At 36.8% G+C, this 124568-nt stretch overlaps 6 protein-coding genes across 8 annotated transcripts; 2 read left to right on the forward strand and 4 right to left on the reverse strand.

Annotated features, from left to right (window-relative positions):
• Positions 1 to 21205: 21205 nt before the first annotated feature.
• LOC145080300 (branched-chain-amino-acid aminotransferase-like protein 2) lies at positions 21206 to 27022 on the forward strand. The gene is made up of 18 exons (XM_079023163.1): positions 21206 to 21625; positions 23381 to 23479; positions 23573 to 23644; positions 23742 to 23834; positions 23919 to 24056; positions 24125 to 24183; positions 24366 to 24468; positions 24589 to 24768; positions 24863 to 25018; positions 25101 to 25239; positions 25333 to 25418; positions 25500 to 25553; positions 25636 to 25719; positions 25813 to 25884; positions 26046 to 26126; positions 26268 to 26303; positions 26491 to 26622; positions 26813 to 27022. The coding sequence occupies exons 1-17, from the start codon at positions 21539 to 21541 to the stop codon at positions 26617 to 26619; spliced, it is 1668 nt and encodes a 555-aa protein (XP_078879289.1). The 5' UTR covers positions 21206 to 21538; the 3' UTR covers positions 26620 to 26622; positions 26813 to 27022.
• A 1928-nt stretch (positions 27023 to 28950) lies between these two features.
• On the reverse strand, positions 28951 to 34048 carry LOC145080316 (uncharacterized). The gene is made up of 7 exons (XM_079023164.1): positions 33715 to 34048; positions 32896 to 33251; positions 32628 to 32813; positions 32448 to 32549; positions 32296 to 32367; positions 32086 to 32202; positions 28951 to 30342 (listed from the first exon to the last, which is right to left on the reverse strand). The coding sequence occupies exons 1-7, from the start codon at positions 33965 to 33967 to the stop codon at positions 29116 to 29118; spliced, it is 2313 nt and encodes a 770-aa protein (XP_078879290.1). The 5' UTR covers positions 33968 to 34048; the 3' UTR covers positions 28951 to 29115.
• A 30271-nt stretch (positions 34049 to 64319) lies between these two features.
• On the forward strand, positions 64320 to 67258 carry LOC145080487 (chromatin-remodeling complex subunit). 2 transcript variants are annotated; one of them, XM_079023177.1, is made up of 4 exons: positions 64320 to 64672; positions 65778 to 65892; positions 66339 to 66406; positions 66720 to 67258. In XM_079023177.1, the coding sequence occupies exons 2-4, from the start codon at positions 65784 to 65786 to the stop codon at positions 66849 to 66851; spliced, it is 309 nt and encodes a 102-aa protein (XP_078879303.1). In that variant the 5' UTR covers positions 64320 to 64672; positions 65778 to 65783; the 3' UTR covers positions 66852 to 67258. The 2 variants fall into 2 exon arrangements, with proteins under 2 accessions (XP_078879303.1, XP_078879302.1); XM_079023176.1 differs by having other exon boundaries at positions 64323 to 64672; positions 65718 to 65892.
• A 3932-nt stretch (positions 67259 to 71190) lies between these two features.
• Positions 71191 to 74588, reverse strand: LOC145080332 (Tetratricopeptide repeat (TPR)-like superfamily protein). Of its 2 annotated transcripts, XM_079023166.1 has the most exons (3): positions 74361 to 74463; positions 72212 to 74236; positions 71191 to 71427 (listed from the first exon to the last, which is right to left on the reverse strand). In XM_079023166.1, exon 2 carries the CDS (start codon positions 74140 to 74142, stop codon positions 72520 to 72522), a length of 1623 nt encoding a protein of 540 aa, XP_078879292.1. In that variant the 5' UTR covers positions 74143 to 74236; positions 74361 to 74463; the 3' UTR covers positions 71191 to 71427; positions 72212 to 72519. The 2 variants fall into 2 exon arrangements, with proteins under 2 accessions (XP_078879292.1, XP_078879291.1); XM_079023165.1 differs by having other exon boundaries at positions 72212 to 74588.
• Positions 74589 to 78504: 3916 nt separating this feature from the next.
• Positions 78505 to 81958, reverse strand: LOC145080375 (ferrochelatase-2, chloroplastic-like). The gene is made up of 9 exons (XM_079023168.1): positions 81731 to 81958; positions 80935 to 81232; positions 80680 to 80823; positions 80465 to 80566; positions 80219 to 80322; positions 80002 to 80128; positions 79660 to 79812; positions 79454 to 79554; positions 78505 to 79091 (listed from the first exon to the last, which is right to left on the reverse strand). Exons 1-9 carry the CDS (start codon positions 81814 to 81816, stop codon positions 78758 to 78760), a joined length of 1449 nt encoding a protein of 482 aa, XP_078879294.1. The 5' UTR covers positions 81817 to 81958; the 3' UTR covers positions 78505 to 78757.
• A 26623-nt stretch (positions 81959 to 108581) lies between these two features.
• Positions 108582 to 110036, reverse strand: LOC145080455 (22.7 kDa class IV heat shock protein-like). Its single transcript, XM_079023174.1, has 2 exons — positions 109823 to 110036; positions 108582 to 109242 (listed from the first exon to the last, which is right to left on the reverse strand). The coding sequence occupies exons 1-2, from the start codon at positions 109959 to 109961 to the stop codon at positions 108728 to 108730; spliced, it is 654 nt and encodes a 217-aa protein (XP_078879300.1). The 5' UTR covers positions 109962 to 110036; the 3' UTR covers positions 108582 to 108727.
• Between the last annotated feature and the right edge of the window lie 14532 nt (positions 110037 to 124568).

The raw sequence follows: 124568 nt of genomic DNA on the forward strand, positions 1-124568 counted from the left end.
AATTACCCTTTCATACTCATAACCCCTCTAAGGGTCAACTCTGGTCAAAGTCCAAGTCAAAGTCAACGTTCTGGGTTGACTCAACTCACCGAGTTCAATAAATCATAAACCCTGAAATCGCAACTCAACTCATCGAGTTCTTTCATGAACTCGTCGAGTTCCTTCCTATAATAGAATCGAGACATTTCGCTATAGCTCATCGAGTCCTTCCTTGAACTCGTTGAGTTCTTTAATCTTCAAAACTCGGAAAACCTTAACCAACTCGTTGTGTCGTCTCCTAGATTTACCGAGTTTGCTCAGGAATCAGAAAAGGTTGGGGATCACGATCCAACTTGCCGAGTTGCATGAACAACTCATCGAGTTCCTTTAGTCCACACCCATTCAGTCATTCCAATGAGTTTAATGCTTCCAAACCATAGATCGGGTCCCCTAGGACTAAGTTACCACGTAAAGTTGCTAACTTTACGTCCATGCAGGGTGTCATGAAGCTAGAAACACCAAAACTAGTGTTGTAAAAATCGGCCTAGGCGGCCGATTAATCGGCGCCTAGGCGCTAGGCGGACTGCAACCGACTACGTTTATGTGTAATCGCTCAAGGTAATCGGGGCTGGTCAACGCCGGTCAAACTCGGAGCTAATCGGGTCTAATCGGTGCTAATCGGTCTAGGCGGTTTAATTGGTGAACTTTGGTCAACGGATTTTCAAAAAAAATTAGGGGCAAAATTGTCAAAATTGAAAAGTTTTGCTAGGGTTCGTTCTCACTTCTCATTCTATCGTCCCCTGTGAAAACGTTTTCTGTGATTTCTCACTTTTTCTCTCGACTCAAAACCGAAATCAGAGAGCTTGAAGCTCACCCTCGTCCTCGCCATAACCTCTTGAAGCTGGAATCCGTGAAATCCGAGCGCACCCTTCTGTTTCTCCTTCGCCTTCGTCGCTGTTAAAGCCTCATTTTTCTTCCGATAGCAACATCGGTCTTTATCATCTACACGGTTAGTTCTTCAAACTTCGACTTTACTGATTAACCTCTATTAATATCGTGAAGAACCGAAGGACTTGTCCTCAACTGATTTGTGAAGAACCGAAGGTGTAACAGCCCGGAATTCCAGGTATCTTTATTGATTTGATTATTTTGAGTTTTGAGAGGGGACTCGGCGAGTTGGAGCTCAGACTCGCCGAGTAGGGTCGCGATTCTGGACACGGGATTCGTTTGGACTCGGCGAGTCCAGGATATGGACTCGGCGAGTCTGCGCTGTTTAATGAAACCCTAATTTTCCGGTCCTAAGCCCTATTTAAAGGACCTTATGGCCCTCATTTGCGGCCACCTTGAACCCTAAGAGCCCCATACGACTGTGAGCCCTTGTGAGTGTATTTGGAGGCCATTTGTTCACCATTTTGTGTGATATTGCAAGAAAGGAGGGAGAGGATCAAACTTGAGGAGTTGGGGAGCTTGGATCTGTTGCTAATTCATCAAGGGAGTCTTCTTGAGGTAACTTTCAGAGCCAAACTTCGTGTTTTGTGTTGATGTGTCAAATCTAGGGTTTCTTCTTGCATTTCTTGGCTTAAATTGGAAGTATGAAAGGTTCCATGGAGATATGGAACCTAGATCTGGGCCTTAGCAGGTCCAGGAGACCCCATATGACTAGCTTTATGTCCATCCTTTTTAGTTAGAAGCTAAGGTGGTCATATTAGAGGTTGTTTCCCCAAAATAAGCCTTGTACGCATTGCATGGCAACCAAGACTGAGACTTTACGTGACAAATAAGCTTGGGAAGGCCAGATCTATGAATGGATGGAACGGATCTGACCGCAAAAGCCAGTTTTAGCTGGTGCATGGCATGGACTCGCCGAGTCTGATGAACAGACTCGACGAGTCGCTTGAAGATTGTCCTTGAGGACACCCAGTGTGTAGTCCTGACCGGGTTATGGTTGACTCAGTGAGTCAGGACGAGTTAGAGAGGGTCGACAGGTGGACTGAGTCGAACTGGGACTCGCCGAGTTGTTCTTGAGACTCGGCGAGTTGAGTCGGGGTGGCCTCGCGACTCTCCCAGGTGGAACTCGTCGAGTCAGGGGAAGTACCCGACGAGTAAGAAGGGAATCCTATGGAGTTGGCGGATGCGTCTAGACTCGCCAAGTTGCCCTTGTGCACTCGCCGAGTCCGGTCAAGTTGACCGTTGACCGTTGACCAGAGTTGACCTATGTTTGACTTCTTAGGGATAGTCAAACTTAGAAGATAAAAAGTGTTAATAAGAGATGCATGATGTTATAGGGAGATTGTAGCTCGGCGGATCGAGCACGAGTGACTTCGGGATTTGCTAGCTTTCGATATTTACGAGGTGAGTCTTCCCACTATACCGTACCCGGAAGGGTTTGACTGTGTGACCGGAAGGTTGGATATGATATGAGATATATGTGCTATATGTGATAAGTTAATTGTTATGCGTGCTATGTATGTTATGTGGGCCGGAAGGCGATTATGTTATGGGCCGGAAGGCGATTATGTTATGGGCCGGAAGGCGTTGTGAGTCTTGGACCGTAAGGTTGGCGTGGGTAGGACCGGAAGGTTTACCCAGCAGGGACGGAAGTCCCCTGATACACATGGACCGGAAGGTCAGGGCCTGGAAAGGCGTATGTGCGTAAGTTGTATTTTGGGGAACTCACTAAGCAATTATGCTTACAGTTATTGTGTATGTGTTTCAGGTACTAGCGAGGACCGTGGGAAGGCGCCGGCGTGATCTGTACACACTGATGGATGTTTTGTGATCTTGGGATTCGTATGATTTGTATTTTGTTATAACACATGAAATGTTTATGCCTTGTTTTGAATGAAAATACTTTAATCTGAAATGAAAAAAAAATTTGTTGAAAAATTACGTTGTTACAAATTGGTATCAGAGCCTTGGTTTGAGGGATTCGGGTGCACCTTCGGGCGTAACTGAACTCAAACCGAGGATTTGAGGAAAACTTTTAAAATAAAGGCATAAACTTTTATAAATAATTTTGTGGTAAACAAGGAAGAAGCAGTGTGTACGATCAGTCAGCGCCCGAACGGTAAAGATCCCCAAAATACCTTACAACGTTATGTTAAAGATAAGATATGATATGAATTGCTATGCATGCTAGAAGACTAGGTATTCATGATAGGACTAGAGTGACCTGATTTGTGATGCCTTAGTCTAGGAAAGTTTGCCGATATGAGATGCTTTGATAGCGTGCGGGTAGATAGTGCATAACAAGAGTAGAGTACTCACTATTCGGGGTTTGAGGAGGAAGACTTGGGATGAATGCTGATGCGGAGTGGTCGGTAGTATTGGGCCCGTACTACCGAAGACACCGGGTCAGGGGGAAATCCAAGTAAGAATCCCTAGATATCGGAGACTGAGTAGGGTTGCGTTATCGAGTGCGGTTATACTCGATGAAGTCTCTGATAGTTTTATGTAGTATTTCAGAGACATCATGGTTGGACCACGCCACAGACCGAGTACGAGCGGTGTGAGTGACGAGGAGATTCGTCAGATGATTCATGAGGAGGTGGCTGCAGCGATCCGGGCTGAGATTCCAGAGATGTTTGGGTCTATTAAGACCACCTTGATGGAGACTTTTGATGAGCGGTACGCCGCATTGACTGAGGCTGCAGCCGCTGCAGCTACCACAGCTGTGGCCGCTGCCAGGCCGCAGGGGGGTGACTCGTTGCTGTTTCGGGAGTTCAGCAACACGAAGCCACCTGAGTTTGATGGGACGCATGATCCGATTGCTGCGATGAGGTGGATCGCTGATATTGAGGGTTGCTTCTACACTTGTTCATGTCCGGAGCATCTGAGGGTACGGTTCGCTTTGAACCAGCTCCGTCTGGGAGCGAAGGATTGGTGGAAGTTCGTGAAGGCGAACTTCACTTTGGCAGAGATTTCAGCAGTGACATGGGAGAGGTTTACCTCTATGTTCAGAGACGAGTACGTTCCCCCGGTGGAGAGGGAACGATTGGTTCAGGAGTTCTTGACCCTCAAGCAGGGTACTGATTCGGTTACGGTGATCACGCGGAAGTTTCATGAGAGGGCGATGTTCTGCCCCGAGCTGGTGTCCACAGAGCAGGCTCGGATGAGCCGGTACTTGGGTGTTTTGAGGAGGGATATCCGGGAGTTTGTGTCAAACTCCACCTATCATACCTTTGCTGAGCTTCAGGCGAATGCCAGGAAGCGCGAGATCGAGTTGGAGACCCAGGCCAGGGAGGAGGCCGAGTCTCAGCGGGTGGACCGGCGGCCGGCTCAGTCTCAGCCGGCAGCCAAGTGGATTAAGTCCGCCGATTCGAGGACGGGAGGTCCGAAGGGCCGCACTTGCGGAAAGTGCAGCAAGAGTCACGAGGGGACATGTCGATCTGGTGCTTGCTACAAGTGTGGCAAGGAGGGGCACATCGCTAGGGATTGCCCCAAGGGGTTTACGGTTTGCTTTCATTGCAACCAGACCGGCCATCGGAAGGCCGAGTGCCCTCAGCTTCTTCAGGGATCTGCACCTGCTGCCAGGGTTTCTGAGACTCGACCGGTGAAGGTCGAGGCCCCGAGGGCTCGTGGGAGAGCCTTTCAGCTGACTGCGGAGGAGGTCCGCGCTGCGCCCGATGTTGTGGCAGGTATGCTTTATTTCATGTATTTATTTTGATGTGGAGATGTTATGCTTATGTTATGTTATGCGTAGGTACTTTCCTTGTGAACTTTGTGCCTGCTTTAGTGCTATTTGACTCGGGTGCGAGTCGGTCCTTTGTATCTTTGGCCTTTAGTCAGCATATCAGCGTTAGTCGTGAGCCGTTGAGTCGGCCTCTGAGAGTTTCTATAGCTGACGAGAGGGTGATTTGTGCCACGGAGGTTCTCCGGGGATGTGTGTTAGAGATTTTCGGGGTCGAGTTTCCAGTTGATCTGATTCCTATTACGATGGGTGATGTCTGTGTCATTGTGGGCATGGACTGGTTGAGCCGATTCGGCGCCGTCATCGACTGTGAGCGTCAGCGGGTGACTATACGAGACCCTAGTGGGGGAGTTCTTTCGGTGTACGGCGAGGGTACCCGTTCAGGATCAGCTTTTTGTTCGGCCGCTAGGGCGAGGCAGTGTTTACAGCAGGGCTGTAAGGGTTTTGTGGCGTATGTGATGGATACGCGGGAGGCTTCCGAGAGACCGAGATCAGTTGAGGAGGTTCCAGTGGTGCGTGAGTTTCCAGATGTTTTTCCCGAGGAGCTGCTGGGAGTACCTCCTGTGAGGCAAGTGGAGTTTGGTATTGATCTGGTTCCGGGGGCCGCGCCTATCGCTAAGGTGTCTTATCGTCTTGCACCTCCAGAGATGCAAGAGTTGTCCTCGCAGCTTCAAGAGTTGCTGGGAAAGGGATTCATTCGGCCAAGCAGCTCGCCGTGGGGAGCACCTATTCTGTTCGTCAAAAAGAAGGATGGTTCACACCGGATGTGCATTGATTACCGGGAGTTGAACAAGTTGACGGTCAAGAACCGATACCCGTTACCGAGGATCGACGATTTATTCAATCAGTTGCAGGGGGCATCTTGGTTTTCCAAGATCGATCTGAGGTCGGGGTATCATCAGGTGAGGGTACGGGATGAGGACGTCCAGAAGACAGCGTTTAGGACGCGATATGGGCATTATGAGTTTGTGGTGATGCCTTTTGGGCTCACCAATGCCCCGGCTGTGTTCATGGATCTCATGAACAGGGTATGCAGGCCGATGCTGGATCGGTCGGTGATTGTATTCATCGATGATATTCTGGTGTATTCGAGATCTAGAGAGCAGCATGAGGAGCATTTGAGGGAGGTCCTTGGGGTGTTGAGATCGGAGAAGCTTTATGCAAAGTTCTCCAAGTGTGATTTCTGGTTGCGGGAGGTCCAGTTCCTAGGACACCTCGTTAACCAGGAAGGGATTCTGGTCGATCCGGCCAAGGTTGAGGCGGTGATGAGTTGGGAAGTGCCAAAGTCACCATCTGAGATCAGGAGTTTCCTCGGGTTGGCAGGGTATTATCGGAGATTTATCAAGGATTTCTCCAAGATCGCAGTGCCGCTCACCAGATTGACCCGGAAGGGTGTTGCATTCTCATGGGGTCCCGAGCAGCAGACCTCCTTTGAGACACTTCGCCAAAGGTTGTGCGAAGCCCCGATATTAGCTCTCCCGGAAGGGATGGAGGATTTTGTAGTATATTATGATGCATCGATTTTGGGGCTGGGTGCAGTATTGATGCAGAGGGGTCATGTGATAGCTTATGCGTCGAGGCAGCTGAAGCCTCATGAGACGAGATATCCCACGCATGATTTAGAGTTGGGGGCAGTAGTGTTCGCTCTCAAGATTTGGCGTCACTACTTGTATGGGGTTCGATGTACGATATACACGGACCATAAGAGCTTGAAGTATTTGATGGATCAGCCCAACCTAAATATGCGTCAGAGGAGGTGGTTGGATGTGGTCAAGGATTATGATTGTGAGATCCTGTACCACCCAGGCAAGGCTAATGTGGTAGCCGATGCGTTGAGCCGCAGGGCGGAGAGCACTCCACTGCGAGAAGTATGTTTGAGATTGACCGTGATAGCTCCAGTATTGGATGCTATTCGTGGGGCGCAGGCCGAGGCTGTGCGACCGGAGATGCAGAAGAGAGAGCGGGTCGTTGGTTTGGTTTCAGAGTTCGTTACGGATGGACGAGGGCTTATGACGTTTCAGGGTCGGATTTGGGTACCGTTCGTGGGTGGTACGCGTATTACTTTGATGGAAGAGGCTCATCGGTTGAAGTTTTCGATCCATCCGGGGGCTACGAAGATGTATTTGGATTTGAGGAAAGAGTATTGGTGGCCCTGTATAAAGAGGGACGTCGCATGGTTCGTTGAGAGGTGCTTGACCTGCCGCAGGGTTAAGGCCGAGCACCAGAGACCGCATGGCAAGTTGCAGCCATTGGAGGTTCCCGAATGGAAGTGGGAACAGATCACTATGGATTTCATCACCAAATTGCCGAGGACTGCCAGAGGAGTTGATGCAATTTGGGTGATTGTGGATAGGTTGACGAAGAGCGCTCACTTCCTTGCCATCAGTGAGAGTTCTTCAGCGGAGAAGTTGGCGGAGATATATGTGAGAGAAGTGGTATCTCGGCATGGGGTGCCGATCTCGATTGTTTCAGACCGTGATGTGCGCTTCACTTCCAGATTCTGGAAGAAATTCCATGAGGAGCTGGGTACTAAATTGCATTTTAGTACCGCATATCATCCCCAGACAGACGGCCAGAGCGAGCAGACGATTCAGACGCTGGAAGACATGCTTCGAGCGTGTGTGTTAGATTTCGGGGGTAGCTGGGATGCGTATTTACCCTTGGCAGAGTTTCCTACAACAACAGCCATCATTCGAGCATTGGTATGCCACCCTTTGAGCTGTTGTATGGTAGGAGGTGTCGGACCCCCATTTGCTGGGGAGAGGTTGGGCAGAGGGTGATGGGCAGTACAGAGATCGTGCTTCAGACGACAGAGCAGATTCAACAGGTCAGACAGAGGTTATTGGCCGCCCAGAGCCGACAAAAGATTTATGCAGACAGACACCGGTCCGAACTTGAGTTACAGGTCGGCGACTTTGTTCTCCTGAAAGTTTCTCCTTGGAAAGGAGTGATTCGATTCAGGAAGAGGGGCAAGTTGGGGCCCCGGTATATTGGGCCATTTCGTGTGGTTGCAAGGGTAGGCCGGGTAGCCTATCGTTTGGAGTTGTCAGCCGAGTTGGGGCAGATCCACGACACTTTTCACGTGTCGCAGTTGAGGAAGTTAACAGCCCGGAATTCCAGGTATCTTTATTGATTTGATTATTTTGAGTTTTGAGAGGGGACTCGGCGAGTTGGAGCTCAGACTCGCCGAGTAGGGTCGCGATTCTGGACACGGGATTCGTTTGGACTCGGCGAGTCTAGGATATGGACTCGACGAGTCTGCGCTGTTTAATGAAACCCTAATTTCCCGGTCCTGAGCCCTATTTAAAGGACCTTATGGCCCTCATTTGCGGCCACCTTGAACCCTAAGAGCCCCATACGACTGTGAGCCCTTGTGAGTGTATTTGGAGGCCATTTGTTCACCATTTTGTGTGATATTGCAAGAAAGGAGGGAGAGGATCAAACTTGAGGAGTTGGGGAGCTTGGATCTGTTGCTAATTCATCAAGGGAGTCTTCTTGAGGTAACTTTCAGAGCCAAACTTCGTGTTTTGTGTTGATGTGTCAAATCTAGGGTTTCTTCTTGCATTTCTTGGCTTAAATTGGAAGTATGAAAGGTTCCATGGAGATATGGAACCTAGATCTGGGCCTTAGCAGGTCCAGGAGACCCCATATGACTAGCTTTATGTCCATCCTTTTTAGTTAGAAGCTAAGGTGGTCATATTAGAGGTTGTTTCCCCAAAATAAGCCTTGTACGCATTTCATGGCAACCAAGACTGAGACTTTACGTGACAAATAAGCTTGGGAAGGCCAGATCTATGAATGGATGGAACGGATCTGACCGCAAAAGCCAGTTTTAGCTGGTGCATGGCATGGACTCGCCGAGTCTGATGAACAGACTCGACGAGTCGCTTGAAGATTGTCCTTGAGGACACCCAGTGTGTAGTCCTGACCGGGTTATGGTTGACTCAGTGAGTCAGGACGAGTTAGAGAGGGTCGACAGGTGGGCTGAGTCGAGCTGGGACTCGCCGAGTTGTTCTTGAGACTCGGCGAGTTGAGTCGGGGTGGCCCCGCGACTCTCCCAGGTGGAACTCGTCAAGTCAGGGGAAGTACCCGACGAGTAAGAAGGGAATCCTATGGAGTTGGCGGATGCGTCTAGACTCGCCGAGTTGCCCTTGTGCACTCGCCGAGTCCGGTCAAGTTGACCGTTGACCGTTGACCAGAGTTGACCTATGTTTGACTTCTTAGGGATAGTCAAACTTAGAAGATAAAAGTGTTAATAAGAGATGCATGATGTTATAGGGAGATTGTAGCTCGGCGGATCGAGCACGAGTGACTTCGGGATTTGCTAGCTTTCGATATTTACGAGGTGAGTCTTCCCACTATACCGTACCCGGAAGGGTTTGACTGTGTGACCGGAAGGTCGGATATGATATGAGATATATGTGCTATATGTGATAAGTTAATTGTTATGCGTGCTATGTATGTTATGTGGGCCGGAAGGCGATTATGTTATGGGCCGGAAGGCGATTATGTTATGGGCCGGAAGGCGATTATGCTATGGGTCGGAAGGCGTTGTGAGTCTTGGACCGTAAGGTTGGCGTGGGTAGGACCGGAAGGTTTACCCAGCAGGGACGGAAGTCCCCTGAGACACATGGACCGGAAGGTCAGGGCCTGGAAAGGCGTATGTGTGTAAGTTGTATTTTGGGGAACTCACTAAGCAATTATGCTTACAGTTGTTGTGTATGTGTTTCAGGTACTAGCGAGGACCGTGGGAAGGCGCCGGCGTGATCTGTACACACTGATAGATGTTTTGTGATCTTGGGATTCGTATGATTTGTATTCTGTTATAACACATGAAATGTTTATGCCTTGTTTTGAATGAAAATACTTTAATCTGAAATGAAAAAAAAAAAAAAATTGTTGAAAAATTACGTTGTTACAGAAGGACTCGCCCTCGCCATCATCGGAATCTGTGAACTTCACCCTCGCTATCGCCGAAATCTGTGAACTTTGCCTAATCTACACAGGTTAGTTGTCATCGATTTAGTTAAATTATGTTGTTAATCAACTGATTTGTGCTGTCAAATTCCGATTTAGTCTATTGTTGTCGATTTAAGTTGTTAATTAACCGATTTGTGATGAACTGGTGATGAAGTATATAGTCGAACCATATAGTCGAACCTGTTGCTTCACATTGAAAACCCATATTTGTTTACATAACAGTTATTATTACGAAAGGAATGAAAACCCATATTTGTTTTTCAACTTTGGGAATCAAATTGTATTTCTTGACTGAATCATTTGGTCTTCCTACAGAAGCTCAAGTAGTCAATCATCTCTTCCTGATTAAGATCAAGCAGGTCCTTCATAGTTCCAAACAGTTACAAATTCATGGAAATCAAGATTTAATTCTATTTCAATGAGGTTAGGATTTCCTAAAAATGGCATGATTTTGGACAAAGTCACTAATTCCTTCATAGTTCGAAACTAATATCTTCAACTCGGCTAATCAATCAAAGATTCCAGTGGTTGTCTGCAAAAGTGAGTAGTTACATTTTCATTCATTCATTCTGTAATATTTCCTTTTGTTCTCACTTTTGTAATGAATTTTTTTAGGTTGTCATGTACCCGTATCCAGATATGTCGTGTAGAGGGAGCAAATTACCATTTGGTCCTTAATAAACAGTAGGGGTGGGAGGGGTGGAGATGGATTAAACACGTGGTTTAATATTTCACAGCTTTATTTTTCTATCTGCTTGTGAAAAAAAAAACCTTCATATAGAAACATAGATTTGGTATGGATAGCATACATTATTAGTTATTATTAGATTGTTTGGAGGATTTGTGTTGAATTATTTGGTATACCATTATTATGGAGAGAGCTTGATATTGGGTTAATCACAAGAATGACCATAGTGCTCAATCTCATTCCTGATTGAAGAACAGTCTCATTCTAAACTGATTATGCTTATTTTTGATGATAAATGGTTGTGCTTGGTAAACTTATTAAGTTATTATTGAAATTTTATGCTTATTTACTTATATTCTTAGTATTAAAGTTAGATTTATAAAATTTGAATTATTTTTTTAATAATTAATGGTTCCCGATTAATCCCTCGATTAATCCCCGTCTAACCGATTAATCCCTAGACCCCAGTCCACCGCCTAGCTAACGTCTAGCGTTTTCTGCAACCTTGACCAAAACTAAGTTGTATAAGAGATGTAGGGCATGGAGAAGGTCCAAGTCTTTATAAAACTGGCAACTTTAAGCCTCATAAGCTCATGAGTGCCTAAATCTGAAGTCACAACTTCATGATATATTCAAATCCCGAAAATGACTTCAATATGGCCCAAAAGTGACAACATACTACCACAAATGAAGATCTAAGTAATAGAAGGCCAAGGTATCAACTTTATACCTTAAATAAGTCAGAAATACAGCTCAAACTCTGGATCTACTAGCTTCTTCTTGAATCCCCAAGCTTCTCCTTCCTTCACAAGGTTTAAAATCACAAAGAATGCACAAAAATGGCTCAAAACTCTCCAAGAGTGGATTAGGGTTTCTTGGCTAGGGTTTGGGATGATGGAGGCTGTAAATGAGGCCAACATTTTGAGGTTAAAGTGTTTAAATAGGGTGTTAAACCCTAAAAGTTAGGGTTTCATTCTGCTAGGCCTACTCATCGAGTTGAGGCTCTCAACTCGTCAAGTAGACTACATAACCTGCATCCAAATCCATCTCTACTCGACGAGTTTGGGGCCTCCAACTCGTCGAGTTCCTGTATAAAAATGAATAACTTATAACTTTAAATACATACTAGGAACTAGGTGTTACAAATATCCCCCACTTATTTTATACTGCGTCCTCAAAGTCTGCGACACCTGGAAATAGCTCGGGGTAGTGCTCCCTCATTTCATCCTCCGGCTCCCAAGTCCATTCTAAGCCCTTGCGGTGCTGCCATTGCACCTTCACTAACTCAACCCTCTTGTTCCTCATATCATTCGTCTTCCTGTCGAGGATGGCTATTGGTCGCTCGATGTAGTTCAGATTGTCATCCACCTGAATATCCTATAGGGGCACCACTACAAAGTCATCTACCAAGCACTTTCGCAGCTGGGAGACATGAAAGGTGTTGTGGATCTAACTGAGCTCAACTGGCAGGTCCAGACGATATGCAACCTTGCCCACCCGGGCTATAACCCTTAATGATTCGATGTATCTGGGGCCTAACTTGCCCCGTTTCCTGAACCGGATGACACCTTTCCAAGGTGACACCTTTAGGAGGACCATATCTCCTACCTGAAACTTCAGGTCTGATCGTCGTCTGTCGGCGTAATTCTTATGGCGACTCTGGGCCGTCTGGAGTCTACTCAGGACCTGCTAGATCCTCTCTGTCGTCTTGAGTACCACTTCGGTACTCCCCATGACCCTCTGTCCAATCTCACCCCAACATATCGGGGTTTTGCACTTCCTCCCATAAAGCATCTCTAAGGGAGGACGGTCGATGCTGGCGTGGTAGCTATTATTGTAGGAAAACTCTGCCAAGGTGTAACACCCGTGTTTCTAGGCTAGGGATTAATGTTGATGTAATAGTCTGGGTTAACCTTTGTAAACCGTTTTGAAATAATAAAAAATGTATTATTTGAGTATTATGTGTTTTATGCTTAATTGTTGTGATTTAAATGAATCAAAGAATAAATATGAGTGTTAGAGTAAAATATTAGATAAGCCCAGTATATATACTCGAAGAGGTAGTGGTCGTGACAAGGATTCCAAATATATAAAGAATGTCGAAATCCGAGTTATAACGAAGAAGTTATGACATGTCGAAGTTTCGCGACAGAACCGGTACGACACTGTGTGTCGTAAATAGTGAATTTACGATAGAGCGATATTTAGCCTTAGTGATCTAAACGAAAGTCATAGAATACGTTAAACCGAGAGCGTGCATAAAAAGAACATCTAAATCTAACTTCGTATGATGAGTTATGATTTTTCTAAGTTTTGACTTAGCGGTATGCAACCTAAAGTTCGAATATGAGATCGAGTGATTTCTAGCCAAAACAATCTAAACGAGAATCAAATATCTCACCGATAGTAATGCAACGGTAAAAAGACAGACGAAAACGGACGTGAGATGAAAAAGTTATGAATTTCTAACGGAGTTTTCCTATCCCGACCTACTAAAAATATAATATTAAGAATAAATTCAAAATTAGCCAACGGAGTCTAAACGAGAGTTGTAGAACATAATCTCACCTACACATGCATATAAAGAAAGTTGAAAACTCAGCTCGTATGCGAAAGATATGAATTTCTGAAGTTCGGGGCACGAACTTCCACCATTGTCACAGTTCACGACGTGAACAGATGATGGACGTCTTCCAGAGCCTGACAAACCCAAGTTGCAATGACGCACCTGATGACGACTGAAATCACGACGTGAACATTTGAGGTTCACGACGTGAATCCAGAAATTAGACCCTATAAATAGAAACCGAAGGTCAGCCGACCATGGTTGCTAATTCACTTACTCTATCACTCTCTACGCCCTCTCTAGCCCTCTTGAAGCACCCCAGAAGCCCCGATATCATCCCGACACCCGAAGCAAGTCCCGACGCTCCGAAGATCCCAAGAAGAAAAGAGTTTTCGAGCCGAAGCTCTGCCCACGAGAAGCGCGGTGTGTGAAGATATCCCGGATTCATCGAAGAATTACTAATTGAAGAGTCGTAGTGCTGTCCGACAATCGTCTTAAAAAGTGAGTGCATAGTCTCTTTCATAAACATGATTTTAATACAAGTATTGTTTGAATGTATCAAGTATATGTTTTGAGAGAGTGTACAATCCATTTCTTCTAACACATAGGTATGAAGTATCTTCTATAGAATACGTGCTATGTGTATATATATTTTATGTGTATTTAGAGTGAGTATTAAATAAATATTTTATACAGGTTTTAAGCGGTATATGAATGTATAAGTATATTGTTATCTACTATAATGTTGGGTAAAAAATGGTTAGATAGTTGATGTGTGATAAAATGATGAGATGCCTCGATGTTATTGCTGATTCAGTCATCTATAGGAGTTTAGATGACGACCATGGACTTTTCTAGACAGTCTAGTGGAACGCTGGTAGGCTCGCCACCTATAGGTGTTAATGAACTTGAGTATTCATTTGTTGTACTCCATCCCCCGCATGGTTGCCTTATTCGACATAAATTGTTGGGAAACCCCCAAAGCAGTGTTGTCGCCCCGATGAAAATCCTTAGGCTAGGTCCCTTGTGATAGTTGTTTTAGGGACATAAAGTGAGGATAACATGAATGAGTAATTGGGTTATTGTTGGTTTATGAAATTAATATAATTATTTATTGTGGGTTAAAAACCCTATATGCTCACCAGGCTCCCAAGCCTGACCCACTCAGTTTTTCTTTGTATTACAGGTAGTGACGTGAGAGAATAAGTTGGACGACTTATCAAGATATTTTGATTATAGGTATGTAGTGTATATAATTGTTGTAAGTCTTATAATGTGCCGTTTATGCTTTTGGTCTGTATCGGAACATGACATCCCGAGTTTTGTTATATAATGAAAATACATTTCTTTAAGAAATGATTTGGTAAATCTTATTTTATCATATTTTGTTTTGGGAACAAATTCTGCAACTCTTTTAATCAAAGGATTACTCTGAAATTATTTTAAAAGCATAAATTAAACCGGTTTTTTATGGTCGTGAATTTGGGGATGTCACACAAGGGAATGTAGGTATCCCAGCTACCACCGAAGTCTAAGACACACGCTCGCAACATGTCCTCCAAAGTCTGGATGGTCCGCTCGCTCTGACCATCAGTCTGCGGGTGAAAAGTCGTGCTAAAATGCAGACGAGTACCCAACTCATCATGAAATTTCTTCCAGAATCTGGAAGTGAACCGTACATCTCGGTCAGAAATCACGGAAACCGGCACTCCGTGTCGAGCTACTACTTCTCTAATGTGGATATCAGTCAGCTTCTCAGCCGAAATGCTCTCCTGGATCAGGATGAAATGGGCACGCTTGGTCAACCGATCCACGATGACCCAAATCGAATCCACTCCCCGTGCGGTCCTGGGAAGCTTCGTGATGAAATCCATAGTAATATCTTCCCATTTCCACATAGGGATATCCAACGGTTGCGTCTGGTCGTGAGGTCTCTGGTGCTCAGCCTTGACCTTCCTGTAGGTCAAGCACTTCTCAACGTACCAGACTACATCTGCTTCATGCAGAAAAAGATCTCTATACATCTTCGTCGCCCTGGGATAAATGGAAAATATGGACTTGTGTGCCTCATCCATCAAAATCTGGCGCACACTGCCTGCGTACGGAACCCACACCTTGCGGTGAAGTATCAATAACTCGTGGCTATCATCGTCAAAGGAGGAAATCTGGCATACTATATGCCCACTCTTCCGGTGTTCCTCCTTCATAGCCTCCTGCTTGGCCTCCCGGACCTTCTCCATAAGCGAAGTCACTACTGTCATCCTCAAACAGATCTCTCTGATCGGGTTGCGAATGCCTTGCGACTAAGTGCATCGGCCACAACATTGGCCTTCTGCGGGTGGTAGAGGATCTCACAGTTGTAGTCCTTCACCACATCTAACTACCGATACTGCCTAATGTCCAGATTCGGCTGATCCATGAGGTACCTCAAGCTCTTGTGATTTGTGTAAATGGTACAACAGACTCCATAGATGTAATGTCACCAAATCTTGAGGGCGAAAACAACCGCCCCCAATTCTAGATCGTGTGTTGGGTAGTTCGTCTCGTGAGGCTTCAACTACCTCGAGGCGTAGGCGATGACGTGTCCTCTCTCCATCAACATTCCGCCCATACCCGAGATGGACGCATCGCAGTATACTAAAAAATCCTCCACGCCCTCTGGCATGACTAAGATCGGTGCCTTGCACAACCTCTGCCTCAAAGTCTCGAACGCTGCCTACTGCTCAGGCCTACAGCAAAATACAACGACCTTCTTCGTCAGCCGAGTCATGGGGTACTTCTATCTTGGAGAAATCCAGAAAGAATCTAACTTTTCAGCTTTTAGATTTTAATGAAAAAGACTATTTTACCCTTGTACCAAATTTGTAATATACTACAAACCTCAAGGACCATTTATGTACTTTTGTAATTTTGAAATTTTGTATATATATAAATTATAAATATAAATTGTATATATATATATAGAATATAAATATAACTTTTATATATATATATATATATATATATATATATATATATATATATATGCATATGTATAGTTTCAACAATTTGATATATATATATATATATATATATATATATATATATATATATATATATATATATATATATATATATATAATATTTTTGACATTTTGTTTTCTATTTTATTTTATAATTTTAGTTATTTATGGATTTTTAATGCTTTATTTATTTTCATTCAAGTAAATAAACTTAAACTCGATAAATCATGTCGAAATCATTTTTGTTGTGATTTTTCTTATTTTGAATTGAAGTGTTAATGTTTTTTTTATTTTTTTTTTAATTTTATTTTATTCCACAACGTTTCATATTTTTTTACTTGGATGCTCCATAGTTAATATCATTAGCAACTTTTTGTTTGTATTTATCATTATCATTATTTCATATTTTTTATATAATTTTAGTTCTTGATTATTCTTCTATTGTTTTTATTTATTTTGATTCAAGTAATGAAAAATAGAAAAACAAAAAAAAATCCAAACACCAAAATTGTAATATACTATAATATTTTAATACATTTTACACTTTTTAAATTTTTTTGGTTTTTTTCGTACTTTTTTAAAATTTTTTTCTTATTATCTTTTTTTGGTTTTTTTCGTATTAGTTACAAAAAATCATAAATAACTAAAATTAAAAAAAATAGAAAACCAAAAAACTCAAACACCAAAATTGTAATATGCTCTAATATATTCATACATTTTACACTTTTTGGAAAAAGGTAAAAAAAAGTTATCAAATTGATGAAAAATAAAACGAAACAACGAAAAAAATTAAAATAGGAAAAAAATTAAAAAAATAATACGAAAAAATAAAATAAAAAATAAAATAAATTAATAAAAAAGATGAAAAATGTAAAATATATTAATATATTAGAGTATATTACGATTTTAGTGTTTGAGTTTTTTGTTTTTTGTTTTTTTGTTTTTTGTTTTTCTGTTTTTCATTATTTGAATTAAAATAAATAAAAACAATAGAAGAATAATAAATAACTAAAATTATATAAAAAAATAGAAAACAAAAGGTGAAATAATGATAATGATAAATACAAACATAAAGTTGTTAACGATATTAACTATGAAGTATCCAAAGTAAAAAAAATGAATGGTAACGACACACACATACATACATACGTACGTACATACATACATACATACATACATACATACATACATACATACATACATACACACACACACACACACACACACATATATATATATATATATATATATATATATATATATATTGACATTTCAATTCACAAATATGAAAAATTAAATATAAAACGATTTCGACATGGTTTATTGTATTTAGTTTTTTTTTTCTTGAATCAAAATAAATAAAAACATAAAAAAATCATAAATAACTAAAATGATACAATAAAAATAGAAAACAAAATGTCAAAAATATTAAAAAAAGTTATCAAGTTGTTGAAATAATATATATATATATATATATATATATATATATATATATATATATATATATATATATATATATATATATATATATATATGGGAGGTGATATTGCCACTGAAATTTTTGATTCTTCCACTGAAAAAATATATAAATTGACAATTATGCCCCCTTTTTTTTAAGGGAGAGAAATACCAATCTTTTGTTTCATTCTCCTTGGAAATTTCATACGACTATTACACCACCCCACCAGTTGCCGCCAATTCTATCACCATCGTTATCAAGGAGCCTCCCTAGCTACCACCCTTTATCTACTCTTCATTAGAAAACGTTGTCATCCCTCTCGGAAACTGATGACCACAATGGTGGCTTCTTCAACGCCTACACCGGAGCAAAAATCACCGCATTGTACAGTTCATGGTCCTCTCCAAGGGTCTCGGAGGCACAATCGTCACTCTGACGGTCAATATTTTGGCTTGAATCACGACATACGAAATAAGAGCAACTTTATATCTCTACCAGTTAGTTAATTAATCGTTGACTTTCTTTTCCGAAGCCCTAACAGTTGTATTGTTCGTACTTTCCGAAGATTGGTTATAGTTAAAGGTGGAAATGACAAAAATGAAGAAGCCATTGATGTAACACCCAAGGAGTTCTCAGTGAGTGCAATTGATCAAGAATATGTTGATGGTGCTTTCCCAATTTCAGAGACACCGTAGTTTCTCCTAATTACAAAGATCAGATACTTTACAATCATCTCTAGATTGAAAAGGTTTAACCTTATAATAACTAATCACATCAGATGGATTAACACACATGCTTTTCAAAATTACCTTATTTCAAAATAACTAAGTGGGGCGATGGTCATTATCCGAATCTATCATATGCTTTTTGATGGAATCTATCATATGTGTAACGACCCGTCTCTGGTATGTTGTTTCCATGTTATTTATTTAGAAGTTTTCAAGAGGGACTCGGCGAGTCTATAGCCCGACTCGTCGAGTAGAGACGGGATTTCGAGCACGTGTAAGTCGGCGACTCGACGAGTCCATATTCGGGACTCGGCGAGTCCGCCTGCCAGGAAGAAACCCTAAATATCGGGTTTGCTCACTATTTAAGCAATGTTATGTGCCCCAAACTCGCCTCCTTCACCCTCAGAGAGCTTGTGAGAAACCCTAAACCATTCCTTGTATGATCTAAGTGTTTTTGTGTGGATTCTTGAAGGATTGAAGAAGAAAAAGAAGAAAGGACCAAAAAGAGGAAGTGTAGAGCAAAGATCCAAGGCCAAAGTCAGAGTTCATTAAGGTATGTCTCGGAATTATCCTGTTTTGTGCTTAAAACCTCCATTAGAACACCTCTAAGGCTAGTTTAATGTATTTTCCAAGCTTTATAGTTGTATGGATGCCTTGTTGGATCGAGATATCCCTAGATCTGTTCATTTAGGAGTGTTAGAGCCCTGATCTAGTGCCTTTTCGAAGTTTCTTTGCTTGAGAACCCTAGATCTAGCCTTTATTATGCTTTTTGAGCCTCTTCATCTTCATGGGTGCATATGGGCACGTAAATATAGAACCTTTACGTGTTAATCGAGCTTAGGGAGCCTAGATCTATAAGTTTTATGCGCTGGATTCAAGCAGAATCGAGTTTAGAGTAGCTGCATGCATGCGACTCGGCGAGTCGGAAGAACGACTCGGCGAGTCGAGTCGCGAGTCCCCAATTTTTCCCCTTTTGAGTGATGCCGAGTGGGGACCAGTGAGTAGTAGAGTGGACTCAATGAGTTGGAGGTCAGACTCAGTAATGGAGGGACTCGACGAGTTGTTCATACAACTCGGCGAGTCCAAGGCAATCTTCTTAGCTCAAGAACAACTCGTCGAGTTGTTCATACGACTCGGCGAGTCGGATGCAGATAGCCTGAGTTCTAGAATCGAAAGGGAACTCGTCGAGTTGATGCCATACTCGACGAGTAGCCGCGAGTAGGGTTGAGAAGTGGGAATAGAGACTCGACGAGTTGGCGGCCCAACTCGGCGAGTCAGGTCAACTGTAGGTTGACTTTGACCGGGAGAGTTGACTTTGACCAGGGGTAAAAGAGTCATTTTACCCCAACTCAGTTATTAGTATTTGATTGAGTGTGTTTATGGAATTGTAGCCGGGGAGATACCGGAGCAGCAGCAGATAGCTTCCAGAGCTATACACTCAGCAGCCAGTTCACGAGGTGAGTTTCCTTCCAGTAGGAACGGGTCTACGACCACAATGCCGGCCCGTTTAGTTAGCAGTAGTTCCGGACTTCAGTCTAATGCAGTAGTTAGAGTGCTTGATGTCTTTGTGATTCAAGCATGTTTTGTGTTATGTGTTCCGGACATCAGTCTGATGCAGTATATGTGTTATGTTAGCAGATACGTGTTTATGTTATGCTATGTTTAGCTAGTTCCGGACTCCGGTCCGATGCAGGGGACAAGGTCCCAGTCAGTTCCGGACTTCGGTCCGATGCAGTCAGTTCCGGACTTCGGTCCGATGCAGTGGGCAAGGCCCAGTATGTGCTTTATTTGTTATTGTGTGGTATGTGGTAGTTTGGGGGAGCTCACTAAGCTTCGTGCTTACGGTTTCAGTTTTGGTTTCAGGTACTTCCGCAAGTAAAGGGAAGAGCTCGGGATGATGGCATCGCACACACCACAACTTCAGTTTTTGTCCTGGGAGTTGATTCAGTTTCTTAGATATGTTTTGATACAGTTGTGACACAGTTTTTCTCACAGTATTTTAGTATGGTTTGAGATACGCAATGTATGGTTTTATTATATGATACTCAGTTTTATGATCTTTGTTATATTAAAAATGAAATTTTCGAGTCGTATTTTTGGGATGTTTCAATATGCTTTTTGATGGCAAGCCAAGCTCCTTCTTGAAGTTTGCTCTATTTCCCACGCTTGTATATCTTTTACTTACACCTCCATTGATTATAGCTTCTAATGTGGGCATAATAGTCGTTTGGAGTTTCCGATTGTGATCTTGCATTTTGTAAATGGCCATTTATCTCTCTTAAATAAATAAGGGCATAATTGATCAAAAATATGTTGATGGTGCTTTCCCAATCACAAGTGAAACATGAATTCTAATCCTACTGGGTGATGAGGAATGATTTGAGGAAAGAAAATAAGTTGGGCTTCTCTGGATTGTTTCGAATGCAACTGATGTGAGTTTTTTCTAAACAAAGATTGAGATTCTCTCTCTTAAGTAAATAGGGGTATATTAGTCATAAATTAATTTCTTCCGTGGAAACATCAAAATATCATGTGGAAATATCAGCTCCCGAATATATATATATATATATATATATATATATATATATATATATATATATATATATATATATATATATATATATATATATATATATATATATATTTACAAAATTACACAAGTGGTCCTTAAGGTTTGTAGTATATTGCGAATTTGGTACAAAAGTAAAATAGTCTTTTTCATTAAACTTTAACAGTTTACCAGTTTGGTACAAAACCTTTCATGTAATTTTGCAAAACATATAGACAATTGACTACGTTCTTAAAATGAGATATTTACAAACTACAGGGACCAATTATTAAATTTTGTCTAAGTCAAATTTCATTCCGGACAGAAATGGAAAGAACAGGACAATAAATCCAAATTCTACCGTAGGAGAACATCATAAAGTTATTGTGTTTTGTGAACAATTATTTTTTGTGTTTTGACTACAATAAATTTAGGTTTCATTCAAGCTTTCTTACTAACTATAAAACAGTTTTGACCGAAAATTATAAAGGGAAATTATCATCCTACCTTATTCAAACTTGCACTTACACTTACACTTTACTAAATGATAGCTCCACACACACTTACACTTTCACTGACCATCTTATCTTATTATCATCCCATTTCGGTATTTTATTCTGAATATAAATATTCTATCAAATAGCAACATAAATTATAAATTATTCTAGTTTGATCATCCCAACACGGAATCTTTTTGCCCATTAGTGGAGTCGATTAATTGATTTGAGTAGGTAGTACAATTGTTTTGATTTTTGAAGTAGAAAACTGTTGATACAGTATCACAGCCACAGCTGTGCGCACGGAGGGTTTTTCAATCGGAATTAAATCCATCATCTACCCGATCATATGTTACATGCAGAAGATACAGAGTATCAAACTGTGAATTTGAAGTTGGAAAATGTCGGAAGAGAGAGAAACAGAGGTGATTCATTCATGGTCTGCTCCCAGATCTTTAAGCACCAGCCTCATGTATTCTTTCGCTCAGGTAAATCCGCTTTTTCATCGACCGTGCCTTTGGTTTGCAGTATGAATTTGTTCATCTTCCACTGATCAGTTTGCTTTTATGATTTAGTGATGATGGTTTGTGATACTCCTTCGTTTCAATTCTTAGTATCACCTATTCACTTTCCTTTTTGGATATTCGATCGAATTGCACGTTTTCTTCAACGATTTCATGTTGAAATCACAATTACGCTTAGCTAATTTTTAAAAAAAATTACATTTTAATTGATGATAGTGATTTGAGCTTTTGCGAAGACCCATCATCCCATGGGAATTTTTGTGACTGAAAGGGATTTAATACGTCGACAAGCAAAAACGTAGAACTTTTCATGAAAAGGAGAGAATAGATTGGTTGGAGATTTAAGACAAAGATGTTTAGTTTTCATGGTTTGAAATAGATTATTGCTAATTTGCGATGCTTCAAAAAAATATTAATCAAACACAAATAATTATGGAGGGTAATAGTTAGTTTATTTAATATTTATTTTAAAGATATAGTTTTTCAAAATCTGATTTATTTCAATATTAAAAAATCACATAAAAGATATGTTAAAACACAAAGAATTATTAATTTCCTAACAATTTCTTAGTTGGGATTGGGAATCTTCCCTTTGACCTCAGAAGTCAAATCCTCGACCTGTGCTTTCGGGTATGGAGTCTATCAATTTGTAATCGAAACGAGTTTTGATCCATTCAACATATTCTATTATTATTTATTATTCATATTATATTCTATCAGTTTTTGAGAAAAATTAACAAAAGGTTTGCCCGTTGGCAGCTCCTAAAGGTCATTGTTAATTTTGATACTTATAAATTAACTACTTTTTCATAAAAAAAATAAATAAATAATCAGCAAAAACTAAAATCATTCCACAATGTCTATTTGGCAGACTAGCTGAAGCTGCTAGCTAATGAAAAATGACTTGTGGTAAAAAGTCAAAAAATTAGTTGATAAGGTGACTGAAAAATGTAAACCGACATAAAAGGACATGTAGCATAGCTTTTAAAATGACAATTTTTTATCAACACATTTTGTAATTTTAAAAAATGCAGTTATTTATAAAATAAATGGCGAAACAATATTTGATAAATTCTTAGATGAAATGATCTTTTAATAGATGATGTTTATTAAAGTCATGATCGAGAATAATGCTATTTGATGATGACTATTGATAAATAAATAGATAATTTTGTAAACCAATGTATCTATTGATGAATATTTTATATTCTTTAAAAAACGAAAATAAAAAATTATATCTTGTAGAAATACGTAATAACTAAAAATTGTAATCATTAACAACGTTAAATTTAACAAAAAAAAAATTTTAGTCCAATAACCACTGTTGAATATTCTATATTTTTCGGTAAATATTATTTTCAATAAGGTTTTGTTTGGCACATAACTAGCTTAGTTTTTGAGTTCTGTTAGATTGTGATGTTTGTCAAACCAAAAAGTAGCTTATTAGCTAGCTTTGTAGAAAGCTACTAGACTACCTTGTCAACGAGCTTATCAGCTTGTTCAAAATTCTCCCAAATTTACCCTTTATTAAGTATAGAAAAACTCAAATTTATTGTAACCCAACTTTTACAGATCTTTACACGAATTTAATAAGAACATTGACCCTGCCCATAAGATCATTTAACAATTTATTTGCATTTAAAGTGATTATGTTAATAGTCTCTCATTAGATAGTTTTCTTGACATGTTATAATACGTATGTATATTATTATTCTTCAGAGGGATGATACACAAGTGCTTGATGAACCTCTGTATGCACACTATCTAAGGGTAACAGGGGTTGATAGACCATATAGAGAAGAACTTCTTTCAAAAATGGTAAGTAAGTTTACATACTGTCATTGAAAAATGTCCATGGTATTGTATTGTCCTCATTTCATCTCAAACTAATTATTCTTTTTGTTTTTTTAGGAGTCTGATGGAAATAAGGTTGTGAAAAACATCATTTATGGTCCTGGAAAAAAGAAGTATCGTTATTGTAAGGTAAATTGATTAACTTTTTATGCTTGCAAGTTGCAATTGCATACTTTTATTTTCCATCTTTAAAAGCTCATGACATTTATTTTGTTTTATTACACAGCATATAGCAAAAGTACGACTGCCTGGATTAAGTGATGATTTGACAAAAAAAGGAAAACACTTTATATTGATTCGGAATCCGATTGATTCATTGGTACTTGATACAAATTTACAATGGTTTTTGTTAGACAGTGTTTTTAATAATCATGGTTTATATTTATCTGTTGTTTGTTATCAGCAATCTTTTGACAAGGTTGTCCCTTCATCCTTCCATGAACTAGGGTTAGCAGACCTGGTTTCTGTATACAGTGAACTCTCTGCATCAGGGAAACCCCCTCCTATTCTTGATGTTGCTCATCTTCAACAACACCCTGAGGTTTTCAATTCTTTTTTTTTTTTTTTTGTTTTCTTAAATATCTGTTTACGATTTTACATTGTTTTCAGGCTGCACTACGAGGTCTTTGTGAAGATCTTGACATTCCATTCCAAGATTCAATGCTCAAGTATGTCAAAATGTTTTCTACCAGTTAGCTGTTACTTAGATTAAATTACATTTTTGCTCCCCCAATATAGCTTATTTTTGCAATTTTGGTCCCGAAAACGTTTTCTCTAAGGACCAAAATTGAAAAATCAGCTGTACACAAGGACCAAAAAGGTAATTTACTTATCCTTTTTGTATATCCAGATGGGAAGCTGGTCCAAAAAGTGTTGATGGGATTTGGGCTCCATGGTGGTACAAAAGTGTGCACAAATCTACAGGCTTTGTACAACCAGTAAAATATCGCCCTGTATGTACTACTTAATTAACTCTTTGCTTCTTTAATTGCTAAAAACACCAACTTTTTATGTATGATTGAAAATTTTGAATAAAACGATTAGTTACCAAGTTGCTTTTTTTTTCTCATCAGCCTTTTCCACCATCACTTTATGATGTGTTGGAGCAAAGTCTACCCTTTTATAACATGCTTAAAAGTCATGCAAGAAGCACAAGATTCCAAAAGATTCCAACACCATCTCTCCCTGTTGCTACCAATGAAAAGATTCTTGTCTGGGTTGGTGATGAACTTTTACCCCGTGACAATGCAATGGTATGTATGCCCATTATAAAAAAATATATATTTCTAGTAATCTTTACTTTTTATGCATTCTTATTGTTTTTTCTTTTGTGACCTTAAATTAAAGGTTTCAGTATTTGACTCAGTTGTCCAAGGTGGTGATTCGGTATGGGAAGGACTTAGAATTTATAATGGGAAAGTTTTTAAACTTGAAGAACATTTAGACAGGATGTTTGACTCAGCAAAAGCTCTAGCTTTCAACAATGTCCCAACTCGTGATGAGGTAAGATATCTCATATATCTTGTTCATGGTAAAGTTAAGTTTTTATTAAATTGTTGATTTATTTTGTATTTAATTGTGATAGATTAAGGAGGCTATATTCAAGACTCTGATTAGAAACGGGATGTTTGACAATGCACATATCCGTTTAAGTCTGACACGTGGCAAAAAGGTGACATCAGGGATGAGCCCTGGTTTCAATCTTTATGGATGCACCTTAATTGGTAATAACCAAATTTATAAAAAAATTAAGTATTGTGATTACATTGATTCCTATTTTAATTTTTAATTTTTTTTCTTGTAACTCCCTCATGCAGTTCTTGCAGAGTGGAAACCACCAGTGTATGACAATACAAAGGGAATTACTTTAGTATCTGCCACCACTCGGCGTAATTCACCAAACGTAAAAATATAGAAACCTGTTATTATTAATGCAATTTACTTTCTTTTATTACTAACTTTAGTTTCTTCACTTTCTTGTCAGAATTTGGATTCCAAGATTCACCATAACAACCTCCTGAATAATATACTCGCAAAGGTAATATCTTTTTATTAAAAAAAAAATTATGGAAAAAACACTTTAAGTGGTTTGAGATTAACAAGTTATTAAGTTGATGCAGATAGAAGGGAACAATGCAAATGCTGATGATGCGATCATGCTTGACAAAGATGGTTATGTGTCTGAAACAAATGCTACAAACATTGTAAGTCCATTGAAATATTCCAAAACAGTAACTGGAATTTGTGTGTTGAGTTATTAACATATTTTAATAACTCCATTTTTCTTTTTATTGCAGTTCTTGGTGAAGAAAGGTATTGTAATGACACCTCATGCTGATTATTGTCTTCCTGGCATCACTCGGGCAACTGTAAGATTTTCTATATATAAATCCTTCACTTCTTTCTTCTTGCCCTATATATATGTCAACTTGAGATATAAATTTTAATTTATACTCAGAACTCAGAAGTGCTAATGTAATATTATCTTTATTGATTTTTTTTTAAATATTCCGTACTCCACTTGTTTCAGGTGATGGAGCTTGTAAAGAAGGAAAAGTTGGTTTTGGAGGAACGTCGCATCAGTCTATCAGAGTTCCATACTGCTGATGAGGTTTCCAAAATTCACGTTTATAACTATTTGTAACCTTTACAATATATATATATATATATATATATATATATATATATATATATATATATATATATAATAACTCAAAAGGTTTTAAATTAACAATCTAATAATTTACTGCAGGTGTGGACTACTGGAACTATGGGAGAATTGAGCCCGGTATGTTGCTAGTATTTGTATAAATGAGTTTTGAGTGAGCATTTATTTAGTCAAATACTTCAATTGTATCTATTATTTATGCTCCTTTAGTGGTGGTTGTTTATGTATGTATTTGTTACATTTACAGAATTGTAATACTTGTGATGTGGTTGTTGGTTTTTCCTTAAAAAAAAAAAAAAAAAAACAGGTTGTGAGGATTGATGGACGTGTAATTGGTGATGGCAGAGTTGGAGCTATTACTAGAAGACTGCAAACTTCTTTCAAGAAGCTGACTACTGAAGAAGAGCTTGGGGTGCCTATACCTGCCTATCATTAGCAGGTTTGCTAACTGATATCACACATAAGTTGATGGTTTTATTTGTTAAATACTTTGACAATGAATAATCAAACATTTTTTTTTATGTTCATGAGTTTTTCTTCTTAGCATAACTGTGGTAGCCAACTTAAGTCATCAGAGTTTTTCTTTGCTCTGGTTTGTTAATTGTTATAACATGGTTTTCATTAAGCAGACACTGGAATGGTGAAAGGGATGGAAGTTGACTTCGGGAGTTTAAAAAGAAAAAGATGTGGAGTAGTTTGATGAGTGTGAGTGACAGAGTGTCTTCCTAATAAATAAACGGAAAAGAAGTTGTGCAATATGTATATGCATGCATGTAAATTATGAATGAATCTTGCAAGGTTTTACCTTTCAAGCGAGTGGGTGGCTTTATTTTGGTTAATTACATATCTGGAACTGCACACTTCCATAAGCTTATTTAGGGTGGAGGGAGTCATTCCCTCCACATAACATACGGAAACTATATCTTTTTCAACCACTTCCCAAATCATCCAAACCACTGTTATATTTTTTCCAACACATAACATACGGAAACTATATCTTTTTCAACCCATTCAACTCACTTGCCACATCATTTTTTTTATTTAACTAAATTATAAAATATAAAATAAAATAAAACATAAGATTTTTTCATTTAAAAATAAACTTTTGTTAATTTAAAACAAAAAAAATCTAAAATAATATTAAAAATAACATTTATTTAAAAAACCACACTACAAATAAAAAAAATATATGATAATTATAAAACACGATGGTTAAAAAAACACACTAAAAAAACAAAATAATTAAAATCTTAAAATTATAGTTTGAATCATCTTCAAAGTAATGTCACAGGTTAGTAGTCGTTCAGTTTCTAAATGATCTCTTTAAATTGTGTTTCTCCTTTGAATATTACTTGAACTAACATTATTTTGAAGAAGAAGTTGTACAGTAAGAGACAATACAGATAACAAATTATTGTTGATAAGTTCTCATCAAATGATGAACTATCATTGTTACATTCCATTACTATTTTTCTCAAATAAGTTCTCCTGCTAGCCATATTGTTCATCCAACAGTTATAGATGCAATTAAAAGCGTTACATTTCTTTTTGGAGGTTTTTCTATTTTAAATCTACTTGGTGTCGTGACCGATCCGAACCTCCAATTTAAACATTAAAATGCTCTAGAACCCGATCCTAAAATGCATAGAAGCTTTGTTGATTTTCCCGTTCTTTATCTAGAGAACAATCACATATACCCTAGCCAAAGTCAACTATTTGTGTTCTACCCATTTCTTTGACTTTTGGTGGTTTGTATAGTTTTGTTTTTTCTTAGAAACGGGCTCCAACTCCTCGTGGTTTCTTCTTTGTTTCTTTCGGGAACTGGGTCATCATTAGAACTATCAGATTCTACATTTCAAGCATCATGGAACTGGAAATTCTCGGGTTAAGAAGATTAAAATTGGGTTGCTGGAACCATTTGAGAAATTGATTACATGGATGATAACTCAGATTTTCCTCTTAAAGCCTAAATGTGTCGAAAGATTGTTGAAACGGGTAATATTATTGTAGATAGTTTTGGAGTGACAAATTTAAGAGCCCAAAATCTAGAAAAAAAAAATAAAAAATAAAATAGAATGTTACCACTCCTTAACAAATGTTAAGATTAGATGCTAAATGGAGAAAAATGAGTTGACACCCAAAAAAGCTGATGTGGCAAGGTGCTACAAGTGTTACCACTCCACTTAGCCTTAGAGAACTTATTATATGTCATGTCTACATGAGCTATTAAGTACAACAAATAAGTTAGAAATTGGTTAAAAAAAACAAGCTAGAATTGCTTCAAAATATCCAACAATTTAAGCTTAATCAATAACAATATTAGCATATATATAACTAAAGGTTGGAAAACTTGATAAGAATTCTGATTTATTATGTATTTAAACTCAATAAATTCAAACACGGTCTGGCTTGGGTTTAGATTGAGCTCTTAAACACTCGTTGATATGCATTTAAGTTGAAAGGATTATTAACTTTGCCATGGGGATTCCTTCCATATCCAATGGAAAATTTATGTTTATTTCATTGAGGCAGGAGTTGAATCAAATTGGACTATATTACCCATCTTGATCTCTGAAATTTAGAATTCTTGGAAACTCATAATGAATATGAATATGCCAATAATTATTAAGTTTTGAGGGGCATAAATAAAAACCAACCAGCAAGTCCAGTAGCCCACCCTGGTGGAAGGATGATTCCATTGCACCTGTATGTATGGTAGTGGTAACAGGAGGTGCAAAAGAAAAGTCGGTAGAAAGAAAGAATGATATGATCCAGTTCCACCAAAATCCTTATCTGAAAAAAGCACAGCTTTATGACATCATCTCAGATTCACCAATCCTAACAACAATATTCTCTCACCAATAAAGGATATGATGAATAACATAGCATAACAGGTCAGGTCACCACTCAAACTAATTAACTAACTAACTAACTAACGATACATCTGACTACTATCATACTGACCATAACCTGCTTGTGGCTGTGACTGAGGCTGAGGCTGTGGCTGTGGGGTTGCATATCCACCAGCTGTTTGAGTTTGAGGAACAGACTGATCATAGCCAGGCTGAGCTGGAGCTGGAGCTGGAGCCGGAGCCAAAGCTGGTGCTGGTTGAGAATAAGCAGTAGGCTGAACAGGTGGACCATACCCCATCCCTGGACCACCACCATAACCCTGATCCACAGCCGGCCCTTGGTAACCATAACCTCCAGTGTTTGCGGCTGCTTGTTCACCGTATCCAGGTTGTGTCGAAGGGTACTGACCATAACCGCCAGTCGGAGGAGCATAACCAGGCGCTGCCTGCTGTCCATACCCAGAAACCGGAGGAGGAGGAGCGTAACCACCAGGGTGACTATACCCATCATTATTAACAGGAGCAGGGGCAGGAGTACCATACTGAGGGTAAGGTTGTTGGGTGGGCCCAGTTGACATAGGGTATGGCTGCTGTTGACGAGGTGGAGGTGGTCCGTAAGGCTGACCATAGGGTCCCTGTTGTTGTTGTTGTGGCATGTTGTAGGCTAGGGGCTTACCATACTGATCAACCTGCTGCTGTTGCTGACCATATCCTTGATTTTGAGGGTAAGTTGAAGGTGGAGGCTGGGTAGCTTGGCCTTGTCCTCCATATGAAGAATATGAATGTTGACCCATGGGCCCCTGGTTGTGATCATACCTGGGTTCACCGTAACCTTGCCCTTGCCCCCCGTACCCCCCCTGTGGTGCAGTCTGCCCGTAATCTGGTCCATAGTTGTAGTTTACTTGAGAAGAAGGAGGTGGGCCCATTCCCATTGAGTTAGGGTGAGACTGCATGGGATTGGGAGGTGGTGCACCACCATAGTAGTCGTAACCGTAACCAGTCTGTTCAGGCATATTTGTTGGAGGTGGTCTTTGGTCCCAACCATAATTGTTTTTTGGTGGCAGAGATTGTTGTGGTGGGTAATTTCCATAGCCTGAGGAGGAATATGGTGGGTTTTGAGATGGATAGGATCCACCTCCACCTCTTGATGGTGGTGCTGAATAGTTGTTACTATACCCACTTGCATGTGAATGTGAATGTGAATGTGAATGGTGACCACCGCCACTGCCTCTTGGTCCTCCCCAATTAGACCCTGGTCCACGTTGACGCTGGTTGTGACCACCTGATGGTGTTGATGACCTCATTGGCTAATTTTGTAGCATCAACACAAATAACCACAAGTCAGTATCATGTTTATATAAGAAAACAAAAAATACAAGTCAAAGATAACATAGTCATTCTGATCTACAAGAATGAGAGCAAAAGCACAATTCTAAAAGCAGAAGATACATGTGAATAATGTCATCTTCATCTCTGGAAGCATAACTTATAAGCAACACCAACACATCACTATTACCATACTGTCTGTACCCTGGTGAAATCTGCTAATTAGTCATAGTTCCAACTAAAACTACATTATTATAATCACATATAACAATATTGAATAGGATTCAGCTAACAACATGCTTTACGTAACAATTTGCTTCTAATTAAGAGCAGATAAACAGACTTAAACAAGTATACATGGGAATGGCTTTCAAGATAAGCAAAAGAAATGGCAATTTGGTTCATCAACACTCACATACTTAGATAGATAAAGTGGAACAACTTCAAAAGATGTGCCAGTCAGTAACAGGACCGCATGATTAGAATTTAGAACTAAATTACTTCAATTAATAAACTTGCTCCCCTCCCTAATAGATGACAACAGACACTACCACAAGACGCTTTTATGTCTCAAGAAAGAATCAAATTAGGTTCAAATATCAACTAAATTATCCAGGCATGATGCTTTCTTTTTCTTCAAAGACATATCTCATGCATAGAACAGAGGATGTGGTATAAATTAGTCTTTTACCAATATCATTCATGGATCTTTGAGTCTTGAAGCAATCTTACCAATACCATTAACTTCCTTCAAAAGCCAAGATTTTATGTGTGAAACTGATACTGATACCTTTCCTCAGTGGATGAATGAGAGACTAATGGTTGTTTATTGCTACACCAAGAAACGAATGCTGACCCAGTGTCAGGAAGTAAAAGCCAAATCTGCATTTTTAAAAGCCAACCAATTCCAAAAATCGGCATCTTCAAAACAAATAACCCATATCTCATTTTCAATTTCAACCTCATTCAATCATACATCATGTTGTCAACGCTGATGAGCTTACAAGTAATCTTTGATCCAACCCTATTATAACTACAATTAGACAACAATCTGAATCTAACAAGCCAGGTTTTTACTGACACCACTCGATACTCAAGAAGCAGAAGAAACTACACAACCAATGGCAGAAACTAAGAATGATTTCTTGTCAAGGTTCAGCTATTGTAGCATTGGATGGGGAAAAAAAAAAAAAACAGGTATACTACTAATGTACCATCAGAATATACATATACCAGTAAAACGTGTGAAGGCGTTGTTAAGAGCATCAAGATAAACCTATGTACATGATACTTCTAGCCAAGATCATACTGTAGTAACCTAGTGCATACACATGATACAACTTCATGTAAAAGTCGGTATCTATCAATGAACTGATAACAAAATTTACAGCAAACAGAACCTGAAAACTACTACGAATTTAATATCTAAATATGAGTAATTTATCAAGGATTGATATGAAGTTTTTGTCTATGAAACACAAATCAGGCAAGGAGATAACCAAAAAGATGTTGCCCCTTAACACACACAGCTATTAAAGCAGATATCTGCAGAAACTACATGCAGATCAAACAATAAAGACTACTTCAAGACATTCAAAAACACTATAAAAACAATGTTCACGCATATCAAATATGCCAACGATGAAAATCAGCAAATCTAGAAACCATCAAAATATAGAAGCATATTGCAATTATTAAGTCAAAAGTAAAGGACGTGCACAAACCTGTTCCATCACTTCCTTGATCAATTCTTTTGCTGTCTCAATCTGTTTCCTATCACCAGTGACTCTCACAGTTCTTTCTCTAGATTGGTCCCCATCAGGAAGATGTTGAGGAATCAACTACATTATGCATAGCATAACAGATTCAGAAAAGTAATTCAAATTAGGTCTTTCATCACACAGGCAAAAGTGTCAAGCCATCTCATAAACTACCTGAATGCGTGCTCCAGACCGTGTCTGCAGGTTTTTAATAGTTTCCCCACCTTTCCCAATTATTACACCAACCTACAGGAAATAAAAAAAAAATTAAGAAGTTACAGAAATCCAGAGATAATAGATATGGGGATATGAAATTGCAAAGTAACCTTTTCATTTGGAACTTGTATGTGAACTTGTTCTCCAAATCCCCCTGAAGAATGGGCACTAAAACCTCTGGCAACCAAAGAAGGGGAACCACCAGCATCAGCCTGCAAGATGATAACTTAGCCTCAACATATATAGGTAATACAAATTTAAAAAGAACATTAAAATAAAAAATATTACACCTCTGCTATAACATCTTTTATCAGCCGCTCAGCCTTATTTATATTCTCTAAAGAACCTATTAACTCCACAGGCCTGAAAGGCGAATCTGGATCAACATCAGAGTCCCGTGTGATTTGAATCCTTGCCCCCGAACTATATTGCAAGGTTCGGATGGTGTCACCACCCTTGCCAATTAAAACACCAACCTGCTCCAAAGAATCCATGTAACTCATTTAAAGTGTAAAAGGTCTAACTTAACTAGTCAACATAAAATGTCAGGAATCTCACCTTATTACTTGGGACTTCCATTCTGCGTGAAGTAAGTTGGTCAGCCGAAGCAGATTGCTCCTTCAAATCAGACTCATCTTCTTGTAAACCAACATCTGTAGTGGGATCCTGATATTCTACTCCATATTCCTGTTGCTCCTCTTTGGGTGACTCTACAGGATTCTCAGCAGCTTGCAGTTCCAATGAACTTGCCAGGGGTTCGTCAGTTACAGATTCTTTGTTCACATCATCCAAGGGTTCATTGGACTTTTCTTGATTCTCCTCCAACTCGGTATTCTTCACAGAATCTGATGGTTCAGCAATGTCTTCCTTTTCTTCATCTACCCTTTCCTCCTGGTGTCCATTCTCGGTAGTTTCTATTAGTCATATGAGTGAAAAACAAGTAAGGTTACAATATAGTCAGAGATTGTGCTTCAAATTTCAGCGAACATTTTGATGTAAAGTATTTTCGTCTGTTATTTCTCATCATATGTATCAGTCCATCAAGTTAATCGTCATACAGACATTTAAATTGAATCTTACATTCCCTCTTGTCATATCAATGAACTAAAAATGATAAGAGGATTGTGTAAACAAATATGCACCAAAGCGTTAGAAATTTTTTTGAAAACATTCAAGACCCAAGGTGGAGAACTGAAGATCAAGTAATACAAACCGCAGTGGTAATGCAGTGATTTGAGAAAGACACAATGTCCCGTTACCTTCGCCCTTCCCTAAAATCACTTTTCACTTTTCATGGCATGTACATCACGCATAACATGTAATTCAAGAGACGTCAAATACTACGTGAAAACGACGACAACATAGTCAGAAACATACCAGAACCGTCTGAATTGTCATCGAGACGAGGACGTTTCGCGTCTGGATCTTCGGTAGAAGCAGCATCGGCGTCTCCGTCGGCGTCGCCGTCACCATCAGCATCACCATGACCGTCGGCCAGCGACTGTGAATTGCCATTAGACTCGGCGGAAGCCGGTGGTAGCTCGAACGGTTCGCTATCTAATTCATCGAGTTTCCGCTTGTGATCAGACGGAGCAGGGCTTGCTGAGCCCATAACCTCTTCGTCCCCCATCGCAGAGTAGATCCGAGTTTTAGGGTTTCAGTAAGGGTTCGTAAGATAGGTGCAAAGTAGTCTCTTCTGTTTCTTCCCCTGGGATGATTCAGGGTCTTTTATACAAACGGCCCTCGGATGAATTTTTCTTTCCGTTTCGGTCCCTGGACAGACGGACAGTGGGAGTAAAAGTGGGTGGGAATGTGGAAGAAATAGGGCTAAATGTAAACCGGCCCAGTTGGATACTAATTTAGGCCCGTAAAAAAGAGCTTGGGTCCAAAATACATTGTTTTTTATTCATCATATAAATATGTAGCGATTAGCGAATTGAGCACAGGTTTTCTAATTTAACCCAGGTTTAAAATTAGTTTAGCCAATCACATAAGGGAGCTGATATTTTTAGAATATTTGCCGGTCCATTGGTCTATGGTGCTCAGGACGACATTAATAACAATACCCATTTTTAACCCTCATATACACAAATGACAAAACACACATAAGGGAGGAGAGAGTCATTCCCTCCCAACCCACCGAACCCACTGTCACATTATTTTTTCTTTTTTATTTTTCTTCATCTTTCTCAACCCACAATACACGGAAACTCTATTTTTTGAATCCACTCAACCCACTCAATTAAAAAAAATACAAAAACAATCAAATGTAAAATCTTAATTAGCAATAGAGTTACCAACGGTACCACTCCCGCTTCAACGGGTTGGTTAATTGGTTTCACTAACCCACTTCATCATCTCTCTCCCACTTTCTCTTGTATCATGTGTTTTAAAACTTGTACCTTAGTTGTTTTGTATTTTTTTTAATTGGGTGGGTTGAGTGAGTTGAGAAATATAAGATTTTCGTGTGTCGTGGGTTGGGAAAGATGGAGAAAAATAAAAGAGAAAAAGTGATGTGGCAGTGGGTTCGGTAAGTTGGGAGGAAACGACTCTCTCCTCCCTAAGGATCTTAGAATCCTATTTTCTAACATTAAAAAAAATCTGGGTCTTTTCTATGCAAACAACCAAATCATAAAATGTTTAAAAGATTTAATACACATATCAAGCTAATTCCTAAGATCATATAATATTTAAAAGATTTGATTATTTTACAGGTATGAAGTCTAACACCTAAGCAAGCTAATATGTATTTAAAAAACTACAACCTCTTTACTATCATTTTATAAAATAATTTTTCATTGTAATTTTTGAATTTAACCTAAAAAAACAATCTAATTATTTCCTAAACAAATTCGTGAATATAATTATCTATCAACACTCACACATATATACATGAGTGTGAGAAAGAGGCCTTGTAGTAGTTGGTGTGATTCCACACTTCAAAAGATGAAAGTGGTGGACTTAAAAGTCAATGAGTTGTAGTAAAAATTTCACAAATATGTTAGTATGCTCTAAGATCAAGATCCCAACAAAATTACAATAACTAAATATAACTCATTATTTTCAAATTCCAGCAAAACCTATTCTAACAAAATACCCTAAAACTAATACAAGAATAGAATAGATCCAACATAAGCAAAGGGTAAGGATTTCTGCATGTCAAGAGACATATAAAAGTAAAAAAAAAAAAAAAAACATTTTTTTTATCAAAAGTAGATTAAGAAAAATCTCAAATTTTAACAACACGGATACACTCTTTGCTACACTTAAGATCATCCAAATTAAAAACTACAGCAGCTCAATATAAACTTTGCCACCAAACCCACCTAAGGGCAAAACCGTCCAGATCACTCTCTATTACCTAAAACTCAATAATTTAAAGAGAATAACTTCTTGGGGCACTTTATATTCAGCATCTAGTAAGTTTTAAGTCGTTTAGTATGTTGATACCCGTCTCCTTGTCTTCTCCTAATCCTTTCGTCTTCTTCAAGTAGGTGCACGATTTAATTTGTTGTACGGCGTGGCGGCTTCCCGCTTTTAAATTTAGGTTGGCGCCTACCTTTTTCAATGGACTGGACTTTGCTGTCGGACTTATGGATCATTTCGTTGGCTGTGACAACCCGAAATTTCTTTTCTGAACAATCATTCACTTTAATAGAAATCAGAACAGTTCCTGCTATTTGTTAAGCATTTTGGAGTCAGTTTAAGTGTTTTAAAGCTTAGTACTTCAAGAAGTAACAGGAGAGAGGATGCCCTAGGTTTTTTGTGCATCATTTTCGCAAAAACTCCAAGAGTATATTGTTGGATAAGGTGTCTAAGTCCCATGAGTATATTGTTGGATAAGGTGTCTAAGCCCAAATGGTGTTTGGACCGAAAACTCCCATGAGTATATTGTTGGATAAGGTGTCTAAGTCCATAATTATTTCTGGTATGTACTTGACCCGACCTGGCATAGTCCATTTGGGTTGCATGGCACCATGCAATTGGATAGACTAAATGAGAGAAATAACACTTGTTGATTATTAATATATTATAAGTTCTATATTAATAATATTATTTAATTAGTATTGATCAAGAATTAATTTGGAATTAATTAAGCGATCAAAAGATAACTAATTAAATATATGGGTTGATTATGTAAATCATCCATAACTTGTATAGTGGGCTAAGAGGCTCCATGGATTATCAAGTTGGGTTAAACCCATAGGATGCTCCATGGATGCTCCATGGGAGTTACAAACCCATGGGTCATGGAAATGAAGAGTCATGACACATTAGGGTTTACATGGTGTAACCCTAGATGTGTCAGCACTATATAAAGAACATATTCTCCACCAAAATCGGCTACACATAAGAAACAAGAGGGCTAGGCCGATTTTAGAAGTGTGTATTCTCTCTAAAGTCATTCCAAAAGCATTTGGTGTTGTGTGAAGCATTTGAGGCATCACACTTGGAGTGCTAGGCTCACAAGGTTTCAAGGATCATAAGCAAGAACAAGGTAAGTTATTCTATCTTTCATTCAAGTTAAAAATTGTTCCCCATGTATGCTAGATAGGAATATAACCTTGGAATCCAACTTTGCATGATAATTAGAAAAAACATAGATCCAAGGTTATTAGGGTTTCATGTACACTTAGGAAGGGTTAGAATGCTCAAAACCCATCATATATATATGACACTTAGCCATATTTTTCACTTTTTCACTCTTTCAAGAACAAGAACCGAAATCCTCTCAAGTATCATCCGATTTCTCCTTCTAGATCTTTAAAATGTGAGTGTTTCTTACCCTATCTAGTTGATTCCTTCCATATCCAAGTGTTTTTACATGATTTCATCCATGAAATCATTCCATTTATGTAGAACTTCAGGTGTTCTTAGTTACACCAAGCACACAAAGAACACATACTAGTGTTTTGGGCCGAAAACACCCTCCTTTGTTTCCTTATTGTAAGTATCTATCTCTTATACTTGTTACCTAGTAAGAGTACTTGTTTTAAAGCCTTGAAATCATCCTTTTTCCAAGAACAAAAGGGGTTTTCGGTCAGTGCATCTCCCTAAACCGAAAACCCTAAAGAAAGGTGCCTTTAATGACTTTAAGCCTTCTTAATGTGTAACATTGAGTCTAGAACACTTCTTTACTTGTTGAAAGCCATTGGAAATCACCTTAAGCATCAAAGAACAAGAGTTTTCAGCCAACTTTTGGACCGAAAACCTCTTGGACCGAAATCCATATGGAACGAAATCCATGTGGACAGAAAATCTCAAAAAGCATACCACTTGGACCGAAAGCTCCCTTAAGTGGCTATACAACCCTTAGATGCAACCCTTAGTACTTCTAGCACTTGAATCAAAGTGTTTTCCATGTCCTAGGGTGTTTTAACTGTTGGATTAATGTCTAAGTCCATAACTATAACTTGTGAGACTTGACCCGACCCGACATGGTCCATTTGGGTTGCATGGCATCATGCATTTGGATAGACTATAATGAGAGAAATAACACTTAAGGTTGGTTAATATATTATAACTTCTAATATATTAATAAGATTATTTAATTAGTATTGATCAAGAATTAATCTAGGATTAATTAAGTGATCAAAAGAAGACTAATTGAATATATGGGTTGATTGTGTAAATCATCCATACTTATATAGTGGGCTAATGCTCCGTGGATTATCTAGTTGGGCTAAAACCCATATGATGCTTCATGGATGCTACATGGTGTTTTGTACCCATGGATCATGGAAATGAAAGGCCATGTCAATTAGGGTTTACATGGGGTAACCCTAACTATATATGCATCTTATTCTTAACCAAAAATCGGTACTAGTATCATTCTAGAGAAGGGCTAGCCGATTTCAAGTGTTCTACATTTCTCTCAAGGTTATTCCAAAAGCAATTGATGTTGTGTGAACCATTTGAGGTGTCACACTTGGGGCACTAGTCACTCAAGCTTCATGAAGACTTTCTACATCACAGAGGTATGTATTCTATCTTGTTATATTCATTGTTTTGTATGCTAGATTAGGATAATACCTTGGAAGTTCATATTTGCATGTATAATAGAGAAGACATAGATCCAAGGTATTTAGGGTTGCATGTACACTTAGGAGTATTAGAATGCTCAAAACCCAACAGTGGTATCAGAGCCTAGGCTTGCTTTCTCTTATACTTGATGCAAATTGCTGAAAAATGCTGAAAAAATCGATTTTCTGGCTTTCTGGGCACTGGACACGCCGAGTCCACTGATGAACTCGCCGAGTCCATTGATGAACTAGTCGAATCCATGAGTAAAATCATCCTACTCGTCGATTATGTTCATGCACTCGACGAGTAAGGGCCCCAGACAACATATTTTCGAGTTTTTTGGCGAGAAATGGACTACGAACATTACCCTAAGCTGTTTTTGGACTTATATACTTGTTTTTGATGTGGTAATGTTCATGCTAATCCAATTTCAAAGATAATTGTCAATAGATTCATGTTTTGAATTAGTTTAGTGATTAGGCTAATTACATGAAAAAGTTTGATTTGAATTATCTTGTTCTTATGAGTTGCTTAGATTAATAGGAAAGTTATGTGAAATTATTGTTTTCAATCCAAATTAATCTAAGAGTTGATTCTAAAATGTGTTTTTGTAACTTGTCCTCAAGTTATATGAAAAGTCACATTTAAGTTTCATAAAACTTATAAAAGTTGGCAAAGGTTACAAATATGAAGAGTCTTGTTCTCATTAAATGGTTTTATGACTCCATAACTTGTCCTCAAGTTATGGAGAGTCAAGAGTGTTGGAATAGTGTCTAAGGTTGCAACTATATTAGGCAAATATTTGACCCGATTGTGCATGGTCCTTTTGGGTTGCCTTCACCATAGCAACTTGATAGGATGATTTATTATGAGAGAATAAATATTATTTATATATTATGAGAATAATATAAGGAATAATAATATTGTTATTTGATTAATATAAGTCATAGTTTAATTAGTATTAATTTGGTGACTTAAAGAGATTAATTAAATAAGAGGGTATAAACTGTCAATTGTTTGATAGTTACACTTTAGACTGTAAATCCTTGAAGGATAAGGGTTGGACGGATTCTAGGGCTTAGGATAGCTCAAAATCGTCCAAATCTTATCTAAGGTAAGGATTTGGATTGCTTTAAGGAAAGATTATCCAGCTAGGGTTTAAAGGTGAAACCCTAGGAGTTTACAAGTATAAATAGACCCCTTGAGCAAGGGAAATCGGCATCTCTTCAAAGGAAAAGAACCCCTGGCCGATTTCTTCCCAACCTCTCTCTCAAATCATCCTCTTTGCTAGTTGGTGTTTGTAAGCCATTAGAGGAGTGAAAATTATGACTCTAGAGCTCCAAGACAACAAGATCAAACAAGAGATTCAAAGGTAAACTTCAAGATCTGATTTTGTATTGTTCTTATACCTAATTAGTCATTAGAAGTCTTGGATTCAAAGCATGTTTAATTAGAAAGCCTAGATCCAAGCATTAGGGTTTTGCATGCGCACATAGAAAGTTCTTATGGCAAAAACCCAACAGTGGTATCAGAGCCTAGATTGGTTTCTATTAAATTGTTGCTTGCTTGTTTGAATCTTGCCGAAAAAGATTCGATTTTTGTGTTTCTGAGTTATGGACTCGGCCAGTTGGCCAGACTCGGCGAGTCCAGAATGGGTACTCGGCGAGTCCGAGCGTCAGGAAGGGCCAGATTCAGAACTTTTAGGTATTTATCTTATGGAAACTTGCCATTATCATATTAGATCAACACTAATCTGATTTTTTGATATATATGACTATAATCTTGATCTAATTAAAGAGATTTATCAATTAATAAAATATTTAATTTCCTTATGTGATAATTAATTAATTATTTTGATTAAATTGGTAATTATCTTGCAAGAAATCTTGAATAAATCAAATATGGATAATTATGGATTAATTGTTAATTAAAATTATTTGTTATTTGATCCTCCATGTTTTAAATGTTTAAAACTTGTCCTCAAGTTTTGAAATTTATGTTTTGTGATTAAAAGTTTTAATTTAGACAATTTAAATTTCAAACCCTAGATTTTTTAAAGGTTAAAATACAACCCTATACTAATATAATATTACAAGATTAATATATATATATATATATATATATATATATGTATAACTAAAATGCTAGTCTTACCGTTAGTAGGCCTCATTCACGAAGCCGATCTATAAGGTGGGTATAAGGTTGCGGCCTATAAAATGGCGCTTAATGGGTGTACACCCACACCCACCGCTTGTTTGATCGGTGGAGGGTCGTTATCCGAACGGGTAGGATAGGGCAACCTCATCTTCTCATTAAAAGTATAATATGAAATACAAAGTAACTACATGTTGTTAAAATTTCCCAATCTTAGTTACTTTAGGAAAAGTGAATTGATGCAATCCCATGAAATTACACTTTGCACCCTTGCTAAGAAGTTAGTGGAGCGTGTGTGGTTTACCGGCACACTAATTGGTTCTAAGCAAAGGTGGAAAAGGGTGATTCATTGTTTATCATAGTTCGATGGAGCGTGTGTAGTTTACCGGCACATCGAATAGGTGATCGTTACAATGAAGGCACCATGTGAATTTGCATGGTAATTCACACCCGCTTTGTGATCCTCGGTATCCCAGTCACAAACAAGAGGGGCATATCGAGATTTAAACATGTCATTGAATAGCTTCAATGAATCTCATCCGAACCTAGGAATTCTCAATACATTTAGGACTTAAAGTTATGTTTTTATGGTGGAGAATTAGTGAATCGTCATTCACTTACCTTCATATTATTTGCATGTTAGATTACGGCATCCCTTTTCTAATATGTAAATATTGTTGTTGGATCTTAGCCCTAATTTTCTTATTAGGTGATTATTAGGGATTTGTATTCTAATCTATCTTTGTCCTTTCTATTTGTAGATGTCGAACGCAAACAACGTTGTTGCTAGTTCTTTCACATTGATGAGCCTTTGTCAAAAGGTCACTTTCGATGGGACGAACTTTAGCGAATGGATAAGATACATTCGCACCATTGCTCGCTATGAGGATAAGGAGTATGTCCTCGATGAGAAGCTCGAGAAAATTAACCCTGAAATCGCTACTCCGGCTGAAATGACCGCTTTTGAAACTCATAAGCGCGATGCAACGAAGGTGCATTGCATCATGATAGACACCATGAACTCCGAATTCCAAAAGACCTATGAGGACATGTACCCGTACGAGATGCATCAAGACTTATTGGAGAGATACCACCAAAACGTGAGACAAGAGCGTTATGAGATTTTCACTAACATGATTTCCGCTAAGATGGGTCATGGAGAGTCTCTTACCGTGCACCTGCAAAAGATGCAAAGGTATGTCGACCGCCTTCGCAAGTTGAATGTTGACTTTGGGGAAGACTTGGCAATCGACATGGTGCTTCACTCTTTGCCTCCAAGCTATAATCAATTTAGGATGACCTACCACATGAATAAAGAGGAGGTCACCCTAAGCAAACTCCAAGGTCTCTTGAGGGTCGCTGAGAGCAACTTCAAGGACAAGTCTGTTGCACCAACTCCCAATCCAACCGTTGCTCCTGTCTTGACTATTGGACAAGGAAAGGGAAAGAAGAGGAAGGCTTCGTCTAAGAACTATCGCAAGGTTAAAGCCCGAGATGGTGCCTCTTCTAGTGGGACCAAAGTTGATCCTGCTAAGCCCTGCCCTAACCCAAAGGAGGTAGAGTGCCACCACTGCCACAAGATAGGACATTGGAAGAGAAGCTGCCCAGAGTACCTGCAAGCCATCAAGGAAGGAAAGATCAAGCCGTCTTTCGCAGGTATATACACAATCAAATCTAACGATTCATCTCATGCTATTTCTTGGGTTCTTGATACCGGTTGTGGTTACCACATTTGTTCTAATGTGCAGGGACTAAGAAGAAATAGGGATGTGGCGGCTGGAAGAATAAATCTAATCATGGGGAACAGAAGATCGTCGCCTGTGACCAAGATTGGAGTGTATTCTTTAGTGCTTAGGAATGGTTTAAGTTTAGATTTGAACAATTGTTGCTATTCGCCAGAAATTGCTAGAAACATCATTTCATTTCATGGTTTATTTATACAAGGTTTTAGATTTTCTTTTAATAATGAGAATGGTTCTATTTTGGCTTATCTAAATGGTGTTTTTTATTTTGAAGCTATACCATGTAATGAAATATATGAAACTATTATGATTGTTGATAACTTAGGAAATGATGTTTTGAACATAGATTCTTCCAATAGTATGGATAAAACATCCTTGTGGCATTGTCGTCTAGGACATGTCAACAAGAAACGCATAGCCCAACTCCAAAAGGATGGAGTGTTGGAGTCATTCAACCTTAGGGAAGATGACACATGCGAGTCTTGTTTACTTGGAAAGATGACCAAGTCACCCTTCACAAGTACATGTGAAAGGGGTAAGGGTCTATTGGACCTAATACATACCGATGTATGTGGACCGTTTAGATCAACCACGAAGGATGGGAACCGCTTCTACGTGACTTTTACTGATGACTATAGTAGATATGGGTATATCTATTTAATCAAGCAAAAGTCAGAAACTTTTGAAAACTTTAAAGAGTTCAAGAATGAAGTGGAGAATCAATTGGGCAGGAAAATCAAGATGCTTCGATCCGATCGAGGAGGAGAGTACCTAAGTCTTGAATTCCACGATTATCTCAAGGAGTGTGGAATAGTTTCACAATTGACGCCACCTAGGACACCACAATTGAATGGTGTGGCAGAAAGGCGTAATCGAACCTTGTTGGACATGGTTCGCTCTATGATGAGTCATGCTTCACTATCAATCTCTTTTTGGGGGTATGCCTTAGAGACTGCCGCCCATATCCTTAACCGATTCCCTACTAAGAAGGTTGCCAAAACACCTCACGAGATGTGGACAGGGAAAGCTCCCTCGTTGGCACATATCAAGGTTTGGGGTTACGAGGTTTTCGTAAGACGAGATACTCACGACAAGCTCGAACCTCAAAGTGAGCGATGTATTTTCATCGGCTACCCGTAGACATCCTTTGGATATCTCTTCTATAGACCGAAGGACAATGTTGTCTTTGTTGCGAGGAGAGGAGTTTTCCGAGAGCGAGAACTCATAGGCCAAGGAGACAGTGGGAGGCAAATCGATCTTGAAGAGATTCAAGAGTCGATAGATAAAGGAACCTCCACCGCTGGCACTCAACCCGAGGAGGAAACTCCGGTTGAACCGATTGACGAGTCCTTACCTCTTAGACGTTCCGAAAGAGTTAGAGTTCAACCCCAGTTTTATGGTTTTCATATCACTGCCGAAGGGGACACGTATATTAGTGATGGTACACTAATAAACCTTGATGAACCTAATAGCTATAAGGAAGCCATGGCAGTCCCGGAGTCTGCGAAATGGAAAGAGGCAATGGATAGCGAGATCCAATCCATGTATGATAACCAAGTTTGGAATTTGGTTGATAATGTACCCGGACGTAAGACCGTTGGGTGCACATGGATCTTCAAGAAGAAGACCGACGTGGATGGAAACGTACACACATATAAAGCGCAATTGGTCGCGAAGGGCTTTACTCAAACTCCCGGAGTTGACTATGATGAGACCTTCTCACCAGTTGCGAGGATAAAATCTATTAGAGTGATGCTAGCGATTGCCGCATTTCATGATTATGAGATTTGGCAAATGGATGTCAATACCGCTTTCCTTAACGGAAATTTGGCTGAGGATGTTTACATGGCTCAGCCAGAGGGGTTTGTGGATCCGAAGCATCCGAATAGAGTGTGTAAGCTTGAGAAGTCCATTTATGGACTTAAACAAGCGTCTCGCAGATGGAATCTTTGCTTCGATGAGAAAGTCAAAGAGTTTGGATTTGTACGAAGCGAAGATGAATCATGTGTATATGTCAAAGCCAGTGGGAGTATAATAAGCTTCCTCGTTTTGTATGTCGATGACATATTACTCATAGGAAACGATATCCCGACTCTGCAGGAGGTTAAGTCCTGGATCGGGAAGTGGTTCTCTATGAAGGACCTCGGAGAGGCTTCTTACATTTTGGGAATAAGGATAGTGAGAGAAAGAAGTAAGAGACTAATAGGACTTAGTCAGAACACTTGCTTGGAGAAGGTACTAAAAAGTTTTAGTATGGAAAACTCGAAGAAGGGAGAATTACCGATACAAAGTAATGCCAAGTTGAGTAAGACTCAATGTCCGAGTACCAAAGCTGAAATAGCAGAAATGATCCGAGTACCATACGCTTCCGCAGTTGGCTCAATCATGTACGCTATGACTTGTACTCGCCCTGGTGTAGTCTTTGCTTTGAGCATGGTTAGCAGATATCAAGGGAATCCTGGTAGAGCCCATTGGATTGCGGTAAAGAATATTGATATGTGCATATTTAGTGTGTATTTAGTATAGTTTTTTTATTCATATATTAGCTAAATTATCGCATATTATGGACAAAAGGTACTTAAAAGTGTTAAATTATGTTTTTCAGTCCAAATATGAAGCTTGGAAGCAAGAGAAGCGGTTTGGAGCTCGAGAGTGGAATGAAGAAGGAAAACACTAAAAAAAGCTTCTACTCGTCGAGTCAGATAGCTACTCGACGAGTCCGGTCGAGGAATCAGAAGGATAATGACTCGGGATCCCAGATAGTTATCGCAATACGGGGAATGTGAGAGGGACTCGACGAGTCACCACTTGACTCGACGAGTCGGACCGCTTATATAAAGATAATTCCACAGATCGAGAGGGAGGAGTTCTGGGACGATTCAGAAAGGTTTTGCTGCGATTGAGAAGCCAGAGGACCCTTAGAGATCGTCAAAGCGAGCTAGAGTTCAATTCCGAAGGAGCATTGAGGCAAAATTTATCATACTTCTTAAATCTTTGTGTTTAGTTACTATGTTTGAACATTTAGATTCTGTTTGTTTGCTGAATTTTATTTCAATGATGAGCTAAACCCTTTAAACTTCTATTTGGGGATACGAAATTGGTAGTATGGTTTGATTCTTGGTAGGATTAATTCTATGTTGGTTAATTTAGTTATTTTAGCTTGCTAAAGAACCTTGTGTGTGAATGATAATTGATTTTCTGTTAATAGGGAGATAATTAATTAGCATGAACATCTATTAGTTATCAATCTCATATGCTTAGTGAACACTTTTTGTCATATGTTTAGTGTAGTGAACATGAAACTAGGATTAATAAGAAAATCAAGTAAATTTATGTGCAAGCTTGTGAGATGACCATTAAACAAGAAGTTAATTAAAAGGACAAATTAATTAGCTATTGCAAGTCTAACTTAACCCGAATATTATATCTAGTAAATTTAATTGAAATAGACAACTGGCCATTGTTTAAATTGATTTATTTGCTAAGGATTAATGAAGTGAATACGAAACTAATCAATTGAATCGGTAACTAGCAAAAGAATTAATCCATTGCACTTTTATCTTGAAATCAACCATAGGATCAATTAAGTTGAACTAAATAGAAGTACTTCTCCGTTATTGAATCTAGTCAAAGTCGTTATTTTCTAGCTTAAATTAGTAATAATTAGTAAGTTTCTAGTCTTGTAAAACTAGAGAACAACCCCTGCTTTTTAATTAACTTAGATTAAATTAGTTTTTAGTTTAATTTGTTGTTCCCTGTGTTCGATACCCTGCTTATTTAGCTATACCACAATTGATAGGTTCACTGCCTTTTGTGTGTTATTTGATAATTAAAAGTAGGTTTAAAACTAGTGGGTTTTACACACATCAAATATCCTTAAGTACCTTCGGAGGACGAAGGAATGGTTCTTAGTCCTCGGAGGGAGTGATGACTTGAAGGTGCGAGGGTATAGTGACGCCAGCTTTCAGACCGACAGGGACAACTACCATTCGCAGTTGGGCTGGGTTTTTACCCTGAATGGAGGAGCAGTGACTTGGAAAAGTTCCAAGCAGGAAACTGTAGCAGATTCAACGTGCGAATCAAAGTACATTGCAGCGAGCGAAGCGTCGAAGGAGGTAATATGGTTGAAGAACTTCATTGGTGATCTTGGAGTTGTACCCGCCATAAAGGAGCCCATGGAGATTTTCTGTGATAATGAAGGAGCGGTTACCTTGACCAAGGAACCGAGGGATCATGGTAGATCACGACACATCGACAGAAAATACCACTTTATTAGACATTGTGTAGAAGAAGGACAACTCGTAGTGAAGAGGATATCATCAGAAGATAACCCAGCAGATCCGCTTACGAAGGGACTGAGTAGGGTTAAGCACTTGCAGCATGCTAGGAGTATTGGGCTGAAGGATGATATTAGCATAGATTAGATAGTATTAGAAATGTGTAATAGATAAATGTAATTAACATTTGATGATTAAATAAATGAGTTTTATTTATGAGTAATGGAACTGTCTTATGTTAATTGTTTAACTATTGTTTCATTTTGCATGTTTTGACTTTCAGAATAATTGAATTTATTAAGAATAATCGAATTATTCAAATTGTCCACAATCGTTCATATGTTGGAAGTAGATATGAATGAAGATTGTCGTGAATTGGTGCGTAGATTGTCTAAATGGTATTAGACATGGCAAAAGAATTGTTGCGACGTTCATGAGTGCTTATAAACTAGTTTTGAGCATTGGAACAAACCCGCGCTTGCTGGAATCACCTTATGGAATATGATATATAAAAGGGTGATCGCAAGACGATAATATCATATAGTCTTAAAACCTAGATATATGGTTTGTTATTTGTTGATTGATTGTACATTGATAATGCGAAAACGCATCAGTAACTCGGTGTTATAAAACGCATTGTTGTGTATAGTTGATTAATGAATAAGTAAATGCATATAAGTCGAAGTTTATCTGTAACTTTTATCCTAAGAAGGTAAAAGCGATATCTCGGCCGCTCGATGATTTGATTTGACTTATGTGTCGGGCCTGGTCAGAACTAAATTGATGTGTTCGATTAAGTTCTATGTCAAATAAATCGGACATCGAGAAACCTAAATGCTTGACTAATCATTCCATAGAATTGTCAGCATGATATCTAACAGAGGACTGTACAATCCCTTATCTAAAGGACAAGATTGATTAGATCAGAGTTTGACAGCGTCTTTGAGAGCTATGATTGCAAATCAAATTGTACTTGTGCATATAGTTACTAGACTTATCCAAGTGGGAGACTGTTGGAATAGTGTCTAAGGCTGCAACTATATTAGGCAAGTATTTGACCCGATTGTGCATGGTCCTTTTGGGTTGCCTTCACCATAGCAACTTGATAGGATGATTTATTATGAGAGAATAAATATTATTTATATATTATGAGAATAATATAAGGAATAATAATATTGTTATTTGATTAATATAAGTCATAGATTAATTAGTATTAATTTGGTGACTTAAAGAGATTAATTAAATAAGAGGGTATAAACTGTCAATTGTTTGATAGTTACACTTTAGACTGTAAATCCTTGAAGGATAAGGGTTGGAAGGATTCTAGGGCTTAGGATAGCTCAAAATCGTCCAAAGCTTATCTAAGGTAAGGTTTTGGATTGCTTTAAGGAAAGATTATCCAACTAAGGTTTAAAGGTGAAACCTTAGGAGTCTACAAGTATAAATAGACCCCTTGAGCAAGGGAAATCAGCATCTCTTCAAAGGAAAAGAACCCCTGGCCGATTTCTTCCCAACCTCTCTCTCAAATCATCCTCTTTGCTAGTTGGTGTTTGTAAGCCATTAGAGGAGTGACAATTGTGACTCTAGAGCTCCAAGACAACAAGATCAAACAAGAGATTCAAATGTAAACTTCTAGATCTGATTTTGTATTGTTCTTATACCTAATTAGTCATTAGAAGTCTTGGATTCAAAGCATGTTTAATTAGAAAGCCGAGATCCAAGCATTAGGGTTTTGCATGCGCACATAGAAAGTTCTTATGGCAAAAACCCAACAAAGAGTCACTTCATTAAGTAATAAAATATGTAGCTTTAATTAATTCCATAAGTTACAAAATAAAGAAAAGTTACATTCTTTAATAGTTTAAGGTCTTCCATAACTTGTCCTCAAGTTATGGAACTTGAAGAGTCTTTTAATTAAAACTACTTTAAACACATAAGTTATGGAATTAATTAGTTTTGAATAGTTTCAAAACTTGCCCTCAAGTTTTGGAATTTTAAAAGTTTTCTCTTATGAATACTTTAATTCCAAGTTAAGCCCTTAGGATTTTAAAAGTTAAAATTCAATCCTTATACTTTATAATATTATAAGTCAATAATATTTATATATATATATATATATATATATATATATATATATATATATATATATATATATATAAGAGTAAAAGTCAGTCTTACCGTTAGTAGGCCTCATTCACGAAGCCGATCTATAAAGGGGCATAAGGTTACTGCCTATTAAATGGCAGTTTAATGGGTGTCCATTCTCACCCACCGCTTCCTTGACTGGTGGAGGGTCGTTAGCCAAACGGGTAGGACAAAGACCATAAGTTCTCCCATCATTAAAAGTATTAATGATAAATACTAAGTAACTAAACACTTATAATTCCCAATCTTAGCTACTTAGGAAAGTGTGAATAAGGTGCTAACCCATGAAATTACACTTGGCACTTTGCTTAAGTCGGTTGGTGGAGCGTGTGTGGTTTACCGACACACTAGCTTGATTTAACAAGGTAGGCAAAGGGTTTCTTAAAGTTTAATCATAGGCCGGTGGAGTGTGTGTGGTTTACCGGCACATCGGTTGGGTGATAAACATTTAAGAGTACCAAGTAATTTGCATGGTTACTTCACACCTTGTTTTGTGATCCTCGGCATCCCAGTCACAAAACCTGAAGGACACACTCGAGATTGAAACATGCCATTGGAAAGTTCAATGAATCTCAAAAGATATAGGAGTTTCAAATCCAATTAAAACTTAATTATATTTAGTTTTTCATGGTGGAAATTGGTAAACCGTCATTTACCTACCTTCAACTATTTTATAACTTGGATTACGGCATCCCTCTTCCAGTTATAAATAGGTTGTTGGGTCCTAGCCTTAATATATCATATTGGGTGTTATATTAAGGACTTTTAAATCAACTAAACTTGAATATCTCCCAAAATATGTCTAGTTCAGACATCTATGATCTTCCTAAATCTCTTGGAACTTCACTTCCTCCACCTTCTCCAATTATTCTCCATAACCCAAAAGTTCAAGGTCACTTAAGCCCTATTGGCAAGGCAAGGTCTAGGTGTGATCACATCTTGGAGATGAAGTCACATATTGACAAGCCGGGAGAGTTGGGTGTCAAAGTCTTGAGAACATTGGTGGTTCAATCGCTTTCTAAGTCACATAGTGAGGTCCTTCGGGACTCCTATGAAACAGATTATGACACGACCCTTAATAATCTTATATATTTGCTTGGTACTGCTGAATCAGCAATGATTTGGAAGGCTAGTAAAGCAAATTTGATTAGAAGATCGACTTCCAAAACTTTATGGACATTGATAATGATGACATTGGAAATCCAGAAAAAGAAACATTCTCTTCCCAATGGAAATGGATCGGCCATAGTCAACTCGGTTGACCAAATGGTAAAGAGAAATGCTAAGTCTGTGATAGTCCCATGTACCATTATCAAAGAGCCCATATGTTAAATTGCCAAAGGAAGGGGCATTGGTTACGAAGCTGCCAAACTTACTTAAGGATGGTAAAGTCAATGAGTTTGACTTTATTTCAGGTAAAGTCCATTGTCTAACTCTATTAAGTTCCTATTTGGAGATTCTTATTACATGATTTGACTGGGTCACATCTTGGTGTTTTAAGAATCAAAGAAAAGTAAAGAAATTTAAAGAAAGAATATGCTGAATCTGATCGCGTAGATGGATTTCTATTGCATAGTTTGAAGATTGGATTCTTGAGCTACTTCTTAGGAGTTATGAGATATTGCTTAGGAATAAATAACAAGTTTTTCATATGGATTGTAAGGATAAGTTCTTCCACAAAGTTTTAAAATAAAAGGAAAATTTCTGATTTTATTTATTTTAAAATATCCTTACAATGGATCTGTGAAAAATTTTGTTGCTTATAAGATTCCATTAATAGTAAGACTGGAAATATGAAGTTGATTCTTTCATTTGTGGTAATGTATAAATTTACAAAATAAGGAAAGATTCTCATCACCCAATTTTCAATTGGACCGAAACTTGGAATCATGCAAGTTGTATAGTATGATGAATGAGAACTTTCAAGCATTAGAAAATTAAGACTAATTATTTGTTCCCATGGATGTGTGAGTCAAGTAAAGGTCTAAGGGATCGAGTACACATTCTTGTGCACTGATCAAGCCCACCACAAATAATCGATATGACTATTCGTCATGATTTACTAAAGTTTAGTAAATATGATTATACTTATAGGCTTAAGTGTAATTCTGATACATTGGAAAAATTTTGATGTATGGCAGAACGAATGAGAAGAATCAAATTAGGCAGAACGATAAAAGTTTCTCAAATTTGAAAAGATGGGAGAGTACTTTAGTATCATGTTATATGATCATCTTAAAGATTAAGAGACCTTATCACAGTTCATCTTCTAAGTGCATTCTGATAGCTAAGAAGAGGAGCTATTTGAAGTGGTCAAATCAATAAGATGAGTCATACTTCGTTCCAAAACAATTCTTAGAGTCATACTCCAAGATTGTAACTTGAGTGACATATCTTAAAGAAGGTTTATTAACACTAGTTGTAACGCCCATAGATTAGGGCAGTCAATTTAAAGACAATAAGCATCAAAAATGACTTTTTGATGGAAGATTATTTAGAAGGATTAATCTTAACCAAATTGTAGTATATGTCTCAAGGTTTCCGAAAATATAAAGAACACTGAATCTGAGTTATAATGAAGAAGTTATGACCTGTCGAAGTTTCGCGACAGAACCGACACGACACAGCGCGACGTAAAAAGTGAATTTATGTTAGAGCGATATTTATCCAAAACAATCTAAATGAGAATTGAATATCTCATCGATAGTAGTGCAACGACGAAAACGGACGTCAGACGAAGAAGTTATGAGTTTATAACAGAGTTTTCCTGCCCCGGCCTACTAAAAATAATATATAAGTAATACAATTATAATATATTAAAAATAAAGTCAAAATTATCCAATGGAGTCTAAACGAGAGTTGTAGAGCATAATCTCACCTTCGCGTCAATATAAAGAACGTCGAAAACGGAGTTCGTATGCGAAAGTTATGAATTTCTGAAGTTCGGGGCGCGAAACCCCAAAACTATAAGATACCACGACGTGGCAAGCAGTGCCACGACATGGCCAGTCTTCTGACACCTTCGGGATTCCCCCAGATGCAACTTGCGATGACACATGCAGTGACGACCACGCCCACGATGTGGAAAAAGGTGCCACGACGTGGCAAGGGCAGATTTTGCCCTATAAATAGATTTGAAGGGCCAGCCGTTTATGGTTGCTATTTTCTCTTCTCTCTCTCTCTCTCCCGTTTTACCTCGATTTACGTGTAAAGAAGTACCCCCGAAGCCCCGATAACATCCTGAGACCCGAAGCAAGTCCCGAAGCGTGAAGATCCCGAGAAGAAAAGAGTTTTCGAGCCGAAGCTCTGTCCGCGAGAAACCCGGTGTGTGAAGATATCCCGGTTTCACCAAAGAATATCTACTTGAAGAGCCGTAGTGTTGTCTGTTAGGGTGCAAAGTCACTCTTGGATGTAGTGTTTTAGGCTTACTCTCTTGTATGTGTAAATGGGTTGAGTCTTTCCTATAAATAGGAAGTGAGTGACTCCCATTATGAAAAGGAACCATTTGGAGTGTTAGACTAGAGAGAGAAATTGTATACAAACCCATTTGTATAATCTTTCTAGATCTAATAAGAGATTACAAAGAATTATTTACTCCTTGTGTTCTTGATTTGTATGATGAATCACTAGATCTTTCCTAATTCCGCACATGCCATCATAATCAACACCACTACAATTGGTATCAAAGCGGGTGTTCTTGATTTTCATCAAGCATTGATCCTTGATGGCTATTTTGATTTGGTGATTCTTTATTGTTCATAATTCCGTGTTTAGAGAGTGTTTTTGTGTTCTAGAAGTCGAATTTTTCTTTGATTTGATCCATAATTCGACTTTCTCTCTCTAGAATACTTGTTTGTATCACTTTATCTCTCTAGAAAACTCATTCAAAATCACTTTCTCTCTCTAGAATTCATCAAGTTTTTGTGATCATGGTGGGTTTGCCATATGATTCTTGGATTGTGATTGTTAAAGATGTGAAATACAAAGTCATTGAAGATCAATTTTATGGGTTGGTGTTAAGCAAATTGATTTAATGGGGTAATTTGGTTTCTTATGGAGGTTTGAAGGATGATCATGGAAGCTTGGTATTTCAACCAATTTGTAAGATTGCATGATTGAATAAAATTGCCTTGTCCATATTGAGAATGATGAGTCAGGTTTATGTCAATGATTGACAGTGAGAATCGAGTTTGAATACTTGACTTTGGAAGCGAAGGATGAAGAACGAACAGATGAATAGATTTGATTGTTGATTTCGAATGTTTGGAGTTTGTGTTCGTTGATTTGGAATCGAAGGGTCCTTGGGTTTGTCTTTTGAAGATTTTGGAGTTGATGTTCGAAGTCTGTGATAAATCGAACGATTTGGGGTAATTTTGGATTTTGATCGTTGATTTACGAAGGGTTAATGATCGATTTGGGTTAAGATTCGAAGACTTGAATGTCGATCTTTGATTGTGGGTTTGGTGAACTGGAATCGACCTTAATTTGGATCGTTAGATAAGAAGGTTTGGAACTGAGATGTGAAATCTTGAGTCTGTGGTCTCAATTAACGAAGGTTTGGTTAATTGTTTTCAAAGTCTGTGATCGGTGATTTTGATTCGAAGGGTGTTTGGATTTAGATTTCGAACGGATGAGTTAGTCGTTTATGGTCTTGTTAATGGTATATAAAGAACGAACAGATGAAAAGATTGTATTGTTGATTTCTAAAAATTGGAGTCACTGTCGATTTTGAAGATACGAAGGGTTCTTAAATTCGAGTCGATGATAAAAGGATTGCATGAGATTGTGTTTGCTTGTGGCCAGATCGAAAAGGAAGAAACGAAGTGCGTGTCACAGTGATGGTCAATGTTCATTTGTTTATGGGTATCAATTGGGAACGAGATGATCTGGGAAGATGATTTTCGAAGGGTTGGTGATGAGAAATCAATTTTGGGGTCTCTGTAATGAAAAGAACGAGGATTTGGTGATGATATACAAAGGGTTCCAGTGTGTTTGATCGATTTGGGTTGATAGATTCGAAGGGTATGGACTGGAAAAGAATTTTGCATGTTGTTGTTCTTGGGTTTGATTTGGTGAAATGAACGAACGAAGAATGATATGAAAGAATTTTCGAAGGGTATATAGCTGAATCTACGAAGGGTTGGTGAATAAAATTCGAAGGGTGTTTGTTTTGGGTTTAATTGGGAAAAACGAAGGGTCGAATGCAAAAAACGAAGGGTTAGTTTTGAGTTTGTATTTTCGAAGGGTGTGAATTTACGAAGAGGAGAGAGAAAGTGAGACTCTTCGTATGTTTGTGAATTGAAAGAAAATGATTGAATTTTCGAAGGGGGTATTTTGAAAATTTACGAAGACTTTTACTGTTCATTACTGTTCATTAATGAGTCTTCGTATGCTTTGTGCTTCGAAAGAATTGAGCAAATGACAAAGTTTCGAAAACAGCCCCTGAAGCTTCGAATATGTGACACTTCGAAAATTAAAGGATGTTTCGTATGTTTGACACTTTTCGCCCAACTTGAAAATGTTTTGGTACTTCGCATTTTTGGGCATGGTCTTCGTATGTTTGAGAAAAAGGGCAGAATTTACGAAGATGGTCCCTGAAACTTCAAATTTTTGGCAGTTTTCACCCAAATTCGAAAAAGGACTATTTTCGCTGAAATTGAAGATTGTGCATTTCTGGTCCCTGCAGTTTGTGTAAATTGACGCTTTCTACCCAGCTTTGGAAAAGGGGGAGAGTTTTGCATATTTGGCTGTTTTGGACGCAACGGGTCCCTGCAAGTTTCAGAAAGTGACAATTTCTACCTGGATTTTGAAAAATCTTGCAACTTTCACCCAAAAAGTCAAAAATTTTCATAAATTGAAATTTTTTTGTGGCTTTTTCGTGATTGTTTTTCCGTGCAAGATTTTTGGTGATTCATTTTTGGTACACATCAAGGGGGAGTATTGTGAAGACTATTTCTCGGGCGCTTCTCATCCTTAGTGGGTTTTATAATCATTTTTTTGATTATAAAAAGGGGGAGAATGATGGGTATTCAAAGCTTCTCGAGTTTGTCGAATATTCATTTGCGGATTTGAAGACCGGTGTTACTTCGAGGGGGAGTTTGGTCTTGATCGCGCTAGCTCGTTGGAGATTAAAGTCGGACATCCAATCCTAACTTTGAGGGGGAGAATGTTAGGGTGCAAAGTCACTCTTGGATGTAGTGTTTTAGGCTTACTCTCTTGTATGTGTAAATGGGTTGAGTCTTTCCTATAAATAGGAAGTGAGTGACTCCCATTATGAAAAGGAACCATTTGGAGTGTTAGACTAGAGAGAGAAATTGTATACAAACCCATTTGTATAATCTTTCTAGATCTAATAAGAGCTTACAAAGAATTATTTACTCCTTGTGTTCTTGATTTGTATGATGAATCACTAGATCTTTCCTAATTCCGCACATGCCATCATAATCAACACCACTACACTGTCTGATCATCTTATGATCAAGTGAGTGTATATTCACTTTTATCTTACACATAGATATGAAGTATTTTATAAAATATGTGCTATGTATATATATATATATATATATATATTGTTGTTTATATGAGTGAGTGTATAGTCCCTTTCATAACACGATTTTAATACAAGTATTGTTTGAATGTATTAAGTATATGTTTTGGGTGAGTATGTGATCACTTTCTTCTAACATATATATATATATATATATATATATATATATATATATATATATATATATATATTAAGTATTTGCTATGAAATACGTGCTATGTGTTTATATATTGTTGTTTATTTGAGATGAGTGTGGAATGGATGTTTTATATAGGTGTTAAATGAGTTAATATGTATATGTATTTTATATCTACAAATATGTTGGGTAGAACATGGGTAAATGAATTAGATGATGTATGATGATAATTAGGTGATGAGAAATAGGTGATGATAATTAGGTGATGAGAAATAGGTGATGATAATTAGGTGATGAGAGATAGGTGATGATAGAAAGGTGATGATAGATAGGTGATGATAAATAGGTGATGTGAGATGAGAGGAGACACCATAACCTTGATCGGCGATGTGGCAATTTGGCGATGTAGTAATCTACCAGAGTATAGATGGCGACCACAGACTATTCTAGATGACCCCGTGGAAACACCAGCAGGCTCATAACCTGTAGGTGATGAATTACGAGTTCAGGCGATGTTGTAACTACGTATTTATGCGATGATACTCTAACCCTTACTATGAATTACGAGTCCAGGCGATGTTGTGGTTGCGTATTCATGCAATGATAGTCTAACCCTAACTATGAATTACGAGTCCAAGCGATGTTGTGGTTGCGTATTCATGCAATGATAACCTAACCCTTAATATGAATTACTAGTCCAGGCGATGTTGTGACTACGTATTCATGCGATGATCCTTAGGAAAAAGTCCTTATGAACAAACATATAAGGAAATGTGATGTAAGGAGATGAGAGGTAAATACGATGTAGGGGATGACCCTTAGGATAATTCCTTAGGGAAGGTACTTAAGAAATAAATTGAGATAACGGGGATGGGTAATTGGGTTGATTGTTTGATGATTGCATATATATATATATATATATATATATATATATATGATATAATATTGTGGGTTGAAAACCCTATATGCTCACCAGGATCCCAAGCCTGACTCACTCAGTTTGATTGTATCACAAGTATTGATACGAAGCTGCTTTGCACTGAGAGATTAAAGGAGATGTAAATCACTAGAGTAATGAATGTATGTTCTGTTTATGCTTATGTATCTGTATCGGAACATGACATCCCGATGTTTTATTATTTAATGAAAATACATTCTATTTGAGAAATGTTTTGATAAGTTTTTATCATATCTTATTTTGGGAACAAATTCCGCAACCTTTTTCTTTAAACGATTACTCTGATTTTAAAATAAAGCATAAACAAACCGGTCTTTTATGGCCGTGAAATTTAGGGATGTCACACTAGTCAAATGTAAGAGCAAAAGGTTATCTACTCTTGTACATTTGAAATTGGTAAGTTGTGATGTTTTGGATAAAACAAAGACCAACTTAGACCAATTATGTGAAGTGTTTGTCTTGATAAAGAATCCGCACTATCCCTTGAATATGTGACAAGAGAGTCTTATATGTCAAGAGGACAGTGGGAGTCTTAAAGGTCTTGAAAAATCTCAAGGTCTAATAAAATCTGGAATTATTCACTAGCACACGACTTGAGGTGTATAACCTATCGTGTTGACATTTTTGTACCCATTCTAGTTAAAGTTGGCTTTGCATATGAGTTCTTAGAGTCCTCAATTGGTTACACAACTACTTGGAAGCTATGGCAGACTCTTGTGCTGCCAAATGGCAAGAACTTAAGATTGCACGAGTTCAATCCGTATGAGTTTGGATTTGTCACTAACCTTGTCTTGTGATTATGGTTTTGACAAATTCATATGGGTAGGAACTCATACACCATAAAAATCTAAGTGTCATAATGTTTCTCTCCGATTCATGAAAATGATGATGAGGAAACACTTTCACTAAGTAGATTTTTAAGTAGATAGTAATCTTTGCATTCTCAAAGCCGTTAGTAGTGTACACTAACATGGACTTATGAGAAATAGCAAAGGTCTAACCAATTGTGACTATGATTACGACATTCCTTTTCATAGTTTTGAAATTTTTTAGACACACCTGTGGGCTATCTAAGATAAGGTGTATGATTTTGATAAAGTCTTATCAAAGCAATCTAGTATCAGAAATTTGAACTTTGGTAAAAAAAAGTCAATAGCTGATTTCTGAGTACATGTCAAAGCTAGTGGGAGCATAAGTGTTATGCTAATAATCATCATGTTAGTGGGAGCATGATAATTATGATAAGTATTGCAAGTTAACAATGTTAATTATAGAAAACAAAAGTACTGCAGGGGTTGAAAAAGTTATTTTGTTATAATTAAGGGAGAGGAAATTATACTTCATTTCAATTATGAAAAGCTTATATTGAGTTTATAATCATTCTAAAGAGCTTATATTGAGATTTTAATCACCTTTAGTCAAGAATGTGTATATATATATATATATATATATATATATATATATATGAATTTCATGTTGAATTTCATGTTGGATTGGTTCAACTTAAGAAAATTCTATATATTGCGTTCTTAAAATTCGATTATGATTACGACATCCTTTTTCATAGTAAAATTTTGAGAATATGGCAAACAAAAAAAAAATTATTATGGCAAAATACTGGTCTAGAACCATGTCTTTATGTGAAACATCATGAATCGTGTCCCATTCACTTTGGGTACAAGATCGATTACTTGTGCTATAATATTTATTCTTTCTGAATTTTCCAAATGTCTTGGGGTATTAAGGAGGAAAATGTCTAGAATTGGATATGACTAAAGTGATTAAGCCATTGTCGAGGACAATCTAAGGTTTACCAAAGATTGGTTGCTCAAGGACAGTTGGAAGTATAGTGTGAATTTTGGAAGGGCCATATTGACATAGTCTGAAAAGAGGAAACTCTTGTTCAGAAGTAGTAGTCAAAATGGGAATATAGAGTTGTCTCTATAGATAGAAGCAATTTGTGTAAGATTAGAAAGAACTTAGTGCAAGAAGCATGTTCAAAGCAATGCATACTTTGAACATAAGGCTTTGTGTCCATGGAGTAGGTCTTCATTGGAATACTCTGTAATGGTTGTTGACAAGTCTTTGTGACTTTGTACACATTCATTGCAAGAGGGTAGTACATTTAAGTTTAGAAGCCTAACAAGATTTCGATTTGGGAGTGTGAAATTAGAATCATTGAAAGTTTGGTCAATTGGTTTATTTCACAAAGTAAGGATCGTAGATAAACATAGAGTGCATACTTGGTGTATGACAAAGCTATTGTTTAGAAAAACATAGTGTACATGCTTGGAGCATGGGACAATTAGTGTTTTTAATTCAAGTATAAAGTTAATATAACCGAAACAATGAATAATGAGTAATCGGTATAGTGATAAATAGAAAGTGTTTTATTTATATGCATAGGTTTTGATACCATATTAGATTCATTTATTCGTGTGTTTCACTTTGCATGTTTTGACTTCCATAATAACTAGGTTATTCTTCCGGAATGACTAAGTTATTCAAAACCATCCACACTCGGTCATATGTTGGAAGTAGATATGAATCAAGACTGTCATGGATTGGCTTGTAGAGGTCTAAGTTGGTGGAAAAAGTTGTGCTACAACACTCATGAGTGCTCATAAGTTCTGAGTATTGGATTCAACCCGCGCACATTGGAATCACTTCATGGATTTTATCACGAGTAATCGTGAGACGATAATATCTTATATTCTTCAAACCTAGAGATATGAGTTGTTACTATGAGTTGGTTATACATTGATTGCACGAAAACGCATTGGTAACTCGATGTCATAAAACGTGCCTTTGTGTATGATTCAACAAGTAGTAGAACAATCCATATGAGTCGAAGTTTATCCATTCCTTTTACCTTCAGGATAAAAGCGATATATGTGGGCCCCTCAATGATTTGATGATGATAAATGGAAGTGCTCGGCCGGGCTAGGACTGATTTGATTTGTTCAATTAGTCAGTCGTCATAAATCGGAAATCGGGAAACAACAAATGGACAGAGAGAATGATTATAATCCATGTCTCAGTCCATACGATATCCAGAATGTAGGAATATATGATCCCTTATCTAATGGACAAGTCATTGACAGAGGTCAGAGTTCATCTACAAGGTCAGAGTTCGACAGAAGCTTTTAAGAGCTACGATTGCCAGTCGGTTCTTGAAGTCACACACAATAATAGTCTTAGACTTATCCAAGTGGGAGATTGTTGGATTAATGTCTAAGTCCATAACTATAATTGATGAGACTTGACCCGACCCGACATGGTCCATTTGGGTTGCATGGCATCATGCATTTGGATAGACTATAATAAGAGAAATAACACTTAAGGTTGGTTAATATATTATAAGTTCTAATATATTAATAAGATTATTTAATTAGTATTGATCAAGAATTAATCTAGGATTAATTAAGTGATCAAAAGAAGACTAATTAAATATATGGGTTGATTGTGTAAATCATCCATACTTATATAGTGGGCTAATGCTCCATGGATTATCTAGTTGGGCTAAAACCCATATGATGCTTCATGGATGCTCCATGGTGTTTTGTACCCATGGATCATGGAAATGAAAGGCCATGTCAATTAAGGTTTACATGGTGTAACCCTAACTATATATGCATCTTATTCTTGACCAAAATCGGTACTAGTATCATTCTAGAGAAGGGCTAGCCGATTTCAAGTGTTCTACATTTCTCTCAAGGTTATTCCAAAAGCAATTGATGTTGTGTGAACCATTTGAGGTGTCACACTTGGGGCACTAGGCACTCAAGCTTCATGAAGACTTTCTACATCATAGAGGTTTGTATTATATCTTGTTATATTCATTGTTTTGTATGATAGATTAGGATAATACCTTGGAAGTTCATATTTGCATGTATAATAGAGAAAACATAGATCCAAGGTATTTAGGGTTGCATGTACACTTAGGAGTGTTAGAATGCTCAAAACCCAACATTAAATTGGTTAATTAGTTGTTAAATGACTAATTGGTTACATATATGTGTTATTATATGATAAATAGGATCCATGTGTGTGCTTAAGTCTTCACTTGACACTTAGCATCCTATACCATCCGTTCATCCATACCACTCACTACAGGTGAGTTTATACCCCTTAATTAATCTTTGAAATGTTATAAATGTTTTTAAATGCTTTTATGGGGGGGGGGGGGGGAGGGGGAATACAAGTTAAATCATGTTAGTTATTGGATCAATCACATATGATTAATAACTAACATACAAATGGAATTTCTATACTTTAAACTGTTTTACCAACAAATGACTTCAAATTGATTATCAAACTATTTTACATGTCAAACTCTTCATCAATTTCACTTTTTCATACTAAATCTTTCTTTTACAGTTTTCCAACTTTTATATTGTTAAAACCATGTCTACTACATGTATAGTTATATAAATAAGTTTTGAAGGACTTAGGAGAGATAACCCACTTTATTTCTTGTCTTTGTTTGGTTGTGGACTTAAAGTACCCGGTTGTTTGTCCAAGTGTCGTTGAATCCTTACTTATATATTATGTATATATGTATAGATATAAAGACTTTTATCTCAGTTCAGTACATTCAGTCATACAAACAAGCCTTCTAATAAACTATAATAAGTATAGTTTAGAGTTATACTACTTACTACTTCTAGTTCAATGAAGCATATAAGAGTCAGTTCATTCATGAGTCAGTACTTACTACCATGAGAACATATATACAACTATACTATGATGAGTACATATACCACTATACTATGATGAGTACATATACGACTATACTATGATGAGTACATATACGACTATACTATGATGAGTACATATACGACTATACTATGATGAGTACATATACGACTATACTATGACGAGTACATATACAACTATACTATGATGAGAACATATACAACAATATTATGATGAGAATCAATACATTACATATATAAGTACACTATACCATCAATGTGATCCACTGTATCGGAGCATGCCTTCATGTCATGGCCCGAGTTATGACCAGAATCTCCTGGAGGGAGAGCGTGAGTTTTCGTATAGATCTATACTGGATTGACTATCCTACACCTTGTTGCCAGCTACAGCGGGACCTACAGGTCTTCGGGTGCCAAATGTCATTACTTTCGACGTCTTACATTGTCGTGTTCATAAATCGATAGTATGGTACAATTAATCACATAATACCTTGATATAAATCTGGTTTAAGGTAGTTAGTACAACAGTAGTTCCTATAATACAACACTACAGTACTACATTAATTTACCATTTACGTTTATTTGGTGATTACTTCACTTAAACATTAATGTACAAACTATATTTTGATAATGATAGTTACACTTGGGAAAATTACACACTTTTATGAGAAACAAACATTCAAAACAGTTGTGCCTTGGTAGAAGGCTACTTTAAGTAGAAAATATAGGATCTTCTAGGAGTTACAAACTTTTACAAACACTTACAAACATTCACATACTTTTACTACAAACGTTTACAAATTCATACATCAAGCACCGTTTCAAACACTTTGAAACAAACACAGACACTAAATACTTATGAACTCACCAACTTTAATGCTGATAAACTCTTTCAAAATAACTTGTATTCTCAGGTCATCAGTAGACAGGTACCGATGCCAGATTTTGAGAAGATGGAGCGTTTTCAAGACTCATCTTATATTTTGATTCATATTTTGGTGTCTTATATACTACATAACACACTTGTATTAAAATTATATATTTAATGCAATGGATGATGTTGTTTACTTGTTTACTATTATACTGTGTTGTGATACTGTACATGACGTCCTCCGCCCCAGAACATTTCCGCCGTTCTTGGTTTTGGGGTGTGACATTGGCCCAAATTGAAGATAACCATAACATCCTCCATAAAATTGATGCCCCCATGACTGTTGTTGCCCTAGGCTTGGCCCGACCCTGATTTTTGATGTGTCACCATCGACTATATCCAACTTCTTCTCTTTTTACTAGCGTCAACCACCTCACCTCCAGCCATCTATGACTTCTTCACATCCCATAATGGAATCTATAAAGAATTTGTAGGAACAAGAGCTAAGTGTTTTCTCAAGTAAGAATATAATGTGGTCTTTACCATTCGTTTTTAACTTTCCCAATTAAGAAGCGATTTCCTTAAGTATTTCAAAGCACTAAAACCAATTTAATAATTTGGTTTAGTTTAACAACCCTATTGTCTTATACATGATTTATTAATTTAGGTATTTTTTATGACAGTTTGTCAGTCTGTCGATCTTAACTCAATTATTGAAACTTCAATCTTGTCGATTCAAAATTTCACTATAAATAAGTGACTTTATCACATTTTATTTCATCCACACAACCATCTTTCTTATCTATAAAACGAATCATTACAAAAATAATCAAGTTTGAAGATGATTTATCCATTTTGTTAATCGTGCCTACAATAGTCATGCTGCTTCTCATGATCTTTAACCTCCATATGAGGAGTTTTGTATTTTTATAAGTCTATATATAAATGGTGGTTCCACCACTGCTCCTCTGTGCGAATTTAATTGTTGTACTTAAATTTTGGTTTTATCGAGGATGGGGTCGGAGGTTGCAATTTCCGTCTCGTTTGCCTCCGTTGACATCCCTGATATCCTTACGGAAAATTGTCATTTTGGTCCAAAAAAGTTTGAATTAGCAACATATGTCCAAACTTTTTATTTTATTGCGGTTTTGGTCAAACTTTTTTTAAAATGTTTAAATTGACGGTTTTGCCCTTATTATTTTGATTTTATTTTTCTTTTAGTACAACAGATAAAAAATAAAAAGCAAAAAAGAAAAAATAAACCCCATTCCAACCCCTCCCCATGCTATTACTGTTACTAGACTAGTCTTCCCTATTCTTCACCTTATTGCCCTCCGGTAAACATCACTACCATAAGTCAACATCGTCGCCACCAATCAACTCCTACCAACACCACTGGTTACCACCGCCACCACCCTCGATTTTCCTGCGAAGACCTTTACCGAACCAACACTTCTTTCTCCCTTCATCCCCTATCCTCTCTAACTCAGATCGACGAACACCACCTTCTTCTCCCACTGAGACCGACGAACACCACCTTCCAACGACATTTGAGGTTCGTTATTTACAGATCGACGAAGTACGAGGTCGAGTTGTAGTAGATCTATTCGTCGTGTACGAATCTGAACATGTTTGTCGTTGAAATGAAACCCCTAATCTAATCCATATGATATAGGTGGCAACGCCGATACGGATATGGATCTATTCGTTGTGTACAATCCCCTCAAGAACACAAAGTCACTGGAGCCAGAGTCTCTAAAACCCCAACTCTTCATATCTCGGTAAGTGGTGGCAGAGACGATGAGGGCTGAAGGCGGGGATGAAATTTATGTTACCGTTGAATCTAGAAGGCTTCTTTTCTGATAATATAAATCTAAAAGACGCCGAAGTTGACAAACACTGATTTGTGAGTCGACGAAGGAGACGATCAAGCTAGAGATCACGAAGGAAGGTGTTGGTTTCAATGGTTTCCGATTTAAATGGTGGCTGCAACAGTGGGTTCGATGGTTTCTGTCGAATATGGTGGCAGTAACAATGGTGGTTTCCGATGATGACGGTTGTTTCCGGCAAGACGGTGGTTTTCGGCGAAAATGTAGAGTGAGAGAGAGATAGAGTCTTGTATGTGTGATGGGGGTATTTAGGGGTAGGGTTATATTTTATTTTTTGATTTATTTTTCTTTTTCTTTTAATCAGGAAAAGATAAATAGAAAAACTAAAAAAAAATATAGGCAAAATCATCATTATAATAAAGTTTAAAGCAAATTGGATAAACCAACAAGAAAACTAAAAATTTGGATGGCTAGTTAAGCCAAGATAACAATTTTCAGCTAATAGACCATTTTTGCAACAAAACGAAAAATTTGGATGGCTAGTGAAGCCAAGATAACAACTTTCAGCTAATAGACCATTTTTGCAGTGTTGTCAAAGTAAAATAACCAGAATGCCCTCTTGTAACCTATAATCAATATACGGACATCGCTTCTTCGTGCTTCTTCTCCATCGACCTGGCTTGTTCTTCTCCAGCACCGCTGCTTCTCCTAATCTGTTATTCACCGTAGACTCCATCTCCTTTGTCAGTTTGCTTCTACATTGGATTCCTGATTTCGAACTGCAATAATCGATTTTAGGGATAAAAAAATCAAGATTAAAAGGGAGACGCACGGAAAAGAGGAGAAGGCCTGTTATCGTCTTGTTTAGTATTCCAGCTCGCCTCCCTGAGACTTCCTGCGCTGATCAATCCCAAATCCGACACCAAACTCACTAGTAAGTAATTTCAATTTATTGTCTCTAGTACCTGTTGCTGAAGCAATTTATTTCTAGTACCTTTGCTGAACCAATCCGAATTTCTGTTTGTAATTTTCGCTTAAAGAATGCCTGCAAGAAAGGCACACAATCTGTTTGATAAAATGTCCGAGGGAAGTGTCTAGATTTTTGGTTTCCTGTGCTCATTGCTGCTGCTCTATTCATTATAGTTTAAAGTTCTCTGCTATTGTAGAAGGCTTTGGGTTGTTTCCTGTGGCTAGATCATGTTTTAACTAATGCTACTTGAATCTTTCCTTGAACACTCTTGTAGACTGTTAGCTTATAGTGGTGGCAATCTTGAAGGAACTGTTGGCAATTGCTTTCATTTTGGGCTTGCATTTGGTTATGTGGTTTTGCAAGAAGTTTATGATCATGGACATATGTTGTTAAAGATGAATGTGCATGAATATCACATATATCATCTAAATAATTATTGAAGTTAATAAAAATTGTGATGTTATTTATGTAACTTTTTGTCAAAAAGATTATTGTAAATGATTAAAGATAAGGCATTGTATGTAAAAAACAAATATTTCAAAATATATAAAGATTCTTTGGTCATTTTACACATATAAGTGCTTTTTTGGTCATTTTACACATATAAGCACTTTTTACCAAACACTCCAAAAAGTTCTTATAAACTTATAGATTTTTGCCACCACATAAGCCAATTCAAAACACTTTTTTTTTTTTTTTTTTTTTTTTTTTTTTTTTTTTTTAAATTTCATTTTGCTACCACATAAGCTGGTAAGCACTTTTTTCAAAAAAAAATGTTTTTTGTTTTGAAACACAATCCCAAACACTCTCTAGAAATTACTGAAATTTTAGGTTGGCTCTTAGACTTCTTTAGCATCTATTCCATCTTGAATTAGGGTTTGATTGTTGTATCTAACAATAGGGTTTTATAGTATCCCTGGCTGATGCTTTTTCACATATTTCTTTTAAATGAAATTACTTGACAACAGTTGAATTAATCATTTATATTGAGAGAGTTTATTTTTGTAAGATGGAGCAAGAGGTGATAGAATCAGAGATGGTGTTACCTACTCACCTAAGTTTTAAAAAGATTCAGATGTACGAAAAGTACCCAAAAGGTCAAGCTAGAGGGAGGCATTGGAAACATCTCAAGCAGATCATACAAGCTGAAAATTACCAAAATTATCCTGCTGATGAACCAAATTGTGAGTACTTATCAATCTGTATTTTTAAAAACCTGGGATATCCATATGTTTCATATTGCATCAGTTTACACATTTGTGATAATGTGGAGTATTGTCAATAAATTTAGTGAAATAACTATCTAGATTCTTTTACAAATATGATGTTTTTGATGATGATATAGAATTAGGATTTGGCAGTATGTATATCACTGGAATAAACATGAGTACATGTTAGGATATCAAGGGACTAAATTCGTAATAATTCTTTTTTCTAGGATTGTCAACCTTGAGATTAGAGAATTTATCAAAAAGCTTTAACGAAATTGTTTTTTAATCCAAAGAAAGATGCAAACCAACATGTCATTGATTGCCTTTTAGAAGGTGTTCAATGTTTTTTTATTGACATTATACTGTTTGGGGATGTCAATAGTTATCTATTCACTTAGCATGTATGTATCATTTTGCAGATGTTAATATTGAATCTCCACCTTCGATGCACCCTCGGAAGCAAATTTGTGATATAACTGGATTTGAGGTATGTAAATTAGGCATGGGGTTAAATAGCAATATACTTCCATTGATTTGTTTATCATAGCATCTTACTTTCACTTATCCCTATTACAAGATTGTAGTTTGAAACATATACCAACTATAACAACAATGTCATGCAAATAGAAAGCAATTTTCAGTGGTAGAGTTTTTAAAGTATCATGTCCTAATGAAAGGACAATGCTACTACATTTGTGTGGATCTTTCAAAAAACAATATGCCTTAATGATGTAGTAGAAAGTAGAAAGATGTATATGTAGGTTGGTATTTGTGGTAAAATAAAATGTATGATTTTGCAGGGACCATATAGCGACCCAAGAACCCATCTGAGGTATGCAAACACAGAAGTGTTTAAGGTGATCAGATCGCTTCCTAATGAGTATGTGCAAAGATATCTTGCTCTTCGAAATGCAGCAGTTGTTCTCAAGTAATATAAAATTCATTTCATCATTCCATTTAATGTGTCGCTATTTGATCCTTTCGGAGGTTGTTAACATTTGAATGAATATATATATATATATATATATATATATATATATATATATATATATATATATATATATATATATATTAACCGACTTTCAACTGTTTGAGTTTAACCCAATTCATCTGCTTGATTTTCTAGACAAACTTTTATATGTTATCTAATTCACGGTTTGATGATAAAATATTTCACTCATTTTAAAATTTCATTTCTTTTAATGCTAACATTTTATTTGTATTTAATTCAAATGTTTATTTATCATTTAACTTGGTGGGTGGTGTATCCATGTGGGTTTTGAAATTGATTTATGTGATATTGAATAATTAGAGAATAAGATACTCTGTTGTAAGGAAATGCTTTGCAAGATATGATATTTAGATGTGTTTTTTTCCCTGTTAGTGGTTGATTTAAATTCTATATTAGAAGGCTTTTATTAATCTGATGTTCATCCACATCAGATATTAGTTAAAAAGAATCTTTTATGCATGATCATTTTAATTTGTAAATTGTATAGTCTTCACTGATTTCATAATGATAAAATGAAATAGATACGAACATTGCTTCCAAAAAGTGAATTTATTGTTTAAAAGAATCTTTTACACTGTTGTTAAGGTTTTTGTTGAATGGGAAGGGAAGGAAATGAAGGGATTAGGAAGGAAAAGTTTGTTCTAGAGTTTATTTATTTTATTTTGGAAGGAAAGGGAGGGTAATGAAGAAGGAAACAAGCTAAATCTGTATTCGCTTGTATTTGGGCAGATTGACCAAAGGGCTTGTAGCCTAGCGGTATCAGGTGGTGCCCTTCCTCTTTGAGGTTGAGGGTTCAAGTCTCGTTGTGGACATATGTAGAATAGGTGTTGTTAGCTTAGGAGTAGATTAGATTTGTCTGTTCAAAAAAAAAAAAAAAAAAATTGGGCCGATTGGAAAGTAAAGGGAAAAAAGATAGCTGCTTACCCTTACTATTTTTTTTGGTACAACTTACACCTTAAGCTTAATCCTAACTATGGATCAAAATGTCATTTTACATGAAACTTCTTTTCTCTTGCAACTCACGAATGCAGTTAATAAGATTCTCTTTCCATCTTCTTCTCTTTCTTTCCCATCCCATCCCATCCCATCCCTTTCCTTCCTTTTCCTCAAGAACAAGATGTTTAGATATAAATGTTGCATACCTTTAATCCAAATTAGGAATGAAAATGGGGATAGGGAATATGATAGGGTACATCATATTCGAACCCGAAAACAAAAAATGTTCCTATAACCATCCAAAACCGACCAATATTTTATCAAGGTGCCCTATCGGGGCTTAACCCAAATCTTACCTCAATATTAATGGAAGAGGGGCAGATCTTATAAAAAGGAGGAATAAATACCACCAAAATTGTTCATGATCACCTTTCTTATACTAGAAACTTAATTAGAAAAAAAAATCAACTTGCAACCTCTCAAAATTTGAATGTCACTAAAACACTGATTAAAAGTATGAGTTAGGTGGACTCATGTTTCAACAACACTATTATATACTCATACGAATGAGGTGAGGGGTTGTAAGATAATCATCGGATATGAAGACTTTTTTCTTAGAGAACCTCCGAAAAAAAAAAGTCTAAAAATACAAAAAAGGGTAAAATAAATAAAAAAAAGAAATATTATAGTGCGTTCAAGACAAAGATCATTGCATATAAAACATCAGTTCACAATGGAAAAAAAGAAAAAATAATGTACGTTTAAAAAATACGGATAAACGAGATAGGTCTTTAAGTAGGTAGGGAAACTTGGAAGGGTCAATTAGTATACCATAAATCGATAAACAAGTGGTGAAAAACACTAAAGCAAGCAAATAGCATACAATAATAACACTCGTTGAAAGTAGCAAAAAAAACATGAGTAAGTAGGTGAAAACTGACAAGCAAGCGGGGGCACAGGCAATACAGGGATTGATAGGTATGCTGCCCCCCAACATTTTTTATTTTTCTTATATATTATTATTATTTGTAAACCTATTAATTATTTTAAGCCCAAAATTAAATAAAGAAAATAATTCCAAGCCCAACGTCCCCCTTAGCCCACTTTCCTTATTTTTGTGGTGATAACATTTATAATTTGCATTTCAATAACAAATACATCAATTATAATTTTACAAATCTTCGACAATTGACAAAGAGACTAGTGCAAATTACTTTCATGTCACTCTTTTACAAACTTCAATTTGAAGAAGAGGTAATTTCTAATTCTTATTAGTTAATACTTATTTATGTTTTTTTTTTTTTATTTATTGTTAATATTTTTTTGAACAATATAATTTGTAATTAATGATTGTATTATGATCGGTTAATTTGTTTCTTAATTCTTATAATAATAGGGTAAACCAGAGCAAGAAAATAATTAACTATTTATTTATTATTATTATTATTTTTGCAAACGGAAGAAGATATTAATATATGAGAATCAGTTCTTATGTTCGTTTGAAAAGTTTTGAAGTTTGGTTCTTAACAAAAGCGATGTAGTTCCTATTTGTCAATTATCTTATTCCAATATTTTTTTAATATATATAAGACCCTATATCCTAAAATCCTGGCTCCGCTCTTGGTCACTAGTACTTAGGCATCCTAGTTCAAAGCCTCGATTGTTTCCTATATAAGGTCATGTCCTCTGGTAAGAGCTAATCATTAGTAGTAGTTAACCCCTTCAAGTCCAATCTCACATTGTGTTTCCACTTTCTCTGCGGACGATCTCTCCTCCTCATACCTTCGACTGTAATCGTCTCCACTCTCCTTACCGTTACAGATGTTTGTCTTCTATGTTCATTCCCTTAATTTCTTTATGATCGATGTAAGCCTAATGAAAGTCTCTATGATCAATGCCACACCCAACGATGAGCTCAAGTTTCATGATGAGCACTATTTTTTGGTATTTAAAAAAAGAACTACCTAGTCTACGAATATAAGCCCGTTGATTCATGGGTATAACTTTTTCTAACTTGGAACGAATGCAAAATGCTTGCATGGAACAAAATATTTGGTGATATCATAAATTTCTCGATGTAAAAGCATAACAAGTTGACATATATAAAACCAAAAACACTAATATTTCTTCGGAAACAAGTTCATATACATACGGAAAAAAAACATTAATATTAACTTCTCTTATTTTTCATGATTCTTTTTTACATATGCGATAACTACTTGGCCGTTTGAGAGATCTACTTATGTTATGGGGCTTGGAATGACTATAACATTAGTTGTGGTGTTGTTTGGTCTAATACCGGATGGTGAGTTGCGTGTGATATTTTGAAAACAATATTATCAAGTCGGACCGGTATAAGTATATCAGTTCTATTAAAAGTTTTCCCAACATGCTTGGCGTATTGTAGAGTCGAATCTACAATAGAATAAGAAGTTTGGCTAGATAGTCTACCCGATTAAAAAGAACCACCGCAATGAAGTAGGAGAAAGATGAATGGAAGGTAATTTATTGACTTATTCCTCTGTTGGTAAATATTCTACAAGTTTTAATCCTATGTACCATTTTGTCTTGATCAAAAGGTAATTCACACAAAACTTTGGTTAATCCAAAATCTATAGAAGACGTTACACATACACACAAAAAAGTTATACAACCCGAACCGCTAGTGATTACTTAGCGAGCCTATTCGCGAGCTAATTCTAAAACTCTAATGTTTGGCACGGAGCTTTTAGAAGCGTTTGTAAGCTTCTAGCTTTTAGCTTTTAACAAAACACTCTAGTTTAAACAAAAAGCTTCGTTTGGTGGTACGAACGTTTAGCTTTTAGTTTAAACAAAACGCTCCAAATCTAAAAGTTACTTCATATAACATTTAACAAAACACTACTGAACTTTTGAAATCAATTTTCATAATTACCCTTAAAAATATATTTATATATTTATTTATTTTTAATCAATTGTCCTTTTATGTAATTTTAAATATTTTAAAAGCTTCCAGCTACTTTTGCCAAACACTCATATAATAAATAAAAGTTACAGCTTTCCACTACCAGCCACCCGCTCCACGCTACCTGCTACCCGTTTCCAGCTAACAACTAACAACTACTTTTGCCAAACACGTCCTAAAACTGATTCGATGTAAAGTAGTTTCAAGAGGAATAAATGTCACGGAGATTTATGATTGTTTATTAACAAAATAAAATTGTGTGGTTTTTGTGTATAATGGACTTCCCATTATGGTCATATTAATAAATAAATCAAGATAAAAAAACTTTAAATCCAAGATAACCCATAATAAATAATAATCTAAATCTAAAACAATCAAATTCTAAGAATCCTCATCACTTACCGACTTTATCAAACTTTTAAAGTTTCACCACGATAAAAATATAACGTAGTCACTGGACCAATAAAACATACCCTGGAAACGGTTTGTGAATGCTTTTATTCAAACTTGAGAGCATCGTACATATCAGCAACATGAACATGAACATGTGTTCTGTATTTCTTATGTGTTCTTCCTCTGCGAACATCTGATTAAGTCCCCCGTTTAATAATAGTATCTATATCATTGAATCAATTGGTTAGACTGGTAACAAAACAAAACTATTAATTATTATGTAACCATCTATCACAACCTTCTGTTATAGGAACAATTTATTTACCTAGTTTCATTCTCTTAATAAGTCTAGTCTCTAATGAGTCCCAGATTAAGAAAACCATAGGTTAATTAAGCTGATTAATATTAGGGGTAAAGGAAAGAAATAGCAATGTAATTTCAAATATTTATTTGTTATGGTACAAAACTGTGCGATTTTATCGACCAATATTATAGCAATAGAATCACAAATTATAGTCCAAATTCACTTTACCAATTATAGCTTTGTACTTTGAAAAAAATCTATCAAACTATAGCATTTTACTTTGAAAACCCTACTCACTTATGGCAGTGAAAATTGGTTTGTTACTTGTATGATATTGCTATAATTGGGTGGATTTTTCAAGGTGGAATGCTGTAAATGTAATAGAAAGAAATGAAATAAGGATAGTATTTTGTTGCATTTAACCCTAAAGTAAAATGCATGGAGCTACATGAAGCAATAACCAACAACAACTGTTTCCTCTTTTTACCACTTCTCCATTGGAATCGAAATAAGAATGTATCATGTACTTATTAAAATAAACAGTATCAACATGATTGATGATACTACAATCATCAGGATATAATTGCAAAACCAACACCAAGAATTTCAATACAAGTCCATATTGAGCTGATGTCATTTTAAGAATGAAACTTATACAGATATTATTTCAAATCTCTTGGAAAAAAAAAAAACAATATGATACCTGAAAACAAGATTGGGGATGAAATGAAGGACCCTATCTGGTGCATCCATTTTTCATGGGTAATCTTGTATTGTAAACCCTTCCTTTAAAGAATTTGTGTCTACAACAATAGAGGAAAGGAGGTAAAATAGCTATATGTACATGTACTAATGATATTTTGTTTTATCATATGTGCTGATATCATTAAGCAGTGAAGAAAACAGGTCCTCTGGGATTAATGTCAATGGGACAAATTATATGCCCTCTTCATCTTCTTCATCAAAAATAGCCCTAGAACCAGTCTCATCCTTTCATTCATCATCATCATTCTACAACCCCATAACTTCATCTTTATCATCAGACATGAGATAACCAGCTTCTTTCAGTTGTTGACTCAATCCATCCAACAAAGGATATATCTCAAACGCCTTAACATTCTTAGTATCAGCCACCAAAAACCGCATAAACCTCCCTCCTACATCCAACCAAGCACAACCAGGAACCTTACTAACACCCAATTCCCTCATCAAGACTCTAACTTTACCCAATTTCTCCCAACTCCCAGAATCAGCATACATGTTTGCCACCAATACATAATACCCCGAATTCCTTGGACGCAATTCCAACAGTTTTTCAGCAGCCATTTCTCCTAACTCTTTCTTTCCATGAATCCGACAACCTCCAATCACAGTTGCCCACATGGCAGGTGTTGCCTCATAAGGCATCTTTCTCATTGTTTCTTCTGCTTTTCCCAATAAGCCAGCTCTCCCATAAAGATCAACCATACAGGAAAAATGCTCCAAACGAGGCACAATACCATAAACAGAGGACATATTTTCGAATAAAGTTCGACCTTGGTCAACTAGAGCAGAATGACTACAGGCTGAAAGAACAGCAACCATGGTCACATGATCTGGCTTTATGTTACACCTAATCATCTCTTCAAATAAATCAACAGCCGTTTTTCCCTCTCCTTGAATCCCATAACCAGCTATAAGTGAAGTGTATGTCACCTCATCCTTTTTGGGTAATGAATCAAACAGTCTTTTAGCAAGCAAGATTTTCCCAGATCTTGCATACATGTCAATAAGAGAATTGAATAGTAATAAGTAATCTTTGAATCCCTCGTGCCTTGTAATGTAGCAATGGAACTCTTTACCATGTTGTAGATTTGCCACACGTGCACAAAGAGGAAGTATGCTTGCTATTGTCACGTAATTGGGGTCAACACTGGAAAGAAGCATCTCCCGGAATAGAAATGAGGATTCCTCGGAATTGTCCCAGTGTGAGAATCCTGATATTATGGAGTTCCAAGTGATTACACTCTTGTTTTGGACCAAATGGAATACAGTATGTGCATGTTTAAGATCTTTACACCGGGAATACATTGTAATTAATGAATTTTTTACATTATCATAGTCATGACAACATGTTCGAATTGCTACACCATGGATTTCCTTGCCTAGATTCAGTTCTCCAATATGGGAACATGCACCTAAACCATTGATCACAGCCACTGGATCCCATTTACCAGAGGTCCTCAATTGGGAAAGTAACTTTAGTACTTGGATATAGTTTCCTGTCTTCAAATAGCCTCCTGCAATGGTATTCCAGATGATGACATTCACTTCCACATTTTGGTTCTGCATATCGTTGAAAAGCTCAAAGGCTTCTCTCCACATGCCCTGTGATGCGTACCCTGAAATTATGGAGTTCCAAGAAATTTCATCTCTCACAGGCATTTCGTCGAACAGCATTCGTGCAACATTCAAGTCTCCACATTTTCCATACATGAACACCAATGCATTGTGCACGAACAAATTCCATTCCAATCCCGATTTCATAATCGACTCATGAACCTCCCTCCCGACACCCAAATCAAACTCCTCGCCACAAGCCTTGAGAACAGACGGATAAGTAAAATTGTCAGGGATAATTCCCTTCTCCATCATTTTTGTATACACAGATAAACCCTCCTTCCCAAGCCCAGCTCTAACATAGCCAGAAATAAGTACATTCCAAGACAACGGATGCGTAATGTTTGAACTTTCGGTAACGACATATGCATCATTGAAAAGATTAAAATCAACATAGAGCGTGACTAACTTTGGAACCAAAACACGGGATTTTTCAAACCCCGAAGAAACCAAATACGCATGTAGTTGTTTACCTTGTGAAATTGCTTTAACTTGCGAACAACATGCAAGAAGAGAAGCCAATGACTGCAACAAGAAATCAGATGACGAGGCATTGTGGGTTTGTTGTATGATGAGAGAGAAAATGCTGAATGCTTTTGATAACTTGTTCTGACTTGCTGAATCTTTGAGGGAGGAGACAAGCGATGCTAACATGGGTGAAGGATCTGGGTTTGGTCAACCGTGACATTGAGCTGCTGGTCACAGATATTGATTTATTAAAAAATAAATAAAAACCGTCAATGCACAGTTGCACACAATAAAATATTTTGGGTGTTATTCAACCATTAAAAATAGAAGGATTTGGTTAAAAAAACATCTCTAAGGGCTCTAAGGGCTAAGGCCTAAAAGGAAGGGCTAAGAGGAGTGATAACACTTCTAGCATTTTGTTATATTAGTTTTTTGAATGCTACGTCATTTTTTTCATTTATCATCTAATCTTAACATTTAGTAGGGAGTCGTAACACTCTTAACACTCTATTTTTTCTAATTTATTTGAATTATTTTATTTTAATACACAAACATTTTTTATGCACAAATATTAATCAATTTTTTTTTAAACCACCAACAATTAATATAATATAAATCAATTACATAAAAATAAGTATAATATTTAAATGCAGGGTCCTTTTAGTAATTTCAGAAACTTGGTTTGTGAGAGGAATTAAGATGGGGTGTAATGTGTAAATCTGAGATTTTTGGAGGTCCAATTCTATTAAATTCAGATTTTTGTGTCTTGTCCTCCCAGCAGCATTTCGTCGAATACATGGGCTGCATTTCTTATCTCCCCCTTTCTCTGACCCATTTGTGAAATTGTCAAAGATTAAAACATGCCAATTCAGTCCTGTATTTACCTAATTGTTTATCTGGAAGAGAAAGAATAAAGCAAACCAAGTGTGAATCATGAAAAAAAGGAAAGATCCAATCACCTCTCCCATTTATCTCTCTCTCCTCTCCCTAGCTCTTTGGCGAGTTCTTCTCAGCGAGTCATTTAGCATAACCAAAGGGATGGAGTAGCGTATTGGGAGCGAGGGCAGTGGCGAGGCTTAGCGCTTCCCACTCCCTTTAGTCTAATTTTTATATGGACACCTTATTTTGTTTTTTAAAATATTTTTATTGGTTGAATTTTTATTGTTTTCTGAAAAAGTAGTTTATAAATAGTTAATTATAAGTTGATGTTTATTAAAAGTTATTATAGGATGTCTAAACCCAAAATATTGTATTGTGTGCATTGATGGTTTTTATTATTATCATATCATTAGCATATAATTATTATTTTTAGTATTTTTTTTATCATTACTTCCTTAAATCATAGAGTAATCAATAAAACTTTATTATATAATAATTATATTTTTATTAGTAACTTTTTTTAGTATTAATATTAATAACTTAAAATTTATTTTTTATTAAAATAAAAAATAGTTGTGATTTTTTAAAAGAGAAAAACAAATCTTACGAAAAAAATGGCGTAATTTTTTAAAAACCATTTCTAACTCATACTTTTCGGATAACCTTTTGCTTGATAAAATTTATATTTTTCATTTGTGTCTTTAGTTTTGATGGACATAAATCATTAATTGCATACGAACGTTTTATACCTTTTTAGTAAACATAAATAGTTCTATTGAGTTTATATTAAAAAATAATATAATTTTTAATCATTAGAAAATGCTAACAATAAATAAATATATAAATGAATTGATTATTGTGGAGGCTTGGAGGGAAAATGAGATTAAAAACAAGTCAGCCAAAAAATAAACTATCTATATTTTTTTAGTATAATACTATTTTTATCGAAAGAAAACACATTAAATATTTATTTGCGGAAAAAAAATTATCAATTAATTTATATTAAACAAGTTAAAAAGTAAAACAATAATAAAATAAAACGATGATAAAAACTCAATAAAAAATTAAAACCTCATTGTGTTAAACCAAATATCAATATTCGACATTACAACGGGAATAATATTGTCATGTAATTATCATTTGATTAATTTTTATCATTTTTATTATTACAACGAGAAAAAAAACCACAAACTTAATATACCCTAATATCATTAATTATAAAAAATTTTATATATATATATATATATATATATATATATATATATATATATATATATATATATATATATATATATCCGGTAAAAATTTTTTTTTGGTAGGAAGGTAAAAAGTTTTTTTCTACATATTTTTCTGATGAACAAAAGAAATGAATCACTAGATGAATAAAAAATAACATGATTCACCAAAAAAATCTCCAAAAAACACACCAATGATTCATTTATACAATGATTTCGTTGTTATTTACTAAAATTGTCATAAAAGTGAATTTTTTCTTAATTTACTTAAAAATGAAATGATTCATTTATACAATGATTTCGTTGTTATTTACTAAAATTGTCATAAAAGTGAATTTTTTCTTAATTTACTTAAAAATGAATCATGAAGATGTTTTTTTGAGAATTTTTTCTAGTGAATCATCTTAGTTTTGAATCATCTAATGATTCATTTTGTATGTTCGTTAAAAAAATATGTAAAAAAAAAACTTCTTACCTTCCTACAAAAATTTCCCTTCTTATTTGATCTTGACTCTCTCTCTCTCTCTCTCTATATATATATATATATATATATATATATATATATATATATATATAAAATATAAAAGAAGTATAAAGCCACAATTTTTTTCTATACCCGTTGATAAGAAAATATTACCTCAAAAAAGTATGTTACAATATATTATAAAGTATAACACAATAATTATAAAAGTCAGACGTCACATGAGAGAGAGACAGAGTAATGGGTGAAATAAAAAAAAACGAAGAGACTCCAGTCAAAAGTAGGTGCAAGTGTTTAAAAACTCTATAAAAGACTATATTAGACTGATGTGTCAATTAGATTAATATGTTAAAAAAACCCCAAAACATATCGTGAGACACATAAAACATCACGCAACAAATGGGTGTCGTGAAATTATCTTGATTAGGGTTCACCAACTGCTTTTGTTTTAAAATGTTTTTGTTTTAAAAAGTCACTTATTTTTTTTATTTATTTATTTTGCATCAAGGGGCATCAACTTCACTTTTGAAAGTGTCATTATTTTTAAACTTTTTGACCGACTATGGACTACAGATGTATGCAAGGGGTATCAATTTTTTTTCACTTTTAAAAGGTCATTATTTTGCATCCAACTATTGCCATACACCCAACTTAGCTCTGCCACTATCGCCATTGACCCATGTATGTTTCCACTACCGCCTTCCTTATTCCTCTAAAATCGTTCATTCACCATCCCATCTGCCATGGACAATCCCGAAATTTGAAGATATTTTTGAAAGGAAATATGGTTTGAAACCTCTCTTGGGCATTCCATCGCCAATTGTACTAATTTTTTACCATGGCATACACAATCAAACACCAAAAAAAAACATGATGATGAAAGAAGTTTGGATCTTCAAGCTAAAGAATTTATGAACATGATTTTGGCGGAATACATGAAATTTGATCTAAAAAATATGTTGAAAATGAGGATTTGTTGTTTTTCGAAGCAATTGTTTAATATGAGAAAAATGATGCAACTAATGTCGACGAGGATACAAATTAATAAAGTTTTTTTTGTCAAGACTAAAGTTGAAATTCGAGTTCAAGATTGCTTTAGATTATTGGTTCGTAATGATTCGGGTCGTGGTCCTAATAGTGATATACGAAGCAAAGCCTCCATAAGCTCAATACATTGATGTGGTTCAGAAATTCAATTCATATGATGATGAATTTGGAATAGATCTGGTTAAATGCTCGTATAACGATGCCAAAAAGGTTGTGGTTCCGATGCTTTGAGAAGCTTCTAAATGATTTGTAATGAATGGCTAAACACAGTCCTTGAATGTATGGACAAAATCATTAATGCATCGGTTGCCAACTTGGTGGCTTCAGTGGTGGCAATGGCTCTACTGTGGAAGAAAGGAAGAAGGTAGTTTAAGGGAATATGGGGATCTGACCGGGAGTGAGAGAAAAAAAGTAACCCATTCGCGTGAGTTTGAATTGGTTTTTATCATTCATGTTAATTTGTTTCACTATAATTTATGAAAGATATCATAATTGACATAACGTAACTTACAAAACTTTTTGTTCAAATATATATGATTAATTACAAGCTTTATCAATTGCGGGTGATACCGATACGCACATGGGAACAACATAACCCTTTCTTCCCATTTCATATCTACATGTCCTGTTTGCAAAAATATCTCACATGTTCCAAAACCCATCCGCAAAATGCAACAAAAGCAAAGTTTCAAAACCCCCCACAAAAAAAAAAAGATAATTATTTGCGCATAGCTGATTATTACTCCTCATTCAAACTCTTCTAAACAACAGGCTTCCTGAATGCGGACAGCATTCTGGGAGATAAAAGCAGAATAAACGCCAAAAAGGAACCAACAAATATCTTCATCGCGTATCCAACAGGATCACGCTTAAATTCTTGAGAGCTGCTGCTACTGATTAATGGTGACGAGGATGCTGACATGGCTGTAGCAGAAGGTAACGCTTCAATCACTGCATCCGCCAGGTCAGCAATGAAGGAAGTGGTGCACCCAAGAGCCGGGACCCGACCCCAGTTTTCAACACCTGATTTGAGGGCCAACTCCTTGTACTCCATATCTATTTCTTCCAGTGTCTCTATGTGCTCACTCACAAAGCTAACAATTCAAAATCCCAAACCAAACATCAACATTATTTCATAAATCATTTATGTAGGAACTTGTCTTAATACAAAAATATAGTGGATTTCAATTTATTTCTATTATAGCATTTTAGTTTCTTATTAATGCCTAAATTAGAAATTAATTGAAACTAAGTAAAATGCTATAACAAATAAACAAATCAATTAGAGTACATTGTTGTTTCTTGAAAATATAACTCTTTAACAAACCGATTTTTATTTTAGTCCCTCCGTACTCCTTTGTACTCCATATGAAGTTAGTGATAACACTTTGAGTTTGATTTATGGCTAAGTTTTTAAATTTTACACATTTGACCCTTGAAGATAAAATAAATATACCTAACAGGAACTGCAAGAAGACTCTTGACACCTTGTTGGCCAAGCTGAACAAGAACTTCATCAGTGTAAGGTTTCAACCACTGCACAGGTCCAACTCGACTCTGATAAAGGGAATCAAAACATATTTATATTATTATGGTTTGAAACACTTGTTATATATATAAAAGATCAGAAGAACAAGTATATAAATAATTTGAATTGGTGACCTGATAAGCCAATCTATGATTATTTTCAATTCCTCTTGCTTTAAGTTCCTGCATTATCAAGTCGATGCATTCCTCCATCTGATATTTATATGGATCACCAGCATCCACAACGTACGTCTCTGGCACCCCATGAGCACTGAAGAATATCATTACCTACAATCACAAATCACATAAGCTGTTGGCTGTTGCAACTACAATATCATTACCTACCTAATTATAAAACTGAAGATTGCTTTCTATTTGGATGACATTGCTATTTCTTGGTTCACCCTTTTATTATACTTCTACTTTGAGATTACAGGGTATTTAATATTTAAAAGCAATCAATAAAGTAGCTTTTACCTCTTGAGGTCTATTAAAACTTAGCAACTCCTCTTCAATCAAGTCAGCCATAGACTTTATATAACCATATCTTTGATACCATGACTGGATAATGGCAACAGGAAGCTTAGACAAAACTTTGTCTTCCCTGCATGTGATTGTGATGTGACTCAAATTAATGCCCTTATCAGAGTTTTAAAATCAAAAACATCATAGAAAATGAAATCAAGCAATTTACCTAAAGATGTTTTGAAGTGCACGTATACTTGATCCGGTTGTTGAAATAGAAAACTGAGGGTAAAGAGGCAACACCACAAGCCTCGTGATCCCATCACTCTTAATCTGTCATGGATAAAAAAAGAAACATCATTATTAACAATCTCAATTGATGATGACTTTATGGTAATCTTTAATGTTACTTTTTTGTGTTGAAATGCCCTGATAGCAGACCAATTATTCTTCAAATTATAATAAGTTAAACTACCTGTTGGGCAGCTTCTTCAGTGAAGGGATGCCAGTAACGCATTGCAATGTAGACATTAGCAGGTAATTTCTTTGCTTCAAGTTCTGATTTTAGAGCACTAGCCTACAACAAACAGCTATAATCATAAATATATACTGAAATGAAATGCAATATAAAAATCAGATGAAAGTCGATTAGAAAACACAAACATCAACAATAGCAATAACATGTCTTACCTGCTCATCTGTTATCTTTCTCAAAGGTGAACCACCTCCAATTGAGGCATATGCTTCTTTACTTTTTCTTGCTCTTAATACAGAAATGATTTGTGCTAAAGGTCGTTGTAGGAAACGAAACAACCTTGGTAGACGGATAATATCCTGTCCCAAACACTAAAACTGTTAGTATGATGAAAAATATTGGAACTAAATTAGCAGTGAATCTTTCTTTAGAGTTTCAAAAAGGAGGATTATTTGTATAAATACACATACCGGATCTGCAAACAGGTTATAGAGAAAGGGTTGAACATCAACAAGTGTCTCTGGGCCTCCAAGATTCAAAAGCAATACTCCAACTTTTTCATCCTCCACATGTGAATCAGATTCAGTTTCATTCAAAGGATGTGTGCATACCCCTACAGAACAAAATCTCTTTCCAGCTAAACCTATGTTCTTAATGGGTTCATCTAATTTTAATTTCTGGAGGTTGCTGACAGTTGAATTGGAGTTCCCAGATGCTTTGCATGTATGGCTGCAGACAGAAACTTGATGTTTTCTATGGAAACACACACTGCAAGTAGAGGAAGTAGGTGGATGTTTTAGTTTAATTATAACAAACAGGAGGCAATTTCATCAAGTGTGTGAACTTTTAAAAGAGCTAAAACATTTTCCGAATAGAATTAATGATCCAACCACAGCTCGTTTATACGTTAGTGATGCCTAACTTAGATTAACAAAGGCATGACTAAATTTCAGAATAATTTCAATACTAACAACCTAAAATTGTAAGATATGAAGCATATACAGGTTATATGAGAATCAAACGCTATGGATTCGACAAATTTTACAGAACCAGATTATAATATAGCTTCTAACGCACGGATCTCCAATAGACTTAGGATTCAATTTCCTTACCGATCCGATTTCAGTTTCATTACCAATCAGGGTTCAAAGGAAGCACACCATTTCATAATTGATCAGGCGAAACTAATAACATAAACTACACAGCATACACTCAATTGAATGGCATCCATGCTTGTACATGGGGATATTCGTATATAAAACTTACACCGAAGAATTGTGGTTGAATTTGGAGGTTGTCAACTCTGGGAGTTTCACGCCGGGCAGAGCATGAGAAGTCGCTGCTGCGTTCATGGCAATGAATAACGCCAAATTTGGGTGTACGTAAACCCTTCAAAACAAGGAAAAATAAATCTGGGTTACGAGAGTTTTATGAATTCTTTCAAGGGTTTCTTAGGGTTCTTGCAGATTACAAATTAATAAGTGCAAGAGTTCTGAATTAGTAATTACACTGTTAAGAATGGGGAATAAAATTAAGAAAATATATTTTATTATTTTTCAATATTTAATAAAAAATTAGCGATTTGACCAAAATAGTCATGCATCTACCAAAATCTATCATATCAATATATTGACCAAAATAGTCATTTGCATCTACCAAAATCTATCATATCTACAAAAATCGTATGTGACATACCAAAAAATCATTTGAGTATACAGGGGGAAGGGATTTTCATATATGCGAGTGAATTTTCGAAGATGTATATGTGAAATTCTTTGCTATACATCTATGGAAAAATATGTTTCCTCATATGTCATATGCGAACAAATGAGTTTGTGCAGATGCCATATTTTCTTAAAATTTCATTAACGAAAAATACGTTTCTTCGAATCACCATATGCCAACAAGTAAGTTTTCTCATATGCCGTATGCACGAAAATCTGAAAACTATATTTCTTTGTAATTCTTACTATGAAATCACAAATCCTTACTGTGAAAATCTAAAATCTAAACTGCAAAATTTGTATAGTTAATTTAATGGTCATTTTATAAGATGTGCTTTTGATTAAAAAAATTCAATACAACTTTATCTGCCTGCTATTATTTTTCTGAAAAAAAAAAAACATGGCTTCAAATTTTCCTTTTTTTCTTTTTTTTGCGGTTCATGACAATTAAAAAATGGTGGATGTATTTACATTAGGCATTTTGTTAAAAACTATGTGGTAGAAATTCCATAAGATATAAATTATTAGATCTGGTTAAAATGTAGAAAGATTTGAAAAATAGACCTGACATCAATTTATCTTTCCATCATCCATCAATGAAACATGTTGTAAAAATAGTTTTGATAAAAGTGATGTGAAACACTTGAAAAAATATTATTAAAAAAGTTTTAGCAGTTGTATATTTATATCTGGTAGATAATGCTCTGGTGGAAGAGGCTACGACTCTTCAATTTAATGCAACAAATCAATCTAACGGAAAAGGCTTTGGTAGCAGAAATGGAAAAGGCTTTGTTAAGAACTGATCTAGTGAAAGAAGTAGTAATAACCAATCATTTATTTTTATCTCATGAAGTGGTCATTAATATCCTCTTGGGTATGTTGTATATTAAACAGAAGTACAACCATAATTACAGTATGACGATTAAGTACAAGCACAAAGTCTTGGATAGTTGTATACCAGACCTAATTTTCAGTTAAAAAAAAAATCATTATGTCAATCCATAAACTTATAAGTATGTTAATGATGATGTTGCTACATTTTACAATGTTGTTCCTATAAATGAGAATGATGTTGATATGTTGATACATATGTTGTTAAAGATGATGATGCAGATTACTGAGAAATACTTTTGTTGGGAGATGATATGCATCCACTTCCTTATGAGGATCAAGTAGATTTTGTATAATTATCTGACCTTAAGAAAAGGTGATATATAATTAAATGGTCGGATGATGAATACACATTACCCAAGAGCACCATTCACCGATATGCATGTTATACCCACCTGTTCAAACCCGGTATACGCTCCAACTCCATTACACAAGCAAAACCCATCATATAGGATAAAAAATCTACAAAAATTCAAAGACAAATAATCTTTTCAACCAAAACTGTGTGCAAATAGTGCTCGTGAAGGATTTTAGTAAAAAAAACCAGTATATCAAACAAAAAATATGTTTCAAGCATCTTGTTACCAAAAAATTTATATTTGGCTTGTTTCGTATGTTATCAAGTCAACAAACCTATGGATGAACACACTTGTGTTTCAACATAATTGAACACAACCCATAGCAAAAACAAACAAAAAAGTGTTGAGTTATTTAATTGTCGATGTGTTGAGTAATGATCATAACAGAGCCTACTGTGAAACCAACATCCATCAGGATTTCACTACCAAATAAAAATTAAATAGTTCATACACACAATCATGACGTACGAAACAACATACACTTAAACCTATTAGGGCCCCAAGAGGAATCATTTTCTAGAGCCCCTATGTAGTGTTACAGTTTGGGGAAGAATAATATTGGAATAGTGACATAAATTCAAATAGATAATCACAAACAATTTGAGTTATTGTTCCTATTGATTGGTTAACAGTAATCTTAGTTTTTATTTTTGTATGTTTATTTGGTATATTTCCACATAATTTGTTAATTAATTTTGAGTGTTTTGTAGATACATGTCTTCCTCAAATGTTGTAGGTGTGCCCGCATGATAGACGCGACTCATCTAATGGGTGATCCATTTCCATTGGGAAGAGAAGACTTTTCTGAACTTCCAATGTTGCCATTGTTAATGTCCATGGAAGTTTGAGAGGTTGATCTACCAGTCAAATTTGCTTGACCAATGCGCCAAATCATTCCTGATTCAGCAACAATAAGCAAATAGGTAAGATCAATGAGGTTCACGTCGTGGTCTATCATATAGTAATCTTTAACGAACTCACTATATGATTTAGGAAGTGATTGAAGAACCAAGTCAACAACCAACTTCCTTGAGACATCGACACCCAACATTCCCAACTTGTCAATATGTAACTTGTCACACCCCAAAACCAGAATGACGGAAACGTTATGGGGTGGAGGACGTCATGTATAGCATCACAACCAATGTATAATAACAATCATAGCAACGCAACCATTACATTAAATACTTAAATAAAAATGTTTACATTAATTTTGAAATTGACTGAAACTTGTTTGGATTACATCATACAGTTCATATGAATATAAACATTAAACTCTTATTGCTCCAACTCCTCAAAAACCCAGCAGGTACCTGCTACCAATTTCCTGAGAATACAAGCAGTTTAAAATATCAGCATAAAGCTGGTGAGTTCATAAGCAGTAGTTTGTAATGAAACTTGTTGATGAGCTAGCAGAAATGTTTGTACAGTTTTAAGAAAATCCGATATTTTCTTTAGTGAAAATGTAGTGTTATCAGTTTTGTAATAAACCATGAATATCTGTATGTTTCCAAGAAAATCCGATATTTTCTTTAGTGAAAATCTAGTGTTATCGATTCCGTATAAAACCATGAATGTTCGTTATTGAAAACTCTAGTGATATGCGAAAATACTACCTCATGTGACTAGCTAAAGCTAATCATGAAGTATAAGTATTTTGTATGTGAAGCCATTACATAATTGGTTCTGTTTGAAAACCCTGGCTTTGGCCAGTATACGTAGTGTGTTTTAGTTCTATTTAGTATAAATAAAACCGTTAAAGAGTGCCAGATTGTAAACTAAAGGTGATTTATACATAATGTGAGTCGTATAACCATACTTGATATGACTAGAGACCTTTCCAACATTCTTCAGGCGTCGAGTTAAATGACATTTGTCACCCTGGGCATGCCTGCCCAACTGTAGCTAGCAGTTCGGGTGTGGGATTGTCAGTCCCGAATATATCTATTCATAAATATCACGTTCTCCCTCCAGGAGACTCTGGTTATACTATGATAGGATTTATCCCTGTACACCTAAGGGTACAGTAGTGAAGTAGCACCTCACATTATCGTACAATCTAGTTTACATGTAGTGTAGTAGCGTTCAACCATAGTGAAAATCCGAATGTATACCGTTCGTAGAGATAATTACAGTAATGAAAACGTGAAAAAGTAGTGATGCAAACTGTAAAATACTTTTGTCTTAGTGCATAAGTTTAGTAGTGAAAGTTTCTATACTTGTTATGTTTAGAAAAAAAAATCCCAAACCATACCGATTATAGTTTGCATGTATAACGTAGTGAATAGCGAATCTAGAAAAACTATGCAATTTTAGTGAAAAACGACCCTTATGCTCAACACAATACACTAGGGTCAAAGTATGAGAATTTGCATGTGTTTTGAAAACATTTATGTTTAAATTGTATTCCCCCCTGAAAACATTAAAAAAAATACGGAAAATGTAGGGGTATGAACTCACCTTGGGTAAGTGGTTTGATTGAAGGATCGATACGAAGAGTCGGGTGTTCAAGTGAAGCCTTGAACACGATTCAATCCTAATTCACACGCAATGACACATAAACGAGTCAAATGAAGGTATTTCACTACTAAATACCATTGGAATTTACTCTAGGGACTTGAAATTACTTGCACCAAGTGATATGACCTTGTGGGATTGAGTATAGGGGGTGTATGGCCACTTGTAGACTTGTAGGGTGTGTAGCCATGGGTGTGCGGCCCATTGGGTGTGAGGCCGTACACTCATGAAACGTGGTGTCTTTGAAGTGCTCTCAAGGTCCATACTCACCTCCACAAAGTGTTCAAGGTCTATACTTAATTGAAGTGCAAGATAGGGGTCCTAGAGGTGGGTTTATGGCTCTAAAATGAGTGTATGGTCGCACACTTGGGTGTGCTGCCACACAAGGGTGTGTGCGGCCGTACACAGGTGTGTGCGGTCGTACACCCCTCAAAATGATGCCCAAATTGTCCATTCCAAGGTGCAACAAGGCTAGGGGCATGTCTACATCAATTATGGAAGTTAAACTCTCACTTTGGAGGGTGTTTTAAGGGTGTGCAGCCACCCTAAGAGAGTGTGAGGCCGTGCACTCACTTCCAAGTACGAAGAACATGACGTTTTTGCACACTTAGAGCTTGGATAGAGTGGTCTTTCATGGATTATAAGCTAGAGGAAGAAGTACTCACGTTCTTGAAACTTTGGAAGGTTCAAAGTTGGAGAAACTTGAGAGGAAAATGATGTTGTGTGCTGCCAAGGTGCTAAAGGAATGAGAGGAAGGGGGCTACCCTTTATATAGGAGGGTGAGTGCTGTCAAAAGTGAGTGTGCTGCCAAGGGGGTGGGTGTGCGGCCGCACACTCCTCCAAGAGGTGTGTATGGCCCGATTTTCTCACTATTTAATACTCCGACTCATTCCTAAACTCAACCTTGGTTATATACAAGCTTAGAACACTTAAATGACCCCTTAAATAGCACTAGAAATCGACAAAACAAGTTGAATATTGATTGAATTGATTAATTGTAAAAAATTGAAGTTCCGGGTTGTCACATCATCCCCTCGTTAGAGGGAATTTCGTCTTGAAATTCAAGGATAAAGCAGAATTATGAACTTGGAAAGAGATGGGGGTACTTCTGATTCATTGAATCCTCAGGCTCCCAAGTGAATTCAGGATCCCGCTTGGCATTCCAACAGACCTTCACTATCGGGATGCGCCTCTGTTTTGTACGCTTGACTTCCCGATCCATGATTTCGACAGGTTCTTCCACGAAGTGTACACCCTCGTCTAATTCGATCTCGTCGAGAGGAATCACAAGTGTCTCATCGGACAGACACTTCTTTAGGTTCGACACGCGGAGGACATGATGGATGTTGTTGAGCTCTCAAGGTAACTGGAGTTTGTATGCTACGAGACTGATCCTAGCAAGGATCTCAAATGGTCCAACGTACCTTGGGTTTAGCTTTCCACGTTTTCCGAAACGTATCATGCCCTTCCAGAGCGAGACCTTCAGAAGAACGCGGTCACCGACTTGGAATTCCAAGGGTTTTCGTCTCTTATCGGCGTAGCTCTTTTGTCTACCCCGAGATGCTTTCAGTCGCTCTTTGATTTGTACGATCTTTTATGTTGTCTCTCAGATGATTTCAGGACCCGTGAGAGTGCTGTCAGGGACTTGACCCTTGACTAACTGCGTATCACTCACTTCAGCCCAACACAGAGGGGATATGCACTTGCGGCCATAGAGGGCTTCAAACGGTGCAACCTTGATGCTAGTATAGTAGATGTTGTTGTAGGAAAATTCGACCAAAGGAAGTTGAGTGTCCCACGACGCGCCGAAGTCAATGACGCAGGCTCTAAACATATCTTCCAGTGTCTGAATTGTTCTCTCACTTTGTCCATCAGTCTGAGGATGATAAGCTGTGCTCATATCCAACTTAGTTCCAAGTGCCTTCTAAAGCGATTTCCAGAACCTTGAGGTGAACCTGCTATCTCGGTCAGAGATAATGGATATAGGTACCCCATGAAGGCGAACTATTTCTTGAATGCAGATTCGTGTAAGTCTATCCATCTTGAAGTTTTCTTTGATTGACAGGAAGTGGGCGGATTTAGTCAACCGATCGACAATCACCCAGATGGCGTCGTGCCCACTCGGGGATTTAGGTAACTTGGTGATAAAATCCACTTCCACTCAGGTATTTCTAGCTGCTGAAGTAAACCTGAGGGCTTCTGATATTCCACCTTCACCTTGGCGCAAGTCAAGCAGTTGCCCACGAAGGTTGCAATCTCCGCTTTCATGTTTGGCCACCAATAGAGCTGTTTGAGATCCAAATACATCTTATCTGAACCGAGGTGAACGAAGTATTTCGTCTTGTGAGCCTCATTCATAACAACCTCTCTGTACCCACCGAACTTAAGGGTCCAGATCTGGTTCATGAAATAGTACACTCTGTCTCCCTTAACCTCTAAGTTCTTGTCCATTCCTCTCAATGCTTCATCCGTCACTTTCTCTGGTTTCAAGGCTTCCTGCCGAGCCTCTCTGATTTGTGTGGATAGATGGGAATGAAAGGTCATTGTCAATGCCTTCACCTTTCACCCGGGGTATTCCTTTTGGCTGAGGGCATCTGTTACCACATTGGCCTTGCCGAGATGGTAGCGAATTTCACACTCATAATCTCTGAGTAGCTCTACCCATCGTCACTGTCTCATGTTTAACTCTTTCTGATCAAGGACGTGCTGCAAGCTCTTATGGTCGATGAAGATAGTGCACTTGGTTCCATAGAGATAGTGTCTCCAGATATTCAATGCAAAGACAACTGCTCCCAACTCTAGATCGTGAGTTGTGTAATTGACCTCGTGTGTCTTCAACTGCCTCGAGGCATACACGATGACCTTTCCTCGCTGCATGAGCACACAGCCTAGGCCCTGATTGGATGCATCGCAATAGACCACGAAGTCTTTCGTCCCTTCGGGCAAGGACAAGATAGGTGCGCTACACAAGGCCTGCTTCAATGTCTGAAATGCATTGTATTGCTTGACTCCCCAAACAAAGGTTACACCTTTTGTTTCAGGGTAGTTAAAGGCTTAGTGATTCTGGAGAAGTTCTGAATGAACCTGCGATAATAGCCCGCGAGGCCCAAGAATTGCCGAATTTCTGTGGATGTTTTAGGTGTAGACCAATTCTCTATCGCTTTGATCCTGGAAGGGTCTACGTGAATACCTTCCTTACTAACCACGTGCCCAAGGAAATTTACCTTCCTGATCCAAAACTCGCACTTCGAAAATTTTACGTATAGCTTTTCCGCCCTCAATGTTTCCAACACCTGCCTCAAATGATGTTTATGATCGTTCTCACTTTGCGAATAGACAAGTATGTCATTGATGAACACGATCACGAACTTGTCTAGGAAAGAGCAGAACACTCGATTCATCAGTTCCATGAATGCTGCTGGTGCATTGGTCAGACCAAAGGGCATTACTACAAATTCGAAGTGTCCATAGCGAGTTTGGAATGCTGTCTTAGGCACATCATTCTCGTGGACTCGCAACTAATGGTACCCTGATCTTAGATCTATCTTTGAGAAATAACTGGCTCCCTGAAGTTGGTCAAAGAGATCGTCGATTCTGGGTAAGGGATATCGGTTCTTGATGGTCAGCTTATTCAGCTCTCGGTAGTCAATGTACATCTTTCTTCTTCACGAATAACATCGGAGCTCCCCAGGGTGGGGAACTTGGCCTTATGAAGCCTTTCCTGATCAACTCATTAAGCTGGCTGGATAATTCTTGCATCTCCACTGGCGCTAAACGGTAAGGAGACTTAGCTACAGGAGTAGCTCCGGGGATTAAGTCGATATGAAACTCGACTTGACGTTCAGGAGGAATTCCTGGGAGATCTTCAGGGAAGACATCAGGGAAGTTGCAGAATTCAGGGATGCTTTCGAGGTCTTTAACTTTTTACGTCCCATCAACAACATGAGCTAGAAACACATAACATTCTTTCCGTAGGTACTTCTGAGCTTTGATGCATGAGATGATACGAAGGTTCGAACTAAGTTTGTTACCATAAATCATGAGGGCTTCGCCAGAGGGAAGGTTGAGGCGAATAGCTTTTTCGAAACAAAGGATATCAACACGATTGGGGCTCAACCAATCCATACCGATAATGACATCGAAATTATTGATAGATACGGGCATAAGATCGATAGGAAAGGAATGATTGCCTAAGGTAAGAGTACATCCTATGAATATGTCGTTCACACTCTCTTTCTCTCCGTTAGCCATCTTGACGGTGAACGTTTCGGTTAAAGGTTGGGATTTACATTTGATTAGGTGTTTGAATGCATGGCTAACAAAACTCATTTCCGCACCAGAATCGAAAAGAATGCATGCATGAGAGTTGTCAAGGAGAAACATACTCGTAACAACGGTAGGATCAACGACCGCTTCATTCTGGCCCATTGCCAAAACTCTACCTGTATTGCCACCAGTCGTTGCCTTGGGGCAATTTCTCCTGAAATGCCCAACCTCTCCACATCTATAACAAAGCTTGACCATCACCTGCTCCCACGGTCTGGTTGGTGGGTTGGGCTGGCACCTTGCAGTATCGAGCTGTGTGACCCTTCTTCCCACAGTTGTTGCAACTCAACTCACGGCAGGGTCCGTGATGATGGAAGTTACACTTGTTGCACAAAAGTAGTTTCCCAGCATAAACACCGGTAGGAGTTTGGGTGGTTTAAACAGTAGCTGGGGCAACACTCAACAGCAGGAGCAGTAACAGTATGAACTGCCGCCGTTTGTTGTTTCTTGGAGGGCTCCTGCGAAGATTGACTCTTGCGTTTGTTCCATGATTTCTTCTTCTTCCCACCGCTTTCCTTCTGTGGCTCAGAAACAGCTGCCAATTCATCTAGATCAACCCCATTATCGATTAGAATTTGTGCCAGATCCTTGGCGCTCTCAAATGTAGTCGGTCTAGCGGCCAAGACATTTCCCTTGGTGGGTTGTGTCAGCCCCCAGATGTACCTCTCGATTTTCTTGCTTTCCGGGGTGACCATTCCCGGACAGAGAAATGCCAGATCACAGAATCTAGCAGTGTAAGCAGCAATGTCAGAACCCATCATCTTTAAGTTCCAAAGTTCGTGCTTTAACTTTTGCACCTCGCCCCTCGGGCAGTATTCAGCCAGCATGAGTTCCTTCAGTCTTTCCCAACCCATGTCATTAGCTACTGGCAGGGTTAGGGCTTTGACTCGACCATTCCACCAGGTCAAAGCTTTGTCAGTGAAGGTGCAGGCGACAAACTTCACCTTGTTGGCTTCAAAACAGGCGCAAATTTTGAAGATGGATTCGATCTTCTCGAACCATCGAGTCAGAGCGATGACTCCTCCGTTTCCGTCGAAGGACTTGGGTTTCACGGTCATGAAGTCCTTGTAGGAACATTCCTTTTGTTGTCCCTGACTTCCGTCTTGTCTTTGTGGGTCGGTTCCACCTCCAGCCCCACTAGAGTTCACTTGTGCCATTGTTGCAGTCACGACGACTGTAACTGTTGCCTGAAACATGACAGGGTCGAACTGAGGGGGTGGTGGTGGCGGAGTGTTGTCGTTTCTTCTGATGGGTCTTGGTCGAGGAGGCATCTTTCTCTAGAAACAATCAGGAAGAAGAGGATGGTAAGTCCTCAAGATATATAAAAGTAATATATATCTCATCCTGATAATGATAGTGTTCTACCCCGCGATAAGCACAGAAAAGTAACTAAGTTATCGCTACAAAATAGATAGGTAGTAACACTAAGAATGAATCTCCTTACTGAATTTGGCTCTAGTGAAATACTCCTATAGTATTTTCTAGTGAATGTTTTTGGTAAGTTTTAGGCCTGCTGTAACACCACAATCACTCCCAAGCACATGTTGGTCATGTTTTGACTGAATATAGTTGATCAGGCTATATTCACCCGAAACATGATTACATAACTGCCCAGGTTTGATCGCAGTGTCCCAACATCCAAATACTTTTTGTGTTGTTCCACTTATGACACGAATTCTGTTAGGTACGTATGCTCGTATACTTTTATAAAAATACTTATATTTTTGCAAGTATATTTTTAGTGTAGAGCACTTAGGCCCCTTTAGTGTTTATAGTTGTATACCATGTAAGGTTCGGTATACTAGTTCTCTATAAACAAGGGCTCGGATACCGATCTGTAACACCCCAAAACCAGAATGGCGGAAACGTTCTGGGGTGGAGGACGTCATGTATAGCATCACAACCAATGTATAATAGCAATCATAGCAACGCAACCATTACATTAAATACTTAAATAAAAATGTTTACATCAATTTGGAAATTGACTGAAACTTGTTTGGATTTCATCATACAGTTCATATGAATATAAACATTAAACTCTTATTGCTCCAACTCCTCAAAAACCCAGCAGGTACCTGTCTACTGATTTCTGGAGAATACAAGCAGTTTAAAATATCAGCATAAAGCTGGTGAGTTCATAAGCAGTAGTTTGTAATGAAACTTGTTGATGAGCTAGCAGAAATGTTTGTATAGTTTTAAGAAAATCCGATATTTTCTTTAGTGAAAATGCAGTGTTATCAGTTATGTAGTAAACCATGAATATCTGTATGTTTCCATGAAAATCCGATTTTTTCTTTAGTGAAAATCTAGCGTTATCGGTTCCGTATAAAACCATGAATGTTCGTTACTGAAAACTGTAGTGATATGCGAAAATACTACCTAATGTGACTAGCTAAAGCTAATCATGAAGTATAAGTATTTTGTATGTGAAGCCATTGCATAGTTGGTTCTGTTTGAAAACCCTGGCTTTGGCCAGTATACGTAGTGTGTTTTAGTTCTATTTAGTATAAATAAAACCGTTAAAGAGTGCCAGATTGTAAACTAAAGGTGATTTATACATAATGTGAGTCGTATAACCATACTTGATATGACTAGAGACCTTTCCAACATTCTTCAGGCGTCGAGTTAAATGACATTTGTCACCCTGGGCATGCCTGCCCAACTGTAGCTAGCAGTTCGGGTGTGGGATTGTCAGTCCCGAATATATCTATTCATAAATATCACGTTCTCCCTCCAGGAGACTCTGGTTATACTATGATAGGATTTATCCCTGTACACCTAAGGGTACAGTAGTGAAGTAGCGCCTCACAGTATCGTACAATCTAGTTTACATGTAGTGTAGTAGCGTTCAACCATAGTGAAAATCCGAATGTATACCGTTCGTAGAGATAATTACAGTAATGAAAACGTGATAAAGTAGTGATGCAAACTGTAAAATACTTTTGTCTTAGTGCATAAGTTTAGTAGTGAAAGTTTCTATACTTGTTATGTTTAGAAAAAAAATCCCAAACCATACCGATTATAGTTTGCATGTATAACGTAGTGAATAGCGAATCCAGAAAAACTATGCAATTTTAGTGAAAAACAACCCTTATGCTCAACACAATACACTAGGGTCAAAGTATGAGAATTTGCATGTGTTTTGAAAACATTTATGTTTAAATTGTATTCCCCCCTGAAAACATTAAAAAAAATACGGAAAATGTAGGGGTATGAACTCACCTTGGGTAAGTGGTTTGATTGAAGGATCGATACGAAGAGCCGGGTGTTCAAGTGAAGCCTTGAATACGATTCGATCCTAATTAACACATGTGACAACCCAAAATTTCTATTTTGTACAACATATCAAGTCAATAGAAGTCAGAACAGTTGCTGTTAATTTTCAATCTTTTTAGAATAAGTTTGAGTATTTCAGGATTTACACTTTAAGAGATATCAGGAAAGAGGATGCATTAGGGTTTATTGTGCAACACTGTTATTCCAAAACTCCAAGAAATTAGAGTTTACTGCTTGAATAAAATATTTACAGCCAAAAACCCTAAATTTGGGAGTATATATATGACAATTGTCATTATTTTCACTTTTTCCAAAAATCTCAAGATCCCAACCCATTTCTCTCTCAAGTATCATCCAAAAGTTTTTCAAGATCTTCAAACTAGTAAGTGATTCTAGCTTTCTTAAGTGATTATATGGCTTAATATGGTGTTTTAACACACTTCTAACCGTGAAATCATTTCAAAAGGTCGGTTCTTCCATTTTCACCAAGAACACACACTAGTGTTCTTGGACTTTTAGCTCATTTCAAGCTTCTATATTGTAAGTCCTTCTATCCTTGGGTATCACAGAGCTTGATATATATCATTACATCATGAAATCATCCCTAGACCACCAAGAACAAGGTGTTCACGGTCCAAGAAGTTCTTGGACCATAAACACCAAGTAAAGTTGCCAAATTGTGCCTATGTCCTTCACTATCCTTAGAAAAATGTCTAAATCCTTTCCTTGTTGAGAAAATGACTTGAAAACCCCAAAATACCATAAATCATTTGAGTTTACGGTAGTAAACTCAAAGGAAAATGGTTCTGGAACCGTAAACTCCATTTAGGAGTGAAATGGTGCCCTAAATCCCTTCCAAAAATGCATACTCCAAGTAGAAAGGATTCTAGGGATTTTTATGACTTCAAAACATCAAATGGTCAAAATAGGGGGAGCTTACGGCCGTAAACTCAAGGGTTTATGACCGTAAACTCATTTGTTGGTGTCAATAAAACCGTGACCTCCATGATAGAGTTTTCCTTGAACCCCAAGCACACTAGCCATACCCTACAACATTTAGATGCAATCCTTGCGAATTATAACACTTATATAAGGTGTTTAGCATGTCCTAGGATTTATTAACCTTGTTTATTAGATGTTTAGAGACTAACTGGATACATATATGTGATATTATATGACAACTAGGGTCCTTGTGTGTGTTCAAGACTTCACTTGACACCTAGTAATCCGGTTTCATCAGTTCATCCATACCACTCACTACAGGTGAGTTCATACCCCTTAATCAATGTTTTAAAAGATTTTAAATGCTTTAATAGGGGGGGGGGGGAATACAAGTAGAAAACAACATGTTAATGAATCAATCACATGTGATTTATAACTGTGTTTTCATCCAGCTGATTATCACATACTTCAAAATGTGATGCATGAAATGGTTTTCTATCTTAAAAATACTTTGTTATCAAATGTTTTACTTTTGAAATGTTTATAAAAATGGCACCAAGTCATTGTTATTTATTGTTCAGAACTCTTAAATGTCTTACAAAACCTTTTTCATCTTCTTGATCAAAGCTATATCTATACACTTATTATCATCTATATATATATATATATGTATATATATATATATATATATATATATATATATATATATATATATATATATATATATATATATATATAGTTATGATAACTTTCATCCTTCACTCAGTTCCCACACTCTTGTGTAGCAAAGGTGTATAAACCTTATTGGACATCAATTACCTTCCAGTAAACTATTATAGGGATAGTTTAGGGGATACAAAACATTCTTCCTATTACAAGGAATTACACCAGAGTCAGTTCATTCATGAGTCTATACTAAATGCTATATGAAGAGATACACTTACATGGATACTTGTACCTAGATACTATATGATGAGATACTAGTACATACTATACGTGTAGATTAGTATTGTCTATCCTAGTACAAAAGGATACTATACGAGATTAACCATTCCGGCACCCACTTGTTAGCAACAGAGGTAATGGACATCTACGGATGCCTACGGTTAATACTTATACTAGGGGTACCTTTACGGGACTAACCATTCCTTCGACATGCTGTTAGCTACAGAGGAAAATGAACATCCACGGATATTCAAGGTTGATACCTTTCGGCAGTCGCGATGTCGTGTTTATCCTAATGCAAAAGGATAATACTTATATGGCTATATTTTACCTATTACTTTTATTTTGTGATACATTCACATAAACGATGAGGTAGACTATATATTGTTAATAGTAGTCATACAGGGGAAAAACCATCTTTGTTACAGCAAAACATTCAAGTCTTGGTAGAAGACTACTTTCAAAACATTCGGGTCTTGGTAGAAGACTACTCTTATACTAGTAGGAAATATGGGATTTTCTAGGGTTGTCATACTTATATCAAATGTTTCATTCAAAGAATTACATGGCATTCATAACAGCTTTCCAAAATAGGGTAATGACACTTAAATACTTATGAATTCACCAGCTTTATGCTGATAAACTCTTTCAAAATAACTTGTATTCTCAGGTCACCAGTAGACAGGTACGATGACCAGGTTTTGAGAAGACGGAGCACAGACAAGACTCGTCTTTTATTTTGATTTCATATTTTGGTGTCTTATTACTATAAAAGAACACACATGTATTAAAACTTTACTTTTAATGCAATGGATGATGTTGTTGCTTGTTTACTACTTTACACTGTTATGATACTTCACATGACGTCCTCCACCCCTGAACGTTTCCGCCGTTCTTGGTTTTGGGGTGTGACAACACGCAATGACACATAAACGAGTCAAATGAAGGTATTTCACTACTAAATACAATTGGAATTTACTCTAGGGACTTGAAATTACTTGCACCAAGTGATAGGACCTTGTAGGATTGAGTATAGGGGCGTATGGCCACTTGTAGTGTGTGTGCGGCCATGGGTGTGCAGCCCAATGGGTGTGCGGCCGTACACTCATGAAATGTGGCGTCTTTGAAGTGCTCTCAAGGTCCATACTCACCTCCACGAAGTGTTCAAGGTCTATACTTAATTGAAGTGCAAGATAAGGGTCCTAGAGGTGGGTTTATGGCTCTAAAATGAGTGTATGGTCGCACACAATAGTGTGTGGTCGCACAAGGGTGTGTGCAGCCGTACACCCCTCAAAATGATGCCCAAATTGTCCATTCCATGGTGCAACAAGGCTAGGTGCATGTCTACATCGATTATGGAAGTTAAACTCTCACTTTGGAGGGTGTTTTAAGGGTGTGCGGCCACCCTAAGAGAGTGTGAGGCCGTGCACTCACTTCCAAGCACGAAGAACATGACGTTTTTGCACACTTAGAACTTGGATAGAGTGGTCTTTCATGGATTATAAGCTAGAGGAAGAAGTACTCACGTTCTTGAAGCTTTGGAAGGTTCAAAGTTGGAGAAACTTGAGAGGAAAATGATGTTGTGTGCTGCCAAGGTGCTAAAGGAATGAGAGGAGGGGGGCTACCCTTTATATAGGAGGGTGAGTGCTGTCCAAGAGGTGTGTATGGCCCGATTTTCTCACTATTCAATACTCCGACTCATTCCTAAACTCAACATTGGTTATATACAAGCTTAGAACACTTAAATGACCCCTTAAATAGCACTAGAAATCGACAAAACAAGTTGAATATTGATTGAATTGATTAATTGTACAAGATTGAAGTTCCAGGTTGTCACATAACTCCATCTCCAAGACGTGAGAACATATAGACTTTCCATCTTCGTGTTTGCTTGCCAATAAGGCTTGAGTGACCTTGAACTTTTCAAGTTGACGAACATGTGGATCAGGGATAATTATTGGAGGAGGTTGAGGAAGTGAAGCATGATATCCATTTCCACAATCCAATCATGGAACATCATTTTCATGTGGAAAACTTTTTCCAAAGGATTCGGGAAGACCATAGTTGTTAGATTTTGACATCTACCAAACAGGAGAAATACAAGTTAGTTGATTCAATCCTTAATATAACACCCAAATGAAATATTAAGGCTAATATCCAACACAATATTCTACAACTCGGAAGAGGGACGCCGTAATCCAGCTGCAAAATATTTGAAGGTAGGTAGATGACGATTTACCAATTTCCACCATGAAAAACGAAAATTGAAAATTAGTTTTTAGATGGGTTGAAACTCCTATATCTTTTGAGATTCATTGAACTTTTCAATGGCATATTTAATCTCGATTATGCCCTTCAAGTTTGTGACTGGGATGCCGAGGATCACAAACAAGGCTTGGCACTCTCGAAGATGTCTATTAGCTAATCAATGTGTCGGTTAACCACACACACTCCATTGATCTATGATAATCTACGAGCTACCCATTTCCATCCTTCATTGGTCCCATATTAGTGTGTCGGTTAACCACACACGCTCCACTAACGACCAACTGCAATTTCATGGATTAGCACCATCTCCACGTTTTTCCAAAGTAACTAAGATTTAGGAATTTATAAAAGTGTTTAGTTACTTTGTATTTCATGATACTTATAATGGAAGGTTGTGTCCTATCCTACCCATTCGGCGATCGACCCTCCATTAGTCAAGAGTGCGGTGGTTAAGAGTGGATACCCATTCAATCGCCATTTTATAGGCAATTTCCTTAAACACCTTTTATAGACCAACTTCGTGAATGAGGCCTACTAACGGTAAGACTGACTCTTTAACTTATACATATATAATATTAAACTTTTAATTCTATATAGTACAAGGGTGTATTTTATAGTTTTAAAATACTAGGTGGTTTAATAAACCAGACTTTTAATTTGATTAAACTTAAGCCATATACTTATGGATTTATTAATTATCTCTTTCAATTAAAAATAAAATTAATTTAATAAAACCATAAGGGTGTAATTTAAACTATTCAAATACTCGGGTTTAAGAATTTAATATTTCAAAATTAAAATTTTTTAATTTCAAAACTTGCCGACAAGCTTTGAAACCTTTCAAAACAAAAAGGTTTAACTACTTAAATTTCAAAAACTAAAACTTTTTTAAGTTCAATTTTAAACTATAAAACCTAAAGGGTGTAATTTGAAACTTTTCAAACTTACTAGGTCAAATATTTGACTCATAATAAACCTATATTATCCATATTAACCAAATCTATTAATTTTGATCAGGATAAACGATTTTTGGTAGTTATCTTCATCAAAATCTGCCCAAAAAACCGAAAATCACAGCAACAACACCATGGACTCTTCGAGTTCATGCAACTCGTCGAGTCCACTGATGGACTCACCGAGTCGGCTTCACAGACAACAAAATTTCGACTTTTTGATCCTTTGGCTTAGGGATGTTATTCGGGTCAGAACCGAACCGAACCGACCCGACCCGAATAAACTGAAAACCGAATAAGGGTAATTGTATGAACCGAAAACCGAACCAAATAAGCAATACGGGTTCGGTTCGCTTCGGGTATTATTCGGTTCGGTTCCGGCCCGAATAACCCAAATAACATGTACAAGATGATTAAGGAGTCGAATAACCTGAATAACCCGAATAACCCGAGTAACCCGAATATTTTGTATTACTTTTGTAGATTATGATTTCATAACAAATCTTTTAAAGAAACAAATTAAACACTGAAAATTAAACATCCAAAACACCCAAAAATCTATCTATAAGTATACAACCCGAATAACTTCATCGATATGGAATGAAATAAGTAAAAGAACATATATGGTTGTTTTCATTAAATTCTCTTATTCAAGGTCAAAGTCCCCATTGCTTGGACTTATAGAAAAAAAGTTAACTGTTAACATAGCACATTCAAATTTCAACTGATAACATATATAATAACACATTTAAAGATTGATTAGTAGATTAACACATCCAATTTTCAACGAGTAACATACATAATAACACATTGAAAGATTGAGTAGTAGATTAAGATACAAATTCTTACTTGTGTTTCTTGATTTGAAACCCAATTTTCCATTAACTGAATGGAGTAGAAACTAGAAAACAAGATGAGGAGATAATTCACAGAAGTTTGAAGTACGGAAGTTGATCAAAAACTAATGTCTCAAGGAGAAATTGTCGATCAAATTAATTGTCTGAAGGAGCAATTCGCAATCAACAACTATCGATTAAACAAAATTTTTGCAATCATCAATATGGAAGTAGTCGAATCGATTTGGTGTAATAGGATATTCGGTTTGGTGTATTAAGTGGGCAACGATCTTTGATTTGGTTTTTTTGGGATCGATTGTGATGATCACAGAACCGAATACGTAAATTATGCTAGGGAAAAAAATGACTCTTCATATTCGGTTCGATTCTTTGGACCGAATAAGCCCTTATTCGGGTAGCCCGGACCGAATAACCTGAAAACCGAATAAGCCTTATATAGATACCCAAAAACCGAATCGAATTGCTTATTCGGGTCAAATTCGGTTCGGTTCGGTTTGGTTCTCGGTTCGGTTCGGGTTTTCGGGCCAAATTCTCATCCTTACTTTGGCTGTTCACTTTTGCTTCTATTCAACTAGAAAAAACGACCTAGGCTTTGATACCACTGATGAGTTTTGAGCATAACATCATTCCTATGGTGTTCATGCAACCCTAATTGCTTTGATCTAGGTTTTCTAATTTGAACATACAACATTGAATACCAAAGCAATAAACCCTAATCTATCATGCTTATTTCGAAATAGACATAATAAATAAGTTAAAATGATTATATCGATTTGTTATGTAGTAATAACAAGAATTCCTTGACCTTTGAAAGCTTAGTGTCTCAAATGTTGCACCTCTAATGGAGTCACAAACACCACTAGCAACAAGGAAGAACAAGAGAGAGAAAAGAGGCTCAAAATCGGCTATAGAATCCTTCTAGGGTTTCTGGTGGCTGATTTTGGCATGCCCAAGGGTTCCATATATGGCTGAGCAATTAGGGTTTCAGTCAAAACCCTAATCCAGTTGATTAGTCCTTAAGTAGCCCAAAGGAACCTTCCAGAAGGCCCATTGGATGATTTCTATATAGACTCCCATATAGAATTCCTCCATTGTTTCCTTATGGATCCTAAGCCCAACTTTGTAACTATCTTATAATTACAGTATTAGTCCCATTGATTTAATTAATCTCTTTTGACCACAAAACTAATTCCAAATTAATTCTTGATCAATATTAATTAAACCATATGATTTCTCTTTTAATATATTATTCACATAATATATTAATAAATCACAATTAATCCTCTTTCTCCATAATTCATCCTATCGGTTACTAAAGTGAAGGCAACCCAAAAGGACCATGCTCATAATCGGGTCAAGTACATACCAAAATAGTTATGGGCCTAGACACATAATCCAACAATTGTGAGACAACAATATCATATAGTCTTTAAGCCTAGATATATGGTTTAGTTTTTGCAAGTTGGTTGTGCATTGATAATGCATAAACGCATCGGTAACTTGATGTTATAAAATGCATTGTTGTGTATGATTTGATGAGTGAATAGTAAATGCATATAAATCGAAGTTTATCTATTCCTTTTATCCTACGAGGGTAAAAGCGATATCTTAGGCCCCTCAATGATTTGGTTTGACTTATGTGCCAGGCCCGGTCAGGACTGCGTTGATGTGTTCAATTAAGTTCTATGTCAGTCAGATCAGAGATCGAGAAACAAATTGTTGGACAATAAGAATTACTATGTTCCATGTGATTGTCCACATGATATCTTGAGAACGGAGGATTATACGATCCCTTATCTAAAGGACGTGTCAAAGTTCGACAGAGACTTTTGAGAGCTATGATTGCTAAGTGGATTTTGAAGTCGTACTTGCATCTATAGTTATTAGACTTATCCAAGTGGGAGACTGTTGGATTGGTGTCTAAGTTTATAACTATATTTGGTATGTACTTGACCTAGTTGTAGCATGGTCCTTTTGGGTTGCCTTCACCAGAGCAACTTGATTGGATGATTAATGGAGAAAGAGATTATTATGGTTTATTAATATATTATATGAATAATATATTAAAGGAGAAATCATAGTTGTTTAGTTAATATTGGTCAATAATTAATTTTGTGAACAAAAGAGATTAATTAAACTTTGAGGACTAAAGTTGTAATTATTGGATAGTTACAAAGTAGGTTGAGAAACCCTAGGGATAGGGTGGACGAAATCCTTATGGATAGCCCATAAGATTTCGTCCAATATAGGGATCCAGAAGGTTCTTATGGGCTGCTTTGTGGCTAAGTAACCGGATAAGGACTCTGACTAAAACCCTAATCTCACACCTATATAAAGGACCCCTATGCTTCATATTTTGGCTACCACTGGAACCCTAGAGATCCAAGAGCCAATTTTGAGCCTTTCCCATCTCTCCAAGATCTTCCGACTTGCTTTGGTGTTTGTGATTCATTAGAGGCATCACATTTAAGGTGCTAGGTTCTTATAAGCTAAAGATCTTCAAGCAACAATAAAAGGTAACATTCTTACTAGTATCCTCCTTCGTCCCCTAGTCGATGACCTCACTTCCAAAACATTTGGATTTTTCAATTTTCATTAAGGATTACTACGAAAGAGGCGATTTGTTCGTTGATTGGAAGATTAGCATCCAAATGGGTGTCACATGTTTTTTTTCTGACATCCCTTAGGTCTAAAACTGTAAACAGTCAATTTACTTCAAACCACACTATAGTAGGACCTACGACATAACACCTCGATGATTTTATGTATAAATGATATCATGTTACTCATAAGTGCCTTCAGGATACCTCAAAACACTCGAAAGGTTAACCATTGTCATCAAACAAGAAGCATTTCAAAAATCAGTGAGATCTAATGCCCTAAAAATCAAATTTTCGCATTTGACCTACATTGGGGCCATGGATGATCAAATTGGATAGAACACGTTCTCATGATTTTGGTGGATATAAATAACCAAAACTTATGATTTATCTCTTTATCAAACCTTTTAAGTATGAAATTACTTACAAATAAAATACTTTTTTTGGTTTTTTTAAAAGTATTATTACCGCAATTAGTAGAAAACTTATAACTCTCACCAACCTTTGTATCAACTCTCAAACTACATGTATATATTCTCAGGAGATCACTAAACCAACTTTTAGCAGAAGAGATAGTCACAGATTTCGGACAATCTAGTTTTCTCTAGTTTTTGTTATATCAGCCTATCTGTTAAGGCAAATTCATGAACTTATTATTATTATTATTTTTATGAATCATATATATTCAAACCTTAAAGTAGAATGTAACTGATGTGTTGTTATTGTTGTAACTCGTGATATATATTCAATTTGTTTGTGATCCATGAACCCGACATGTTCCGGCGCCTCAGTCGGGGGTGTGACATTTTTTGTGTGGATACCTATGGGGTTGTTCCACTTTCTTTTAACAAAGTTTCTATATTAAAGTGGTCAAGAAACTGCTTAGAAGGTATTTCTTGAAAACTCGTATGATAGATTATTGGCTATTTTGATTGATTCAAATAGATCCATCTTTTGGAAATTTGCTTTTATAAAATTATTTATTATTTTTGCTATGTATTCTGATTGCTTGAAAATATTTATAGCGGTGATATTACGCCTTGATGCAGGGGTACGAAATGATGCTACCAATACAACTATAGATGATGTCATCGCTAATAAAAAGATTTGATGACAGCATTAGCAAATCAACCGAATTTGATTATTTGGTTTGAGGATTAGACGAAATTCGCACAATGGGCCAATTAACAATAATTATTGCTTCGCCATGATGCAAGCTGTTCGCTCGTTTAGAACTGAACGCCATTTTCTATTTTTACGATCCTTTGAATCTCTTATATCATTTATGTTTGATTTAGACAATTGATTAGAGATGTTATCCCACTACTAGAAAAACAGCCTTTTACGACGCTCATTGCGCGTCGTAAAAGGCTCAGACGACGCGCAAATGCGCGTCAAGGAAGGCCCTGTCATAAAGAGAGACGACGCGCATTTACGACACGCATTTACGACGCGCAATTACGACGCGCGTTTACGACACGCAATGCGTATCAAGGAAGACCCTGTCATAAAGGAAGACGACACGCATTCGCGTGTCGTAACCTTACGACGCGCGTGTTAATGACACGCAATGCGTATCAAGAAAGCCCCTGTCAAGAAAGGCCATGTCATAAATGAAGATGACACACATTTTTGCGTATCGTAAATTTAAATGTTTAAAAAAAATAAATTTATATATTTATTAATTTTTAAATTAAATTTGCATTTAATTTCTTATAATAGAAATAAAATACAATATACAAAAAATACAATCCATTGCATAATATAAAATAAAATTTCATACTCAAAAAATAAAATAAATTGCACAAATTATAATGTCATACAAAGAATCATTCAAATGTTAAACAAAAATAATACATTGCTAACATGTGTTATACATTCCTATAAAACTAACGAATAATCATACTACTCTGTTTCTTACTGGAAAGGAATGCCAAACATGATTACAAGTCTCCCTTAATCTTGATTACTCACATGCTTAAGTAGAATGCTGTTGTTGAAAAGGTTACCTAGCAACAGAGGGGCAAAAACGTCTTTTTGACTCTCATTTACCCAGGGGTAAGCCCAGCAGCAGCTAAATTAAGGTTTGGATTTGGTTGACTGGGGCACCACCACGATATCCACCACCACCACCACGTCCACGGTTCCATTACCAAAGACGACCTAGAAAAGATTCCAGAAAAATTAATAATGAAGAAACTATACGAAGACGGAAGATAATATTATTGAAAGTGATTATGTAAAGTGTGAACAAAGGGGAAGAAGATTCTCTGTTGTAACTTGTTTCTTGGAGGAGATTCTCTGTTGCTAACTTGTCTCTTTTTAGACTCTCCACCTTGTTCTCTTAAACCAAAATGAAGACTTCAATGAGGATTCACACAACATCCATTGATAGCAGCAAATCAGGAAGCACAATGGTCCAATCCCATTCAAGTTTCTTTGGACCTATCAGCAAGATAAGAATACAAAATTCTTGTCATGATGGAAAGATTAAAAGCTAGTAAGATTTAAATCTTTGCATAATGGAAGAAAATGATGGGGGAAGAGCAGGAGCAGGAGAAGGAGCCACAGACAATACTAGCCCAAATAGGTTGATCATATGTTTGATGATCCTTTCTGTTTCACCTACAATAAAAAAAAACAATTTATAGACCCACATTTCACTTTGTTTCTCATAAAGTGGTAAAAAATTTTAAAAGAAAAAAGATATCGGGAATGGAAATAAGATTTGGACTTCCAACCATTGATCTAAGCCACATGATTTTACTCTTACCCTCTTTTCCTCCACTATAATTACAACGAACTGCATATAAGTTTGTATGGAAAGCTTTCCCTTCAATTTCTAGCTTCTCTATTTTAGGAATTCCTGAAAAAAAATCCAAGAAACCTGTTTATATATTAATTGAAATTACAAAGTAACAAAAATGACAGATAAGAAGAGAAATAAGGTCAAGTCTAGAAGACAAGACCAGGGGAAACAGGGCAGTTTCAGATATGCCGGTTCACTCGATCTTCCAAATGTATCTGTTACAATGAATTCACATCTGAAGAAATTACCAATGTTATCAAATCACAGCTTATATGGGCAAGAACATTATGATTGTAATGGTTTAAAGGATTTGTTCTCTTCTGAACAAATGTACCTATCTTTTTTATTTTTTAATACGGTATGATAAAATAAGTATTTAATATTTGAAAATACGAAACAAAGTAAGTTTTATAATGTAGAAGGATTAAAATCCTTACCAGTAACCGCAAGCATCTCAATTCTTGTAATCTCTTAAATGTAACATAATATTTAACAAATTTGCATTTTAAGAAAAGTATATAAAATAAATCTTGAAAAATACAAAAGTAATACCTAGGAGAATTACATCAGTTGGCTTTGACAACTTCAGCTCACCAACAACCGAATCGCTACGAACAGGTGCATACCTTCAAAATATAGAAAAAAAGATTTTTTATATAGATGTATATGTATAGATATTATTAGTGAACTAAATAAAAAAAGGTAGAGATATTAATTACCCGAATAATAAAAAAGCAATTGAATACTCACTCGGGGCTTGCGAATCTCATTACATGTTCCATTATTAAGCATGTTAAAAGCTCTCGTGTAATGTATTGAACTAAAGGGCATTGAGCTTCTTGTGGTCTAAGAACTGCAGCCAAAAGTACTCCCATAATCTGCTTAACAAACCACAAGATAAGAACCATTAATGAAAGTATTCACAAAACATCAATGAAGATTGTGATAATCTTCATCAGAACTCTCATCTTACACCTTATATTCACTCTGGGCAGATATTAAGGATGGATGAAGCTCCTTTGAAGCCATGAGATGGTGTATCAATCTTTCATCTCTTTCTTTAGAAAATAATTTTAACATGACCTCCCTCCCAAGAACTCCGTCAGCCCAAGCACCCAACCCACTCCAGTAAATTTGCTGGAATGCATATCCAACACGTTGCAATACCAGAAATAAAAAATAAAAAAATTATGTAAGCAAAATAAGCATATCAAATAATATAAAAAATTAATTTTATTCTTATGTTATATCAAGAGGAAATATATTAGGAGCCATTCGCATGGCAAGTTTATACGGTAGAATTGAAACTTCTATGTAAAACCAGATAAACATAAAAGCAAAAAAAAAAGGAACAGTTTTGTTGTAAACTTAATTTCTATCTTTTTTTTACATAATGAATCATCTGAAATTGAGAGAGAAACAACAAAGCTAAAACATTCATATTTTTTTATAAAATCAAACATTCATATAAATTGAGTTCATTCTTCTAAATTCTAACCCTTTCTAACATTATAATAGATCAACTCAAGAAGGGCCATCTTTCTCAATCCCAAAAGGTGCCTCTAAATGCCAAATCATTGATAAGGACTTTTCACAAACACTTAGCGTGCAAATTTAAAGGCCACATTTTGAAGCTGATCCATGAAACTAAAAATAGACATACATGTGTGGATTGTTAACGCTTCTGATGTTGAAACAGCTAGTTCCACTGCATCTGTGATGTCAACTCTATGAGATTTGGGGTTTATCCCATTTTACCCTTTTAAAATTCCAAAATTGCCCCTTTCAAAATTAAAGTTAACCCAGCAGCCATGGCAAGAATCAAACTCAGCAGCAACATTTTCAAAAGGAAAAAAAAATATTTTGATCAACCGCAAACCAAACAAGAAGATTCCAGTATTGCCCTTTGTATATGACATAACAATGAACCCAATAGTCTTGACTAGGATCAAAATCAACAGTATGAAGAACAAGAAACCCTTCCATAAATTTGTCAATCATGGACCAATAACAAAAAAAACTTTTGATCAAGCAGCCCCTGCTTCTCAAACCAAGGAGATTAGAAGAAAAAAATATCAAAGAAGAGCCTACTGCGATAAAAAGGAACAGGGGTGCACCCATTTTTTTTCCCAGTAATACCGAATTCTATCAAAATTAACAAGCTGACCAAAATGCCCCTTAATAAGTAACCACTATTTTCGAAAGCAATGCAATCCAGAATAGATGAGCAAAAATAAAATCAGATGGAAGGTGCGTGAGAGAGAGAGAGAGATGGTACCGTGTGCTTGAGATATGTGGCGGCTCTTCTAAATTTTCTACGGATCTGTAAGGAGGGTCAAGGGAAATCAAATTCAGGAATCAAGAACTTGGATTCCATAAATATGAAATCCTAATTGGAAATCAGGCATTCGTTTTTCAACGAGTATTAGACTTTCAGTCAATCCCACGTTTGAGTAATAGATTTTTAGCAAATCCCAGGCTTTTAGCGATTGAGCGAGTCTCAGTTTGGTTTCGGTGATAGGCTGCTGGTGACTGACATTTAGAAATCTCAATCTAAAATTAAAATCAGATGGAAGAAATCAGAAATCAGAAATCATAAAATCAGCTAGGAAGAAATCTATGAAAAGAGTTGAAGTGGAAGGTGCGTTATGAGTGTCGATTCATTACATGCTTCCTTCTGCGGACATTTACCCCAATTTCCTCTTTCGTCTGTCACTCTAGAAACCCTAATCCCTCCGCCACAATGAACACCATTACAGTTTCCACGGCGCCTTGAAAGCCCTAACCTGAATCTCTCGATCAGAAGCGTATCTAGAAGGAAGCAGGTCAAGGAATAGTGCAAGAAAACTATTGGCGAGTATTCTCAATAACAACAGAGAGATGAAGAAGGTGAAATTACAGCAACGATGAAGTAGATGAATGGAAATCAGAAGCCCTTTTTCTTGATTGAGATAATGAAGTCGAGAGATGGAGATGAAATCGTAACCTTCGATCTTTGATTGAGAAGTTGCACAACAGTGTGAGGAGAATGAAAGATGCGTGAAAATGCTTAGGGCAGGGAGGGTAGCAGGCTTTTCTAATTTTTTGGCTTTTCTTTTCCCGCTTGTAACTAAGGAACGCGCGTTCATTAAAATTATAAAGCGACACATATAGAGGGCGCACATTTAAGGTACAGCGCCCTCTGTGTTTTTAATTTTTTTTTCTTTTGACACTAATTTAAAGGCACGCAATAATGCGTGACCTAAATCCTTAAATTTTCTGAAGAGATGACACTCTTTTAATGTCACTCTCGTTTGCGTAACATAAATTAATGAGTGTCGTAATTTGCGCGTCGTAAAAGACCTTTTTTCTAGTAGTGTCCATATCAATTTTGTGTGATAGAAACTTTTTATGGGTTCTTCGTACAAGTATATGGGATTTTTTTTTTAACTTTGTTCATGAAGATTCAAATTGGACATCCATTTTCTTTGTTCAAGTAGTCTCACATTACACCTGTATTGATCCTATTGGGATGATGATCTTTTTTATGGTAAAATAAAATGAACTTGTGATCAAGATTACAAATTTAACAATCTAGTAGCAATTATATTTGTTATGAAAGAGATGTAAGAAAACAAGACCTAGGTGTTTGTTTCCCTTATAAAATTAAATTAATCATAAAGTATTTTTTAAAAGATTGTCTTATAAATGTATTCATACTTGTTTGTTTTTGGGTGTTTGTACTCACGAACCATAAATATTTGTCTCATTAAATTTACAAACACGCACATATTTCTATCTGCTTAATTGATTCCCTTCATCTGAGGTTCCAATGAAGTACGGAACATAAACCCCAAGATAGCGCTACCAACAATACCATTGCCACCATGTTCACTACCACCATTCTCCCATCATTCATCCCTCCTATGGCTAACATTTTCACTATCATCTTACACCTCTCTAATTTATCCTTTGAATCCATACTTGTCTTTGTCTTTATGATCTTCTCAATTGATGGTTCATTTTCTTTGATTTGGTTTGATTGCTTATGTTCAATTTTTCCTTGATTGTTTGGATTTGTATTGTCACTAGTCACAAACGATGGTTGATGTGGGAAAGTGATGGTGGGTGCATCGGTCATCTTCTTAGGCATGGTAATGCTGAGGATTCCGCCATCGAATTTGGCGCAGATTTTGCTCTTTTCGCATGTTTCGGGAACTGTAAAATATTCCTGAAAACGATTCCATTTGTTTCCAGATACAAGACACTCCCCACGAATTCTAAGGATGTTTGGATTTTCAATTGTAACCTTTATAAACTCCTTTCGGAATCCTACAACACAAATGCAAGTAATCAAATATGAAATTATACATGAAAAATAGTTGGATGGTTGAATGATTTTACAGTTTATTTTGGGTAATAAATAAGAACATCTACAATATAGGTTTTTTTAATTGTTTTTTCAAACCAGAAAGCTCTTGAATTTGAGAAAAAAATATATTAAACTTTTTTGATCAATTTTTTATTAAGAATATTTATATCTTTGAATTTGATTATTACCAGTAAAATATAAATTAAAATTGCATCTCACTTAGAATTATTAGGGACAAAATGGTCGGGTCGGCCGAGGTCGGTAGTGGATGAGATTGGGTAGACCTACATGCCTTTTTTTTCTTTACAGAAAAGATATGTATATCAATAGTATATTAAAAATGATTACATGTTCATATTTAATATGCTAACTTTTAACTTTTTTTTTTTTTTTTGATAAACTGATTTTGGAGGTTATAAACGAATTAAAATACATTTTTGAGCAACTTGTAAAAACGTTGAGACAAGAATCAAGATGTATGGATATCACACATATGAGTTGAATAATTTGTTTTACTTTCATGTAAACAAGAAAATTTACCAAGAAGATAAACGAGAAGATTATCATGATCATCTTCTTGTTTCCATTCAAAGATAGGCTTGAACTTTTCATAAACGCGCCCGGTGATCACTCGTCTTGGCCGGTTTAGATTGTTAGTTCCACCACCCCCGAGTTTCATCCTAACTTTATTGATCACTCGAGGCTCTTGATTTCGACAAATAAACTATTTTTTTTAAACAATAAACCATATATACCAAGAAAGGAATTAAAGTGCTATATGTATGTATGGGTTTGTTGAAAATTAACATGAAATGAGGGTTGAGTTTGCTTGTAGATGAAGAAATTCCAAGGACTTTGCTTGGGGTGAGTGTTTATGGGTTATATTTTGTTTGATATTCTTGAAAAAAAAGCCACGGACTAATACTTTTCTTTTCTACCAAGGAATTAGACGTGATGATTCAATTAACATGTTACATAATGCAACCGATTCCAATATTTTTTTTTATCCAAACCAATTTAACATGTTACATAATGCAATTGACTCCCTTACGGTAAGGAGATGTGATACATATTTTCTATATTTTATGTTGGACAAAAAAAAAACACAATTATTATCTATCAACATTCAAAAAAAACATTTATATTTTGTTTATATCTAGAAAACCTTATATTTTTAGTTACCTTTCAAATTTACCAAAATATCCGTTTTTTAAAGAAGTTGTCTGTTGTTTTGTAGCATAACATTTATCTTATTCGTTTTTAACTTGACATGGAAAAAAATGAAGGATTCACTTATTTTTGCTTGAGTAAATGTGCTTTGAATAAATGATTTGTTTCTCACGTTTTACCTTAGACAAAAGACAACCCTAATTATTTTTGTTTTCATGTTAACGTAAAAACGAAAAAGATAAATGTCATGTCACAAAACAAGTAATTTCTTTAAAAAAAATTGAATATTTTGATTAATGTGAAAGATAATGAAAAATATAAAAGTTTTTCCGCATATAAATAAAATGTATTGACAGAGAAATTATAATTGTGTTTCTTTTGTATTTTATCATTTATAAATAAAATGTATTGATAGAGAAATTATAGTTGTGTTTCTTTTGTATTTTGTTCTTTTTTTGTTTGTTATATTGTTATCACATTATTTATTTAAGTCTCCTGTCACCACACTATCTATCTAGGAAATGGTTTATTTCTCTCCTCTTATTTTTTATTTTCATTTTTTAAACAGAGATAAAAATAATATTAATTTACTAAATAAAATATTTAACAAATACATTTAAAATCGAAACATTATATTAAAAATTAATTATATTGAAAATTGAAAATTCTATTGTTTTATGTTGTGTTCACATGACCAGGGGCGGACGTAGGATTTCATAGTAGGGGTTGCACGGGAAGATTAGGGGTTGCACGATAGTATAAAAAATAAAAATTTTAAAAAATTTTGAAAATTTTTCCACTGCGGCCGAAAAATTTAGGGGTTGCCGGTGCCACCCCGGAACCCCCCTAAATCCGCCCCTGCACATGACCCGTTTGAATTAAGACTACCGTTTAATTCACAACGAAACCCAATTTAACTATTTATTAAAAAATTAATTTCTCTTTCTTCTACATATACAACCAACTAACCTCAATTTTTATACCCATTAACAACTTTATCCAACTAAACCCAATCCAATATTTTATATAAAAAAATATATCAATAGTGATATCAATTTGTAGATAATTGTTTTCTACATATTCTAGTATATTTTATTTATTTATATTATGTAATATGCCAAACTCACGATAAATTTTTTTGTTTTCAAACCAGAAGAAACCGTTGTTTTCAAACAAAACTCATAACAAAATTAAGTATAAAATACAAATATCTCAAGATCAGTGTATCATAAATCTCCAAGAACATGTCATAGAAGGATGTATAATGATCATGTCTTCGCATTGTCACGATCATTTAAAGTACCTAAAATATGAAACTGAAAATCGTAAGCCAAAGCTTAGTGAGTTCCCCCCAAAGTACCACCACACAAACATATAACAACATACATACTGGGTCCATAACTAATAGACTAGATTACCCCTGAGTCCACAACATGAGTCTGGTTTGCCTTCCGGCTCACATCTCATGTCTAGTTTACTCTTGAGCCCTCAACATAAGTCTGGCTTGCCTCTCAGACCCACAACTTGTGTCTGGCTTGCTCCCCGGTTTGTTGGTTTCCGCACAAAGCAATATCCCCTCAACCCAACCAAACCATGTCGACATATACATATCACATAACATATATCCAGTAAACAGATAATCATATAACCAGTCAACAGACAAACAGGCAGATCTACAGATCACTATCACATAACAATATCCTATATACCAAGACTCAGTTCTAAAAAATGAATACAACATAACAACATCCTCAAAACCAGGATACATAACTTAGTGGATATAAGAGCCTTGCTTACGCCCCGCGTAGAACGGAGTACGTCCCACGTACTCGGCCAACTCCCCCGTAATCAGTCAATCCGAGGCTTGTGTACACCTCTGGAGTATGCCCCGCGTACTCGCATGGAACAACCATTTTTGAGTTAACTCGGTTGGGTTGACTTAATGGATTTATGGAGTTGACTATGTTTGACCAAGTTTGACTTTTGAGGGTATTTTAGGTATTGTTGAGATTTTGATGGTATTGGTCACTTGGTGGTTGTAGGAATTTGAGTTGAGAGCTGAGATTCGGAATCGAGCCTTATCAATTTTGTGCAGCTTGTGAGGTGAGTTTTCCTCACTATAATTTTTGGTCGAAGGCACCTAGGTTGGCCCTTTAGTTTGATAACATGATATTGTTGATATGTTGAGTATGGAATATATATGCATGCTAGTCTTGATATGTTAGTCTGGTAATTTTGTAGGACTACCTATGATACTGACTGTTTATTTATATATGATATTATATGTTATATGTCGACATATTGTGTGGGTTGGATTGAGGTTGTACTGCTCCGTGTTGTAGCAAAAAAACCTTGGAGCCATCCATATATGAGTTAAGGGTCGGGAAGGGCATGTCAGCAGGAGGGACGGACTGACGGCAGCCCTGACATAGTTCCCCTCCTTGACACATTTGTGGCACCCACCTCCTGCTCGACAAACTCCTGAATGACCCCTGCCACACTCTCCACAAGTGCGGCTCTGCTGACTCCCAGATCGAGTATCAGCGGTCTTCGACCGCTTAGGCACCGATTGAGACTGTGTCGGTGGCTGACACTGCTCCTTCAACTACAACTCTATCTCTAACTCACGCCGCCTCGCGGCTTCCTAAAGATCCAGGAGGGTATCACATCGCTGTGTAGACACAAACTGTCGAATGTCAGTCTTGATCATACTCAGATAACGAGCCATCTGAGACTGCTCTGAAGCAAACTCCGGGCAAAACATAGCACTCTACGTGAACATACGGGTAATCTCCGTCACAGACTCCCCATCCTGTCTCAATGTCAAAAACTCCTGAGCAAGTCGCTCTCGCTCAACGCGTGGAACGTAGCAGGTGCGGAACATATCCCAGAACTGCTCCCAAGTAACAGCAGCCCGCTAATCATCAGTATACGACCCTGTTGTCAACCTCCACCAGTCCTTTGCCCCAAGCCTCAGCAGGTTCAGGGCACACCTGACCTTCTGGTCAGCAGGACATGAACACGTGAAGAAACATCCCTCCACATCAGATAACCACCTCATAGCCCTGATCGCATCCTGCGTACCATCAAACGTCGGGAGCTTCGTATTATCGAAGTCCCGGTACTGGAAAGCCCTGCTGGCTCCTCCTCCAACCCCTGCCGCAGTTACAACCGAAGTGGCTGCAGCGGCTGCTGTCTCTACCAGAGCTGCATATCGCTCATCAAAATACTCAACCATCGCGGTCTTGATCGACCCAAACATCTCTGGTAGCTGCGCTCGGAAAGCTGCAACGACCTCATTGTGCAGAATCTCCCGGATCATGGCATCCAACTCCTCAGTCCCTATCCGAACCACGTGCTCAGGTGCAACAGGCACCTCTGACCCTCTGTCTCCCGACCCTGACCCTGATCTGGATCCCAATCCTGATTCGAACCCAGCAGCAAAACGTCTCGTCACCACCATACTAAAAGGTACACCCAAGACATCGGATAAACAACATAATATCGGGAGACCAAAACCCATAAATCCTAGGGGTTGTGACTTCCTTGCTACGCGTATGGGTCCTGTTCTTCCAGTAGTACGGGCCCATACTACCTTCCACACCTACCCATATTTGTATCAAGTATCACCACATCGCCCTAATACTATACTCAACATAATGTGCGCTCAACCCTTACTACTAGGGGACATCGCCTATCTCACAACTGATCCCACAGCTCTGCACAACTCACACCTCCATGGAACTTCCATTAGCCCTTGCAGCGCTAGTGTATGCTAGCCGCACATAACGTTGGACCCGATAGACTTTCGAATATCCACTCCTAACCTAAGGTCAAATCAGACATTCTCAGGCTATAAGATCTTGACTATACACAGTCGTGATGAATATACTAAACATCTACAATTATGATGTCAATTCCTTATACAAGAAACCCTAGGCTAATAGGTATCATATAATCAGGCAAATCTATCATGTGATTCCTGAAGATCCCTAGCCTAGCACTAGCATGCTGTTCTAACATATCAGAATTTCAAATAACTATATGGTATTTTGGGGTTTACTTACAAGCTTCGGCTGATCGTACCCTTTGCATCCTCCATCCTTTATTTTGAAAACCATTTTTAAAACTTACTTTCTGAAAATCTCCTTGATTTGAGACTGGATTCACATGAGTGTTCCTCCAATTCACTCAAACTAAGGCTCTGATACCAACCTGTAACACCCATAAATTTCACGCCAAATTTAAACTTTTTCAAACACACATAAAAATCAAATAGCATTTGTTTACAAAAATGTTCTCAAATTATTATCCATCAGAGTGTCCCAAAATCATATCATAAGGATGAGGAGCGGTACGGTCATGCCTTCGTCTTGCCATGATCTCCTGAATCACCTGAAACAATAAACTGAAACTGTAAGCCCGAGGGCTTAGTGAGCTACCCCCAAAATACCAATACCAAACTGACAATGCCATATCAGTAACAATCAATCAATCAACATGCATACTGGGCCATCGGCCTGACTGGACCGCCCTACTGGGCCTACAGTCTATCTGAATCTATCCCGAGCCTTCGGCATGAGTAGTCCGCCACGTGGGCCTGTAGTCTCCCCGGACAGCTCATAGGGTATGTTGGCCTTCAGCACAAAGCAGGACTGCCTCAACCCAACGAACAAGCAAATAACCATGTGTGCATAATTATCATATACTGGCATATACAAACATCAGACATATCTATCTCACTGATCAACAATCATAGAATTCTCTCGTAATTAGAGTATCGACCTAGCAGGTCACTAACATACCAATCCTTACGGATCATAAGAGCATAACATATTGTCTACCCTGATTCCGATCTAACAGATCATAACAACATGTAGCATACCATAACAATAACAAGTAAAGGGCCGACATTGGTGTCGTAGACCCTATCGATATAGTGAGGATAACTCACCTTGTAGATGTCGAATCGGAAGATAAACTCCAACTCTCGGATCACTTGACACAATCTCCACCACCTATGATCATAGTACAATATACTCATAAGTCCTTAACTATAACACCCGTAGATCCGGGCTAGTCATTTTAGAGACGATAGGCGTCAAAAATGAATTTTTGATGCAATATTATTTATAATGAATAATATTAACTAAGTTATATTATATGTTACAAGGTTTCCGTGCATATAAAGAACGCCGAAATCCGAGTTATAACGAAGAAGTTATGACCTGTCGAAGTTTCGCGACAGTTTCGGCACGACATAGCGCGACGTAAATAGTGAATTTATATTAGAGCAATATTTAGCCTTATCGATCTAAACGAAAGTCGTAGAGTTCGTTAAACTGTGAGCGTGCATAGAAAGAACGTCCAAATCTGACTTCGTATGAGGAAGTTATGATTTTTCTAAGTTTCAGCTTAGCAGTATGCAGCCCGAATACTTGATTTGAGATCGAGCGGTTTTTAGCCGAAACAATCTAAACGAGAAACAAAGATCTCGTCAATTGTAGTGAAACGATAAAAATATAGGCGAAAACGGACGTCGGATGAAGAAGTTATGAATTTATAACGGAGTTTTCCTATCCCGGCCTACTAAAATAATATAATAAAAATAAAGTCAAAATTAGCCAACGGAGTCTAAACAAAAGTTGTAGAGCGCAGTCTCACCTACGCGGGGATATAAAGAACGTCGAAAACGGAGTTTGTATGAGGAAGATATGAATTTTTGAAGTTTATTAAATATTTTCGATATTTAATTTAAATATAAAATAACCGATATTATCCATGGGGGAGTCAGCGAGCTGATCCACATTACGCCCAGCGTACTCATTATGCCCAACGTAATTTCAATTTACGCCCAGCGTAAATCGAAGTTCCAGCCCCCTATAAAAGGATGTCAAGGGCAACCGATTCTTTTGCTCATTTCTTCCCCTTCTCTCGCGTTTTTGCATCATTTTTCGTGCAAGAATTATCCCGAAGCCCCGTTATCATTCCCGAGACTCGAAGCAAGTCCCGAAGCCCCGAAGATCCCGAGAAGTGAAATTCCCGAGCCGAAACTATGCCCGCGAGGAACCCGGTTTTTGTGAAGATCTTCCAGATCTACCGAAGAATACTACTTCTACAAGTCGTAGTGCTGTCCGATCATCTTCTAATCAAGTGAGTGTATAGTTAATTTCTTCTAACACATAAATATTAAGTATTTGCTAAGAAATACGTTATGTGTGTTTATATATTGTTGTTTATATGTGTGAGTGTGTGATCACTTTCTTCTAACACATAAATATTAAGTATTTGCTATGAAATACGTGTTATGTGTATAATATATTGTTGTTTATTTGAGATGATTGTGGAATGGATGAATTATATAAGTTTTAATGAGTTAAACTATATATGTATTTTGTATCTAAAAATATGTTGGGTAGAACATGAGTAGATGAGGTTGTTGGTAGGTGATAAAATATGGGTTGGACCATGAAATAAAAGAATAAAGAGATAAACTTGTTTTAGATCTGGATGTATGGATCAGATCAGGAGGTTAGTTTTAGATCCGAGAGTATGGATCAAATCAGAAGGTTAGTTTTAGATCCGAGAGTATGGATCAAATCAAGAGGTTAGTTTTAGATCCGAGAGTAGGGATCAAATCAAGAGGTTAATTTTAGATGCGGGAGTACGGATTATGTATTTTTGAATTACGTGTTCATTCGATAAGGTATCATGTGTATAGTCCCTTTTAGGAACGTGATTTTAATACGAGAATTGATTAAAGTATGAAATATACATATGTATGTGAAGTATTTGTTATTGTCCGAAATACGTGTTAGATATATTTGATGATAAACAACATACGAATCAGATATGGTTCAATATGTGTTAAGATGTGTGTGTGTGTGTATATATATATATATATATATATATATATATATATATATATATTATTACTTAAAACTTTGTGTTAAGTATACACTAGTTAGCATTTTCCTAAATGGAGATAGTATCGGAAATTGATTATAAGTATTGTAGGTTTGCCTAGTGATGGGTTAAGACTTAAATGGGATGTTTAGTTCAATTAAGTTTGGACATTGGGTAGTCTCTTATTAAGAGTTTGTGCGTTGCGAGATTGATGATCGGTGGAGTACGTCCTACGTATAGAAGTACATTTTATGTACGAAGTCCTTTTCAAAGCTCTGTGTCTTGGGTGCTGCTTGTGCCAGGGTACTATTATGTTCTCGGGTACGAGTCTTTCGCATACCAGAGTACTATAATGTTCCAGAAGTACTATCATGTACAAAGTCTTTTTGACAATTTTGTGTGTCGGTTACGGGAGCGTACGGGAGTATTCTAGTAGTATTTCCCCATACTTTTATTTTGAGAAAGCTTTGGAGTCAGCGTTTCTTTTATGAAGTGATCGACCGAGCTTCATATGTCAGTGTTTTCTTTCACGAAGTAATTAAGGGAACTTCATAGACTGCCTAATAAAGTGTGTCGGTAATAGACCACTGCTAGGTATGTATGGTGTTATACTGCTGGATAGGGTGCGTCTGGGGGTTAAATACCTCATGTATTCAGGCCACCGCTAGGCAAAGTTCGATGCTGGGATAGGTAGAGTCTGGGGGTATAATACCTCACGATAGTCGGACCATGCCTAGGCATTGTTATCTAGATAACTACCCCTGACTTAACTGTCATGTGGTTCTTTCTTTTACGAACGAAGGTTCGTGGTGAAACTTATTCCATTCCCCTCAATTAATGTCTTTATTGATCATCGTTTGCTGCCAGGGAATTTCCAAAGCAACTTCGTCAATTTGTGGTTCATATCGATTCCTTCGGCTAGATCTCGTAAGATCATTGTATAGGGTCAGTATGTGGGGATCGACGGGATGGGATATATTGTTTTAGAAATATAATTTATATGTGTTTATAACATTAGTGGTTTCGCAGGATCGAGATATACTTTATTATCACGTTGTTTGGACTAAGAGCTTTCATTCTCTGTGTTCCTTAGGTGATTGGGTTCACCAGGGATATTCGAACTAAGTGTTCATTAGATATTTGAACTTAGTGTTCATCAGGGATAATTGAACTAAGTGTTCATTAAGTTTTTGTGAACTAGGTGTTCATTAGGTAATATTGGAACTAAGTGTTTATTAGGTGTTCTTGAACTAGGTGTTCATTAATTATTGTGAATTGCGTGTTCACCAGAGGTAATCTAAGAACCTTGGCAGCACTAGACATTGTGCCAGTCCTTAGGGCAATCCTTAGGAATGAATGGGAGAAGGGTAATTAGTTCTTAGGATAAATCTTTAAGAAATAAATGGAGATAATGGGGGTGGGTATTTGAATTGATTGTTTGATAATTAAAAATAATAATTATATTATTGTGGGTTGAAAACCCTATATGCTCACCAGGCTCCCAAGCCTGACCCACTCAGTTTTCTTTGCATTACAGGTAACGACACAAGAGTATAAGTTGGTGGACTTGACGAGAGATTTTGGATTATAGGCCAGTAGTTATGAATAACTGTTGTAAGGTCTATTTTGTTCTGTTTATGCTTTTGGTCTGTATTGAACATGACATACCGAGATTTTGTTATATAATGAAAATACATTTCTTTAAAGAAATGCTTTGATAATTTTTATCATATTTTGTTTTGGGAACAAATTCCGCAACTGTATTCTTTAAAATATTACTCTGATTTTAAAAACAAAGCATAAACAAATCGGTCTTTTATGACCGTGAAATTGGGGATGTCACACTAACCTTATAAGATACTCCATAACCCACTAGTCAACCCCTGATCAAAGTCAAAGTCCTCAGTCAAGTTCAACAGTCCATGTTGACCCAAACTCGCCGAGTACCCTCGGCTACTCGCCGAGTTCCTTGAAGCACATTCCAACTTGCCGAGTCATCGGGGTGACTCGTCGAGTTCCTTCTATTATCGTTCAAACTTTAAGATTACCCGTCGAGTTCCCTCCTTGCAACTTGACGGATACACACGCATACATATCCTAAACTCATCCGACTCGCCGAGTTGTTCTTCAACTCGTCGAGTCTTATGGTAATCTTCATCGGACTCGACTCGTCGAGTTGTTCATCCAACTCGTCGAGTTCACGACCATCTTCATGTGACTCGCCGATTCAACCTTGCAACTCGCCGAGTCCATTTAGTCCTTTTTCCATACAGACTTGTTTTGAGTCCATTTAGTCCTTTAGGGCATGCTTATCACGTAAAGTTGCAAACTTTACGTGCATGCATGGCTATAAAGGCTCTAAATGCCTATTTTAAGTTCTTATTGGAGCTTTATGCTCAAGAAGGACCTCAATCATGATCAAAACTGTAACTTTATGCTTCTAGAATCCAAGGAGCGTCCAGATCTGAAGTTACAACCTCAGATCTAGCCCATAGCTCATCTTTCCAACTTAATATCCCATAAAAACCCTAAAACTCAACCAATAGAATAGATCCACAAGGAAAAAGGCGATTTGGTTACCTCCAGAAGATGATAACTGAGATAAGTGTTGATTCCCACACTCTACTTGCTCCAATCTCCTTCTCCTCCAAGCCTTCTCCCTCCAAAGATCCTATTTTCAAGCTTTGAACACACAATGGGCACACACATGCGTATTAGGGTTCTCACTGACTCTCTAGAACTGTAAAGAGGCCCATGGGAGGCTAAGGTTCCTTTAAATAGGGTGCAAAACCCTGGAATTTAGGGTTTCATCTGCCAGCTCCTACTCGCCGAGTCCCAATATGGACTCGTCGAGTAGGCCACTTAACTCGAGATCCCACCCCGCTGCTACTCGACGAGTAGGGAAACCAACTCGTCGAGTAGGGTCTAACCCAAGAAATCTTATTTAAAACAATACCTGAGAATCGGGGCGTTACAATACTGTTATTTGATATTATGATATGTTAGAACAACATGCTAGCGATAGGCTAGAGATCTTCAGAATTTTGCATGATAGAATTTCCTGATTATATGATACCTGATAGCCTAGGGTTCTTATCTAATGAAATTGACATCATTACTGTAGTATCTTAGTGTATGCATCATGGTCATGCATAACTAAGATTTTATAGTTTGAGAATGTTTGGTTTGACCTTATTTCCTGTTCTTGTTTAATGAAGGGCGTAGGGTAGGATCAAATATTCGACTGTCTATAGGGTCCAGTGTTATGTATGGCTAGCATACACGAGTATTGCAGGGTTGGTGAAAGTTTCATGGATGAGTTGCGTGGGTTCAGTCGGCCAATATCGAGATGTTTAGCCTTTCCTTTAGGGAGTGAGGATTGAGTGCACGATTATGCTATCGAGTATTGTTAAGGTGTTGTGATGATCCTCTGAGGCAAATACGGGTAAGTATGGAAGGTAGTATGGGCCTGTACTACTGAAAGCACAGGACCTGCACGTGTAACAAGGTTCCCCGTTATGATATGCCTGTACTTCCAAGATCTAAGCTTTATGCACTAAAATGACCAAAAGCTCATACCATCCAAAACTAGATAGATCTAACAAATGCATCATCAAGATTCAAACTTTACACCTCTAGAAAAGAGATCAAAGCGAACAAAGTCTCGATTTACAAGTTCCAATGCAAACAACACTTCTCCAGTGAGCTCATTCTTCTCCAACATGCCCCAAGAACACTTCAAAGCACTTAAACACACCTTATTTTTCTCAAAAGGCTCAAACTAAGGTTAGGTTTTTCATGGGAGGGTGTTGGAGAGGTGGAGGCTGAAAATGGAATGAGTTTGGGGAAGCTAAGGAGCTTAAATAGGGATTAAACCATGAAAATAGGGTTTGGGCGCTAATTGCGTACGCCTAACGTACTCATGATGCCCTAGTATGCCCAACGTACGCGACTTAACCCAAAACTGTCCAAATTTCAAACGGTCGTAACTTCTTCGTTTCAACTCCGATTTCAACGATCTTTATATCCACGAAAAGGTATTGCGGAGCTCTACAACCCTATCTAATCATAAACGAAGTCTAAAACACTACTTTTCCCATTTTACCCCTTGACTCCAAAGCGCAAACCGAACTCTTGGATCATATAATCTACATTGCCCACATCTGAATGGGTATAAACCTCTCTTTCCCAAAGCCCGAAGCCTTATGATACTTGATCTTCGGGTCTCGACCCCAAACTATGAAACGACTCGAAACAGGGTGTTACATCAATCGTTGTAGTTGTTGTCCATTAAAACATCGTTTACTTGCATCTGCTTAGGATATTATGAGAAGTGGATGTAGTATGGTGAATTGGAGTCGATGTTATTGGCCGCTCCATCCTTCGATGGCTCTTGTTTGTCTCCCACCATTTATGGAACGTGATTTTCTAAAGCGGGTGTGAGACCTGCTCTGATAACATAAACAAATTGATTATCAGAAAAGCTCTCTTTCATTTATTCACAAAAAAGGTATATATAAAAACCAGTAAGCGTAATCGTCATTCTAAATAAACTCCGACCAAAATCCTATAAAATAGGAAAAGATAAACGAAAACAAATTATAGTAATCTTCTATGATAATAACAAGATTTCTTTATTCACATGTTAAATTTATACGAATCATACAAGCTTTTTTACATTCAGTGGAAAGAAATGAACAACCAAATATCAATCTAACATAATAACTTAATAAAAGAAATTGAAAAAAAAGGTTTCCAATGACGTATATTGACTATATTCTATTAATTCATAAATAATTTTTTTAATATATATATATATATATATATATATATATATATATATATATATATATATATATATATATATAGACAAGTAGGTTCATGCGAAAACATAAATATCTTGCGAAAACGCGAAAACGGATTTTATCTTATAAAAATCAAACACAAGTACTATAAAATTTAAATTTATTAACAATAAATTAAAGATAATAAGTTTACATTGGATTGTGTTATGATTATATAGATTTAAAGACGGTTTTAACAACTATTTTTTTCACGTCCTTAACCACTGTTAAATTCAAGTTTTCACAATAAAAATGTCAAAAATCATGCTTTGCTAATATGAAAAAATTTCTTATGTATCATCGATTATCATCATGTAGTTCAAAGTTTGGATGGATTGTACAAAATATAAGTTGAGGTGACACAATCTCATAGTTTTCTCTTGTTTTCGCGTTTTCGCAAATTATTTGTATTTTCGCACGAACCCTCCATATATATATATATATATATATATATATATATATATATATATATATATATATATATATAGTCGGTTTGACGGGTTGACCCGTGAACCCATAAATGTAAGTCAACCCAACCCATCAAATAAATGGGTTGGAGGGTTGGCTGGTTAGAATTTTTAACCCAAACCCGTTTATTTTCATGTCAACACTATTTGACTTCATGTTAGATCAAAGAGACGATGTGAATAACTATATGGACGATGGATGATAATCATCAAACATGGTATGCTGATGATTTTAGTGTTACTAACAATTTGGTGTAATTGTAATAAACACAAGTATCCAAAGGCTTTTAATTTATGATTTAGGACAAATTACACGAATGGTCCCTATGGTTTGGTGTTTGTTACGCGCCTAGTCCCTAACTCCATTTTTTAACCCTGTCAATCCTTAATAGTTTGGTTTAGTGCACGCCTGGTCCCTCATCTAACCTTCCGTTTGATTTTGGAGTTAAAACCCCCACGTGCCTTGCACGTTGAGGGGTATTTCCGTCATTTTACTTATTCATCCTTTAAAAACCCTAGATCAGTGCATCCCCTTTTCTTCCTCTACGTTTGTTCTCTCATTTCATCTCTCGTTTCTTTAATGGCCAAAAAATCAACAATGATGAAATGTAATTGCGGGCAACCAAGTGTTATACTAACATCATGGACCGACGACAACCCCGGAAGAAAGTTTTATGGCTGCACAAAGAAGGTAAGGTCGTTCTGATTCTAACTCAAGCTTTTGTGTGACAATTACTGCAAATCTGTTGGATTTGAACTTGACAGGGACCTAAATGTAAGTTTATTGGATGGGTTGATGAGGAAGGATGTGGACGATGTACTAGGATAATTCCAGGGCTGTTGAAGGCTAAGAACAAAGTTGAAGCTGAGAATCGACTGCTGAAGATAATCATTATTTTAAGTTGGGTGTTCATAGGAATCATTATTTACAAGTTGTAGTGCTTAAGAAGATCCAACTAGTATGCTATGTATGATGTTTGTCTTTTTTGAACTTATTTTGACTTCTATGATCCATCTAGTTGGTTGTTGTATGTGAATTTGAAGTGTTTCTGGAATGTATTTTGATTAAGTGTTTGTGAATTTGATAATATTTTGGTTAAGTGTTTGATTAAGTGTTTTTGGAGCTTATTTTGACTCCTATGAGCCATGTATTTTCATCAAGTGTTTATGGAACTTATTTGGAAAAGTAAACACTAACAATTGACAAAAACAACTAATAACATATGCTAACAATCTAACAATCGACATAGACAACCAATAACACAAGTGGGATTTAATAAAGGGTAATTGAGTTTCCATACTTTCCATAATATAGTTTCATACATCAACAAAATGGTTAATAGTTTCATACATCAACAAAATGGTTAACCAAAAGCAACATAATTTACCCAAAAGTATTAACCATAAGGACACAGTTTTACCAAAAAGACACAGTTTAACCAAAAGAACTGATTAACCAACAAAATAAACTTTCACTAATAGATCAAGTCTCTTTCCCTCAACCAGCTTTTCCTTTTCCCTTACCAGGACCACCAGAACCACTAGGAGCACTAGCTTTTTGTCCCTTACAACTCCTTGCATTATGACCAATGTTGTTGCACTTTGAACAAGTAACCGACTGAAGGATTCTTGATGCACTATTACCCTTCACCATGTCATCAATTTCATAAGCTGATTTTCTGCGTTTCTTCTTTGGTCTACCTATTGTGACACGATGTTTAGGAGGAACCAAAGTTGTTGGACACACAGACTTTTCCCACATGCTTCTCCCATTAATGGGCTCAATTTTGAATGAGTACATCTGTTTCCAAGTATTTAGCCAATATACCTCATGCACCCAAGTTTCTGGTATTCCAACATCCATACTATTCTTCCTCATCTCCCATATAGTAGCAACAA

This window comes from Lactuca serriola, chromosome 1 (assembly GCF_051521515.1).
Source record: "Lactuca serriola cultivar US96UC23 chromosome 1, Lser_US96UC23_V15, whole genome shotgun sequence".
In the NCBI taxonomy this organism is placed as follows: domain Eukaryota; kingdom Viridiplantae; phylum Streptophyta; class Magnoliopsida; order Asterales; family Asteraceae; genus Lactuca; species Lactuca serriola.

Excerpts from the sequence above, each read along its gene's own strand:
- LOC145080300 (XM_079023163.1), top strand. The coding sequence starts at position 21,539 with ATGTCGGAAGAGAGAGAAACAGAGGTGATTCATTCATGGTCTGCTCCC. Across the intron at positions 25,240-25,332 it reads TTATGGATGCACCTTAATTG|TTCTTGCAGAGTGGAAACCA; the intron begins GTAATAACCAAA and ends TCCCTCATGCAG. Across the intron at positions 26,127-26,267 it reads AGTTCCATACTGCTGATGAG|GTGTGGACTACTGGAACTAT; the intron begins GTTTCCAAAATT and ends AATTTACTGCAG.
- LOC145080375 (XM_079023168.1), bottom strand. The coding sequence starts at position 81,816 with ATGAACGCAGCAGCGACTTCTCATGCTCTGCCCGGCGTGAAACTCCCA. Across the intron at positions 80,567-80,679 it reads GAAAGATAACAGATGAGCAG|GCTAGTGCTCTAAAATCAGA; the intron begins GTAAGACATGTT and ends TGTTTGTTGTAG. Across the intron at positions 79,813-80,001 it reads GTTTTAATAGACCTCAAGAG|GTAATGATATTCTTCAGTGC; the intron begins GTAAAAGCTACT and ends TTGTGATTGTAG.
- LOC145080455 (XM_079023174.1), bottom strand. The coding sequence starts at position 109,961 with ATGAAACTCGGGGGTGGTGGAACTAACAATCTAAACCGGCCAAGACGA. Across the intron at positions 109,243-109,822 it reads TCTTCTCGTTTATCTTCTTG|GATTCCGAAAGGAGTTTATA; the intron begins GTAAATTTTCTT and ends TTTGTGTTGTAG.
- LOC145080487 (XM_079023176.1), top strand. The coding sequence starts at position 65,718 with ATGGAGCAAGAGGTGATAGAATCAGAGATGGTGTTACCTACTCACCTA. Across the intron at positions 65,893-66,338 it reads TCCTGCTGATGAACCAAATT|ATGTTAATATTGAATCTCCA; the intron begins GTGAGTACTTAT and ends ATCATTTTGCAG. Across the intron at positions 66,407-66,719 it reads GTGATATAACTGGATTTGAG|GGACCATATAGCGACCCAAG; the intron begins GTATGTAAATTA and ends ATGATTTTGCAG.
- LOC145080316 (XM_079023164.1), bottom strand. The coding sequence starts at position 33,967 with ATGGGGGACGAAGAGGTTATGGGCTCAGCAAGCCCTGCTCCGTCTGAT. Across the intron at positions 32,368-32,447 it reads TACAAGTTCCAAATGAAAAG|GTTGGTGTAATAATTGGGAA; the intron begins GTTACTTTGCAA and ends TATTTCCTGTAG. Across the intron at positions 30,343-32,085 it reads TCAAGGAAGTGATGGAACAG|CCAATGAGGTCATCAACACC; the intron begins GTTTGTGCACGT and ends CTACAAAATTAG.
- LOC145080332 (XM_079023165.1), bottom strand. The coding sequence starts at position 74,541 with ATGTTAGCATCGCTTGTCTCCTCCCTCAAAGATTCAGCAAGTCAGAAC.